Below are 116,355 nucleotides of genomic sequence, written 5' to 3' on the forward strand. Positions count from 1 at the left end.
CCTCTCTCTCTCTCTCTCTCTCTCTCTGTTTCGATGGTTTCCAACCGTACCCGATTTCTGTTGATGCTTCTTTCGATCTGGGTTTTGCTTTTCTTGAATCTTCAAGCCGATTCCTGTTAATGCTTCTTTCGATCCGGGTTTTGCTTATCCTGAATCTTGAAGCCTTGAGAACCTTCCAACCATATCCGATTCTTCTGGGTTTCGCTTATCTTGAATCTTGAAGCCTAGAGAACCTCTCTACCATACGCGATTTGTATTTGGCCCTTCTTCCCGTCTGGGTTTCGCTTATCTTGAATCTTGAAGCCTAGTTTGTTGGTTGAGATCACGATTTCAAACATTTTGGAGCGTAGGGTTTCGTTTTGGATCGATCTTTCCGCGATTTAGTGGCAACTCGGATCAAGATTTCTATTATTATCAAAATTTTGATAAGACTCAGGTAACGTCAGTTGCCCCAGATTACGCCTCACGTCTCTGTTGACCTGACAGCACCTGGTCAACATGGATCGAAACGCCGACCGAGACACATTAACATCCTGATCAAACTCGGTCTCTGTTGACCTGACAGCACCTGATCAACACGGATCGAAACGCCGACCGAGACACATTAACATCCTGATCAAACTCGATCCCTCACGCCACGCCAACATCGATGTCAGACGCTATCAAAAGTACGATTCTATTCTCTACGGGCAAACACATCAGGCAATGATAACCCAAACTATAAAACCCCTCTTCCCGCACGAAAACCCTGTTATAATTTTCTCAAATTAATTAAGGGTGCTTTCTTCCAGAAACATGCATGACCGTTATGATACAGTGTCTCCAACAATTATAAGTTCCCATGTATATAGCATATGGTTTCGCGCAAACCAAAATTGTGGTTGACGCACAAGAAATTATGAGAAAAGAACATTTATAGCGTAGGATTTATTGTTTTGCACAGTATCAACGCAAAAAAAAAAAGAAGACAAAAGATCGTAGGAACAGTCGTTATGAAAGAAATTAAAGAATTGTCTGTATGAGATGTTCTTGATAAAATAAACCCTAATCCAAATCAAAGTAATTCGGATTACTCTCAGCCGAAAGACGAACTAAATCTTTCTTATGTTGGGTACCTCTTCAAATTAGTTTCTATTCCAAATATCTGCCAAAATGCTGACACCTGGAAATTGTTACCACCGCGTTCATTACTAACAATATGAACAATCGTCCACTCTTGTACCCAGAAATTTCAGCTGGTAACAACACTAGGCATCAATATCATGCTCCTTCGTTATTAATCTCAAAACAAGAAACTCTTCTTGCGTACAAAGGAAAGAGAACAAACAAAGAAGGAAAGATTCAAAAGATCCTTTAAATTTAATGGAAAGAGGGAGAGCCTTGATATCTCTTAGGCTTATATACCATGAATGATAAACGAAACTATACGAAATTTCTTTAGATTCACGCATCCTAGCAAACAACATCAAACCATCCAGCAACAACGAAATGCATCTCGGATTCCATCGGGAGATCAAGATTTTATCAAATAAAACCAACAAGGAACGGGTCTTTCAAGAAGAAGATATCATTGTACTCGCGGCTACCCAACAAGAAACGGAAACAAAGAGAGGATCGGGCGAGACAACCTGCTGATACTGGGGGAGGGAGTAGGCGGCGGGGTACAAAGGACCGATGTCGTTGTCACCTGAGGGACCGTCAGGTATGCGTTCTGGAGATGGAACGCGCCGGGGAAGTAGGCCAGGGCCTGGTACGCGAACTGGGGCGCCGATTCCATCATCTCCGTCGTAGGAGGCAAGGGAGAAATCGATTCAAGGCGGTGGGGGGAGGCAAGGAAAGGATCAGCAACAAGATTAGGGTTCTCGATCGCCGAGGTCTTCTTGAGGGCGTAGGAGAACCGACAGTGACAGGGGAAACGTCGTCAGAGCGTCGCGGACGAGAAAAGGGATTACCACTACCTCCTTTATTTACTGTTGGGAGAAGGGGCATTCCAGAGCCATCGGGAGTTCTCGATCGCCGAGGTCTTCATGAGGCGGAGAAGAACCGACTGAGACGTAACGAACAAGACGGGGGATTACCACTACCTCCTTTATTTACTGTTGGGGGAAGGGGCATTCCAGAGCCATCGGGAGTTCTCGATCGTCGAGGTATTCATGAGGCGGAGAAGAACCGACTGAGACGTAACGAACGAGACAGGTGATTACCACTACCTCCTTTATTTACTGTTGGGGGAAGGGGCATTCCAGAGCCATCGGGAGTTCTCGATCGCCGAGGTATTCATGAGGCGGAGAAGAACCGACTGAGACGTAACGAACGAAACGGGGGATTACCGCTACCTCCTTTATTTACTGTTGGGGGAGGGGCGCATTCCAGAACCATCGGGAGTGGCCTGGAGACCTCGACGCGTGGCGTCCTTCTTGTGGCTATTCCTTTTGGGACCCAACGAAGTGGCGCTTTTACATATACATCCTTTACAGCGACGTTAAAAAAAGCGTATTCTACCCCCGTCAACATCTTCATATAACACGGACGTCCCTCATTTTTTGCGTATGTATCGTAATCTACCCCGAACAATTCTGATATGTCATTGAAGGCCCTCTCAGTGCCCCCTTTCAGCTACTATTCTTCTTTAAAACAATCAGGTCAACTACCATGTCAAAATTAAATAGTTTGAGTTTACACACAAAATACAATAATACATAAAAATATATATCCTTAATATTAACATCATATAACGATATATATATATATATATATATATATATATATATATATATCCTTGTCACGCCCTTGAGGTTAACTAACTAAATGGGCCTGATCAATGTAGAACTGTGATCTCCCTTCATGTTCTTGTTCTGTTTATGATTTTTCTAATGATCGACTCCGAAATTGGAGTGTGCCAACCAGGGAGTAAGCACAAACAGTTCGATGTCGAGTCAGAGAAACAATTCAGTAGCGCCGGCAGTCTCTTAGTCTCTTCACCGTTTGGCTTTCGTGCAGCATTCGACGGAATAAATCCTGTGAGCACCAGAAAATCCACTCGCTTGTCATTCTAGTAACATCTTAATCACTAGTTTTAAGTCTCGTCTTTGTAGTTTGTGTGATCTTTGGATTCTTAAATGTGCTTCCAATCTAGTCCGTGATCTCTCGGTAAGCACATATGCGTTCGGCTTTCGGCCCGGTCAGCATCAACGATGCTTGCGGACAACCCCTTTCCCCCCTCCCCAAGCCATCAAGACAATCTTTTGCCGAACCCAAATCCTCACTAGCTGTCTCGAGCATGTAGTTTAGTCCTAGCGGCGGTATCCAACAACATGCAACCATCCAAGAAACGATCGATGACAACATCGAATTCTGAGGATTTGCCGAACCCAAATCCTCTCTCTCTCTCTCATCCATTTCAGAGTTGTCATTTTCCTATTCCTTTTGTAGCCCAATAGCTGACAGCGTTTCTCCGCTGGAAGGAACAGTAGAGCCGACGACGACTGAGCAAGCTCACTCATTATATGCTTTGTTCCTTCCAAGGAAAAGAAAAAAAAAAGGAAAAACTAATCGGACGATGGTAACATACAGTTCCTTGGGAACGGTGGTGTATAAATAAAAGCAGCCATCTCGCACGACTCGATCCATTGATGAATCGATCACACTAACACACCGCACGATAGAACCTCGACCAAAAAAAAGGCTGCATCAACTCGTCCATCGGATGGACAAAAGAGCAGTCGAGCTTCCCACGCACACAAAACCTTTCGAGATATTGACATCCATCTAACGAATGATCTCAGAGAGAGAATTGTTTGTGGAACACAAGAATCTCATATCCTACTCGTGAATTCATGCATACGGATGTGGCCAGCGATGAGTCCGTGAGCTCGTCGCCAGCTTGAACTGTGAACAGAGATCTTCTCCCTGCCAACACAATGCTTAGACCTGTGCTTAGTAAACTAATCAAAAAAAAAAATCTGATTAGAATATTTTTGTTCTTATCTACATGATCAAATCAGACTCTCGAGCCTGATGGGATTGTTTCGTTCACATTAATCGATGCGAATTGTTTGCTCTACCGACGGAGACAAAAAAGGACAAGTCCGTCGTATTGTGACGATGAGGAGCGAAGAGCACAAGGGAATTGGTTCATCGGGAATCCGTCGTCATCACCGCCGATCGTACGATACCGATGGAACGGCGATGGGGCGATATCCTGCCTTGTCGAATCGGTTGCTCGTGGTGCTATCACAGAATGATTGAGCTGATCATGATTGGGAAGCAGGGTGACAGCAGGAACAAGGTTGGCCGGTGAGCTACTCATGCCCGATGCATTCGATCCATGGAGCCGTCACTCCTTGTACGAAGCCAAGTCCTGTTAGCTATCCGAATGCAGAAAAAACCATCAAGTTGCCAATCATAGAGCTTAATAATTGCATCTCGATTCCTTGCCCTGAGCTCTGCGCTCCTCCATCCACACACCCACCCAAGCTTGTGGAGATCCATGCCACAACTCATCATCGATGGTGCCTAACAAGGACAAGATCTCCTTGTGATCAGTGATGCGATTGCTTAGTCTAATTAATGGCTGGCGTCAACCATTGGCAAAACCTACAAGATCTTATTTATGGATTCCATGGAGATATGAACATCAATTAGCGGACTTTTTCTCCTGTCGTTCTTCTACATTTGTGACGATGGTGTTTCTCATGCAAGTTGAGAACAGCTCGTGACTTGTATGGATCAGACAGAACAAGAAACGAGGCCCGCTTGGCAAATTAACACCCACATACCATCTTGTCATGATCAGAATTGTTTCTCGTAGGTAACAACCATAAATGCCTTCACTCTGTATTCATTCAAGCATCATTTCCTCCTTGGGGATTTCTTGTTACTGTGTTCTTCTTCTCTAGTTCTTTTGCACAAGCATCAGTCCCTTGACATCTTATCGGAGATTGCGACGGCGGCACACGCTTCTACTGCAGATATGATTGGAGGGGGCAACTTCCATCGCTCGTTCATCCACACTCTAGTGCACCATCTTCTTCTCTATATAACTCACCCAAATCGCCTACTCCCTACAATTCCAGCTCCGGTGGATTGCCCGCACCCACAAAGCTCCTGTAGCACTCAGGTATATGGATAAGATGGGACTAAGAGACATAGAGTCCACACTGCCGCCAGGGTTCAGATTCTACCCGAGTGATGAGGAGCTGGTCTGCCACTATCTCCACAAGAAGGTGAGCAACGAGAGAACCTGCGAGGGGACGATGGTGGAGGTGGATTTGCACACTCGAGAGCCATGGGAGCTTCCAGGTAACTCGATCTTCTTGTTGTTCCTTGTAGATCCAATACCATAACCTACTTCGAGACACATTTGAAGTTTTGTTGGAAGCGATCCATTGCTTCACATATGCAGATTTGGACAAATGATTAGATCATAGACTATTGCGCCTCTCTCTTACACTAAACTGTGTTCTTGAATGTGTCGTAGATGTGGCTAAATTGACTGCCAACGAGTGGTACTTCTTCAGCTTCCGCGACCGCAAGTACGCCACCGGATCTCGCGCGAACCGAGCAACCAGATCTGGTTACTGGAAAGCAACGGGGAAGGATAGAACGATCAGTGATCCGACGACACATGCGACGGTGGGGATGAGGAAGACATTGGTGTTCTACAGAGGTAGAGCTCCCAGTGGAGCGAAGACCGACTGGGTCATGCACGAGTTCAGACTGGAGACCCCTCATTCACCCCCCAAGGTATCATAGCCTCCGTTTGGATCCGAGCATCGTGCATGATGTCCTTCACAAGCAAACATTATTCATTTTGTTGGTCTCTTTTGTGACAGGAGGACTGGGTTCTGTGTCGGGTTTTCCACAAGAAGAAAGGGGAGACGGAGAATGAGAACACTGCTTCTTCTTCTCCCGCTCTGAGGTCATCTCCTTCTTCTCTAGTGGACCAGCCCATGCCAGATTTCCGGCATGAACGGTTGAGTTCGTCATCTTTCTCCATTCTCCCACAGCAAGAACCGGAGAGCAGCTCAGACCCCTTCCTGAACATGGCGCTGATGCAGGGCAGCTTTCTTGGGTTCTCACCGGAGATGGGAAGCACGGCAACGATGGGGACGAGCTTAATGTGTGAGGATGAGCTTGGATGTCCGCTGGATTTGGGATTTGAGAATGGCTTTGGGGAGGGCGAGATGGCAAGATATGAGCTGCCAAAGTGGCAAGCTTAGATGCTATAAGAGCAGCATGCTTCCAACAGGACAACATATATAAATGTAGACTTGGATTCGAAGAGGGTGAACGAACATGTATAGATGCTACAAGATTGGATGATGACTATAGTACAATGTATTTATTACCTGGTAATTATAAATATGCATAATATATATATATATATATACCATTTTTTTTTTACTCTGTAAAAGCTTGAAGAAAATTGGGAGTTTCATTTTTTAGCCTCATGTCGATGATTATAAGGATTGGATTTTTGTTCTCTCTCTTAATGAAATGTTAATCTTTGGTTCTCTTGATGAACATGGATTCAATTATGAGATCTTTGTGGTCATAATAGCATTTATAGTTTAGTGAAGAAAGAGATATATGTAATCATCTATTTTGTCGGGAAAAATATGTTAAAGCAGAATAATTTTTTTTCCTCTTTGTGTATTAAAATGAGTTCCTCGTCAAAATACCAACTTGATATCAAAAATATAAATATCAATCAGAATAACATAAATAATAGAGCAATAAATCAATCACATAATGAGACCAAATTTTTAACGTGAAAAACTCAATGCGAGAAAAACTACGGGACCGTAGTCCACCTTAAACTTCCACTATCAATAGTAATGATAACAGGTTTATAGTAAATCTTCTCTAGAATAACCAGATGATCATAATAACATCAAAAACATATATCTTGGCTCAAGAATAACATATCATCATCACATAGGATGGATCACATTAAAAAGAAATTCTATGTCTCACAAAGTGAGTATAGCAGAAAAGTACCTTAGAGAGGATAAACTATAGTTCAACACCATTATGATTGTAGAGCTTGCTGCAAAGATTTTTCGTATAGAATTTGGGTTAAAACTCAATATGCTAATTATTTTCTTTCTTTTCTCTCTTTACCTTTTCTCTCACCGTACGCTACTACAGTTCGCTGCTGCACACATGCTAACTCTTCGCTGCCCTCACCTCTTTCTCTTTCTCCTTTTTCTCTCTCTCTCTGCTATTTCTTCTCGCTATGCACTGTTGTTCTCTCACTACACACACGTCGCTACATGCGCTCGCTGCCCTCACGCTGCTGCACAAATGCTCGCACGTTGTTCTTTCGTTTTTCTGTCATATCTCACATTTTTCTCTTTTAATTAGTGATTTGGGCTCCAAAGGCCCAATTGTCCAAGCCTACATATGGGCTGGACCCAACAATTCTCTCCCTCCAGCTCATATGATAAACTGTACTAAGCCTGCTTTTTGCCTATATACTTCAAGCTTTTTCTTAGGCAAAGACTTTGTCAACATATCTGAACCATTCTCATTGATATATACTTTTTCCAACTGTAATTCTTTCATCTCAAGCACATCACTAATCCAGTAATATCTCACATCAATATGCTTGGATCTAGAATAATATGTTGAATTCTTGAAGAGGTGAATGACGCTCTGACTATCACAGTAAACAGTATATCTTTCCTGTTTCAAGCTCAATTCATGTAGAAATTTTTTCATCCATAAAGCTTCCTTGCAGGCTTCAATAATTGCTATGTATTCTGTTTCTATGGTTGATAGAGCAACACAATTCTGTAACTTTGATTGTCAAGAGATTGCTCCCCCGTAAATGTTATCAAGAACCGTAAAGTGGATTTCCTGGAATCAGTATCACCTGCCATATCTGCATTTGTATAGCCTTCTAACACATGTTTATCATTGCCAAAATATAAAAATAACCTAGAAGTACCTCTTAAATATCTTAATATTCATTTCACTACTGTCCAATGTTCCTTTCCAGGATTAGAGAGAAATTGGATGACAACTCCAACTACATAAGCTATATCTAGCCTAGTACAAACCATAGCATATATCAAAGTACCTACTGTAGACGAGTAAGGCACTTTGGACATTTCTTCTTTTTCTTTCTTACTTGTAGGACATTGTTTCGAACTAAGCTTGAAATGACCTACAAGTGGAGAACAAACTGCTTTGGCTTTACTCATGTTGAATCTTTCAAGAACCTTTTCAATATAGGTCTCCTGAAATAGCCAAATCTTTCTTTTCTTCCTATCACAAAAAATCTTTATACCAAGTATTTGTTTCATCGATCTCAAGTCTTTCATGGCAAAAGACTTACTTAGCTCTCTTTTAAGCTTTTCAATTTTACCAGCATCATGGCCAACAATCAGCATATCATCAACATATGGCAGGAGAATAATGAAATCATCATCTGAAAATTTCTTCATAAACACACAATGATCAAATGTGGTTCTATCATACCTTTGGCTCATCATAAAGGAATCAAACTTCTTGTATCACTGTCTGTCTAGGTGCTTGTTTGAGTCTATATAAGTTTTTCCTAAGCTTACACACCAGATTTTCTTTTCCCTTGACTTTGAAACCTTCTGGTTGCTCCATGTAAATTTCTTCTTCTAAGTCATCATAAAGAAATATTGTTTTCACATCAAGTTGCTTAACTTCTAAATTCAAGTAGGAAACCAAACCAAGAACAATTCCGATAGAGGACATTTTTATCATAGGAGAAAATATTTCTTCAAAGTCAATACCTTTCTTCTGACTGAATCCTTTCACAACTAGACGTGTCTTATATCTTTGTTGTGAGTTATTATTTTCAGACTTCAATTTGTAAACCTATTTATTCTTGAGAGCTTTCTTCTCTTTTGGTAACTTTACCAAGTCATAGGTGTGGTTCTCAAGCAAGGATCTCATCTCTTCTTGCATGTCTTTAACCCACTCATTCTTATGCTCATGTAGAATAGCTTTTTAGTAAGTTTCTGGCTCTCCCCTGTCATTAAGCATAATATACTCATGTGGAGGATATATGGTAGATGGTGGAGGTGCTTGTTTGGTTGGTTCAACATCATCAACTGTAGGAGTATCATCACTTGCATTCTCACCATAATCTTCTTGTTCATCTCCTCCAAGATCATCATGAACTACAGGTGAAGGAACTGGGCCCAAACTCCAAGGAATATAAATAGAGGTTTTTGACTTCTCAACATTATCACTATCATCAAACAATTGATCTTCCAGAAATATAACATCATTGCTTCTAATAATCTTCTTGTTCATTGGATCTCATAGTCTGTACCCAAACTCTTCATGATCATATCCCAAGAAGATGCATGTTTTTGCCTTATTATCAAGCTTGGACCTCTCATTTTTGGAAATATGAACAAATGCTTTACACCCAAAGACTCTCAAATGATTATGAGATATATATTTTCCTTTCCATGCTTTCTCTGGAACATCACCTTTCAGAGGAACTGATAGAGAAAGATTTATGAGGTCAATTGTAGTTCTCATAACCTCCCCCAAAATGACTTCGGTAACTTGGTGTGAGAAAGCATACACATAATCCTTTCTTCAATGGTTCTATTCATCATTTCTGTCACACCATTTTGCTGAGGAGTTCTTGGAACTGTTTTCTCAAGCATGATACCATGGAACCTGTAATAATTCTCAAAATGACCCTTGTACTCACCACCATTATATGATCAAACACACTTTAGTTTTCTGCCAGTTTCTCTTTCAACACTGACATGAAACCTCTTGAAAACATCGAGTACTTGGTCTTTAGATTTCAAAGCAAAAACTCATACTTTTCTAGAATGGTTATCAATAAAAGTAACAAAATAAATAGCACCTCTAAGAGTTCTAGTTTGCATAGTATAAACATAACTAAATCAATAACATTTGATCTTCTAGATGATGGATATGTATGAAATGCAACTCTATGTGTTTTTTCAGCTAAGCAATGATCACAAGATTTAAGAGATGTACCTTGCAACTCTAATAAGAACTGCTTTCTAGCAAGAGTTTGAAGTCCCTTCTCGGTAATATGACCAAGCCTCTTGTGCCAAAAATCTATACTTTTATATTTTTTAATTGGATTAATCTCTCCTTTGTGTAGCTTAGCTTCCATGACATAAAAAAAAGTTAAGCTTCTTTCCTCTTGCCATAATTAGAGAACCTTTAGTGAGTTTCCATTTGCTTTCACCGAAATAATGTGCAAAGCCCTCATCATCAAGTCTGCCTGTAGATATCAAGTTAAGACGAATATCTGGAACATGCCTTACATCTTTGAGTATCAATTTGCTCCCAATACTGATCTCCAAGCAAATATCTTCAATACCCACAATCTTAGATGTACCACTATTTTCCATTCTGATATTACCAAAATCACCAACAGTATAAGACCTGAAGAAATCACCATGAGAAATAACATGAAATAAAGCACCAGAGTTAATTACCCAGTTATTGTCCTGAGCTACAAAACTGACACAACCGTCATCACAAACAATAGTGATATCACCTCCAACAGCAACTGTATTGGTCTCTTTCTCATTTTTCTTCCTTTCATTCTGTTCTCGCTTCCAAAACATACACTCTTTCTTCATGTGACATGGTATATTACAGTGGAAACATTTGATATCTCTTCTAGATTTGAATCTTCCTCTATTACCAAGTGGATTTCTACTATGACTTCTTCCATGTCTTTCTTGTTTTTCAATAACAAATACACCAGAAGAAGATTCACCCTGTTCTTTCCTTCTGGCATCTTCATTTAGTAAATTGTCTTTAACCATATCTATAGTTAGAGTCCCCTCTAGCGTGGAGTTATAAATTGTCACCACATATGTTTCTCAACTTTCTAGTAAAGAGCTGAGAAGTAATAATCCTTGTATCTCATCATCTATATTCATTTTCATAGTAACCAACTTGTTTGTAAGATTCTGAAATAGGCTTATGTGCTCAACAATATTACCACCATTTTTATACTTCAAATTTACAAGCCTTTTGAGGAGAGAAATTCTATTTTTCACTATCTTTTTCGCAAAGAGGTTTTCTAACCTTTGTCAAACAACATTAGCTCTAGTTTCATCAGAAATATGCTCATGCAAATTTATATTCATCCATCTTCTAATATAGGCAATAGATTTTATATGTTGAACTTCTCATTCTTAATCGTCCATAGTAGAAGGTTTATCTTTAACTTTAATAGGCTTATACAAATCTTTGCAATAAAGTAAATCTTCCGTCATATGTCTCTAAGTGAAATAATTTGATGAGTTCAATTTAATCATACCATCTGACTGCTCCATTTCAATTATACAAGAAAAAACTAGCACCAAAAAATCTGTTGCTTTGATACCACTTGTTGGGAAAAACCTGTTAAAGCGGAATAATTCTTTTCGCTCTTTATGTATCAAAATGAGTTCCTCATCAAAATATCAACTTGATATCAAAATATAAATATCAACCAGAACAACATAAATAGTAGAGCAATAAATCAATCACATAGTGAGACCAAATTTTTAACGTGGAAAACTTAATGCGGGAAAAACCACAGGACCGTAGTCTATCTTAAACTTCCACTATCAATAGTAATGATAATAGGTTTATAGTAAATCTTCTCTAAAATAACCAGAGGATTATAATAACATCAAGAACATAGATCTTGGCTCAAGAATAACATATCATCATCACATAGGATGGATCACATCAAAAAGGAATTCTATGTCTCACAAAGTGGGTATAACGGAAAAGTGTCTCAGAAAGGATAAACTGTAAATCAACACCGTTAAATTGTAAAACTTGCTGTAAGGATTTTTCGTATAGAATTTGGATCAAAACTGATGATATTTGGCCACTGATCATAATTATTTTCTCTTCTTTTCTCTCTCTCTCTCTCTTCGCTCAAGATCCTAATTATTTTCTCTTCTTTTCTCTCTCTGCTTTTTCGCTCACAATGCGTCGCTACAGTTCGCTGCACGCATGCTAACTCTTCGCTGCCCTCACCTCTTTCTCTTTCTCCTTTTTCTCTCTCTTTGCCTGCACACACATCGCTACATGCGCTCGTTGCCCTCACAGTGTTGCATAAACGCTTGGAAGTCGGTCTCACGTTGTTCTGCCCAATCTCTATCTTTCTCATTTAATTACTAATTTAGGCTCCAAAGGCCCAATTGTCTAAGCCCACGTATGAGTTGGACCCAACAATCTTTTATTTAAAAAAATAAATAAATACAGAGATGACCCACACCCACATATATCGTACGAAAGATCATTGAGAAATCCATTGAAAGGAGGCTATCTCCATTCAATAAATTTGATACATTAGAGGAAAAAAATATTATTAGTTGCAAAATAATTATTTTTGTCCGGTAATGATTATTTTTTTAAAACTATATTAACATCATAACTATAAAAATATAAAAGGTAAACTTCTATATATATATCGACTACATCAAAGATAAAGATGTTGTTGTAGTTTTGCTTCAAACCATGTTTATGTTTGTATCTTTGTCTTATGACTAATATCGTATCATACCGATGTTTCAAAGTTGACTCGGTACAGTACGGTACCGACGTATCGAGCGGTACATCAAGATGTACCGAACGATACACTAGGATTTACCGAGCGATCTCCTCTTATTATAGTATTGTAATATTATTACAATATAACACTGTAACAATGTAGCACTGCTACAATGTGTTACTGTTATATTATAGTACAATCCATCCGATAACAGATGGTTCACGTACTAATATATTATCGGATCGATATATACCGCACATACCAAGTGATAGAATTACATATCATACTTTTTACTATTTTGTATCATTCGCCAGTGAAGACATGTGAAGACAATTGAGTTGCATTGGACAGAAGTGGAGTGTTGGCAGATGAATTGTGTCCTTATTATTATCTTTTTTTTCCCTTACTTGAAGGGATGGGTGTATATGTAGAATAATGACTCGGTAACAGTAAGGCAGAAAGCATTTGACAAGACTGGGAGTTAACATGAGTTGGTCTTCAAAATGTAACAAGTTTTGGAGATGAATGCTTAGGCTTTACATACCCAAGTTTGTGCTAAAGATTTTATCATCGTAATTATTATCATCATCACTTAATTTATTCATGCAAGCATTATTCATTATATATAATTAATCCATGTTGACCTTTAATTTTTTTGCCATTCAAGTCAGCTTGCATGAGGTACTCACATCTCGAGCATGAGCTCATCGAATGCCTCACTGAAGTGGTCGCGTTCAGGTCCACCTTGGTGTCCTTGCCCTGACAAAAATGTCAGGAATATTTACTACCATCACAAGATATCTAAAAGTATCATAAGAGCCTCTGTTGATCTGTCAATCTGTTCTGTGACTCGTAATCAATTCATATACATTAATCACTAATCCTTTTGAAGACCAATGATCATGTGGATTGGCTTCACACACTGACACTGAAAAGAGAGAGTCACAGATCTGCTGTTGGAATGGTTAGCGATAATATTTTTCTTGCCATCTTCTCATAGATCCAATCATGTCCATCATCCGCCCAACATCAGATCCAGCAGGAGATTTGAAATGGGCAGATGAAGCCAATCGGGCTTCTGCATGGGGGCATTCTCGTCAATCTAACTACAAGATATATTTACGTTGAAAGAATAGAGCATATTTCAAACGAGGAGAGAGAGAGAGAGAGAGAGAGAGAGAGAGCGTGTGCGTGTGTATGTGTGCCGCTGCACTTGAGGTTTGGAAGCAGTGAGGGAGAGAGCTTGTGAGAGAGAGAGCCGGAGATGGGGATGCTGGTTCTGTGTTTGGTGGCCTGCTCTCTTCTCGTGGATGGAGGCTCGGGCGCTGCGGCCGCCTCTGGTGGAAAAGAAGTTCACGGTCGGACACCCGACATGAGAATGCCTGGTTATCTGTACATCAGAACCACCGGAAGATGTACTCCCCAGTAAGACCAAATATTTACTTCTCTAGCTATTTGATTATTTCCAGAAACAAAAAAGAGTACTCTGTGATTAGCTTTGTTCTTGAGGTCATTGACATGTACTATTTTATTTGTTCGTTGCCCCTCTTTTCTTTCTTTCGAAGCTTGATGTTTTGGTTGTACCGGAATAATCAAAGATTGTGAAGTGGACTAAGGGGCAAGTTGCTTGGGGATCAAAAGTTTCTCCCGGGGACTTGCCACAGAGGTAGAATGAGAAGAATGGCATGAATGTGAGGGAAAAATCACCAAAGCCAAAGATGGAGATGAAGGGTTGTATTTGTCACTATGTTTGGCGATTGACATTATGGAAGAAAAGAAGTGTGATAAGAGAAGAGAAAATTTGAGGAGAAAGAATATAAGGCCACTTCTCTATTCACTTTTTGTACAAAAGGGGATGGTTTAAAGGATCAGCTAAAAGAGTGGTTCATTAGGTCACTTTGGCTTCTGCTTCTCTAGTTTCTCTTATCCTCTCAAAACTGTTATATTTAAACTTGAGGAAACCCAGTTGATAGTCTTTGTACTTCTCATTTCATCGGCATGTTTTATGTTCTGCTTCATCAAAGAAAAGATCATGGATTCAATCTATATTTTGTGGGGACTTGCTGTCTGTATAGTGATAATCGACACATTTACCGGCGATAATCCATCTGTTTTTCCTCAAAGATGCTGACCCACATCGAAAGCTGCAAACTCATGTTGGCAACATTCCATTAAATTGCTACACCAGACACTAGATTTCTTGTAGGAATGTATTCGGCCAACACCCATGGTATACTGTGTGCCATCTTTTAGTTGCTTGATACATTCTAGAATGTATACTGGCTGTGAACTTGATCTCTGTTATAGACCGGTGAAGGATTAACATAAAATTGCAGCTCTTTGTCCATCAGTTTCTGCTAAATGACCCAAGGATAACCAGCTTTAGTTCCACAATAGATACTATTGCCATTTATTTCGCAGTCAGACATGTCGAGTTCGGTAAGAACAGGTATCTGCTTCTATGGTTGAGCTGGAGAACTTGCTGTTTTGTGACGCTGAGTGAAAATTTCATACGTAATCATAGAGGGTATGAGACTATATCTTATTCCCGTTCAAATTAGAAATTGGTTTAAGGCTTTACAAATCTCTATAAAGTACATAGGTCATCAAATATCTGTGTAGTATTTCTGTCCGTGGAGGAAACAAGTGTTGCAGCTCGGACATCAAAGGCTACTATTCATGATCAAGTTTCTGATTTTTCTGATTTTGTCTCTTGTACGAGATTTGGTTGACGATGCTCTGAAAGCTACGATATATTGAGGATCGATCACAAGCCGATACCAGCCTTGGAAAATACTCCAACAAAATAATAGGGAACCGTATAACCATAGGTCGTATTTCTTGTTTTCAGATTTTATTTTTGAGAAAATGACTGGAGAAATCTTTGATAATCTATCGTTGACACAATCATTCTTGGCATTCACACTGGTTCATGCTGTCAAGATCAACTACTTTTGTGGCTATTTGTAGGTTCTGGAGCAGTGGAAGGGAGCCATGGCCTAACACGATTCCTCATGATTCATCTGTTTCAAAGGTATTTGGATCGAGGTTGCTGGAGCGGTATGAGCCAGGCTTAACTCTGTTGGAGGCTACACAGAGGACTGATGACATTGGTGGCAGCGCCTTCTCCAAATTAGTGAAGCAGTCAAGCGCTGCACTCCTCAATGCCTACTCTAGACCTGGTTTCCCTTACAGTGCTTGGGAGATCAAGAGTTTGGTCTTAGAGGCGCTTGTATCGGAGTCTTCTGCTGCTTCACAGGCAGAGCAGTTCAAGCAAGCTAATGAAGCGTGCAATTAGCTACTAGATACTTCCTAACTCATGTTAGCTGTTGTGGAGGAGCATTCAGCAATATGTTTATTGCTCCAATTTCTCTTTTATGTATGTAGTGCAAAATTTAGGGTTCCAGGTCTTATCCAATGTTGTTGTTGCGGTTAAGTGTGCCAAGTCAAGACTCCTAAGGAAAGCATGTTCCTCTCTGGATCTTGTTTGCAATGTAAGCTTTTCTGCTCTATGTATCTGCTCCATCATATCGGTGTTCTATGTCGAGAATCTTACTTGGTCCTTCTGCCATTCAACTTCTAGTGAGCTTAAGAAGATTGCTATTCATTTGGTCTTGGTGTTGCTAATCAAGGAGATATGCTGATCTTTCGGATTCTTGATGACAATCAAACCAGCATATGCTGGAGGATGAAGATTATAGGGATAAGGAACAGCAGGCTGCTGTAAAGTGTGTTGGCACCAACCAAAAGTTCCAGATTGGAGAGAGAGAGAGAATGAATCAAAGCATGTATGTTTTGAATGGTTAGTCCAAGGAAGAACCAATGCTTATTCTCTTACTGGTTTAACTTTCAAGCCACATTTGAATCTTTGCTTCTGCAAGTTGGGAGATTGGTTGGTTTGCCTTGCTGCCCACATAGAGGGGAGGAAGAGGAATAGATATGATTTGCCTGCAACAAATCTGTGGAAGATGCCTTCTCTTGTTTGAAGATACTCAAGTCTCAAGGGCTGAAGTGGTACAAATGCCCATCAGAATTGCCAAATCTTAAACCAACTGAAGTGTTAATGATTCAAACAAAAACTACACATTACAACACACATGATTTCAGTAGCCAGTTTGCTCCATGCCAACAACTACAATTGTTAGTTTTCAGATAGTATTGCTTGATCAGTCATAAAAAAATCCCCCCACACCAACACCACCACCACCACCACCACCATTACCACCACCTCCTCCTCCTCCTCCTCCAACCTCATCTTCACAAACAACACACCATCCTAAAGGCCACAGCAATATCCATCCTCCCACACAAACAAAAGCAGCAGCATCGATTGTACTGACCAGACATTTTCTCCCACTACCATAAATAAAATTATCTTAATTGATGTGTTACTTTTATTTGATTTTTTTGTGCAATATGGTTTAAAAAATAATTAAAATTGATTTCATTAATGATGCAAACAAGTTAAAAATTTAGTCAATCAATTAAATAATTTAATAATTCAAAAATAATTAATTAATTTTCTAATGATTGATGTGACTTTTAGGAAGTAAATATTTTGATTTTATTTTTGTTTGTAAAAATAAATTAAAAATGATAATTAGATTATTCTTACTGATCAGCTTATCTTCTACTATACAAATGGGATCGTTCTCCCTTAAGTTGGTAGCGAGAGGATTGAGGAAAGGATACCAATAATAATTGTGTTTAGAGGAGAGATAGAATCTTCTATATTTTCTTCTAGAATTTTTATTTATATTTTGAAATATTTGATGTTAAAAATTTATGATGCATAATAATGTTTTAATTTTAAAAATTTATGACTAATAAATAATGATCGTTGAATTTTGATGCTAAAATAACTATTTATTTAAGTTAGATGAATTTTACAAAAACTCTACTAAAATAATAATTCTAATTTATTTGATTAGGTATATTATTATTTCAAATAATTATATATGAATTTCTACAATTTGATTAGCTATCAATTTGGGATCATGAATTTATTGGATTATTAATTTATGAAAAAATAGTTTTAAATTTAATTATTTAAAAGTCTATTTTAATGAATTAATATTATAATTTTGAAAGTTTTAACAAATTTTTATTTTGATAATTCATTCAAGTTTAATTCTTATTCTATAAATATTTTAAAGTATTTCTAAAAGAATGGATATCTAATTTCATATGAGTGGTCAGGTCTAACATGAGTTTAGTTGATATGTTCGATCGGGTCGGTTCATCTTGTCTTGCAAGATATAGGTTAATCTATATGATTAGACATAATATAACCCATATAATCAAGTATAACTTAACTCATATAGCTAACCATAACTTAACATAACTTAACCCAAGACATAATATGACCTATCTCAACGACTAAGCCCAGCTAATCCTTATGGTAAAATTGAATCCAACTGACAACTCAAACACAAGCTCAAATTATCGCCTCTCTGTCAATTCAGCTTAGCCTGTTACTTAGGAAAGACATGTGCGACATATATGACAAGTTGAGGGTTCACATGAGCTAGTCTAGTCTTGACTAGCACTGTACAACTTAGTCGAGTTCCCTACGCCAGGATGATTCTAAATTGTTTTGATCGATTTAAACCTTTTGACTTAATTTAAAGTGATTAAATTCAAATCTATCACTATAAGAAGGTTGATTTGGTTAGTTTAAGTCCTATCTAAATTAAGTCAATTAGATTGGGGCCCAATGCACATTTTAAATATAAATTGATGTTTGTTAATATTTATTTAAACCATTGGAAATGCTCAAATGCTTATGCTGCCTTGGAGTAACATTACTAATTCAACATTCGTAGGATGTTAATATAATTTTTAAAATTTTAAAAGTACTCTTTATAAGATTTTTAAAATATTTAGTGATAAACCAATATAATTATTTAGTGATAAAGATTAATTTATATTTATTTATATGATTATATTTTTATTTATTATATATTTATGTCATATGAATATTTTATAATATTACATACATTTGTTTATTTTATTTACATATTAATTTAAATAAAAAATTATTTTTTTGAATAAATATTAAAAATATTAGAAAGGTAAATTTATCATAAATAATATAATAGATTTTTAAAATATAATTTTACTAAATAATTCTTATGTTAATACATATTTAAAATATAGTTTTCATCTAATGCTTATCAAACACTCTGAGCATTCTATAAATACATATTCACTCAAATTATTTTTTTAACTGTTATTAAAATTATAAATATGTTCTTAAATACAATCATAGTCGTGCAAATCAAACACCTAACATGATCTATCATGATATTTTATCATAATATTTTTTTTGAATATATGAATGAATAATCATATATAATTATATATCTTACCAAAGATAGAGATGATGATTCCATTCAAAAATTAGTGGGCCATCAGATGTGATGACTAGATAATTTTTTCATCTTAACTTGGTAGGAACATATTCTTACTTAGGTGAATAAGAGCATCCCTTCATTCATTTTTCTTCACCGTTGACATGCTAAGATTTTTTAATTAAAAATAATTAGTATGATAAAGATAAAAATATTATATAAAAAAAATTTATATAAATTATAGAATTCGAAACGATGATTTATTTTGAATACTAATCAAGAAGGCTCGAAAAAAATTTTTGGCTGGTGACTTCGGGCTTCATAGAAGTCAAGCAAAGATACCGCACAACCACCGAAGTTCTACATGGCGGGGATGGAGGAGCAAGGAAAAAAACAGAATACTATGATGTAAGTAAAAGAATCCTTTCGATTCAAGAAAACTGATATAGTATTTAAAAACATAAGGATTGTCAAGAACACTTACAAGATACCAAATGCACACACTCTCTATATCTTTGCTTCATGAACTATAGTCCTATTTATAGGACCTAGTTGTAACCACCCTATAACTACTAGATCATGATTGAGATGGTTGTTGAAATCATCCTGTAACCACTAAATCATGATAACTATCTAGATAGATAACTATGAATCAAATCTCAACACTCCCCCTTGATTCATAGTTGCATACACCGATTTACAACATAAAATAAACATGCTTTTGAATTGGAAGCGACTTGGTGAAGATATCCGTAACATGTTCATTTGTTCCACAATACTTCATTGTTATAGCTCCACTTGCTATAAGATCTCGGATGAAATGATAGCGTATCTCTATATGCTTCGTTCTTCTACAAAACGTTGGATTCTTCGTCATTGCAATTGTGGCTTTATTGTCACAAAATATTTCCATTGCTTCTTTTTATTCTTAATGAAGATCTTCAAGAAGTCTTCTAAGCCATATTACTTGACAAGCTGCTGATGTTGCGACTACAAATTCTGCTTCCGATGTCGATAACGCAGTTGTTGCTTGCTTTTTAAAACTCCAAGATATAGCTCTCGATCCGAGGCTAAAAACATTGCCTGAAGTACTCTTTCGATCATCTAAATCTCCTGCCCAATCACTATCGGTGAAACCAAATAATTTACATTTAAACTTTGTTTTGAATACCCATTTTAATCCAATAGGTTTCTTTTCTTTCGGTAGATCCATTAGCTCCCAAGTTTCATTCTTCTCAATTGAGTTGATTTCCTCCTTCATTGCTTTTCTTCATTCCTCCTTTTTAACTGCTTCCTCAAAAGTTGTTGGATCTGAAATAAACAAAGCAAATATTGAGTTATAAATTTCTATCAGTGGTCTGAAATTTCTTGGAGGGGTTTCATATGAGGAATCAGAATTTGAACTACTATTGGATGAGGATGACAGTGAACTTGTTGGAGCAGGATCTGTCATTTGATTCTGCGGAGTGTCTAGTTCTATTAGAATCTGCATTTGTGTTCCACCTTTATTGGTCTCCCAATTCCAACTTGCCCTTTTATCAAACATAACATTTTTGTTAATAATAACTTTGCCACTAACAGGGTTATATAATCGATATGCTTTCGATTGTAAAGAATAACCAATTAAAATATATTTTTTAGATTTTTTATCAAGCTTATGATGATTTTGTAAATTCACCAAAGCATAAGCAATACAACAAAAAATTCTTAGATGTCTAATACTTGGTTTCATACTATACCAAGCCTCAAAAGGAGTTTGATTCATAACAACCTTTGTTGGTGAAATATTCAACAAATAAACTACTGTTGCAACTACTTCTGCCCAAAACTGATTTAGAAGATGTTTTCCTTTAAGCAAACTTCTTGTCATTTCAACAACAGTCCGATTCTTACGCTCAGCTACACCATTTTGCTCTGGTGTATATGGTGCTGTCAATTCTCTATGAATACTATTTTCTTCATAAAAAGAATTAAACTCATTAGATAAAAATTCACCACCTTTATTTGTCCGAAGTGTCTTTATATATCTGCCACTTTGCCTTTCTACAAGTGCCTTAAACTTTCAAAAATTATCAAATGTTTCATATTTCAATTTCAGAAAATATACCCAACTCATGCGACTATAATCATCCATAAACAATAAAAAATATTGACTTTCACCGAATGATTTTATATTCATAGGTCCACATAAGTCAGCATGAATTAATTCAAGACAATTAGATGCTCTCCGTACTTTTCTAATAGAAAATAATTTTTACTTTGTTTGCCATAAATATATATTTCACATACATCAAGTGTATTAATCTTGGGCAATCAAATATCATTCCTTTTTGACTTAACAATCTTAAACCCTTAATGTTAAGGTGTCCATATCTTAAATGTCATAGATTTATTCTTTTGAGTTGTGATGAGCGCATGCCTTTCAATATTTGACACATCAAGTGGAAACATCTTGTTTTGTGTCATGCAAACATTTACTATAATCAAATCAGATTTTTTATCTCTAATAGTGTATGAACCATTATCAAATATTACTGAATATCCATCATCTATCAATTGTCCAACACTCAACAAGTTATGTGATAAAATAGAAACAAAAAAAATATTATCAAGGTATTTTACCTTCCCTTGATTTGTCTTTACCTTAATTGTTCATTTCCCTTCTACTTGGATTTACTTGCTATCTCCAAGTCTAACTTTCAACTTGTGAGTTTTATCAATATCTCTAAATATTGATTTTATACCTGATATATGATTAGAACATTCATTATCTAGAAACCAAATATCATTTGAGATATCATGAACTTATGAATGAGTCATAAATAACTTACTATTTTCTTCATTTTCCTCCACATAACTCGCTTGTTTTTCTCTTTTCCAAGAATCAAATTTTTTACAATAGTGACATTGAATTCCACTCTTGTAATATTTTTTATCATAATTTGATTGCCTTTGTTCATCATGCCCATCAAAGTGTCCTTTTCCTCTTCCATTTCCTCTACTATGAAATTCTCCTCTGCCATGTCCTCTTCCTGCTGATTTTTTATCTTCTTTTGAAGTAGAAGACTCTCCCTTAACTTGAAATGCTTTTTCTTCACCTTTTTTAAGTGACCTGTTCAACCTTACTTCATGTGCTTGCAAGGAACTCATTAGTTCATCAAATGAATAAGTAGATAAATCTTTTGACTCCTCAATTGTGGCAACAATATAATCAAATTTCGGAGTTAAACTTCTCAAAACTTTTGCAACAATTATATGATCAGGAAGATGTTCACCATAAGATTTCATTTGACTAATAATTTCAGTCGCTCGAGAAAGAAAATCTTGTACCGATTCATTGCTTTTCATGAACAAAATTTTAAACTCACGGTAGAGGATTTGAAGTTTTATCGTAATCACCCTTGATGAGTCTTGAAATTCATTTTGAAGTATCAACCAAGCTTGCTTGAAGGTTGTCGTTGTTACAATTTTTGAGAAAATCATCTTATGTACAGCTTGTTGAATAAAGAATAATGCCTTTGAGTCCTTCTTTCTATTCTCCCTCAACCTGATTTCGTCATCTGGATCTGCATATTCATTCTTTATTAAGTCCCAAAGATCTTGAGACTTGAATAGAGTCTTCATTTTGATACTCCAAAATTCATAGCATTTATCCGAGAAGATGGGGATAAGGGGTTGAGACATGGAATTATCATTGAAAGTTATAATGCCCAGTTCAGATTGAAACTAGGCTCTGATACTACAAATATTTGGAATGGAGGAGTAAGAAAAAAATGTCCAGTCAGATTGAAACTAGGCTCTGATATTACAAATGTTGGGAATGAAGGAGTAAGGAAAAAATAGAATACTACGATGAAAGTAAAAAATCCATTCGATTCAAAAAAACTGATGTAGTATTTAAAAATAGAAGAATTGACAAGAATACTTACAAGATACCAAACGAAGTATGATCCTATTTATAGGACCTAGTTGTAACCATCCTATAACTACTAAATCATGATTGTGATAGTTATTGAAATCATCCTATTATTACTAGATCATACTAGATCATGATTAAGGTGATTATTGAAATCATCCAGTAACCACTAAATCTAGATAACTATGATTCTATTTCCTTTAATTCTGCTTTTGCGGACGCAAGTTATCTATATTCCACTTGAAGTCGTAAAAGATCACCAAGGTTAGAATTTGAGACATACTAAATTGCAGTAGTTTTTATTATTTTAGCATACTAAATCGAGGCGTTTCTATGTGCTTAGAATCAAGAAATGGTCATCGAAAGTTTTGTTGAGGCTGAGATCTTTGGATGGTCATGCCCAATGTTCCCTTATGAGAAATAATGGAGGCATGCATGGCTAAAGGGTGCGCCAATAGGTGCGAACGGTGAAAGAAACTGTGGCTGAACATATAACAGAGAGAAGAGCAGATAGAACGGTCATCAAGCGGTTAAACTTCGTCAGTATTGACTCAAATTTTATATAAGAATTATTATAGTAAATTCTACGATCTTCACCGTCTACAGTTTTTTTTTTTTTTTATAATTACTCGATGAGATTTAAAATTTTCTTTTTATTAATAAGTCAAGATCTATATTTTTAATGTTATTATGATTTTTTAATTATTCTGAAAAAAATTTATTATAAATCTATTATCATTATTAATGATAATGAAAGTTTAAAGTGGATTAAATTTTTCACATAAAAATTCGATCTGATTAATATTTAATTTTTAATAATAATTTAATATTTTGATGTAAAATTTGTCCCCCCGCCTCCACCTTCCCCAGCATTTCAAAGCAGGAATGCTTGCTCAAATTATTTAAACAGCAGTATAGATTAGAAGAAGTGAAGGGAAAAGAAGAAGCACAAATCGCCAATTATTGCAGCGCTTTGGGTCACTGGAAACACACAAGCACTCGCCCTGCCGAAACCTGCTTCCCTTTCAGCAAATGGGAAGTGGAGCGCCATTCCATTCCTTCAAGCACTCGAGAAGAGGATCGATCAGCTGCCCTTTGTTGATGGCCGCAAACACCTTGTCGAACTCCTCGCCCGGCGACCGCACCTTCTCGCCCGTCAGGTATGCAGTCCCGAGCTCCTCCCTCACAAACCGATACAACGGGTAGGACCTGCACTCCCTGATCCTGTTGGCGATGGCCGCGCTACCGTTCTCGACCGCGGCCCTCGCTGCCTCCACCTCCTTCGGCAGGACGGCCTTCAGCTCCGCCTCGAACTCGGCGATCTTTTGGAAAATGGAGGTGCCTGCGTCCTTCCCCTTCTCGCCGTTGTTCAAAGCATGCTCCACGAGGACCATCCTCAGCTTGGGCATCAGACTGTAGGTCGAGCTGCAGGGGTCGTCGATGTAGCTGAAGACGTGCTCTCGGTCGACGACCGTCATGAGTTCCTTCTCGCAGAACCTCGAGGGATGGAGCTCGCCGTCGGCGCCGGTGGTCAGGACCCTCTTGGCGACTTGGCTCACCGTGTTCGTGACGGCCTTCTTGAGGTTCTCCTCCAAGTGCCTCAGATCGATGGCTTGGCAGAGGGCGACCAAGTAGGTGGCGGACATGAGCTTCAGGATGTCGACCGCCTCCGCCGTCTTCCTCGAAGAGATCAACCCCAAGGAGTTGACGTCCTGGTTGTGCTGCTCCGCGCTCTGGACGTGGTTGGTCACCGGGTTGGCGAGGAACTGGAGCTCGGAGCAGTAGGCCGCCATGGCGATCTCGGCGCCCTTGAAGCCGTAGTCCAAGCTCGGGTTTCGCCCGCCGGAGAGGTTCGACGGCAGGCCGTTGTTGTACAAGTCATTGTCGAGCTCGGAGAACTGCGCGAACAGGAGCTTCCCGATAGTGGCGAGGGCCAAGCGGGCGTTGTCCATGGAGACACCGATGGGCGTGCCCTGGAAGTTGCCGCCATGGAGGGCCTTGTTCCTGGAGACGTCGATCAGGGGGTTGTCGTTGACGGAGTTGATTTCCCTCTCGATGGACTTGGTGGCCGAGCGGATGACTTCGATCTGAGGCCCGAGCCACTGCGGGGAGGTGCGGAGGGCGTAGCGGTCCTGCTTCGGCTTCTGCAGGGGGTCTTGCTCGTGGAGGTTCTTGGCCATCTTCATGTAGGAGCTGCCGTCGAGGATGTGCTCCATGATGGCGGCGGCCTCGATCTGGCCCGGGTGGTGCCTCAGCTTGTGGGTGAGGTGGTCAGTGAACTCCGGCTTACCCTGCATCACCTCGCAAAAGATGGCCGACAGGACCTCGGCCAGGACGGCGAGGACGTTGGCCTCGTACAGGACGACCGAGGCGAGGCCGGAGCCGACGGCGGTGCCATTGACTAGCGCGAGGCCTTCTTTGGGCTGCAGCTCGAAGAACCCCCGGGGGATGCCGGCGCGGCGGAAGGCCTCCGCGGCGTCGACGGTCTCCCCGCCGGGGCAGAAGGCCTTGGCGTTGGGGCGGCCGGTGAGCAAGGCGGCGATGTAAGACAAGGGAAGGAGGTCGCCGGAGGCGGTGATGGTGCCGCGGAGGGGAATGCAGGGGGTGATGCCGGAGTTGAGGAGGCTGGCCATGGCCTCGAGGATCTCGAACCGGATGCCGGAGTAGCCCTGGAGGAGGGTGTTGATGCGGACGAGCATGGCCGCCCTGGCTGCGGAGGGCGGCAGCGTGTGGCCGGACTCCCACCCGGAGCCGAATATTCCGGCATTGAGGAACCTGCATCACGAAGAATCGGACGACCATAAAAAATTCTCGAACCAATCACATGCGGAGAATCTTAAGCATCGCGCGAAGCACCGAACTCGACCGATCCATGAATGCAAGTTCACAACTAGCTCGTTAATGTAGCCGCTCCATGAATGCATTCACGTTCACAAGTGCCTGAATGCAAGTTCACGACTAGCATGAAGAACCAAACACATGTAGCCAAATTCGATCGATGTAGCGGCAAAGTATCCTTATTCAACCTTTTTTGTCCTTCCTTATTTAGGTACCTAAGCCGACGAGGTAGAGAAAGAGAGAAGCGGTAAATCACCTGATGAGCTCCCTTTGGAGGGCTCCTCCTTCCCTGGTCCTCCTGTGGCAGGTGGCACCGAACCCGGTGGTGACTCCATAGCTATCGGTGCCCTTGGTCATGCTGTCCATCACCCACTCGCTGCTGGCGCTCACCCTGTCCCTCGCAGACTCCGACAGCTCCACCCTCACCGCACTCGAGTGCGCCGCCATCGCGACAGCCGCCACCTGGGAGATGTTGAGCGTCGCGCCCTCGAGTCTCACCAGCGGCTGCCTGAACTCTTCCACCATCCTCTTGACGTCATCGAGATGGCTCCGGGTCATCGCCTCGGCCGCGGCTCCCCAATTCAGGGGGTCCGCCTTGATGCACGGGCCGTTGCCGACGCCATTCTCAACCTCCATTGTCAGAAGCACAAAGAGAAGAGCGAGAGAGCGAGAGAGAAGTGCTATTTCTCTTGAGGAGAGAGGTGGCAAGCGAAGGCTTAAAAGAGAGAGGAGTGGTGGGAAGGTTGCAATCGGTATAAGCTCTGAACCGTTGGATGGATCAAGAGCAGATGATCCTGGTGGTCTGGAGGAAGTTCCACAGACCAAGTTTAGATACACTGGTAAGGGGCGAGAAAATGGAAATGCATGCACTCCTAATTCGGGCAGCTTCTCCCAGCCGTTTGGGAGTTCCACTAAATTAAATTAGATACACTGCTCAGGGGTGAGAAGTTGACCACAGCTGCATTTCCTAGGCAAAGCACTTTCAGACTGCAACTAAAGATTGCTGGCTAAATATCTTGATGAGAGAGAGAGAGAGAGAGAGAGAGAGAGCAGAAGCAAAGCCCAAATTCTACCAAACTATATTCTGCTCTGGAGTTCATTAAAATTCTCGAGACCATTCAATGAATATTATTACAGATATGGTGCATAAGTACAAAAGTATATCAAAATCTACATTGATCATACACGACACATCAATTAGGATGTTGTGCTGCCTCCAACAGGAAAGCCTCCACCAGCCAAGGATTTAAACTTGAGATGACTGCGAAGAAGAAGAAGAAGAAGGACATTGGTGAGATACACTTCAAAGATCTAAAGCTGTCACTAACTTACTGACGATAATTTCCTCGAGTAAACAAGGAATCAATGGTACTACATTAGACAGATTGTGGAATATAGACTCAGCTGATAATTTCTTTTTCTGAAATAAGAAAACGATATATTTCAAGTGGTTATCCTCCGTGAAATCTCCATGCACACGATCAGCAGATACAACACTAGATGAAGATAACACCATCAAACTACACATAGTGTAGCAAGTACTTGACTTTTGCTAGGAGATAAAGGATGAATTAGTCAAATAAAATGGCTCCAATGAGACTGACATACCGACTATAGAAACAATAAAAGGTCTGCTTCGAATTGCTGCAGAAACTAAGTACATCTTTGTATCATTAATATATGGCAGAATAAATTTGAAACGATTACTGGATCTACGCACTCTAAAAAGAACAATCTTTAATGAAACCTAACAGAAACAAAAAAAGATGGAAATATCACCTTTCGTAAAACTCGGTTGCAGATCGAGAGCCATTGTAGCAGACGAACCACAAGAAGACGAGGATCAGCATGTCTATAAGAGTTAAGAATGCCCACAACCGTAGAAAGGATTAAAAAAACAAAATAGAATCTTTACATACTCTCAATATTGTAGCTTCATTATGTATATCGAGAAGAAGAAGCAGCAGCAGCAACAGATGATGTTCTTGAAGAACAAGAAAAAGGATACTGAAGAGAAATCGCTCCCACCGATCCAGCATGTAGAGGCCCATCGTCACATTGTACAGATGCAGCTTTCGGCTGATCCAATTCATGGATCTTTTCCTTCTCCTTCTCCTTCTCTTCCTTTCTTTTTCTTCCACTAGCAAAGCGGAAGAGCAAACAGGGAAGAGATCTGCTGGTTGTGGGCTTCAAGAGCTGATGGATGTATATATCAACGGGTTTCTCCAACCCCGTCAACAGTCAGAGATGGTGGGAGAGGGACGACGAAGACGAACTGAGCACATAGAAACCAGAGGTGGCTGTACCAAAGGAACTGAGCCCGTCCGTTCTTGACGACTTAATCAATCAGTCAAAGTAACTTCATCCTTACGTTGGTCTAAACCGCGTCCCAAGTCAAATCGGGTACGTTGCTGCGTAACGTTGACTTTTGTGCGAAATCCGAAGGGAGTTCTTCTTTCTTCCTACCTGCGGTGATCGAAGGACACGAGGGGAAGTGAAGACTCTCTCTCTCTCTCTCTGTCTCTCTCTGCTCATTTGATGTTGTAATAGTGGAGAATAATCAACACATTTATCCGTTTAATATTTTCAAATAAAACTATGAGAAAAATTTTATTACATAAAACAGTCTACCAGATGGTCAAACATTGATTAGAATATGAGATTTACAACTATTTGACTATCTAATTTAATCGTCTTATTCATGAAATAAGAGACTTAAAATGGACTATTGATCTATATCAAGTAATATTGTAATATTCTGATTTGTTCTCCCATCGAAATTAAATTAAATTAAATTTATTTATAATAGTATCATGAATACTCTTTGTGAAATTAGATTTAAACATTTTGAATCCATGATTCATTAATGTAATGTTAACAGACCAGAGACTAAAAGACACTTAAAAATAGGCTTGAATTTTTTTTCTTTTTATTTTTCCTCAGTAAACGATAAACGATAAAAAACATAAAGAAAGAGCTTGAAAACTAAAGAGGATGTAAAGCTTTACCTAGAACATGACTCCTGACTCCTTCATGCGATCTCGGCAATATAACGAGAGTGATGAGGTAAAGGTGAAAACTAAAGGTAATCATCTTTTAGAAAATAAAAAAATTATTATGCAGGAATAAACTAAAAATAGTAATATTTATTTATTATGATTAATAACAAGTAAATAATCTATTTATGACCCAAAAAAAAAGAGTTTTATAATAATTTAATTTCTAACAACATATAACGTGCAAATATATGACGTATTGTTCACCGAGCCACCTATTCATGCGACCATGGGTTCATAAAATTATTAGCGATCAATGATTAAGATGACCCACTCTCCAGGGTCCCACATCTTTTTGCCACGCTGTACAAGTCGACTTACATTAGCTCGGAAACAGTACCAGCTGCGACCCATTCCCATACCTTCGCAGTGAATGGAGGCGACAACGAAGCTCACGTGGGGCTAACGTGGTGCGCCACCGTTCGCTGCAAGCGGTAAGCAGGTAGACTTTGGTGTACCGAATAAACGAGTAGGCGAAAGTATCGATCACACAGCCCTGCGAAGCCGCGCCATCTATCGCTCCGGGCCACCCGGTTCCGCCTCTAACATCTCTTCCCCCAGCCAAAGACTATTTACGCTGGTCTCCGTTTCGATCCGTCGCGTAGTTGGAGCTCCGATCTGGTGTCATCACGCGAACTCTCCGGATTCTCGTGCATATCGGAGATACGATCGACTCCCAAGGTAGCGCCTTGGAGTTTCCTGGGTTTTTTCTTGTCATCTGATTCTTTCATGCTTTTCTATTCCTTGTCTTTTCAATTTAGGGTTTCGGCGAGAGGCGTGTCAATGGTTTGAGATTGATGCGTTTTCGTGATCTTTTTAGAAAATCTGGAGTTAGCCCTTGGATTCCTTGCGTTGGGACTCGAAACGGCTACCAAATCCGATCTTTTAAGGGTTTTCTTGGCTAAATCTGAGGGAATTCGTTGAGGCAAGGCATAAACATTGAGTTTTGAGGCGCGGGAGATGTACCGGAGCGTGGCCACGAGCGCCACGCGCGGCGGGATGGCGTCGGATAGCGGAGATGTGGTGGTGACGCTCGATCAGGTGCCGAGGTGGAGCGATGCGGACCAAAGGTATTATGGCGGCGGGGATTCTTCGTCGCCGTTCTCCTACTTCTCGGATCCTCTGACGTCGCCTTCTGGAGCTGACTCCGGGGTGACATCGAGGTTCCCTGTGGATCACGAAATCAATTCGAAGATTTATCTTTGGCGTGGCAACCCATGGAATTTGGAGGTTGATGCAGTCGTGAATTCCACTAACGAGGTGAGAGTAGAATTTGGTCTGTGTTAGAAATATTTCTCTAGCTTTAGATGATGATCCTTCTTTCTATCTTTATGTGTTTTCTTCTTCATGGACCGGGTTTGGACTATATGACATTCATGAATAGCTAATGAACTTTTCTGGAGGATGTAGGGTTGACATTGTTTAAATTACCTTGTAGAGCTTGGATGAAGCACATAGCAGCCCTGGTTTGCATGTTGCTGCTGGCCCAGGTCTTGCAGAGGAATGTGCGTCATTGGTATGTGGTAAAATCATGAGTCATCCTACTGGCTGCATTTAAATTCAGTTCCTTTATTCCTTGAATTTATAGTCATTAGCTTGGTATGATTTTTGCAGGGCGGTTGCCGAACTGGGATGGCTAAAATTACCAATGCATATGATCTCCCTGCTAGGTTGGTGTTATCATTGTCTAGCATGAGAATGCATGCTTCTGAAAAAAAAGCTCATCATTAACTATGTTATTCCAATTATATTATCTTGTCTAGTCAATATTATGTTATACCTTAATCTGCAGATTTAAGATCACAAGATAAGTAGAATCAATTCTTGGTTCATAAATTACTTTTTGAAGATAGTGCTGCCAAAATATTGTCCATGCATCAACATGGCTACTTCTGTTATCTATTGATTGTTGTAATTTTCTTTGTGTAAAAGTTGCTCATGTTGAGGAGTGATTTTGTGTTACGATGTATACATTGACAAAGCCATTCCAATGTCATAATTATATCATCACAATTCACAACAACAAATTCTGATAGAATTGGTTGGGTATTTTCATCGAACTTGTTTCCTAATCTAGTGATTAAGAAAATGCTCACTGTGATTAACACTGCCAGTAAAGAAAGAACATGTTATAAAGTTATGCACCTCTTCCTCTATGTACTGATGCTTGTGGATACTGGATTTCACACGTAAGGAATCAATTATTGAACCTAACATGCCTGGACCCACATCTGAAATTGATGAGATGGTGCCATATGTGTTTCTATGAAGTGCTAAGCCTTTATATTTCATGTCTAATAGCAACAATGCTTTTTCGTTTACCTATAGTTGTATTTTATGGTTTGTAAATAAGCACTCTGGGTCTGAGAAATTCTGGAGAAAAGAAGAGAGCATTTTTGCATAGTTGTAGTGACAATGCCCCAATTGGAGGCCTGCTATGCACACAAAGACAAGCATACACGCAAGCACACTTGTGCACACGCAGACAGCATTCTTTCGTATACATGTCCTTGGTTATTGTTTGACAAATTGACATAAAGGACACATCTAATTGACTAGCATTCCAGTTAATTGAATCACTCTTCTCCATGACTTCCACTGTTGCTTCACTCTTACATCTGCTTCAATTTAATTATTTGTAATTATTTTTATCCAGTCTAGTTACATCATGTCCACTGTCTTCTGGCATGAACCTGGATAAATGAGAACCCAAAAAAAAGCAGGATGTGGAGAAACATATCAACAAGGAACATTAAGTGTGATAAGTCTATTGAAGGGTTAATGTTTAAATTGTTATAGTTGCTGTTTTTTTCAATAACGTATTGTTCTAAGATTGGAAGGTAGTATGTAATTTTTCCCAAAAATTCTCTATGCTTTTGTGTACTCATGTCATCGTTCTACTATCAGAAAACACACTCCCATACATGCTAAACAGTCCATGTCTTGCTATAAAGGGTGCTTCTCTGCTCATTATCAGTGACATGGGTTGCAACACGCACATGATTCCCGTGCTGCTCCTACAATGGCATGCTATTCACCAGCCAGTCCATTAATATGCACTATGCTTGGCTTCTTTCATCTTTGTATTTGTGTCCTTATGGGATGCAACTTGTTGGTGACTTGTACTCATTTCATAATGAAATTTGGTGTGGCATCTGATTGAGCTGCGGCAGATTACCCTTGAGGTAATGAGATAAGAGTTCACTATACTATAAGGTAATAGTGTCAGAGAGAACACTCAGGCAATTTCTGTGCTTTATGAGTCAGATTTTTTGGAGTAAATACAAAGTTATAAAGGTTTTTTGTAATAGCTTTTGTCGAACATTTGATTATCTCTTTAATCTAAGCTTTGGTGAATATATATATTATGAAGCAACTCATGATGCTTGTATGCATTTTCAATTCTAAATTTTCCTATGTACAACGGACTTGTGATTGTGTTGACCTGGAAAGGATATTTGCTGTGATGTTGCAGGAAGGTTATTCATACAGTTGGCCCTAAGTATGCTGTCAAGTACCATACAGCTGCAGAAAATGCTCTTAGTCACTGCTATCGTTCTTGTTTGGAGCTCCTAATTGAGAATGGATTGCAAAGGTAGGTTTTGTAGATTGCAAGTATTAAAGTGGAATGTTGTAGATATTCTTCGGTGTTCGCCTACATTTAATATGTCAAACTAAACATCCTTTAACATCCTCATGCAGCATTGCCACTGGTTGTATATATACAGAGGCCAAAAACTATCCTCGTGAACCGGCCGCACATGTTGCAATAAGTGCGTAATGCATACTCCTTGACAGTAGGATATCCTATTTAGCAATTAACATAAACAAGTCCTTGTGGTGAAATCAGTTCATGACATTTATATTCATATTTTTTTCTTTTACATTCATATTCTTATATGTGATGAGGCATGCACATGGGGTAATGATTGCTCTATGTTGCTTCAGTTATGGTGCTTTCTTTGTAAACAATTTGTTCGTGCTAATTATTTATCTTTGTGAGTTGTATAGGGACTGTTAGGCGGTTTTTGGAGAAGCAGAAAGACAAAATCACTGCAGTTGTTTTCTGTACCACCACATCATCAGACACAGAAATATACAAAAGGTACCTACTTCTAAAAGCTACAAGCTTGTTATAAACATATCGATCTGGGAACTTGGATAATATGTATGATAACATCAGATGACATATCCATACTCTTTCATTTAACTTTCATGGCAGACATAGTAAAGGGCAGTCAAGGTTCCTCCTTACATGTTGGAACATTAATTCATCTTTCTGTGTTCCTTTCTTTGACTTCAATGCACTATGAAGGTTGCTTCCACTTTACTTTCCGAGAGACAAGCTTGAAGAAGAGATTGCAGTTTCAAAACTTCCAGCTGATGTCGGAGATGAGAATGGTGAGACAATTATCGATGAAAGGAAAATCAGAATAAAACCTTTGCCTGCAGTATCTGCATCTACTCCAAAACCTTCAACAGCCTCGTTGGATCTTCCAGTCTCCGATGTTGGACTGACATTGAGACGGTTAGTTAAAGCTAAAAACCATCTATTCATATGTTTAGTGACTTTATTAGTGTACCTCACATCTGTGATAACAGATGCAAAGATCACTGAAGTTCCTTATAGACCTAGAAACCAAATCAGAACATTATAGTTGAACCTAGAGTGACATATACATGCATGCATGGACAAGGGGGCCTTTGTACCTTTGTCAGCAATGGAGGGCTCAGATAATGAGGAAAAACACAACTGGCTTCTGTTATATGTCTAATGCTTTATGTTTCACAGTTCATGCATTAAGTCAGTTCTGCTAATGGTAAAGTCTGCATATATCCTTCATCTGCTACATGCTTCCTTGATCCGCTTCCATCCTTTTGTTGTGTATAAAGAAAAGAGTCTATGCGTTTGGCTGCCTCCTATGGCACTATTTTTGTAAAGGGTAGCAACGCACACAGGTTGTCGACTAATAACCTTTAAAGGCTTTTTTTCATTCTACTCTTTGCAGTAGAATATTTTAACAAGCTAGAGATTTAGCAAGTATGGAATCTTATTCTTCTACTGAACATCCTCAATTGACATGGTTAACTTGCATGGTAATGGAACTTTAAAAACATCAGATGGTTGTGATACATACAGGATTATGGATTACCTCAATAAAATGCTCACTAGTTGTTGCTTCACACTTTGTTTCTTCCTTTTCTTAGTGTACATATGTGACAAAGGAATAAGTTTGCTTCACTAGTTTTTAGCCTTTTTTTGCTTTTAGATGGTGGAAGCAGCTGGAGATAAAAGGAGGCCTCTTCTTGTAGCATTTTTTAATCTTCTTTTCTGTAGTTTTCTCTTTTTTACTTTTGGTTTTTCTTTAGCAATTTTTTGGAGCCTCTTCTGCATCTGTGTGGTCCTTTTCTTTTTCATGTTTGGGACCTGGAGGATTGAGGTGGTTGGGCTTCATTTTCTGAAAGTTCCAAGACACTGCTGTTTGCTGGAATAAAAAAAAGGGAGGAATATTTTACTATACACATTATGAGGGTGTTTTTGCTTTTTTTTTACTAAGCTGTATTCTTTCAGCAAGAATTCTTTCAGCTTGGAGTCATACCTGGATCCTGCATTTATGTCATTGATTAAAGATCCCGACCAAAGAAGGAAAGAGCAACAGGAAAAGGCTGCCCAAACACAAAGTGGTTTCAATTGTGCTAAGCTTCTTGGATTTGGTGATCTTGGTGGCCCTCCATTATCCGCTGCTGAAGAATACTCACTCCATTCCAGATATCTTGCAAAAGCTAATTCTCTTAATCTTTCAGATATTGCAGAAATGAAGATAGTGTAAGTATTTTTTTATACATATAGAACCCACTTATTATGCAAGTAAAAGGGCCTTCTCATTATTAGTTCAACTCTTGCTAATAATAGGTTCGTCTCATTATTAGTTTCTTTGGACTATGCCATGTAGAACTTAATGGGTATATAGCAATATATAACTTGTTTTTTCATTCAGAAAAAGGTGTAAAGCTGAGATCTGTTAGATTGTTCTTATGTTAATTGCAGATGCATTTATGACTTTGCACCAACTTCAAGTGTTGGCATGCTTTATGCAAGAACCAAATAGATTCTGTGGATCTTCTGCCTCATGTTCTAGTTGCTCTTTTACTTAGTATTTTCATATGGATAGAAATATTGTTTATCAGTGTTTGAATTATTCCTTGTCAAGCCACTCTGTTACTAAACATAACAGCATTAGAAAAAATATCTCAAGAGTGGCTTTATGCAAGTTGATTATCTAAGAGTCCTTTATTAACTTTCCATTCTAAACCCTATTTTCAGAAGCCCATGATGGGTCCAATGCATTTTCTCTTGTTCAATGATTGGCGTGTTCTTTGTATTTGTTGGTCATGTTGCAAATGATCTTTTTTCTTACATATGTCCATGTTGCTTGCTTACGGCTTTGGATGATGTCATTGCACCAATGATAAACTCCGAGTAGTGATCAGTGACTAGTGAGAAGATAATACATATTGTCTACCAAGAGTAACAAGAAATCTACTGAGCTTTCTCTTGAGATTCTTATAATTGTGCTCACTTGGTTCCCTAGCCATTGTTATTCTGGCAACTAGACGAATTGTAGTTCTGCTGACCAAGGAAATTTTTGCTATCGAGTGTGTCTAAGGGAATATGTATCTGCTCTGCAAATTTACATCGTATCCTTGCTCAGAAGGCCGAGGAATCCTTTTTTTAGTTCCAGAAAGATGTTGATGATGTTACGAACTTTGACTAGAAATGAGATTGAACTACTCGATATGTACCACAATGATTATCCATTTGACGAATATGAATCTCCTCATGATGATAGAATATAAATTTATATTTGGCTCCCTTTAAAATGTGTTTCATAGCAGTTGCTCTTAATAATTGGCCTATTAATCATTATAGATGCTGGTAGCCACTGCTGTATCTTAAGAGTGTCTGGTTATAAAGTCACCTTTGCAGCAGTTATTTATTATTGTTTTTGTATGACTATCATATTTTTCTGTTGCAAATCATGCATGAGATGGAACAGCAATTATTTAAGATTTAGATCATAATTCAAAAATCTGAGAAGGCTCGACAAAAGTTCAGCCAGTTATCAACTAGATGCGAATCATCTCAAGTAGGTCCAAGTTTAATTCCAAGGTAAATTTATTCGAGACAGGTAACATCAGAACATATCAGAACAAACTAGCCTAGGATTTATGTCAGAGATTAAATCCAGGTGCTACCTTCTTGGAAAATTTAATGAAAGCCACTTCTATTTGTTAATTTCACTTTTTTTATCCATTGACTTTTTGAAGGTTTTCTTTAGATACTACTTTTTGGACATCTAATAACATTTGACACAACTGATCATACTTGGGATGCCATCTATCCATCAGATTGCATCTCTTTTTCAACTCCTCTATAAGAGACACAAGTGTTAGCGTTTTTGGAAAAGAAAAGTTAAACTGGGAAAACATGGCCAAGGACCTATAGAGGAGATAACTTGAAGTGAGTAATTGACACTAATGATAACAGAAGAAATAGGAGTACAGATCTAAAAGTCACAGACTATAGCATACTTCATGTGTTGTTTATGTTCACTTCTCTAGACATTTTTAATGAATATTTATGAACTTAATCTGGTGATTGAATGTGATTTTTTTTCATTATGTACGCCTTCTCCATATTGTTGATCTTACTTTTATGTATGAATTTCAGTTACCGTGGTGGTGTCGACAGTGAGGGGCGGCCTGTGATGGTTGTTATAGGAGCTCACTTCCTTTTGCGATGCCTTGATCTGGAACGCTTTGTCCTGTATGTTATAAAGGTATTGAGTTATAAAGAAGTTGCTTTTCAGGGTTTGTTTTCATGTATATAATATGACCATATGAATTTAAGAATGTGCAAATTATTTTCTGGGTGATTATTAGTAATTAAAATAAGTCCTTTATCATCATAATCATCTTATGTGACTGATATGTTACATTTTTCATATAATTATTCCAATATTTTGGTAATTTTGGGTAAATAATTTAGTATTAGAAAAAATATGATCACCATAGAGAGCTCATGGTAGATTTTTCAGCCATCTGCCGAGATATCATATTTAGTCTTGTAGATTTTCAGTCTCATGGTTAAACACAGTCTGTGCTTACATGGAGTTCTTTGCAAGATTTTCTTTGCTGTGATCATGCCTTTCGGAATAAAGCAATATTCTTCTTGCAGGAGTTTGAACCCTTGATTCAGAAGCCTTATAGCATTGTCTACATTCACTCTGCTGCCTCCTTACAAGTGTAAGTATGGTATCACTCTAGGATGTTTGAATCCCAAGAGATTATACTCACATGCTCCATAAAGAAACTGATGACAGTAATGCCTCTGAAAATATCAACTGTTGTGTCTTACTAGTTGTATGAACAACAAGAGCTCCTGGTTGATTTCCTACACCCATGCTAGTTCACAATATGCTCACTTCACTTAGTGCCTACATCAAGCTTGCAGATAGTTGAATCATTGGCTATTTGCCTAGTTTCACCTCTTCTTCTCAATGGTCTCATGTGTGATGCTACTACACAGGCAACCAGATTTAGGTTGGATGAAGCGCTTACAACAGATACTCGGTCGGAAGCACAAGCGTAACTTACATGTATCTATTTTTAGCTCGAGTACTCAAATTTTCAGCTGACTGGAGTTGTTACCATGTTCAGGCTTCTTATAATGCTATTTCCATAATGTTGCAGGCTATATATGTTTTGCATCCAACACTGGGGTTGAGGACAGCGGTCTTTGCTTTGCAGCTCTTTGTAGATGGAGAGGTATTTCTTGGCATGCATAGCTCCTCTCTTTATTAGTAAAATATGATAGCTTATTGTGTTCACGTTATACTTGGTATCTTTTCAATAATCGTGTGCTTCTTAGGTATGGAAGAAAGTTGTTTATGTAGATCGACTCTTGCAACTGTTTAGATATGTTCCTCGTGAGCAGCTGACCATCCCTGATTTCGTCTTCCAGTGAGTGCCAGAAGACTCCCTTGGTTTCCAGTTTTCAGTCCATAAATGAAAATTGCGTCAGTTGATGAATTGATCTGTGCAGGCATGACCTCGAGGTGAATGGGGGTAAGGGCTTCATCGTGGACCCAAGAACAAAGTACATATATCAACGAACCCCTGCATGATCAGACGCATTCCATGGGCTTTTCTGCTTTGGCATTGTCGTGTACACAACTCGGTCTTTTCTTTTTCTTTTTGTAATTTAGTTTGTTCAAAGGTATTTTTAAACGTCCCGAGTCACCTCCCATGATGTTTTGAAGGCTATAATTCTTGTTATGAACCATCTGAAATGACAAATAAAGGGTATTGGTTATGATATACTAGTGTTTGCAGAAGTGCTGCATGTTTTTGGTCCTAGCAATCTCTGCTTTGTTGATCTGAATCAGAAATTTTATCGTAATGACTATTACTTTTCCAGAAAGATGGCATCTCTGAGATGATATCATCATAACAGCAATTCTACAGACTTGGTCACAATTTCTTGAGCATTCAGGAAGAAAGGAGCCATAACTTTTGGCCAACATTATCCTTGTGTTTGTCAAAGGAACATGTTCTGCGGCCACTTCTCATTTATTCTTCCTACAATGTTCTCCGTTTCAATGTTCATCAAGTGCTACTGGTATTGCATCAAGGCCTAGTTGTAAACCTGTCAGTGGTGTCTCCGAAACACTAGGGGATATCTTTAAGCAGGTAAACTTTGCTTGCCAAGTAGAATTTACTGTCTGCCCTTTGTTTCTTGTAAGCTTTTCTATCCTGCATATTACACAGTATTATGGCTAACAAAAACTGTTAATAATTTATCTCACCAACATCCAAAATTGTGTTCCCTCCCCACCCAAGCTTGTATGTGGTCAGCTCCAAAGCCTATGCTACCGTTTACCTGCACCTAAAGTTTGTCTCATGTCTCGAGTAATCAATCACACACAAACAAATGGTTCCAATTCATTGGGCTTGTCGAGCTAAACTCGGCAAACCCAAGATCAAATCGTCTTCAATCCCAAGTGATGGCTTTGGGACCATGTCTTCTCTACTCTTCTTGTTCTCGTTTCGCCCCCCTCTTGCACACTGGCCATCTTAAAGATCACAATTAATAAGCTAGTTTGGGGCCACTGTTTTCTGGGGATTAACTATGTGTGGTGATCACAAAGTCAATACTGCATGGAGAAAACCCCAGTCAATGTGGGCTGCCGTGGCCTGCCCTGCCCCCTGTAACCAATATGAGGCTTAGCTGTTGGGATTTCTTGAGCTAATTAAAGATTGAAGTTTAGCACATGGAAGTGTGTTCTTGAAACTGATGAGCTTCTGTGCCAACATATATTTCTCTGTTAGCTACTCAATGTAACACCAAATTCTTACACACATACATACATACATACATACATATTGTTGCCGGTGAGGAAAAAGGCAAAGATGGTGGAAAAGAAGGCAACTTGAAGATCATTTGAGCTCTGTCGCATGACATGGTCGTTGCCTGCCCAATCTTGTCAGACAGCCTGAGGCAATGAATGGTGTTGCCTGAAGACAATTAATCATCACAGCATATGACAGATCTGGCATTTACTTCTTGCAAAAGCTTGTATGTGTGTGTGCGTGCGGGCGCTGAATCAGATGAAAGCCACTTGGTGGCAGCTGACCATGATCACCAATGATTCCAGTGTGAGCTTCTTGCAGAAAGTACACACAGCAGCTTAGCTTCTGTTCATGAGATGCACATGAAAAAGCTTGCTTCGGAGTGGAGTGGAGTGGCGTGGCGCGCTACCCTTTTCTCCTTTAATGCAATGGGAGTTGATGTCTAACATCAGCTACAGTGATTGATTGTCGATCGACTGATTCCAACACCAACCCAAATGCCAGTCGACTCTTTTATGAGATTTATCCTTAGAGAAGCTTAATCGAAAGAGACAATGAGACGAGAAAAATGTATTGACATATATTTAGTTAGCGTTGCCATTATCGTCTTCTAAAAGAGAGAAGAAAAGATGGAAAGAAAGAAGCCATCGGCACATCGATGATCTCAATCCCCAGCGAGACAGACTGAGTGGAGAGACAGCCAACGCAATGGACGCTTGACGAGCTTGGCCATTCACAGGCCACCGAGACGGGGGTGTGATGAGTGCGTTCACGTGTGCATGTCCCCGGTGTTGGCGTGCAGGCCATGGAGTGCATCGAGGCCGGAATGTGCTCCTTCCCTGAACCCGCCGGAATCCGTGTTCTTGGGACGACACCCCACCGGCCTCCGCACATGAACAGCTCATCTCCCTCTCCCCACCCCCACCCCCACCCCCACCCCTAAACAAATCAACCGCTTCATGTACTACGTGTTCGAGTTGCTGATGGAGGAAGTCACTGCCGACATCGATCCCAATGATCAGATCGCCCACGCTTGCGCCGCCGCACCAGAAGATGAGAATGGGTGTTCATATGAGCTGCTGCTGCTGCTGCATGCAGAAAACCTACCACTGGGTTGACCCGACACAGCGTGCATGTACGTTTAAGATTTCCATTTCTGTGTCCACGAGTCGATGTTCCTAAGATTTGCATTTCATATACTGGTCAAAGGCAGGTGAACAGCTTCATCGATCACGGATGGCGAGACAACTGGCCCAGCCATTTGAGCTAGTGAAGGACCACATGATCCTGGTTGACTTTTTTCTCTCCTCGACAAACCATCTTGGATCCAAAGACCATCCTAACTCCTGTTCTTGGGCATGACGGCAGATGACGCTCATGCAAACGCATCCAACCCACCTACCGGTGCGGGGTTCTTTAACACCGAAAAATTATGTGAAAGATAAGATAGACTAAACTCCACTGTGATGTGAAGGAACCCTTTTGTTTTTGACTCCTGACCCGAGGAAGAAAATGCATCATCATTTGTTGGTACACGAATGAATCTTTCCCGATTTATTCTACGCCAACCAATGAATTCATGTGATCTTAATTCGACGGTATGTCCGAAGCACAGCAGCCGAAGTCTTCTTAATTTAAGCGACAAATCCTTTCGGATAAGCATGACCTCAGAAGTCTTGTTCTACTCGAGTCATCGATCGGAAGAGGACAGATTGTTCTGCTGTCGTTGTTTCACGATCGACTTGTTCTCTGTAAATTGACGTGGAGCTCTGATGAATCTCAACTCTATTTGTGTTCTTTTTTCTTTGGATTCGATTGGATTAAATTATCCAGGAAATTATCGGAACTATGGGGTGCCGGCGGAGCAACGCAACTGAGGGACAGAGATTCCCGGGGAGGGGCCCGACGAGAACGGGGGATTCCCGCGTGGCTGGGCCTTCTTCCACTCATGGCGCGACGCGCGGGCCGTGGCGCCGACGCATGGCGTCCTTCCCACGTGGCTCGACTGCGCCTGACGCATTCGTCTCGTAGCTGTCAAACCGAACCCACCACGGGCAATTTGTGGATAGATAATGACCGGCGTGTGGCCCACCGACGGGCGCAACGTTAGCGGGGACGACCGCGGGGGCGGTGCGCGTTGACGCTAAGGCATCGGAGATGGGCTGTCGTCTTCCGCCCCCGCCGCCCCCGCCGCGGGATCCACCAAATCTGTCTCCTTCGGAATCGATTCGTCGCCGATCCCCTCCTCCATTAATCGCCGCACTTCTCCCACCGGTCCGGTCAACAAAGCGAGCAGAGGCTCGTCCGCAACAACATCAAACCCTGGAATGAGCTTGAACTCGTTCCGAGGCATTAGGCAACCGTGGAAGACGACAACAGCTCGATAAATGGATGGATTGATTCCATCAGTCGATTTCTTTGATGTCCTCCTGTTTCATCTTGTCCGTTTAGCGCAACACGGCAAGCTGTGGTTGGCCGCCTTCATGATGCATGCAGCTCACGGGATTAGAATCCAGTGCTGCGTTTTGTTGTCATCTTCATCAGCGAGAATCTTGGAGCGAACAGGTCGCATCAGCAGCAGCTTCCCAACATTTCGAAAGCAACAGTCTTCGCCGAAGCCGGAAGAAATCGATTGCATGCTGCTTCTGTCGATTGTTCAGTAATCTCTATTGCATGCATGCATGCATGCTTGATTTTGTCTGACTTATATATATTATTCATGGAAACTCAGAAAAAAATCGTCGGCAAAAGCCACAGTTTTGCACGCTGGGAAGACGTCAGTGGCAGTGTTGTAAAAAGAGATAAACACGGAGGGGGAGTTCGCAGAAGGAAGCGCGGAGTCGCCGAATCGTCCGGATCGGCGAGTAATAGGCGACGCGGTCGCGTCGAGAATTCCGTCATCGGACCAAAAGATCGGGGGTGGAATTAATGACACGCGTCGCCAAAAGATTCCCTCTTGGAAGACGTCAAATCCAACGGTACAGACACCTGATCCTGTGACACGCGTCGCCAAAAGATTCCCTCTTGAAAGACATCAAATCCAACGGTACAGACACCCGATCCTGCCACCCCGCTCCCCTCTCCCCTCTCCCCTCTCCCGCGCTTGCACTCCCCGACTACAGTATCCACAACGGGGACGTCGTATGAAATTAAACCCCCTCAATAAAGAATTCCAATTTGATTTCTTTATATAATAGATTGGATTCTTTTCTCTCGCTCTCCGTCTTTCCCCTCTTTGCCCTTTCATTGCGCCGCGACGCAGCGAGAGAGAGAGAGAGATCCATTTATAATAACAAGGATTCGAGAACGAGGGCGACCCGCGGTGTGCGAAGAGCCTCTCTTTCCATCAATCGCCAACGAATTCGGGTGATTCTTGCTGTAATGGGGAGAATCTAGCAGAGGATAGGGGATAATTGGTGGAAAGATTGCATCTTGCGTTGGATTCGTGGGGGAATAAGTTCCTTAGTCGTTGTTACGTAGGTATGTAGTCTAAACTTGTTCCTTTTATGTGGAGTGGAGAGTTTTGGAGAAGAGAGACGCGAGGATTGAGATTTCATTTTGGTGAATGACATGGATTTTGGATTTTGTAGGGTTTCGGGCCAGTAGGGTTTGAGTTGAGGAAGAAGTCGAGTTGTAATTGTTCTTCTGATCGGATTTTCTTCTTGGAGATCTCAGCGGAGTGGAGACTGGGTTTTTGCAGTCGCTTCGACTTCGAGGAGGCGGTTTTGGGAAGAAGAAGAATTTTCTTTGCTGCTCCATTCTGTATCTGAAATTTCTGTTCTTTTTCCAGTCGCACCAGTTCTTCTCAGAGCATCGTGAGCGGTCAGACATCAAGTCTGACACCATAGAGCTTGAGGGTTTTTTCCGTCTCATTTCTGTATCAAAAGCCCACCTTGCAGTCTTGTGTGCGCGGTCATGCTGTATCAGTGTCCATTTTCTCTCCTTGTTTCAGGAAGCCTAGTAAAGGAAGGAGTCTTGTGTCGGGAGGAGATGAAGAATTGGCTTGATTGAAAGGTGAGAATTTTCTTAGGGATTCCTTCTTCTTGGGTGATATCCTTTCCAATTTTACTAGCAGAAAAGTGTCTCTTCTCACAGCATCCTCCGAGGACTAGGTAGAGTTGTTCCCTACGACTTGCTTTTGGCAAATCCATGAAAGAACCACCTATGAAGGACAACGACAAATGCCTGGACTCCCAGCTCTGGCACGCCTGCGCTGGCGGAATGGTTCAGATGCCTGCCGTGAACTCCAAGGTCTACTACTTCCCCCAGGGTCATGCCGAGCATGCCCAGTCAGCCGTGGACTTTGGGACTTCGCCACGGATACCACCACTCATCCTCTGCAGGGTGACTGCAGTCAAGTTCAGGGCTGATAAAGAGACAGATGAGGTCTTTGCCAAGATCCAGATGGTTCCCATCAGTAACAGCGAGTCGGACTACGGCGAAGGTGATGGTTTGGGTCTTAGTATGAACGGATTTGATGCACAAGAAAAGCCTGCATCTTTTGCCAAGACACTGACCCAATCGGATGCCAACAATGGTGGTGGATTCTCTGTCCCTCGCTACTGCGCTGAGACCATCTTCCCCAGGTTGGATTACTCCGCGGACCCCCCTGTGCAGACCGTGATTGCAAAGGATGTACATGGTGAGGTTTGGAAGTTTAGGCATATATACAGGGGCACACCACGGCGGCACCTGCTCACCACTGGCTGGAGTATCTTTGTAAACCAGAAGAAGCTGGTGGCCGGGGATTCAATTGTGTTCCTTAGAGCAGAGAATGGGGATCTCTGCATTGGCATCCGGCGTGCCAAAAGAGGTGGGTTTGGTGATGGTCCTGAGACTCCAGGATGGAATTCACCAAGCGAAAGCGCTATCTCTGGCTATGACAGCTTCTCTGCCTTTCTGAGGGAGGAGGAGAGCAAATTGATGAGAGGTACTGGTGGTAATTTTGCCTCCAGCGGGGGTATGAGAGGAAGGGGGCGAGTGAGGGCAGATGCTGTCATTGGGACAGCATCACTAGCAGCTAGTGGACAGCCTTTTGAGGTTGTGTACTACCCGAGAGCCGGTACACCTGAGTTTTGTGTCAAGGCTGCAGCTGTGAGAGCAGCGATGAGGATCCAGTGGTGTCCAGGGATGAGATTTAAGATGGCTTTTGAGACTGAGGACTCATCTAGGATTAGCTGGTTCATGGGGACTATATCTTCAGTTCAGGTTTCAGATCCTGTAAGATGGCCTATTTCACCATGGAGACTTCTTCAGGTAACTTTTTATGCAGCATGCATGCTTGTTATGAATTTGTTTCTTCTTTGTATCTCCATTCAGTTTCACATTCATTTTGTTTTTCTTTGCTTAGTTGTCTAAGAAAGATATACTATAACTGACAAAATACGTATTTTTCGATAAAGATATAGTGAAGAAATTCTTAAGGGATATCTTGGGATATCCTTTTCTTATTAAGATGCAATTGTCCATAACTCTTGAAGTTCTTAATTGTGTTGACTAGAATAAAATTTTATTTTCCTTTGTATTGATTATTGAACCCATTTCTTGTCTATAATTTTGTTGTTCTATATAATCTATGATATAGCGGTGTTCCATTGTTGACAAAAGATTATTATCTTTTGTTTCATTTTCAATTCTACAGTCACGAGGCAAATGATAGGGCTTTTATCCCTGGAAGTTGGAATGTGTGATGTGCTTGTAATTTGAATGGATTCTCTCTTAAAAACAAATCCATGCTGTGTATATGCTTGCGAACATTGATCACTAACCCGGTCAGTCGTTAGATTAATGACATTATATGTCTCCCACGGCTCTTCCTGATCATCATCCTGAAGGTTGTATTAGTTGTATTATAATTTATTGGCGCTAGAGGTTGCATTTATAAATAAAAAACAGCTCAAATGATGCCTAGGCAATACTTTTGAGTGTTAAATATGTAAGTAGTGGTTCAGTGTGAGATGTGTCTTTTTGGCAGGGAGCAAATTTCTTTTCCGCCAGACAGATTAGAGTATCTCCTGAATAAATGGGACAAATCTATTCTGAATTTATACATATCTGCTTATTGGAGAAAGAAAAGTAGAGTTCCATTATGGTTATCTTTTCATAACCTGGGGTCCTGCTGATGAGCATGAACAAATCTTTGGTTCATTTGCTATAATAAATATGAACTCATAAAAACCTCAAATTGTGCTTCCGTGATTTCTGTCACAAGATTGATGGTTATTTGAAACTGCACTCGACAAGTGGTACTCTCACTTGACGGTTTATGTGTGTTTTTCAATTTGAGTATTCTGATTGTCCCTTGAAATGGATTTACAGGTGACATGGGATGAGCCAGACTTTCTACAAAATGTGAAGTGTGTGAATCCATGGCTAGTTGAACTGGTCTCACACATGCCAGCCATAAATCTTGCACACTTTTCACCGCCCAGCAAAAAACCACGGATCCCTCAACACCCTGATTTACCCTTTGAAGGCCAATTTCCGACTCCAATGGTCGCTCGAATCCCCCTTCGGTCCGGCGACAGCCCCTTTTGCTGTTATTCTGACAGCGCTCCTGCAGGCATACAGGGAGCCAGGCATGCAAATTTTGGTCTAAATCTCCACCTTAACAAACTGCAGATGGGTCTATTCCATGCTGGGCTTCACCGGGTTGATCAAGCCACTCCAAACTCAAGGATATCCATGGGTGTTATTGTCGGCAATCCCACCGTTGATGATGACTTGTCTTGTTTGCTAACAATTGGTCATCCTTCTCAGAACCTGCAGAAATCATGTAATGGAAAGCCACCACAACTGGTGCTATTTGGGCAGCCAATTCTCACCGAACAACAGGTATCTTTGAGCAAATCTGAGAATGGAGTCTCCCTTGGTGCGACCGGAAAAAGTTCAACAGGTGGGGATCTCAAAAAGACAACATATGCGTCTGGTGGTTCTGGATATGCAATAGATCAGAAGGGGTCTCCTGAAGCATTCCCAAGTTACAGGGATCATCGAGCTTCAGAGCTTGGTCTTGAGTCTGGGCATTGCAAGGTTTTCATGGAATCTGATGATGTCGGTCGCACTCTTGACCTCTCAGTCTTTGGCTCATATGAGGAACTATATGGGAGGCTTTCTGACATGTTTGGAATTGAAAAATCGAAGATGATGAACCATGTGTTTTACAAGGATGTGGCTGGTGCAGTTAAACACACCAGAGATGAACCATTCAGGTGAGGACCTCGATCACAGTTTTTGCAATTTTCAGGAAGACAATCTCTTTTACTTGTAGGATGTTATCCACTAATCCCCGCCTTTTTCTAGTGTAATTTCGCCTCATAATTTCTTTTAGCGAAATCTGGAAGTTTTCAAATGTTTTATTTCATTTTCTTAGCAACCTTGCGTGTCATCATCTTCATGAAACAGATTATGTAGATCTTTGCCTGTTTCACGCACATCGTATGTTATTATTTCTGAAATTAACGATGATCAATCAATTCCTATGCCTGTTCTAAAACATTTCATGCAGCTGAGCATGTTTCTTCATCTTACACCTGCGGTTTGCTAGATGTAACTTGTGGCATCTAGGTGTTCATGAGAACTTAACATGTGCTATTTCTTATGGGAAATAAGCTCAAAAAAATTATTATTTCATGTGTTGTAGTGACTTCATGAAAACAGCCAGGAGGCTGATGATATTGACAGATTCAGGAAGCCGATGACCTGGCAAGGTAGCAAAGGTCTCTTGCCTACAGTCGAACTAACAAGCCTCTTATTGAAGTACCAAGATCATAGGCACTTCATTCTTGGATGTTATGTAACTTAAGTCAGTTTTCCGAATCAATTCCCAGCATGATCTTCTTTGCAATTGAAGACTAGATGGGATAATGTGTTGTTCTTGTTAGGAATTGCTACTGCAAGTGCTTGTGCTATTAAAAGCTCCAATATATTTTGTTTTTCATGCATTTGGGAAAAAAACTAATTGCCATGGTGTCACGGACAAAATTCTAAACGTGATGTTTGATGTAATACTAATGTATGTCCGTGTCTTTTGGTTTGTTCATACTTTGCACAACATGTAGAGGGACGGTCAAAGGTTTAACAGTCTCATTTTAATTGAGTTTGGTGGCCTTTTTAGGCTTGTAAATAAAAGTTGTGTCATGTGGACACTTGTGAGAGATATTTGGTCTATAGTGGATCATTTTGACCTTTTGTTATGTAATCGTTCGGAGTTTGTAAAGTCTATTTATAATTTGTATTGGCTATGAAGTGTTTTCTGAAATGATTGCTTGTGGATCTCGAGTGAGGTGCTTTCTCTAATCTGTTTTCTTTTTTTGTAGGTCCTAAGGGACCATGGGAGGTTTTGGGGAGGCTGACCTTTGCGAACGGACACGCAAGGGTGTCACACTACTTAGACAAAACCAGCTAAGTCCGTGACAAATGGTATCAAAGCGGGACAAGCACTTATAGAAACACTTGACATGCAAACGTGGGGGGACCTAATTGGGTTGTGTTGAGAGCAGTCAGCACGTGCGATCATTTGGGGAAAAACGAGCATGGAGATGTAGGGAAAATGAGTCGCTCAGAGGAGCGAGTATTTGATATTAACATTCAGAGAAATGACCAACCCTTTACCGCAAGAGGCTTGGAAGAATGCGTAGCGCACAAAGGTTGGGATGGCAGAGTTCGAGCTACGGCTCGACGTTGACAACTATACTTGATGGTACTCAAGGCAAGCGAGGCGCTTGGTAAAGGATGAGACTATGTAAGGTAGAATGGGTTGTTCAGCGTCCGAAAGAGTTGTGTAAAGCTTACAAAGGTAAGGGGAATTGCTAACTCGAAGAATTCGATACTCATGCAAAGGCTTGTATGCGGACGATGGAATGTTCGCGACCATCCTAAGGCGATCGAAACTCGACGCCATGGAGCATTGAAACTTTCTCTTCGGCATGAGAAGGATACGTCCGTAGGAGGTTGAAGTGTGCAGCGAGTTCAGCATGTTGCTAGCCCTTGAGTGGTGCAGCGGGGGCTGTATTGACGTGGAGTTGCAATCTACCAAGTGCGTTTGCAAAAGGCAGAATAATGCACAGTTTGTTCAGCAAGTCGAAGTAGTCCAAGGGGATGGTGGTCTCCGAAGCTTTCAGATGGAAGGAAACGAAGAGAGATGTTGCTCCAACGGGATAGATACCTAGGAGGGATAAGTCTCGGCTCTTTAGAGGAAGAATCACGTGCAACGGACCGTACATGTTGAGAAGGAGTACCTCAAAAACAGCAACTCCACGAAGCTAAATGGACCGAGTGAGTGGCGAGGAGTCGTCGCATGATCTCGCTTGAGAGAATGCATTGGTGGATGCATTACGAGATAAAGTGGTGGAGCGACCTAAGGCAACACAAATGAAGGCACACTTGGAGTCGATATAGAGATCAAACTCAATGGAGGGCTGACCCGTGGAATGGTGGGCGCGAGAGCCACCATCAACTCAATGCAAAACGAGGAGTGAAGCAACTGGGGTGTAACTTGGCGAAGCACCTAAGTCGCATGAAGGGAGCCGGCATAGAAGATGAAACATGGAGCGGAGGCACAAAGCTTTCCTTGGACAGAGGTCAAGTACATGAACTCTTGCAGAGGCAAGAGAGGGATCATGTCGTTCCATGGGTCCTTCATTCTGATGGAGCAGGCTCATCCTACATGGTGCTAAAGACAAAGGGAGCTTCGAGGCACATGCACTTTACCTCAGTGAAGTATTTGACGGGGGAACTGAGACGACTCAACTTGCGGAGGCAAAGTTGGGATCAGAATGCCTTGGCACGGGGCAAGAGGATGCGGAGGCGGGTACTCTTGAAGAATATGCTGCAGTGTTGCCATTCAAGTTGCCATGAAGGAAGCGGTGCATAGCGGAGATTGTGCTAGTGGGGGACAAAGGCCTAGGATCCAGACAATGGTTCACCATTTTCAGCGAAGTCGGTGGACTTCGGGAGCTACTATGCGACGGACTGTCCTAGAGCTATGCTTCATCTAGATGTGACCCAAGAGCGGGTGGATGAAGGTCGATTGCCAAAAGAGCGAACACAATCAAAGGTGGAAGAGGCCTTACGATACGTTGGCAAAGGCCACACATGGAGGGATCGTAATCCGAGTTCATCCCACAATGATCAGAATGCAATGAAGATGTCACCAGGAGGCGACATGGTGTAGCGGATCATGGTGGAATAGTTCGTGGCAATGCAATACACATAGATTGTAGTCTCGTGAGGGACTATATCATACGGAGGTATGATCGGGAGCTATTGGGAGCTCCACTTCGGTGAATAACACGATGACAAGAAGGGCTATGGATTCAAGGAGTGAAGGTCATGGTATCATAGAGGCGGGTCTTCCGTGCGTGCATCGAATTTTGTATCGGATTAAAGTCTTGGTCATCAGCATATGAGGGTTGTGTACTACCGAGGGAAAAGTTCGAATTCAAGTACCAGTGAGTCCCATGGGAGGGACTTGATCATGCAAAGGTATGATCGAAGCAGCTGGAGAGTTGGACTGCTCCAAAGCCCATATTCGCTTAAGGGAGCACGATAAGTCAGAGGACAAGGTCGAGTAAGCGAATGTTGCTACCAAGGAAGCTAAAGAGAATAGAATCGGTGTGAACCCTACAACATGATGGCAAAGACCATGCATGAGAGTTGCAGTCTATCTTTCCATCAACCAAGGGGAACTGCTTGAAGAGCACAGAGGTGTTAAAGCAAAGGGTCGAAAGGGGCGAGGAAGCAACGACGAGTCTAGAGGGACTTAGCTACCCAAAAACTAAGCATCGGTTAGAATGGAGGTGGACTCGGAGGAGTGTCATAGTACCATAGAGGCAGATCTACCGATCGTGAAGAAAGGGATGCAGATGTGAGACGACGGATAGTAGGGCTATGGGCATGACAATGCCATGGTATCGTAAAGTTGGGACTTCCGCGAAGTCATCGATCTCTTGCTCTCATGGAGGGAGAGCGCTTAGTCGTGAAAGAAGCCGAGAAGGTGGAGCATGCGGAGGCAAACTCCAAGTACCAAGACAAGGCTGAAGGGCAGAGGCCAAGGAACTTCGTAAGACTAGTGTCGATGAGCTTCTCATCAAAATAACCGAAAGTGAAGGACTTCGAGTCATGCAATAGTGCACGACCAAGGAACGAAGCAGATAGTACGTGATGATGTACCTTTGCTACTCAGTGGAGTAGGCGACAGGGTTGATGGAGAAGACGGTACAATCCCAGAGGCAACCAAAACTATTAGAGACTTACTCCAAGTTGGGGTGAAAAGTTCCTGCATTTCAGAAGTTCGATGACATTGAGAAGGTGAATCACAGTAGCTAACTCAACGCAAGGAGTGCAAACACTTTAAGTGCTTCAGAAGTGTAAGCAAAGAGCAGGCAAAAGCCAATAATCAGCTTGATGCATGGAGTACAACCCTCGAGGAGGCGGGCGAAGTCAAGAGGCCAACCCCACACTAGAGTCAGAGTAATTGGCGAGTTGAAGTAGCATAACGGATTAAAAGTTCGACTACTCAACAACAGCAGCAGAAAGCAACTAGGAGCCAAGAGGCGCATTGCAGTTGGAGCAAAGACAAGGAGTTGCAGTGTCGACAAAGGCTTCGACAAGGACGTCGAAGGAATAAGTGGGGGAGAATGTGACAGAAAAAATTCTAAAAAAGACGTTTGATGTAATGCTTATGTATGTTCGTATCTTTTGGTTTGTTCATACTTTGCACAGCATGTGGAGGGATGGTTGAAAGCTTAACAACCACATTTTAGTCTTCAATTACCACCACTGCCATATATCCAACTCAGAGTTGAAGCTTGAAGTTGCTGATTCTGATGGCTTTATCCAACCAATTATGCTCATCGTTTCAGAGATTTTGCCTGATGCATGCTGATGCAACAGAGAAGTAATGTTCCACTGAAACAGTGTATGCTCATCTCTCCCGGTAGACAACTTTAATGCAACGCGAAAAAAGGATCTGCTGAAAGAAATGGAGCAACAGCCTGTTGTAGAAAACCTTTCTTCTTCCTCGTCCGATGCAAACCGCATCGTAAGTTGTTTGTAAAAATGGGTCCTTTTACTGGAATTTAAGTTTGCATTGAAAATAGAAGCTGCTCCCCTCCCTCCATTTGTACTGAAGCATGGATTTGAGTCAATTTGTGCTGATAGCCGATTTGAGTTGGCTCAGTAACTCTGAAATGTACCGTATCGGCAATCCTTTATGGTGGTGGTGTTGATTTCGGGAGCAAAATACCGTTGCCAAATATGTAGTTTTGTATTTATTTTGTACTACCATTCTCACCAAGTTTGGTGTTTAACAAGCTGTGAAAAGAAATGTTGCTTCACAAGAAACTTGAGAGCGCTTTACTTTTGTTATTTGTTGCCGGAAACAAAATTCATGCACTTTAATTTTTTATCTCGAATCGTGTGGGGGAATTCTACTGTATATATTCATATGCCTGAGACTACAAACTTGGATCATAATCATCCAATTATATTTGATGATAAAAGTCAAGATATAATCTGTTACCCTGATATTGTATTCTTCTTCATCGTCGTCATTAAAATCCAAGTCGGATCGCAAAGGATCAATCATCTGTCTTTCACATTTAAGTTAATTTAATTTATTTCTCATGTTAATCCTAATTTCACGATTGATTAAATAATATTTTAAAATAAATAATAAAAATTTAAATAATCTTTTAGTATAATATATGATAAAAAGTGTTTTTTTTATGTAGCTTGATTGGTTCATGCAAGTTATCTAAAAATCAATCGGGTCGATCAATTCAATTCATTCTCTAGCTTTCAAATACATCCAATCAATGGCTAATGATCCGATTCTTTGCCCTCGACTGTCCTATCTCATGTTGGGCACACGTATCGTTTCATGTCATGTAAATCTAACGAATAATACTATCGGTAACTACAAACATCAAGGAGTCATACCCTAATCGACCAACCTTCAATTGCCATGAACCCTAATTGAATCGGTTCGATCGACTTGAACCCGACTAAATTCAACTATATCCTGATTAAAGCGATAGGAAATCATGTCTGATTTGAATCAAATTGGCTTGAACCGGTCAAAATCGGTCCGGAATCATTCTGAACTGAACCGAACAGTCTGGTTCGACCGAAATTAGGGCTCCGTCGGGCTACGCACAGCATTGGGCTGAGCCACAGTAAATCTGGGGGGTCAAGAACGTGCACTGCACGTGCAAGTAGTGAGAGGAGAGAACCAGGCTGAACCAGTGGGGAACTGGTCCCGTGCTCCGCACGTGTCCAACCCGCGGACGAGAGCGGCCGGGCCGCGTGATGCGGCAATGCGCAGACCGGAGCCGATGGGCCCGTCCTTCTGAGGCCAGTCAAAGTCGGGTCTGGGTGGGGGTGATTTGGTTCGGCCGGTCAACCTGACTGAGGTCAGACCCGAACCCAATCAATTCCGCAATTAATAGACCTGTGTGTTTTTTTAGGAAAAACCTTAAAAAATCCCCAATAATGTTCTTAATTATTCGAAAATATCAGAAAATCATTAAAAAAATACAAATATACCAAAATAAATTAATCAGAATAGATATATAATTAATAAGATTCATTCATGAATTCAAATATAAATAGCTATTTTTTTTCTGAATTTTAAAAATCGATAATTCATTGATATTTATGGTTAAAAACTAATGAAATAATTGCATATTATATCAGATACAAGATGATCAGAATTATAATTTAAAACCATATTTTAAACGAGTAATGAATCATAGATCTCATATATTTCAATCTAAAATTTTCAAAATTACTATAAGGATGAAATGGGAAGAGTCAGAGAAATAAACTCGGAATTAAAATGAATTTAAATTATTTGATGATTACATTCCTCCTTACATTTTTATATCATAAAATATTAATATGATACCATAGAAGATGTTATCTTGTTGTACATTTTTTTTTTCTTTTTCAACAAGTATACAAAACATGATATACTTTCCACATATAACATTTCAAGGTAATATATAGTTAATTGATTTTATTTAATTTAAATTTTAAATATATCTTAAATGACATGGTCTAATAGTTAATGAAATCAAACTACTCCTATTGAATATGAATATCATGATTAGTCTTTCATGATATAATTCAAAACGATTCATGTAATTGATCTTATTAATACATATCACATTTAACCATAATATATACAATATAAGCATGATAATTATATAAAAATAATATCAATTTTAATATCTATTCGCATCATCATATCTTTTATAGGTTACTCATAAATCCATATATAAGAACATGTTTTGTTAAATATCTTAGGCTCTAAGGTCTTAGTGAATAGATCAATAATTTATTTAATAAAACTTGGATTCTTAATTAATATTAATTATTTCTTAACTATTTTTATAACCATCAAATACTTTATGTCAATATATTTAGAATTACTATAAAAGAGAGAGACGTGATAGCAAAGTTTTGATAAATCGAGCTTATAGTAGTCAAGAAGCCCTTGTTCAAAATGTCTCTCTATAATTATGTGAGTAAAAATTCTTTTTTCAAGAAGCAATCTGGATCCTTTTTCTCTCTAAGTTCTCCTCTTTCATTCAGTATCTCTATCAATCCTTATGGGAAGAGCAAATCTACCGGTAAAAAGGATAAGATCATTAAATTCTTTACCCAAATATATCATAAAGTGTTATTAACTTGACCTAATCCTTTTGACTAAGATAAAATCAAATTTAGGGACCAAATTTTTTTTTAGGAGGAATGTAATCCGCAAATAATTTACATTCGGAATGAATATGAATTTAAATATAAAATATATATTTTATATTAATTAGGGTATGATTCTTTTTTAAGTTGATTTTGATGATAATATATCTTTTTTAAAAAAGTTGGAATCTTAATGAGACTCCTAACCCAAATTAGAAAATACAAAATAATTAATTTTATATGTTTCCTAATTCATAAAAGTTGGAATCAAATTTTATGAATTAAGAAACATATAAAATTAATTATTTAATTATTCTAGACTCCTAACCCAAATAGGAACCTCTCCCTCTCCTATTCAAGGAGAGGTAGAGTCGCCTCCCTATTCATCAATAAGGAGCATGAGCTAGAGAGAGATAAATTCTACTCTTTTATATTTTTAATTATTATGTTAGTTTCACATTTTTAACATTTAGAAGTTATATAATATGATTTAGATTAATTATAAATTTTTTAAAAATTTTGACTTACTATTTGATATTTTTAGTTCAGAATATATGAAATCCATGATATAGAAAGGGTTAGAAATCTTGTTTTAGATTAATATCTAATCTTAGTTTACTCTTTATCCATCTCATAAAAAGTTATCTAATTTTTATTTATAAATTCTTAAAGTGGACTAAGTCTTATATTATTTATAAGAGATTGACGAGTTTATTATTGTTAACTCGTGTCTAAATATTTTGAGCCCGTGGTTCATGCTCAATGAAATTAATATATCAATAAGGTATAATCACAACAAACTATTAACTTAATGATACCATATATTATCTTACTCTTGATTAAATCAAACTGACATATATTTTTTTTTCCTTTTTTTGTTCTTAATAGAATTCTACAAATCATAAAACGATAATTTTAATTATGTAAAAAAACTCAAAATAAACATGTAAAATCCTAACTTTCATGATTGATTTAACCAGAATAAATATGTGATTAATAAGATTCGAAAACTATTTTCTATGAATTAAGATGTCAAAAAACTAGTATTTTAAATTTAAAAATAAATAAATATCGAATAATTCAGGAAAAAAAATCATATGAGAACAAAATCTTAATTTAAAACTATAATTTTAAATAATTAACAAAAGATTGATTCCATATATTTGAATCTTAGAAGTACTAAATGCAGTGGAAGTTGCACTTCCTGTTGCGCTTAAACATGTATGTTCGAAGCAGTTCGTTTGTCTTCATGGATTTCTCTTGGTCGGAGGGATCTGTCTTCTCTGCCATCTTCTCATCATCAGCTAATTTCTGCTGCTACTCTCTCCTTATCCTTCTCTCATCCGCCTCATCCTCCTCGTCCTTCGTTAGACGTCGGTATCTAAATGAAATATGCTGGTGTGAGGGACAGTTCGACACCCTGAAGACATGTAACTGCATGTACCAAAATATAATTGTCAATATTGATACTTAGTCATCAACTAACCTCAATAATCATCATTTCTTCTTCTTCTTCTTCCTTTCCATCTTCCACTCTTTAATCACTCCCTCTCAGGGTTGCTGCGATATGCAAAAAAAAAAGAGAAGAATGCTGGAAGAAGAGGGAGTCGCAGATGGAAGTCGTGGCCTGAGGGCTGCGATCCTTCCTTCACTTTGAGGTGGTGGAGTGGAGGAATCATTCCTTCGTTTCGATGTTCTATCACAGACCATCGTCTAAAAAATGCCATATATTAAGAATGTGAAGAAGGGCGCGACTCGCTCGAACCGAGTAAAATCTCGATCTCGACCACCGAAGAAGGATGCAACTCATTGAAACCAAGTCAAAAATCTCAGTCGTCGAAGCAAATGACGACTTGAAAGAAACCTGATTGCCATCGGATTCCTCCCCTCCACTGCCTCAAAACGAAGGAAGGATGGCAGCCCCCGATCCTATGGGGCGCAGCACCTTTCAGTCATCCCAAAACCAGCCTTCCTCAAGTTGAGACTCCCTTTTCTTCTCGCATATATATATTTTTTGTCTATCGCAGCAATCCTGCTCCTCCTCTTTCCTGGAGAGGGAGAGATTAAGGAGTGGAAGAAGAAGTGATGATGATTATTGAGGTTAGCTGATGACTAAATGTTAATATCGACAATTATTTTCGGTGCATGTCCTCACTAAAATTCATGTCTTTGAGGTGTGAAACTATCCCTCACGTCAGCATGTCCACCGGGAATCTCTACAATCGATTATGATGCACTCTCTCGTTTGAAGGATAGAAAGATCGGAGCCGAACGTAATAGATGATTGTATCATCTACCAAGTCGGCCTCTAGATTTTTATGAACATCGTTTATCTTTGTACAGATGATCGCGCATCATTTATGCAGGTGTCCAAGAATGGCATTGGCCTCCTCTAACGAGGGGAATAAAGACGCTTCATTCAAATGGTCTATAAGATTAATTATTAGTTATGATAAGATTAAGTGCCTAAAAATAATAATTAATATATATATATATATATTATATTTTTTATAATAAAATTTATTATATTATATTAAATGACACTTGGCGTTATATATGGATCGAAATCTAAAATATGATACTGAGTATAATAGTCTACTCCTCGATTCAGATGTGTCAACACGCTTAGAATTAAAATTCTTCGGATGCATTTATTTGGAGTTTTTTTTTTATTTTATATGTCAATTTGATGGGTAACATAGTAATAAGTTTATAAATCCCAAATACTTATCCATTTACTCGAACTTTATGAATTAATTTATTTGATTTAGACACAGTTTTGATGGGATAAAAAAAGAAAATTTTGTATATGAAAAAATATAAGCAGATCGTAACATAATAAAATTAAATAAAAATCACAATAAAATAGGACACCAAGATTTACGTGAAAGACTCCTTCAATATGAATGGTAAAAACTATGAGACAAGCTAGAGAAAATCTATTATAAGAATAATGAATATACAAATCTCAAAGTATCTTGCCCAAAACTCAAGCAACAATAACAAGAGAATAATTCGGATACAAGGATTATATCACTATGCATAATATCCAAATTTTTTCTAAAGTGATCACAGCAAGAATTTATTATAAATTTGATCTAACCTGAGATAAGAATATTACGTGGATGATTGAGAATAGTATTTGCATTGTCTTTGTCTTTTCCCTTTCTTTCTTCTTTTGTTTTTCTGCCCTCAATTGCTATTGTTACTTATCTCTTTTTCATAGTCATAGCTATCCCTTTTTCTGTTTTAGCTGCCACACTTCTTAGTTAAAAGAGTTAGAACTTAGGTTAAATGAGACAAAAAAAATTAAAATAAATTATGAAATATTAAAGCCCACCATGAGTTGAATAATGGGTCATTTGTCCAACAAGCTTGGGATGTCCAATTAAGAGATATAGCCAATTGTATAAGCTTATTGAATCTAAAATGAGCATCCATTATTTTATATAAAAGAAAAAGGATTAATTTCAGTGCAACTATCCACACGCTCGATATATAAAATGCAAAACAAAAACACTTTTTTTCTTTCGGCATACAATTCAGAATTTGCTGATTAGGTCAAAAATACATGCATGCAACTTTGACTTACCAAACATGTCATTTGGACCAGATCCATATATATATATATATATATATATATATATATATATATATATATATATATATATATATATATATATATATATATATATATATATATATATGTTTTTAAATCATGTGTTTTTTGATATTGCTAAAAAAAAATCTGTATTCCATTTATTTATGGACAATTATAACCATGCAATTCCTTATCACAAATAAATTATATTCCTTGGCAATAGACTCTCTCTCTTTCTCTCTCTCTCTCTCTCGCTCTCTAGTGCCTTTGGAAAGATACAGCAGCAGTGTGCAACCTCAAATGGTGAAAGTTTCTTGTTTTCGTCTTCTAAATCTGCAGTTCTTCTCAACCAGGATCTGCCTGAGTTGCAACGGATCGAAACAAGACATGATCAAAGCCTGCATCTGCTGAGATGCAACGAACGGAAACAAAAACAAAGTCAGATGGCACTTCTTATTCATTGTTGTCTGTGCAAAGTAGAGCAGCTTGCAGCCTCAAACAGTGTCTTGTAATCTTTGTTCTAAGCTGCAATGCTTCCGCATCAGGATCTGGCCATGAAGCAAGCAAATCAACTACGTCAACTAGTGAAGCATCTCACGTTCTGCTCTTACTCAACAGGTGCCAATCTTTTCCGGAGGAAGCTCTTTGTCTGCATTTTGGTTCTCTCTCTTGCCAACTCTGATGGCTCTGCCTGCAGTGGACACGTTAACATCAAGCTAAAAAGGCCGGTGATCTAATCCATCTACTATGAGTGAAGAGAAAAGGAGATGCAGATGAGGTCTTATGCATATCAATCATTTCCCTGTCTCATGAGCAGGAAAAAATGATACGGATTGCAGGTGGAGTCTCAGAGATTTTGTGTGGGTGCACCGGCCGGTAGACTAGCTAAATATGGACAAGAAAATTGGCCATCTTCTTCGTATATGTTTAGGAGAAAAGCATGGAACAGTGAAACCAATACAATTCAACTCGAAAGCTGCACTTTTTATCCTTCTAGATATTTGATTAGATCGATTTGATCTTATAGATTTTTTTTGCCAAGATCTAACTGATATTTATTTTTTGGCAAATTATGTGATACAGAATCACCAAATCATTCTTGCAAGAAAAAAAGAAAAAAAAAAATCATTGTTGAGATGCCTCAACCAGTCACTATCACCTATCCTTATCTTTAAGAAATAGATAAGACATGAATACCATGCTGAGGTGGTTTAAAAATGGAAGACACAACCATATCTTCAACCACAATAATAAATCGCTTGTCTTATTTTATTAATTTGTTGAAATACCCAATGTTGTCATCCTATCAACAATGCAAGACATTGGCATATCTGAAGGAATAAACAAAGAATAAGAATGGCTTCTTCCCATCTTTACCTACCATTATTAATTCAACATAAAGACCTATGTGGGGCTTTGGCTTTGTTGTGGCTGTGGATTCCCTCTCCAGCACCTGTTGCTTGATGGAGAGTGTCCATCTCCACCCCCAAAAAGGACAGTTTTTGTAGCAGGAATACGAACACTAGCATGGCATTTTCTTTTGTGAGTGTGTGTGTGTGTGTGTGTGTGAGAGAGAGAGAGAGAGAGAGAGAGAGAGAGAGAGAGAGAGAGCAATCTAAATGCCATATGAGATTCCACGATGCACTCAGCTTCAAGCATAAAGTCATCGAATTATTAGAGGAGGTACTGCAGCTTTTCTGCTAAGAGAATTGACTGTGTTCCCTGTGAGAATGACCAAATTACTTTTCATTCATTTAGCATATAACTATTCCAAAGCACAACAAGTGCTCTAAATTATGTACCAAACAGAATATGCCATATGCCAGTTTGCATTAAATATAATCCTAAAGCATATAACTCTAGTCCTAAAAGATGTGTCCATGCAGTGCACATAAGAAAAAGCACAAGTATATAAGCTTATATCTTCAATTATTATGTCTGCGTTTTTTGAGGCAAGGATGAAAGTGTCAAGAAAAGAAGGCACTGGATATCTTAACCTACTCTCTCTCCATTAATTTAATGTCTATCATTCAAAAGATAAAGCTTCATTTAAAGGTTATCATAAGAAACATGAAATGGGAAGAACTAGCAAGTCATCTCATTGCAGAGTAAATCAATTCACTTGTTTATAGTTTCTCTTTTTCTAATCTCGCTTTCTTGTATTGTTGATTATTTGCTCTACAGTAAGTACCACCCCACTTGTATAAGATAGCACAAGCACACATCATACCCTCGTTTTCTTCTTCGTCTTCCTTTGCTGTTCACGACATGTCTCGTCATTTAGATAAATTTGCCTACCAAATTTGTCCAAGTAGAAATCAGCAGTTCTACTTGTATGGTTTCTCTAATCACACTCCTGCATTTTCCTCTATCGGAGGCTGCAGAGTCTCTCACAAAGGGTGTTCCTCACCACACTGTTCCTTGAATCCCATCCTCCGAGATGAATACCAGCCTTAACCAGTTCTCACACATATGAAGTAGATTGGCTTGTATCAGCAAACAGCAATTCGATTCTCACAATCAAACATTGGGATTTATTCTCTGGAAAGCACCGAGAGTACGCAAGTAGCGATGGAGGAACAGACACGCTTTACTCTGTTTCCATGACATTGATTTGAACTTTGGCATTAAATTGGGCACTCCAAGATACAATCCATGGCTTCAGAAAGTTAAATACGTAAGCTATAAAACTTCAACCAAGAAGGGGAAAAGGAAAGAATATATGAGCACAAATCCATATATCCTTGCAGATATACATATACGAGAAGGAAAAAAGATGGCTTTTTGGTGGCAAAAACGGCCTCATTTGCAGTCTGTCTCTTTGCGTTCCGCTAAATGGTGATGGATGATCGATCGAAGGGGTCAGTCCTGGAACCCAGTCTTCTCCCAGATGGCATTGCGAACGCGCCTGAGGTCGCGGCCCTTGAGGGTGCAGCCGACCCCCTCGTGGACAGAGAACGACGCCGCACGGCTCCGCCACAGCAGCTCGTGCGGCGGGATCATCGGCCCCCCAGCGCCGCCCTCCTCGCCCTCCTCCTCCCACCAGCCCCTGGCGCTGTTGCTGCTACCGCCGCCGTAGTAGCTGCCGAGTATCTTTGACCAGTCCGGTATGTTCACCGGCAAGGAGGCGGCGGCAGCGGCATCGGCGACGGCGCGATCTGCCTTCTTGCTGCGCGCGGAAGAAGCCCGGGAGGAAGGCGCCGGCTTCGGGAACTCGGCCAGGCGCGGCTCGATGGGGCTTCCCCAGACGTCGGACTCCTCGAACTCGTCCGCGTCGAACCCGGCGGCGGTCGGCGTGAAGAGGCGGTGCGCCGCGTGCTTCGCCGTCAGCTGCTGTCTTCCCCCCGCCATGATCAACCAAGCTCTCGTCTTTGTATTCTGTTTCCTCGCAGAAAGCCCCCTCGTCTCAACTATTCTTCACGACTCGGTCCTTGGTCTGCGTAGTTTCGGACCACCGAAGGAGAAGGGAAGAAGACGAGGAGGAGGAGAGAGGGAAAGGGAAAACCCTGTGATTGGGCGCTTCCTTCTTTAGATTTCATTGCTCGTGAGAGCTTGTTATTATAGAGAAGCCTTCACTTGGAAGAGGCCTTGTGGATAAGGCTCTTGTTTCTCTTTCTTCCCCGATGTGATGCTGCCCTTCGACCTGCTTTTTATTTACGATACTGCCATCGGGCTGGCTTCACGCCACCACGTCGCGTGTTTCGTTGTTTCCTCGTTAAACACGTTCTGATATTTCGCGGAGCACGGTAGCCTTTTGGACCTGGATTCCTCCCGTTGAGAATAAAAAGAGGTGCTATCTTGTAACTAGCGTGATCCGCAAGAGTAGCTTGTCGTACTTTTCACCGTGGCCGTTGGATGGCGTGGTGATCCGAAGTATCGAGGGCTAGGATGGGAGTGACTGAGGCGGGGGGAGGAGGAGCGGCAGGATGGTAATTCGAAATCAAAGGTGATCCGCGTTTTGTCGCGGCCGCGGCCGGGGCCCGCTGCGGGACACGCGTCTACCGGCATCGATGACGCGACGCGACGCGACGCGCAAATAGCACGGCCCGATAGCGCGGGGTAGCATCACCGCACGTGAAGTGGGACCCACGTTGTCCCCCTCCTTCCCCTCTCCCTATCCAGCGCAGATGCGGCGCCGTGGCGTGACAGAGTGGGAACAGGCGGGACCCACTGACAAGCGTACACCCTCGCGCACTAAAAGCTTCGTGGAGGGAAAAAAGAAGGGACGTGGCGAGACGCCACTGGTCTTCGCACGTGGGGGATGAAAGGTGGACGTGGTACGGCACTGGGCCGAACTGAGAAAAGACCCGGCACGATTTTTAAAGCAGGGATGCCGTGAGCGACACTCTTTCCCGTGCTGCCTCCCGACGGTGACTGCTCTCTCATCGTCACCATGGCGACCGTGATTCCCTACAACCATTGCAGCGTGATCGACACCAATCTTCCGGTTCGCAAGGTGAATTCACGATTTCCTGTTGAATCTGATTCGATGCAAATCATGCAAAGGGAAATTTTTTTGTGGGCGGTAAATCTAAATGCCACTGCGAAGAAGTCCAAGCGGAGGCTTGTTCTTCCTAGAGCAGTAGCCATGGCTCGCGGAGCTGTAGCTTTCGGTGTAAAGACTTTGATTGCAACGCCATTTTGCATCGCGTTCAAAGCTTTGCTTGGGATTTCCAAGTCAACCCCTCCTTGTCATCATTCATTGATGCGTCTGCAACAGTGGTTGTAAACGCTTTCAAGTCTTTTTTTTTTTAAATGTCACCGACTTCTAGATGATTAAAACCTTGGCTTGGCAGTCAACCGGTCATGGATTTCCGAACGCAGTAGCTGAAGATTACCTGGGAGTCACTGTTCCTTTGCTGATGACCAAAGGTGATGTGCAGGATAACCTATCGGAGCAAGGAAGAAAGGATTAGCTGTCTGCGGTGGTGACAATATCTGATCTTCTTCGTTCGTATCCTCGGCCACATCAGTGTGTAGTTGAATTCTCATGAGAAGATGGGCTCAGGCTCACCTGTCTCACCACAATGGAAACATCAGATACAACTCTTGGTTCGAGAAGAACATGCATTGCCACATCAAGCGTAAAGGGATCTCTGTTTGCCGAGACGTATTTATGAATGTTAGAGCTTGATCAAGATACATATTAGACCTTTCTTGGCAGCTTATGATGCTGGGAATAAGAAGAAGTCAGCCCCAGAAGTTTGAAGTCTCTCGTGCTTGTGCCTCGAGCTGTCCAATTCTGCTTTACTTCTTAAACATATGCCATGTGTAGATGATCAGCAGGCTGTACTCTCACAACACAATGCAGCTTCTATTGCATGAGTGACAGAACTATGACAAATGCAACCCTGAGATTCACATGTAGATGGTAATTGATTTGGATCAACATCACATTTAAGAAGCTACCTAACCTTTTTTGCAGATCGAAGAGATGTGGACATATAGTGAGATGATAAATTACAGAGTTCGAGCATCGTTGTCATGGTTTAAAGAATTAGCATTGGAGAGAGAGAGAGAGAGAGAGAGAGACCTCTGTGCAGAAAGTTAAACATCTACGTAATGGGTTCTCCCGAGTGCAATCCAAACAGTACGTTATTCTCGGAGAATCCAGCCTTGGATTTCGGACAAATCGGGGTTTGGCTTCTTACAACTGACAAGTTATAATCGAGTGAACTTTGGGAACCAGCCGTCAAGCTTATCGATGCGCTTCACCACTCTCTCTCATCTTGTTTCTTAATGCGATTAATAGCTGTCTGCGAGTGGCAACGGAGCTTTGGTATTAAGGAAGCAGGACCTTTCTTGGAGCTCCCTCCCATATCTAGTCCTCCTCTGCTTGTGTGTCTGCATGTTCATGGACTGCGCATTTGATCTCCGTCCACCATGGATCAACGGCATGACTAGTTACGAATACTGGACTCGCACAAAGAGAGGCCCGTTTGTATCTGCCGTTTTCTAAGCCCAGGAACAACACAAACGGATTTAATCAATCATGGGCAGTGAAACGATCAGTAACTCTTCCCAGTAATATTCAAGATGTCATTAGCTTTCTGACAAAGCCAAGATTGACATTGTGAGACAAATACATTAGATTTTCCTCCTATTTCACTCACTGTGGGTGTCTTCTGTATTCTCTCTCGGACATGTTGTTGGATCGTCAAGGGAAAAGAAAGCCAAGAAACAATAGCAAAATATGCACTTCTGACCCAACATTCAGGAGTAGTAGTAATCTTTTATGCACTCATTTCAGATGTTCTGCTGATAGTGGTTTCAGTTCATCATCCGTGGAAGGAGATGTTGTGGGAAATAATGTTTCAGCCGTGGCCACGGGGCCGACGCGGCTCGGTTCGGGTTCAGATAATGGGGGATCTTTCCGAGACGATCTTCGAATCCGCCGAGATGGTCGGGACGGGGTCGCCGTTTCCTCTGGGCAGGAACTCCTCGCCTTCGCATCCGGCGGGGACCTTCGACTTCGCACCTGTACAAAGGTCGGGTCGGGGTGCTCGGTCCGACCCCTCCGACGATCAAGTCAGATGATGGTGGTTAGGGGATCTCTTTTTCCTCCCCCCTCCCCGATGAACGAGAGAGTATTTATTGAGAAGCTTACTGCTTTTTGAGCTACCCGCTTGTAGGCGTGGCGTAAAGAATTGAGCTTGAGCAGGGTGTTAATGTGCCTCGGTGGGCGTTCTGATCTGTGTTGACCAAGTGCTGTGAGGCGTTATTTGGGATAGCTAACGTCACATGAGTCTTATCGCAGTTATTATCCTCATCATATTCCCCCCCTGAAAGAAGCTATTCGTCGGTTGTCATACTGGGAGTCCGATGCATGGTTTCGGCTTTGAGAAATTGTCCCTGTTGGGCGTTAGTCGGTCCGTTGCCAAGGGTGCGGGGGTCGTGAAGTTTCATAGTCAAGGAGGGTTGCGTGCGCAGCGATGACCCCGGGTAGTGTGTGGCCAAGGGACACAACCCAGTCGAACAGGTCGGGCAGAGGCTATGGTCCCGAGTGACAAGGAGCACAATGTAGGCGGGCTGGCTGCGCAGGTGTGGTCTCGGGGAGCATGGAGCCGAGGAGCACGATGCAGGCAGGCTGGCCACGCATGTGTGATCTCGGGAAGCATGGAGTCAAGAAGCACGACGCAGGCAGGCTGGTCGCGTAGGTGTGGTCTCGAGAGGCATGAAGTCGAGGAGCACGACGCAGGCGGGCTGGCCGCACAAGTGTGGTCTCGAGAGGCATGGAGTCGAGGAGCACAACGTAGGTGGGCTGGCCGCGCAGGTGTGGTCTCGGGAAGCATGGAGCCGAGGAGCACGACGTAGGCGGGTTGGCCGCGCAGGTGTGGCCTCGGGCAATTGGCAACCGAGGTACACACCCAGGAAGGCAGGCTGCGCAGAGCCGTACTCGGGTAGTCAACAGCCGAGTAGCTACTTGCGTTGTTGTCCCTTCATACCAACTTACCCGTGGTGGGGGACTGAGAACCCTTGCCTTGTGAGTTCTTAGGGGCCAGCTCTTTGCGTCGCTGCATGCTTTCAGGCATCAAGATCGAGGCGCCAGGGCTCTGCCGTTTGCTTGGCTTGCCCCTGAGTTGCTGCGTTAGGCCTTCATTTATGGCGGGACGTCCTTTAGCCTCCCTGACGCGACGTGGCGGGCAGGCGAGCACTTGAGTGGGCTGTCACCCACTTTTGGGAGGCGAAGGGACGCTGGTTTTGGCGGAATCTCTCCTTTAAATAGGGCGCGTCTAGCTTCGTTCCTATCTCTTGCTGCTGAGTCTTCTTCTTTGGATCTCGCCATCCCCTTTCCAGTCGTTCTCCTCGCCTCCAACGTCGCCTCTCTTCTCCAAGTAGACCCTTCCTATTTCCTTTTAGGGTCAGTGAGGATGACCTCCTCTTCTTCTTCTTCTTCGTCATCCTCCAATAGGGCTAGGGAGAGACCACTTCTATCGTCCCCTGTCTAGTCCTCCAATGGGGAAGCGGTGCGGGCCCTTGAGGCCTTAGCCGCACGACCTCGACTCCACCGTGAGCGGGTCATCGCTGAGGAGACTCCGATAACGCTATAGTATCCTGGAGGATTATATCCTTAGCGCCCCCGAACCGGGGCAGCGGGCCTACGACCCGATTCCAAAGGGTTTTGCGCTAACCCTAGACGCCCTAGAGGCGAGACTGTGCCTTCCCCTTCACCTCGTCATTGTCTCTTGCATCTCCCTGTGGCGAATTTCGCCATCCCAGGTGGCGCCGAACTCTTGGAGCTACCTAGTGGCGTTCTTAGGGGAATGCCACTACGTCAATATCACCCCCACCCATAACCTTTTCCTTTCCTGCTATCGTCTTTCCAAGGGGTTGGGGGTTACTTCCTGTTAGCCCGAGCGGGTTTTTGAGTCAGGGGGGCCCCTTCCAATTGTGCTAGGGATTGGGGTTTCGGGGTCCGGTGGTCCGCGAGAGTGATTGATAACACCGCCCCGAGCCTAAGCGACGAAGAGCGCCGGGATCTGGGGAGGCTCAGGGAGGTTCTCCCCAGCTCCCAGGCCATCCGAAACATGATCGAGCGGTGGCTAGTCGAGATGGGTCTCAGTCTGATGCCTCGGGGGTACGTTAATAGTGCCCAGTCCGGATATTTCGTGGCTCACCCTTAGTCCTAACTCTCGTCCGACTTCTTGCAGAAATGGTGAACCTCGGATCCCTTCTAGGCGGTCGGGCGTCATCGGCTTCTTCTCCACGCCCGTCGGCTGACCCAAAGCCCGACTCAAAGGATGCCCCGTTGGAGGTTGAGGCCGAGCATCCTCGGAAGAAGGCAAAGATCACTGCCTCCAAGGGAGCTGAGGCGGCCCCGGGACGAGTCGACCGAGCAGAGGCGGGCCCTCTTCGAGTTACGATGGGGCCCAATCGGGAGGCGACAGGGAAGGACCCGCGCCCTCCCTCCGTGTGCGACCTGTGCCGACTACCCGCGGGCGCCGATGAGCCCTTTCTATTGTAGGTGGTGGGCAAACTCCCGACGGGGGAGGCAAGCGACCCCCTGGTCGCCCGCTAGGGGGGGGTTGTCCCGGGGGGACAGAGTGTGGGCCAGAGGAGATTCCTTCGCCGCATTCCTCCGAGGTGCGCTCCATCCCAATATGGCTCGGGATATATACACCTTGCCCTCGGAGGCTTTACTTGGCAAGTCAGCCAAGTCCCTGACATTGGTAAGTATTGTGCCTACTACTTCTAGTTATTCATCCGACAGTATTCCTCCTGACCTCTCCTCTTTCTTACGGGGCCTTCACTACACGACAGCCCTGATAGATCGGGTGCGTGACGCTGGCCGAATTATCGGGGGCCTCAATGGGCGCAATGCCGAGCTGCGCCGCCAAGTGGAGGAGATCCGAGCCGGGGCGGGCCCGGAAGCCATGGCAACCGCTGAGAAGCGCACGACGGATTTAGAGGCGGAGGTGGCTCGCCTCAAATCAGAGCTCCAGACATCCGAAAGTTCGAATAAGGAGCTCCAGAAGACTTTGCGGGTGGAGCGGACCGAGCTTCGTTTGTTGAAGACGGAGGCATGCACCCTCAGCAAAAAGCTGGAGGAGGCGAAGGCAGAAGCAAGAGCAGCTTCCGAGGCACTTACCGAGGAGGCTCGCCTCCGACCAGACAAGGACAAGGTGCTTATCGAGACATACAAAAAGTCCAAGGGGTTCGAACTCGGGCTGACACGGATGGGGCAGGTTTCCTTCGAATATGGATACCAGATCGCCCTGGCTCGCTTCCGTGCATGCCAGCCCAGCCTCGAGGTAGGGGAGGATCCTTTCACCTCCCATCCCGAAGATGTAGAGGTGGATATGCTCGAGGACGTCCCTTTCGACGATCGCCTGGAGGTCCCGAAGGAATAAAAGGGTCCTGTAATTTTTTGTAGTTTTTTCTAAGGGGTCGGTCGGTTTGTAAGTCAGGGTTGAGTCCTGTAGTCCTAGTTTTTTCTTAAATGAAAGAAATTTTTTCTTCTCTTGAATATTGCCAACTTTTGCCTTCTCACACGAAAAACTTCTTAAGGTTTTGGACGTTCCATGTCCTTGGCAAAGAACAGCCAGCCATCGTCGCGAGCCGGTACGTGCCCGGTCGGACAATCTCGACGATACGATAAGGTCCTTCCTATTTGGGAGTGAGTTTACCGTGCACTCGAGTCAGGTTACTTACCTCGGCCCTGCGCAGCACTAGATCGTCTAGCCTGATAGGTCGGGGGCGCACCCTTCTGTTGTAAATTCTAGCGACGACTCTTTTGTAGAAGAGGTCCTTCAGGTGCACGTCGGTTCGCCTTTCTCCAAGTAAGTCCAACCCGGCTCGGAGTCCTTTATCCGACGTCCCTTCGTCATAAGATTCCGTGCGTGAGGTGATAATCTCCACTTTAGCGGGTAGGAAGACCTCGACGTTGAATGCTAGGCTGTAAGGGGATTCCCCTGTTGCGGTTTTAGGCGTGGTCTGCAAGAACCATAAGACGCTCGGGAGTTCGTCAACCCAAGTGGATTGGGTCGCAAGCGTTCTACTCCTGAGTTCGCCCAGGATGGCTCGGTTGGTCACCTCGGCCAGCCCGTTCGTTTGGGGGTGTGCAACTAAGCTGAACCTCAGTTGTATCCCGTATGTCGTGCAAAACTCTTTGAACCGAGCACTGGCGAATTGCGTCCCATTGTCGGTGATGATGACTATGGGCAGACCAAACTGGGTAATGATGTTCCTCCATACGAATCTCTCCACCTGACGCTCTGTGATTGCTGCCAACGGTTCGGCCTCGACCCATTTGGTGAAGTAGTCTATCCTGACAATAATATATCTTCGTTGCCCCAAAACTGGGGGGAACGGGCCAAGAAGGTCCATCCCCCACTGTGCGAAAAGCCATGCGCAGTCCACGGGCGTCAGCGGTACCGCCGGTTGCCGGGGTGTTGGTGCATGCCTCTGGCATGCGTCGCACCTTTGCATAAACGATTTTGCATCTCGGTACATAGTGGGCCAATAGTACCCTTGATGGAGCGCCTTAAATGCCATGGTGTGCCAACCTATGTGCTCACCACAAATACCGTCGTGGACCTCGGCAAGAACTGACTGAGCCTCTTCGGGCTCCAGGCAATGCAAGAGGGGGCATGAGTACGACCTCCTGTATAACCGTCCGTCGATTTCACAGTACCAGGCTTGGGTCCGGCACAGGCGCCGAGCCGCGGCTTCATCCTCAGGAAGCGTCCCGTGATGTTTGAATTGTAACATCTCCTGCACCCATGTTATTGGTGGGCCAGCGGTGGCCACCGCTGCGACCGTGATGGCGCGGGTGGGGAGTTCCTCCACGTCGGGCTCGCCCTCGGGACCTGATCTCGAGGCTAGTTTTGCTAGCGTGTCCGCCCGCTCGTTCTGGTGTCTCGGCACCCTGGATAATGTGAAGCGGGAAAAATGGGCGGTGAGAGCCTTTACCTCCACCAGATACTTCGACATGGTTGGGTCCCGGGCCTCATACCTGCCGGTGAGCTGTTCGGCTATCAGCTGCGAGTCAGTGAGGACGTGTATGTCACCCACTTGCATTTCGACGGCTAGTCTGAGCCCCGCCAATAGTGCTTCGTACTCCGCCTCATTATTGGTGGCCTTGAATCTGAAGCGAAGGGAGCGCTCGAACGAGCGCCCGTCGGGGGCTTATAGCACCAATCCGGCCCCGGCGCCTTTTCGGTCGGATGATCCGTCCACGCGGAGGAGCCATTTCGCCTTTACGCATTCCGGATCCTCGCCTTCGAGCTGAGTCAGTTCTGAGATGAAGTCGGCCACCGCCTGTGCTTTGATGGCGGTCCTCGGGACGCACTGAATATCAAACTCACCAAGCTTTACTTACCACTTGAGGAGGCAACCTGCTAGGTAAAATTTAGACAAAACCTGTTGGAGTGGTTGGTCGGTTATTACCTCAATTGGATGAGCTTGGAAGTAGGGGCGCAGCTTCCGGGCGGTCAATACGAGCGCCAATGCCAGTTTCTTGATCAGGGGGTATCACTTCTCGGGTCCGTTAAGGACATGACTAGTGTAGTAAACCGATTGCTGCTCTCTAGAGGCCTCCTTGATTAGGACAGAATTTACTGCATGTCGAGAGGCGGCCAGGTAGATACCTAGCTTTTCCCGAGGGGACACCGAAGCGAGGCGAGGGAGCGAGGCCAGATGCTCCTTCACGTGGGCGAAAGCCTCCTCGCATTTTGCTGTCCACGCGAAGTCCTTGGGATCCTTCAGAGCCCGGAAGAAGGGGAGGCACCGGTCGCCTGATCGGGACAAGAATCTTGACATGGCGGCGAGCCTTCTGTTTAGGCGCTGCAACTCCTTAATTGTCCGAGGGGCCTGCATGTCGATGATTGCCCGTACCTTTTTGGGGTTTATATCGATTCCCCTTTCATGTATGATAAACCCGAGGAATCTGCTCGAGTTGACACCGAAGGCACACTTGGCGGGGTTGAGTCGCATGTTGTACCTTCGTAGTGTGTCGAAGGTCTCGGCCAAGTCGGACAAGTGAGTCATAGTCGTGCGACTTTTCACAATCATATCGTCAACGTAGACCTCCATGCTTCTTCCTATCTGGTGAGCAAACATTTTGTTCACGGTCCTTTGATACGTAGGCCCTGCATTTTTCAGCCCGAATGTCATAACTTTGTAGAAATATACCCCTTGGTCGGTGAGGAATGCGGTGTGCTGCTGATCCTCGGGTGCCATCCTGATCTGGTTAAAGCCGGAGAAGGCGTCCATGAATGAAAGGTAGGCATGACCGGCCGTTGCGTCGACTAACTGATCGATCTATGGGAGGGGGTAGCAATCCTTCGGACAAGCACGATTAAGATCGGTGTAGTCAACGCACATCCTCCAGCTTCCATTAGGTTTCTTCACGAGGACTACATTGGATAACCAACGTGGGTACTTGGCCTCTTTAATGAAGCCTGTCGCCAGAAGTCGCTCTACTTCTCCTCGGACGGCCTGTTGGCATTCGGGAGCAAGACGTCGAGGCTTCTGTTTTACTGGCCGCACGTCTGGAGAGATGCACAGGTGGTGCTGAGACACCTTAGGGTTTACGCTGGGCATGTCAGTAGGTGGCCAGGCGAAGACATTGACATTCTCTTGAAGAAGATTAATGAGTTGGGCTCGCTCTCGCTCAAGAAGTTCTAACCCGATCTTGATCATCCGATCTGGGCGTCCCTCCTGTAGTGGCACATCCACCGTAGGCTTCATTGGCTCGAGGTGTTGGGACAGCCTTTTCGCTTCTCAGGGGTCTTCGAGGGGCGGTTCATCCCTCCTCTTGCGTAGGGAGACCGCGGTCAGGTATGAAGGTGGCTCCCGCTGACTTCCCCGACTCCCGCATGGGCCGGGAACTTCATGGTTCGGTGGTAGGTGGAGATAACCGCTCTAAACTTATTAAGGGTGGGGCGTCCCAGAATCGCGTTGTAAGCGGTAGGAAGGTCGACTACCAAGAAGGTTGCCATTACTGTCTTTGTCCTCGGTACTTCTCCGAGGGTTAATGGCAATGTGATTGCGCCCAATGGTGAAATTGATTCGTCGGTGAACCCGGTGAGCGCCAAGTTCATAGGCTCTAGGGTGTCGCGGAAGAGCCCGAGCTTCTGGAAAGCATCCAGATAAAGGATGTCGGCCGAGCTTCCAGTGTTGACCATGATCCTTTTCACTCGGGCGTTGGCGATCCTAGCGGTCACTACCAACGCATCATCGTGTTCAGGCTGCTCGGCTCTCTCGGCGGGAAACGTGACCTCGGGCCCACGCCTCTAGTCTTCGACCGTGGCAGCGCAGGCGTATGCTTTCCGCCCAGACATAATGTTTCCCCCAGACGCCGGGCCGCCCGTGATCACGTCGATCTGTCTTTCGATGGGGAAGGTTTTTTATCCTACCGTAGATAGCGGTCGAGGTGCCCTCTTCGAATCAGCTCCTCGATCTGTCGCTTCAACTCGCGGCACTCCTCCGTGTCATGCTCGTTTTGCCGGTGGAAATGGAAATACCGCATCTGGTCCGCGAGCTCTCATGGGCTCCTCATTGGGTTGGGGGTTCGGAGGAGCCCCTTCTCCTTTATCTGGAGAAATATCTGCGTTCGGGATGTTCCCAAGGCGGGGGGCGGTGACCTCGGCGCGGACGGGTCGGACTAGTCCAATCTACACCTCGGCGGGCCAGGTAGCTGCCCTCGTGGCGGCTCCGTCCGGGGCCTTTTGTACTCCTTACATCTCCCTGACATCCAAGCTTCCGTCGCAACATAGTGGTTGGCTCGCTGAAGCATCTCCGAGACTGCGGTGGGGGGTCGTTCCATGAGGGACTAGAAGAACCTAGAGGGATGGAGACCCGCCATGAATGCCTGCATCAACAAGGAGGGGTGAGCATATGACAAACCCCGGATTTCCGCGACGAATCGATTTACAAAATGGGAGAGGGGTTCGTCCTCTTTTTGGCTTAGTCGAAGGAGCAGGGTGACGGATGGTTTTGGTTGGGCCAAAGCTAGGAAGTTGAGCTCAAACTCCTTGGCAAGCTGATTGAAGGAGGCGATTCCCCCGGTCTTCAGGCCGCTGTACCATGTGTGAGCCGACCCTCTCAGGGTTGTAGGAAATGCCCTGCACATCAGAGCATCTGAAGTTCCGTATAGCGCCATCTGAGCCCGAAAGACGGACACATGGTCCATCGGGTCGGTGGTGCCGTCGTAAGCATCCAGGGAGGGAAGCCGAAAGTTCGCGAGCACCGGCTAGTCCCGTATTTCAGCCGCGAATGGCGACCCCCGGTGTGCATCGTCCCCTAGCTCTCCCTTTGAGGCACGGACCTCCTTCTGTACTTCTTCAAGTCGTTGACCGAAAAGGCGCAGTTGGGCCCGGAAGGAGTCCGTTGAGCCTGAGGATATCGTCTCCTACTTGGGTTGGCCGACAGGGTTTTCCATTGCTTGATCTCCAAGGGGAAATGCCTGGGTCCGGGGTGAGCCAGGGAGCGCCGGGGTGGTTGCGTGAGCAGGCGCAAATGGCTCTAGTCGACGCGTAGGCTGGGCCGCCGACGGGTTTGTTGATTGGGAAATGAGCAAGATGACAATCTACACCATTCCCACCAAAGTTCGGACCTGGTGGGCAAGGTCCTAGAAGGCCTCGGTCGACACGAGCGAAGGGACGCTGGGAGCGCCCTCGGGCGGAAGCAGACCCGGTTCGTTGAACAAACGCCAGTAGTGTTCCGAGGTCGTGACGAGGTCGTCTGCCCATGGCCTGTCATGCGAGGGGCGCACGGCCGACGCCCCTGTTAAGAACGATCCCTCGGTTGGGGGTTCGTTGGGGTCAGTCTGAGGATCCCTCAACATTCGGGCCCTCCTTCTAGCGCCAATCTGTTGTGAGAAACAATCTTTGAGCCGTGGCCTCGGGGCCGACGCGGCTCGGTTCAAGTCCGGATAACGGGGGATCTTCCCGAGACGGCCTTCGAATCCGCCGAGGTGGTCGGGATGGGGTTGCCATTTCCTTCGGGCAGGAACTCCTCACCTTCGCGTCCAGCGGGGACCTTCGGCTTCGCACCTGCATAAAGGTCGGGTCGGGGTGCTCGGCCCGACCCCTCCGACGATCAAGTCAGATGATGGTGGTTAGGGGATCTCTTTTTCCTCCCCCATCCCTGATGAATGAGAGGGTATTTATCGGGAAGCTTACTGCTTTCTGAGTTGCCCGCTTACAGGGGGCAGGCTGGTAGCGTCTGACACTGGTGTTGACGTGGCGTAAAGGATTGAGCTTGAGCGAGGTGTTAATATGCCTCGGTCGACGTTCCGATTTACGTTGACTAAGTGCTGTGAGGCGTTATTTGAGACAGTTGACATCACACGAGTCTTATCGCAGTTATTATCCTCATCAGGAGACATCACGAATTACGCACCACCTAGAGACAAAGATGAGCTATATAATTAATTAAGATTCTTCTGGTCCGGCCCTCATATCATCACCAAGATGGCAACCTAATTCATAAGATCAATAAATGGTTTTTGGTGATCTGGAAAGCTAAATAAGTCTTGGATGTTGATTTTGGAGGGATCATCATCTGACATTAAAAATTGTACACCTCGTGCGGAACCTATATGCATGATTGGGCAACTCGAGGGCGGAGTTTTTGTAGCTGGAATACTCTGGAGATGAGACGGGCGACGTCGATGACGCCACCTCTTTCTTCACCGCCTATTAAACGCGGGCCACAAGCCAACTTAACCGACGCAAAAAGCCAACAACAAAATCTAAACTATCGAGCCTCGGATTGGTTCCGTGTCCGGGCGCCGCCGACCGCCACTTGCTCTTCAGCCATCCACGTGGCTCTCTCTTATTTCGCTCGTTTCTTAAGCCGGTGGTCCCCTTTCACCCACGTGGCGAAACGGGCTGTGAATAGTAACCGTCCTCGACAAAGTTGCGTTGATCACAGTGCTGCGCCTTTAATCGGTCATATCACCGGTCACCTGCGTCTGTGTGAGATTACTACGAGCACCTATTTGCCATACCCTGCTTCCATTACTTCCATCAATGGAAGAAACGACACAGCCGACACAGGCATATAGCATCCCTCTCACGTACCGGCGGTGGTCGAGCATCTGACTTGGAACAGTACTGCGTGGTGGGGCCGACAATGGGTTGATGAACTGCGATGATGATCCACCGATGAGGATTTGGTCGGTCAGGGGCGGCATATTATAACCCTAAACCTCAATCCATCGGTAGCAAGATTGCACGGAGAGAACCAGCTCTCCTGCTGCTACTGTTCGTCACCCATGGCCCATAAATAGCTCCAACTCTCCCTCCTTCAAGCGCACAGCTTAGAAGTGCTACTACTTGTCTTGTGGTTCGCAACTGCATCGATGGCGAAGGATACCGAGGTGGCAGGACGCGGCGAGTACGGGGGCAAGGACTACACCGACCCACCGCCGGCGCCGCTCATCGACGCGGAGGAGCTGACCAAGTGGTCGTTGTACCGCGCGGCGATCGCGGAGTTCGTCGCGACGATGCTGTTCCTGTACGTCACGGTGGCGACGGTGATCGGGTACAAGCACCAGTCGGACCCCAACGTGAACCCGGTCGACGCCGCGTGTAGCGGCGTCGGGATCCTCGGCATCGCGTGGGCTTTCGGCGGCATGATCTTTATTCTCGTCTACTGCACCGCCGGCATCTCCGGTTCGTCCCTTTGCTTTGTGACAGTACTCGTTGCTTGCAGTCTCTACGGTAAGTATGCATTTGCTGACGGCGCTCGTGTGGGCGATGCGGCGCACGCAGGTGGACACATCAACCCGGCGGTGACGTTGGGGCTGTGCTTGGCGCGCAAGGTCTCGCTGGTCCGCGCCCTCCTCTACATGGTGGCGCAGTGCCTGGGAGCCATATGCGGAGTCGGCCTCGTCAAGGGATTCCAGGAGGCCTACTTCGTCCGCTACGGTGGCGGCGCCAACGAGCTCAGCGCCGGCTACTCCAAGGGCACCGGCCTCGCCGCCGAGATCATCGGTACCTTCGTCCTCGTCTACACCGTCTTCGCCGCCACCGATCCGAAGCGCAACGCCCGTGATTCCCACGTGCCGGTCTGTAACTCTCATCACATACTTACATATGTGTACGTCTGTCTCTCTATACATATACATAATATATATATATGTGTGTATCTGGCGTTCTTCGCTACAGGTTTTGGCTCCTCTTCCAATTGGGTTCGCAGTTTTCATGGTGCACTTGGCCACGATCCCGATCACCGGCACCGGCATCAACCCTGCGAGGAGCTTAGGAGCTGCCGTCATCTACAACCAGGACAAGGCCTGGGATGACCAGGTACATCTCGATCTCTCCGCAGTAGTCATGATATGTAAAAGAAAAGATAGCTAGTGATATCTGCATTATTAGCTCATGGATTAATGACTGCAAAGAATGGAGATGAGCGGGCACTTGCTCAAATACCTCATTTGATGTGCTTGCAGTGGATCTTCTGGGTGGGGCCTTTCGTCGGTGCTGCCATTGCTGCAGCCTATCACCAGTACGTCCTGAGAGCGAGCGGTGCCAAAGCTATGGGGTCCTTCGGGAGCAATGCATGACGACACCTCCGTTTCCTCTTCTACCTCAACCAGAAGAACAAGCCTCATCTGATGTTGATGTCGTTGGGCATCAACTCATTTCTTCACCTTCATGAACGCATTTGGGTGCTGTGTCATGTTTCTCTGCATTTCTCTTCCACTTCACCTTGTTTGCATCATCAAGAATGTACTCCTAAAGTGAAGATCTATGAAGTGTTGTCCTTTTTGTCATCTTCACACGCTCTGGTGATTGATAGGCTCAATCAATAAAAAGGGGTCATTTCTAGCTTCTCCAAACAATAGCAAACCAGAAGGGATAGAAGATTCAATACACATGCCAGTACATAATACATTCCTGTAATAACATTCATGCGCCAACAAAGTAACCATCTGCTAACTTGGATTAAAACCAAATACTTGAAGAGGATATTTATGAAAGAAAAATTAAGTAAATTGATCAGTAAGGATCATTAGATTGGCAATTAAAATGTGTTGTACACGTAACTTGGGGTACAAACTCTAGTTTTGTTTACGACAACAATACACAGCACAAAGTTGAAATACAATAATTTCAGAAACAACAATCAAAATAGAAAATTTAGGGCTTTAACATTAAAAACAATATAGCACACAGAAAGAAGCAACTGCATCTTTGTTGCATTTGGATAAACTGTGTACTGAACTCGCTATCATCCACGTGAGCTGAGATATATGATGAGTGGCCCCGATGTCCCATCTACAGCTTTGTTCCAAATACCGGCAAATAGATAGCATCTTATTGTCATAGATCTCTGTCCTATTTTAGAAAGAAAAAAACACAATATGTTGATAGTAGGTAGATAGGCCGGTTACAATAAAAGACATAGAAAAGTCGGATTTCATTCTGTGACAAGAGAATATTGAACTGAAGCTAACATTTTTGTTGTTTTGTGTTTCATTAACTTTGTTAAAATTGTTTTGTCACAAGTGAAGAACAGAAATGCCAGATACTTACATTTAGTATCAACTAATATATCCATCTAATAATAAGATTCGATCACAAAGAACCACTGCACCAAAAGTGTTCTGTAAATTCTGGCATGAACATCTTATTTATGGCACATCCTTCTTTCTCATATTAAAAATCCTACATGTACATTTTCCTTATAGTACAATAAATTTTGACAAATACTAGCAACTTACATGGAAAGACAGTGACCATTAAAACTTTTCACCTGGTCATTTACTTTTGCTCCATTCTGGTGCTAGGACAGCCACAACTTTCAGACACAAGCTAAGAGTATGCTTCTGCCTAAAAGTTATTCCTAAGATTTTTCAGAACAGTAAAAATGTACACCAAGTTGCTATTCCAATGAAGAATGTCACGATGCACACTAACGCCTAATTGCTTACAGCAAAAGCCCCCCATAACAGCATAAACCGGGACAATGTGAAGCCGATACAAACCCTTCCAATCGTCCAAAGTTACCATATCAAATTGGTTCAGCTGAAGCAAGCCAGAGGTCATCCTCCACATACAGAAAAGCTTTCAATATCTATCTTTTTGGATTCTGAAATGTAGATCCAACCTAAGTGGATGCACAGACTTGCATCAAGTTTGTGGCCTATTATGATGACTTGCCAACTTGGTTGTCACCAGATAGCAAATTATTTCTATGAAGGAAACAGATTCTTTGCTAATATACCATATAGAATTTACAACCTTGCACAATACATGTCTTGGAATTCAAATACATGGTGCCCAAGAGTTTGTCCAACATATCCCCCAAAATTCCATAACACGCAAGTCCTGTTTGCGGAGGAACAAGGTCAAGAAGCTTCAATTAATACGTTAAAAGATGACTCTATTTAGTTGATGTAATACATTTCTTTAGTGTGTGTGCTCACTCATCAATTGTTCACAATCATGGAACCACAATGTCTGACAACAAAGATCAGATGTTGGCATTGGATAATAGAATTAATGTGAACTAGTAATTGAAGGAAAGAAGATTTCAGCATGTCATGAATTCTCCATTAATATTAAAACTAAGAATATAATTGCGAATGAGATCGAACCTACCTCATACTAAACGAATCTGTTGTCAGTGTATGGCCCTGCAGTTCTGGAAAAGGACCGAAGCCGTGAAGGCGGTCCCAAAGGCAACACCAATAAGACGCTCCTGCATCAACAAGCTCCATCAAGATCGTTCCTTCCCCCAACAGAATATATAGGTTAATCTCAACTAGTTACTCTCCCAACCAAAAGATCTACATACATGCAAAGAAAGTCATTATCCGCAAAGGAAGAATCGATCGCAAGGCAACGTTTTTTATAGAACCTAAAAATCAAGAAAGGCTGGTTCCGACCATACGGAACAGATATTCGAATCCAAAGCCGAAGGAATCGAGGGCTAGATTGGGAGAAAGAGTAACATTTCGAATCGAAATGTTCCATTCACCTGAGAAAGGATACTGATCATATTCGCCGGTCACGCATTCAAGTGATTCCTTCTGCCCCCTTTCCAAGGGCGTGGAGAGACGGCTATGCGATGGCTACCGCGGCGGAGTCCCAACTGCAAGTACTCTCTCCACAGCTTTGCACGAACCGGGTCAGGCCGGGTTCGCTGGTCGCGAGACGGGTTCTGATCGGGCTTGTATACAGAGGAGGATCGAACCCGGCCCGATCAGCCTTCTGATCGGGCTTGTATACAGAGGAGGATCCGAACCCGCTGAAATTTCGGATGTCTGCAGGATTCGCCAAGTCAACAAACCGTTGACTGACGTAGCTCACATCGCAAGAACGTCCGTCTCACGATAACGCGGGCAACGCACGTTGATATGTCCATAATCGACCGTCCGATTCATCACAACGGCCAGATCTGCGCTTCGTTTCTTAAAACCCGTAAACTGCGGCTACATCTCCCCGCTTACCTGTCACCAGGACGCGGGAAGACCAACGTGGCCGCGCGTGACTCGTCCAACTTTGGCCTTTCACGTCATTGCACCAGTCCCATGAGCCCACGTGGCCAAACGGCTTCCCCTTGTCGCCTTCGGTCGCTCACGCGCAGCTCCCGCCGTCCGTTTCCTTACAAAACCCCTCCCAAACCCCAACCACGTCATCGAACCGAGCTCGAGGTGTAGACATGGCGTCTCGAGCTCTCCTCCTTGCCCTCGCGATCTCGTCTCTCCTCCTGGTCCATGCCGCCCTCGCCTTCGCACCCAAGGGGCGCGCCGATCTGGACCACGACGAGGAGGATCTCAGCTTCCTCGACGAGGAGGACAACGGAGCTGCCGACAGTCACGACGACGGTGGCTTAGGACACTACGCCGACGAGTCCCATTCGGAGGCCGACAAGGAGCCCGAGTACGCCGACCAGGATCAGTACGATGCCTTCGACGATGCCGACTACGGATCGCACGACGTGTCGCCCACGATAGACGAGACGGACGTCGTGGTGCTCACCGACGGCAACTTCAGCGACTTCCTGGCGAAGCACCGCCACGTGATGGTCGAGTTCTACGCGCCGTGGTGCGGGCACTGCCAGGCCCTCGCGCCGGAGTACGCGGCCGCCGCCACCGCGCTCCGCGGGGAGGACGTGGTGCTCGCCAAGGTGGACGCCACGGAGGAGAACGAGCTCGCGCAGCGTTTCGAGCTGCAGGGATTCCCCACTGTGCTCTTCTTCATCGACGGCGTCCACAAGGACTATCCCGGCCAGAGGAGTAGGTAATTTGTCCGAGGGTGGCTTCACCCTTTCCTTAGATCTGAGCCCTCTTTGTCTGGATCTGCTACCATCCAACCTAATTTATCTAAATTCCTTTGCCAATGCGCTCTGTCTAGTATCTTAGTCATAAATTGTGGTGTTCTTATCTTTTTCTTCCTTTCTGAGAGGCGTCTTTGGAATTGCTTTCATCCGGATTTTTTAGTCTTCTAAAGCTATGATATTGTAGATATCAAGATTGTAGGCCTTGGCTGAAATGGACTTGAATCTGCGTCAGGGAACTAATGAAGACCTTACAGGATCCACTAAAGAATGGTGGAAACTTGAATTAGGTTCAGTGTTACTAACAATACATGGGGATGGCCCAAGAAAAACCCTAAGGAGAAAGGCCATGTGGTTGTCAGAAATTCTCTTTTGTCCACTTTTACTTTACCTGTTGCTTAATTGTACTGTTTCCTTTTTGGTGCTTTAAGAATTACAAAAACATTTTGACGAGTACATGATGCTGTGTTTTATCTTTTATGAGCAGGGATGCAATTGTCACCTGGATCAAGAAAAAGATAGGACCTGGAGTTCAAAATATAACCACAATTGAGGAGGCAGAAAAGATCTTGACTTCTGATAGCAAAGTTGTTTTGGGCTTTCTTGACTCTTTGGTGGTATTTTCTTAAGTCCTTGTAACTTTGAGCTCTAGAAAATTCATGGTTATTTCTTTTATGGAGGTTTATTAATTTCGAGTGCTGGAAGCCCATAATGTTTATATTTTGGCTATTACTGTATTTTTTTTTTATATTAGCGGATAGAAATTGACATACTGTCAGATCTTCACTCTATGATCTGACTAATGATTGAAGTAAGATCATTTCATTTTATTTTTGTAACTAATGAGGACCCTACATGAGGAATTTTCTAAGAGAGCAATATCAATGTCCTTTACTATGTTTGTTGGGCTTTGTTGATATTTTTGTGCTTGATGCTTGACATCAGTAACACTTTAGCTATATAGATATGACCGCACTGTCACGGACTTAGCTGGTTTTGCCTAAGTCGTGCGGCACTCTTGCGTGTCCGTCCGCAAAGGTTAACCTCTCTGAAGCCTCCTATAGTTCCTTAGGATCTACAAAAGAGAAAACGAGTTAGAGAAAACGCCTTACTCGGGATCCACAAGCAAACATTTCCGAAAATACTTCATAGACAATGCAAATTACAAACAGACTTTACAAGCTCTGAAAGCTTGTACAACAAAAGGTCAAAATGGTTCACTATAGACCGAATATCTCTCACAAGTGTCCACATGACATAACCTTTATTTACAAACCTAAGAAGGCCACCAAACCCAACTAAAATGAGGCTTTTAAGCCTTCGACCGTCCCTCTACATGCTGTGCAAAGCATGAACAAACCAAAAGACATGGACATATATATGTATTATATCAAATATCCTGTTTAGAACTTTGTCTGTGACATTCTCCCCCACTTATTCCTTCGACGTCCTCGTCGAAGCCTTTTGTCGACACTGCAACTCTTTGCCTTTGCTAAGTCTTCAATCTTCTGCTCCAACTGCAATGCACCTCTTGGCTCCCAACTGCTCTCCGCCGCTGTTGTTGAGTAGTCGAACTTTTGATCCGCTATGCTGTTTCAACTCGCCAATGACTTTGACTCTAGTGTAGGGTTGGCTGAGTTGTGTTGATCCTTGTTGATTCCTACGAATCCTCCAGATGAAAGAAAAGACCATCCTTACTTGTGCCAGTCTCTCAAATACCAAATGCTGTTTGAACTGGGTGGATGCTTGTTGGAGCTTTAACGAGCATCACCTCACAAACTTTCAAAGTTTTGGATCCTTCCTCCACAAAATGTCCATCGACTCTTCTTTCATTTAGTTGTCACTTCCAAGTAGATTCGCATCACTTCTGCTTTCGATTGGCATTCTGTTGGGAAATGAAGCGGATAATCTGCTCTCAGTAGCACTGATCACTATCGGTGAGGATTTGACAATTATTGTCTTCCATTATCTTCGAAGGGTCTTTGAACCTGTGCAGCGCTCCTCTGCTGGATAGATAAGAGAATTTGGGTACTCGGTTTCGCCCATTCTCTTAAGAGTTGAGAAAGCAATGGTTACTTGACTTCGCCCGTCTCCTCAAGGGTTGTACTCCATGCGTCGAGCTAGTTACTGACCTTCGCCTGCTCTTTGCTCATACTTTTGAAGCACTCGAAGTGTTTGCACTCCTTGCATTGAGTTAGCTATTGTGATTCATCTTCTCAATGCCATCAAACTTCTGGAATGCAGGAAGTTTTCACCCCAACTTGGAGTAATTCTCTAATAGATTTGGTCGCCTTTGGGATTGTACCGTCTTCTCCATCAACCTTGTCGCCTACTCCACTGAGTAGCAAAGGTATAGTACTGCGTACTGCCTGCTTCGTTCCTTGGTCGTGCACTCTTGCATGACTCGAAGTCCTTCACTTTCGGTTATCTTGATGAGAAGCTCGTTGACATCGGTCTTACCAAGTTCCTTGGCCTCTGCCCTTCAACCTTGTCTCGGTACTTGGAGTTTGCCTTTGCATGCTCCACCTCCTCAGCCCCTTTCACGACCAAGCGCTCTCCCTCTATGAGAGCAAGGGATCAATGATTTTCATGGAAGTCCCGCCTCTGCGGTACCACGGCGCTGCCATGCCCATGGCCCTACTATCCGTCGCCTTGCATCTGCATCCCTTTTCTTCATGATCAACAGATATGTCTCTGTGGCACTCCTTCGAATCCACCTCTATTCTAACTGATGCTTGATTTTGAGTAGCTAAGTCTCTCTGTACTCATCGTCGCTTCCTCGCCCCTTTCGACCCCCTGCTTCAACACCTCTGTGTTCTCCAAATAGCTCCATTTGGTCGATGGAAAGACAGACTGCAACTCCCATGCATGGCCTCTGCCATCATGTTGTAAGGTTTGCACTGATTCTGTTCTCTTTAGCTTCCTTGGTAGCAACGTTCGCTTACTCGATCTTGTCCTCTGACTTGCCGGGCTCCCTTAAGCGAATATGGGCTCTGGAGCAGTCCAACTCTCCAGCTGCTTTGATCATACCTCTGCATGATCAAGTCCCTCCCATGGGACTCACTGGTACTTGCATTCGAACTTTTCCCTCGGTGGAACATAGCCCCCATATACTGATAACCAAGGCTTTCATCTGATGTAAGATTCGATGCACACACGGTAGACCCGCCTCTGTGGTATCATGGCCTTCAATCCTTGAATCCATAGCCCTTCTTGCCGTCGTGTTATTCACCAAAGTGGAGCTTCCAGTAGCTCCTGATCATACCTCCGTATGATATAGTCCCTCACGGGACTAGTCATGTGTATCGCATTGCCACGAACTGTTCCACCACGATCCGCTGCACCATGTCGCCTCTTGGTGACATCTCCATTGCATTCTGATCTTAGTGGGATGAACTCGAATTGTGATCCCTCCATGTGTGGCCTCTGCTAATACATTGCAGGGTCTCTTCCACCTTCGATTTTGTTCGCTTCTTTGGCAATCGACCTTCATCCACCCGCTCTTGGGTCACACCTAGATGAAGCACCGCTCTAGGATAGTCCATCGCCTAGTAGCTCCCGAAGTCCACCGACTTCGCTGAAAATGATGCACCATTGTTTGGATCCTGGGCCTCTACCCCTACTAGCACAATCTCTGCTGCGCACCGCTTCCTTCATAGCAACTTGAATGGCAACACTGTGGCATATTCTTCAAGAGTACTTGTCTTTACGTCCTCTTGCCCCGTGCCAAGGCCTTTTGAACCTAACTTCGCCTCCGCAAGTTGAGTCGCCTTAGTTCCTCCATCAAATGTTTCTCCGAGATAAGGTGCATGTGCCCATAAGCTCCCTTTGTCTTTGGCACCATGCAAGATGAGTCTACTCCATCAGAATGAAGGACCCATGGAACAACATGATCCTGCTCTTGCCTCTGCAAGAGTTCATGTCCTTGACCTCTGTTCAAGGAAAGCTCTGTGCCTCCACTCCGTGTTCCATCTTCTATGTCGGCTTCCTTTATGCGGCTTGGGTACTTCACCAAGTTACACCCAAGTTGTTCCGTTCCTCGTTTTTGCATTGAGTTGATGGTGGCCCTCGTACCCACCATTCCACGGGTCAGCTCTCCCTTGAGTCTGATCTCCATATCAACTCCAAGTGTGCCTTCATTTGTGTTACATTGGGTCGCTCCCCCACTTGATTTCGCAATGCATCCACCAATGCATTCTCTCAAGCGAGATCATGCAACGACTCCTCGCCGCTCGCTTGGTCCATTGAGCTTCGTGGAGTTGTTGTTTTTGAGCTACTCCTCCTCAACATGTGCGGTTTGTTGCACATGATTCTCCCTCTGGAGATCCGAGACTTATCCCTCCTGGATATCTATCCCGTTGGAGCAATATCTCTCTTCGTTTCGGAGACCACCATCCCTTTGGACTACTCCGATTTACTGAACAAACTGCGCATTGTTCTGCCTCCTGCAAACGCATTTGCTAGATTGTGACTCCACGTCAATACAGCCCCCACTGCATCACTCAAGGCCTAGCAATATGCTGAACTCGCTGCACACTTCAGCCTCCTACGAACGTATCCTTCACATGCCGAAGAGAAAGTTTCAATGCTCCATGGCGTCGAGTTTCGGTCATCTTGGGATGGTCGCGAACATTCCATCGTCCGCATACAAGCCCATGCATGAGTACCGAATTCTTCGAGTTAGCAATTCCCCTTACCTCTGTGAGCTTTGCACAACTCTTTCGGTCGCTGAGCAACTCATTCCACCTTGCATAGTCTCATTTTTTAGCAAGCGCCTCGCTTGCCTTGAGCACCATCAAGTATAGTTGTCAACATTGAGTCGTAGCTCAAACTCAGCTATCCCAACCTTTATGCGCTTCGCATTCTTCCAAGCTTGCTTGTTCTCGTGATGCCTCTTGCGCGAAGGGTTGGCCATTCCTCTGAATGCCAATCTCAGATGCCCGCTCCTCCGAGCGACTCCTTTTCCCTACATCTCCATGCTCGTTTTCCCCCAAACGGTCGCGCGTGTGCTGACCGCCCTCAACGCAGCCCCACTAGGTCCCCCACGTTTGCATGCCAAGTGTTTCTATGAGTGCTTGTCCCGCTCTGATACCATCTGTCACGAACTTAGCTAGTTTTCCCTAAGTTGTGCGGCACCCTTGCGTGTCCGTCCGCAAAGGTCAGCCTTCCTGAAGCCTCCCATGGTCCCTTAGGACCTACAAAAGAGAAAACGGGTTAGAGAAAATGCCTCACTCGGGATCCACAAGCAAACATTTTCGAAAACACTTCATAGACAATGCAAATTACAAACAAATTTTATAAGCTCTGAACGGTTACGCAACAAAGGGTCAAAATGGTCCACTACAGACCGAATATCTCTCACAAGTGTCCACATGACACAACCTTTATTTACAAGCCTAAGAAGGCCACCAAACCCAACTAAAATGGGGCATTTAAGCTTTCGACCGTCCCTCTACATGCTGTGCAAAGCATGAACAAACCAAAAGACACGAACATATATAAGTATTAAATCAAACATCCTGTTTAGAACTTTGTCCGTGACAGCATTGTTACAAATGATTCTTTTGTTCAGTAACTTTTTTTGTATTTCTTTTTAATATCTGCAGGGTGATGAAAGTCAGGAACTTTCCTCAGCTTCAAAACTCGAAGATGGCATTAACTTCTACCAATCTGTCAATCCTGATGTTGCAAAGCTTTTTCATATTGATCCCAATGCTAAACGTCCTTCTTTGGTGTTATTGAAAAAGGAGGCAGAAAAAATTTCCTACTATGGTATGCTCATTTGTGTAGTGTTCTGAAGGTATTTGTACTTGAAATAAAGTGTAAAAGGTAGATATTGACTGTAGTTTCAATTTTTGTAGATGGTCAATTCAGTAAGTCAGCAATTGTTGATTTTGTGTTTGCTAACAAGCTTCCACTGGTCACTACATTTACAATGGAAACTGCCCCAGAAATATTTGAAAATCCTATTAAAAAACAGGTAGGCCCTACTTGTATGTTAAATGTAATTACTTTCATTTCAGTTTATTTTCTCATTTGGATTCTTTTCTTCTATCAGCTTTTGCTCTTTGCCATCTCAAATGATACCAATAAAGTCATGCCAGCATTCCAGGAGGCTGCAAAATTGTTTAAAGGAAAGGTTCGTGCTAATATTTCTAACTTGCAGTCTCTATAAGTTCTTTAGAAAGATGAAAAATACTGTTTCTTTAATTTCAGTCATAATAAACTATCAGATTTTATGTTGATGAAGGTACAACTGTTATTCTATTTATACAAACAAATAAAAAATTCTATGGAATGTACGCAAGCAGATCTCTGGTGTTCTACTCTATGTTAGCATGTTGGTTGTTCAGGCTTCCTTTGGTAGCTCTCAGTTTTAGTTTTGAAGAGATAATGATAAGCTTTTGGAGGGTAGTCACTATGATGTGAGAAGCTAGTCCATCAAATGATTCATTTCTTTCTTTTTCCCCTTTAAATCGTTGGCAAATATTTGGTGGTCATTTTATTAGGTTCCTTTCTGACAATCAAGTGGCTAGGTATTCTTCACAACATAACTTTTCATCTAACTCCAGTCATATTTTCTGATCCCTGATGCTATGTAATATATACAAGGTTATTTATCTCCATTTTGTTCTATGAGATCTGACTAGTGACATTTTCTATTTCCATCTCAAGCTTATCTTTGTATATGTCGAGATGGACAAGGAGGATGTCGGTAAACCAGTTTCAGATTACTTTGGAGTGACTGGAGATGGTCCTCAGGTAAGTATTTCTCCCATATTCAATCCAAAATTTGGTCTTCAATTGATCATTGACATTTCAATCTTATCCACAATATTGCATCTGTATGACTTGGACAGGTTTTGGCATACTCGGGAAATGAGGATGCCAAGAAATTTTTTCTTGATGGTGAAGTCACACTTGATAATGTTAAGGTTAATATCACTAGATCCGTGTCTTAAATAATGCCAAGACCATGTTATTTGGTACACCGATGTTCTTGACATATTGCAATAATATATCAACTTTCTGAAATTCATGTTCCTATGCATGTATTCATGAAATCTGAAGTTTGCTTTCTTGATTTAGAGTTTTGCTGAGGGTTTCCTGGACGATAAGCTTAAGCCCTTCTATAAATCAGATCCAATACCTGAGACAGTGAGTTGCCTAGTTTTCCACTTCAGCTTCTATCTACTGTGCAATATCTCTGATCAAAGAATCTATATTATTGTAATTGTGCACAGAATGATGGGGATGTGAAAATTGTTGTTGGCAAGAATTTTGATGAAATTGTCCTGGATGAGTCCAAGGATGTTCTTCTTGAGGTAAATCAATTAATCAGACATAAATGAAGTAAACAATATTTATTTGTAATTTGTTGTTAATTCATCTCTGATCCAGATATATGCACCATGGTGTGGGCATTGCCAAGCACTAGAACCAACATATAACAAGCTTGCCAAGCATCTACGGGGCATCGAGTCTCTAGTTATTGCGAAAATGGATGGCACCACAAATGAGCACCCTCGGGCCAAGGTCTTAATTCTCTCTTCGATAAACTTGACACTCAGATTGACTTGAGAATTGGTTTTTGATACATAATTCATTTTTATGTTCATGTTCATCCCATAGAGTTATTCTGTCAGAGTTGAAGCTTCAAGTTTGTACCATGGTCAACTATGTCATATAGTGTCTTATATAAATAAATAAATATGTATGTATGTAGTATGTATGCATGCAGTTAAACTTTCTTGATGTGTTTAATGATACCAGTGAACCTAGTCTTAGTGATTAATCAACAAGCAAGAGACTCAAATATTTTACTTCCCTACATGGAAGCATGGGAGCTGAATGTATGTGTTTTATTTGTTTCAGACTGATGGCTTCCCTACACTTCTCTTCTTTCCAGCTGGGAACAAAAGCTTTGATCCGGTAAGTACATTATACTTTTTAACTCAGTGCCGTAGATATTTCTTAATTATCCTTTTCCCTTTACCTATTGTCCATGAACATTTTTATGATATTATTTTGAAAATGTATTGTAATTTTCACTTGTTTACTTTGATACCCAAATCATGTAGATCACAGTGGATACTGACAGAACAGTGAAGGCATTCTATATATTCATCAAGCAACATGCAGCAATCCCTTTCAAGCTCCAGAAGCCGGCAGCAGCCGCAAAATCTGAGACCACCACGGACGGATTGGCTTCCTTCGTCGGTGAGAAGAGTGCGACCCCGGACGTGAAAGATGAATTGTAAGTCTTTCAAGGAGCACAAAATCTAGAATTGCTTTTTTGGCATGTGGAGGTTTTAGTTTTATTAGCTTTGAGCAATAGATGTCCCTGTAGAATTAAGACTTAAATTACAAGAATAATGGACTGCTGATGCCCCCTTTCTCTTGTGGAATAGAATGGTTCACTAGAATTAACGTGCTTTTCTTAATCATGAAAAATGACCAACATCTTTTCTGCCGTGTGGCTGTGCTTTGAATGATTATATGGTATGGAAGACATCATCTATAAATTTATGAGTTGATAATTCATAACGCAGATAATTCAGATGGGATAGTTTTGATGAAAATACAGATGTACAGAATTTATGAGATCCATGAAGGAATGTACAAAGCAGATGAAATATATGATGGGTAAACATCCTTTCATGTTATCTAGCTTAATATGGAGTGATGCATTAGATTACTGCTAGAATTCAAATGGAGGTCGGACATGTTAGATCCTGTAGTATTTGTTCCACGACAACAGCACAAGAAAATATTGCTACCCCAACTAGTACAACAGGCACAGCATGAGATGACATACCTTCTCGAAGACCATCGACTTGCTCGTCTTTGTCCTCGTCCTTATCATCTATCTTAGAACTTCTCGCCCAGGCCATTGCAGGTGGAAGAATCCCATACAGTACCATCATGCAGTAACCACCCTTGAAGAAAGTAGTCTAATTAGACAAAAGATGCAAAGGAGCATAATTCCATCTTCAAGAAGATGATGCAGCAGAAGACCAGCAACAACCTATGCTAGCAACTAAAAAGGAAAAGCCTGAATGTACACGGATAAAGACATCGTTCCATAGCTCATTATACTCCATCAGAAAAAGGTAGAAATCAGGGAACATATGAAATCAGGGAACATCGTGTGTAGGAGAACCTGGAAAGATTCAGATTTGCATGTTTTGCTCGAACGTTTACCGCAATACCTGTTGCTATGAAAAATGCATCTGATACAACTGTTGAAACGAGAACAGACGGAAAAATCACCATGGAAATTGCCGAAATATTCAGCTTGCTGCTCTCCCACCATTTTGTTGCTTCACAGTCTTCTGTGGCATCTCCTGTACCATCATCGCTGCTCTTTGGTTCTTCCTGTGACCACAAGTAAGGTAGCTTCGGTATCATCAAGCAGGATTTTGATATCTATTTACAGATTCTGTAGAACGCTGAGGAATTTCAAGTGAAAACAAGATTTCCATTTTATCTTACTTGTACAGAAGCATGGAAGCTGCTGAGTTGTTCTACGAAGAACAGAGAGAAGCCAAGGAGAGTGCCAATTAGTGATGTCCCGACTGCTAGAATTGAGAATGTTTCCACCATCGGCAACATGCTGCTCCACCTTATGCTGACACAACAAATCGATCAGAGATGAACTATCTCCATGGGCATATATTTATCTATTCTGCAAACAGAGTCTAGCCATGCGTGCACATGGACTATGCTCATGTGATTACGTCTAAGCCATACCTTATGAGCAATCAATAGCATGGGATCAGTGGCATCCAAATTGGAGGAGATTCCAAGTGCGATACTTTTCCCACACCAGTAAAGAGATCAATGGCACGGTGCTGCCTAAAAGAATTGAGAACCTCACCCGTGCTAGATTGCCTCCGAGATATGCACAGATAACTGCAGGAGGACGACGACGACGACGACGAAGAAGAAGAAGAAGAAGAAGAAGAAGAAGAAGAAGAAGCATCAGCAAGATTGTGGTTCACGTTCATCACTAACTGTTTAATTGCTTTGCAACCCTTAGCAGTAGTATTCAGTACCAGGTGGTCTGTGGCGCCTTCGCCCAATCTGAGGAGGTTACTGAGACCGTCCCACCACCAAAGGAGACAGACATGGCCTCGATCAGTACCAGTAAACCTTTGGTTAGTGCCATTCCAGCTTTAGTGAGAAGAAGATCTCAACTGTAGTAGCCATTTAGAGAGAGAGAAAGCGGCAGCCAAACCTATCATTGTGACGGTCAGCCATTGATTCACTTGGTCTGTGATGGTCATGCCACCGACCAGTATGAGCAGTGCCACGAGGAGCGTGAAGAGGTTGCAAGGTGGAAGCAGGAAGGCCGATCAAGTGAGAGAGAACTTCCCCTGACTTGGAGGTGTAGGCCACCACACAAGTGTAGCCCAAGAAGAGGTAGGCGACAGTGGCCAAGTTCCCTCCCCAGACGCCCAGTGTCTCCTGAGCCATTGTTCTGAGGGACACAACTTCCAAGTCATCCCCTGCTTCCTCAACTCAATGTTTACTTCGGCTAGCAAAAGGGCTTCGATCACCAGGACCACCCATCACAGGATTATGGATATCGCACTTGGAATGAATCCCTGCATTAGGACATGACGGATGAGAAAAAGCATATGCTTTCTAGACCTTTCAGAGAGAGAGAGAGAGAAGCATATACCGCAGGAGAAGTTTTTTCTAGTAGAGCAAGTATTCCAGAACCGATGCTGGTTCCGACGATCCAGGAGACCGCACCGAGCATGGTTCCCTTCTTCCCTGCACCTTCTGGATCAGGTGAGTGCAGGGGCTCATCGTCCGAGGTCGACCCGGCCTTGGCCGCCGTGGGTAGCGTCTTATGGCTCCTGATCTGTACTTTCTTGCAACCCCGTCTCATTGCCCAAACACAAGGAAATGGCATGTCAGAGACGAGAGAAGGAACGTAATGATTTGGGATGGTGCTGCAGAGTGCTGTGGCGTGTCGACTCATTGGTGCTCCAAATGAGCATGAGATGGCTCTGGTTCTGTGAAAGATTAGGCTCTTTGAGCAGGATGGCATTCTCAGTCCCTGAGCAAGCGATCGATAGTTCAGGGGAGGAGAATGTTTGTGGAGGGAATCTGCTGTGCAGCGTCGAAGGAACCAAAAAAATTGTAGAGAATCGAAGGAATAAATGAGTGGCTGTGGAAGAATCTTCACGGTATTGTTGATGATGAGATGAGTCGCCGGAATTGCTCACGTTTTGTACCATTAGATTCTGATGGAAAAGCTTGTTCAGATCAATCGTGTCTCCAGCACTGCCTGCCAATGGAAGAAGAGGACATGAGAGCAGAGGTTTTCAAGAAGGAAGATCTTCAGGTTGACGCTCGCTTCCTCACGTGTTGAGCGAGGTAGTGACGACCGCCAAAGGAGGGTATTCCGACACCAAAGAGTCCGTCTTTGCATCATCTCCGGCCTCTTCCGCATTGACGTTGAGTCTAAAATATATATATATATATATATATATATATATATATATATATATATATATATATATATATATATATATATACTCTCATAAGGTCTTAATAAGTAATTAATAGGATCTTTCCTTTCTATTGGTCAATAATTATAATCAAAATTTAATCAAATTTATAATATATCAATTTTTTTACTTTGCTCATTAATTTATAAGATATAAAATATTAAAATAAAAATAAATAAATAAAATATATTTAAAATAATTTTATTTAATTGAATTCTAAAATTTTGAAAAAAAATTTATATATACGCACGAATTTTATAAAATAAGTCAATTAGTCCAATAAACATAATACCACATTAAGCTTTACTACCAATGCAAGCCATAGTGATTGTTTATCATCAATATTTTATTTTATTTTATGTACCATAATATTATTAATTTTTCATAATATAGTTCAAAATGATCCCTATAATTTATCTTATTAAATCAATCTTATTATCATATTTAATTATAATATATATTTACATAAATATGAACATAATAGTAAAAATAAATAACTTTAATTATGTAAATAAAAAAGTCAATTATAATATCTATTAAACATTCATTATCATATCTTTTATTGATTGCTCATAAATTTAATCATAAAAATATATTTTTCAAACACTCATTGTATATTATAAGTGAATGGATCAATAATCAATACAATGGAACTCAAATTTTTAATTGATATTAATTATTTCTAGATTTTTTTTTATCATCAAGTATTTTATATCATAATACACTACCAAAGTATTCATCATTCTTAGAGAAGAAAACTATTACGATATATCACAAAATATCTTAAATTACTTGGTAATTGAGTTTAACTATATCAATTACCTCAGAGTTTGATGAGATAAAATTTTATAGTCATAAAGCTTGATTAGTGACCTCAAAGTATACCACAAAATCAACTTTTATTAATAATAATATAATAATATATTACTTTTTTTTTCTCTAAATTTTTCCTTCAACTAATAATTATAAAACATATAGTGTATCTCCTACTATTTAGATAATTTATAGAATCAACATCTGAAATAGGATCATTTCAAGCTAATCTAATTTCATATATATGAGCATATAATCTTTCGTCTATTTTAGATATCTTATTACTTTCTTTATAATATTTTAATATTTTATTTTTATATAACTCTAATTATATATCAAATATTTAGATTAAAAATTAATATTTGATTAGGTATAGACTTGAGCATATAATAGATTTCTAACTTTACGCACATAATAATTTTTTATCTAATTATTTTTTAAGTTATTTAAAAAATACTTGTTTTGATTGAATATGTCATTTGTTGAATAAAGTTAACTTGGTCAATATATTATTTTTAAGATGCTATACTAATTGTTAAGATCTATCTTTGAATTTATCTATGTTAATAACATAAATATCTTCTTTATATCAATCATTTTAAAATTCTTAGTGAAAATTTTTTTAATTTGATGCAATAAACTAAGATCATTGCTGGTAAACAAAATATTATCCAGACCAATATAATAAACTACTTCCATTAGCCTTTAGATATAAAATTTGATCATTGGTATTTTTCTTAAATATAAAAAATAATGATATTATAAAACTTTACACACCATTGTTTGAAGGCTTATTTAATGTTATAAATTGACTTTCTAAATTTACATACTAATTTGTATATTTTTATTTTCTATATAAATTATTTAGGTTAATTCATATAAATCTATATCCTCATTCAAAAAACTTATTTTTATATCTATATGATGTAACTCAAAATCATAATTAGCTACTAATATCATAATGATTATTAAAAAGTTTATTTAATAAATAAATAAAATATCTTATTATGGTCGATGTATTCTTTATAAGTAAAATCTTTAACCACAAGTCTAACTTTTATATTATTCGATGTTATCCTTTGAATCATATTTATATAATAATTTTTTTTATAGTTTTTGAGCAATTAAAAAAATTCTCAAACACCATTTTGGTCTATTGATTTCAACTCTTATTTTATTACATTATATATATTTTTAAATCATTACTTTTCATAATTTATTAAAACAATGAGGGAACCTTTTAATTGCTATATCATAATATGATTCTGATATATATACTATATCTAATAAAAACTAACAAATCTTCTTTCCCTTTGAGATCTTTTCAAAATTATCGATTGTGGTTGTTCTATAAGATCGATGATATCAACATTACGTGGAAGTTTATCATCAATATTATTTTATTATTCACTCTCAACAATTCTTTTAGTGATTCAAGGAATAACAATCTCTCGAAAATAATAAATGGGTATAAACCTATATCTCATTAATATTAAGATTAGATTTCAAGATTTTTACTCCCACTAATTTGCTATTTTCTAGGAATCGTACGTTATTAGATTCAACTATCCTTATACTATGATTAAGATAACAAAATCTATATTCCTTTAAATCTTTCTAGATCAATAATAAAATATCAAAAAATAGTTCTTGAATCCAATTTCTGTGAATTAAAGATACTTATCTTAGTAGAACAATCCTAAATATGTAAATATCTCAAGCCAGGTTTCTTGTTAATGCATAACTCAAAGGAAGTTGATGAAATTCACTTACTAAGATCGCTGTTCAAGATATATATAATTGTCCTTAGAGCTTCTCCTCAATTCGAGCAGAGAAGAATAACACATTATACTCCTAACCATATTCACAAGAGTATATTTTACATTTCAACAATTTCATTCTATTATGGTACATATTGTAAAACATACTAAGCATAAATATCTTATTTTTCTAAGAATCTAACAAAAAGGGTCAGAAGTATAATCGAGCTTATCATATATGTCATAAAAATTTATCACTTTTATTTAATTATCTCTTGACTTTATTTATGTATACCTAAATGTATCAATAATATAAGACCTTAAATAGTCATATCTCAATAGGTAATACATAAAAGTACTAAAATATTTCTTTCTCTATTAAAACAAGAAACATGAAGTGACCTATACATGCAATTATATACAATCTTAGGGAGTTTATGATATGTTTCATTCCAAATTACAAGATTGTTGTAAACTCGAGATTAATATTTATTTCGTATAAACCATCATATATAATTTAAAAATTATTTTTTATGAAAACATAACTATATTGGATTTACAACTATCAAAAGAAAAATAATATTCTGATAATTCTAAATAAAGAACCTAAATTTCTAAAATTATAGGAATATAGTATCATATTAATCATCTCTATGCATTAGTGATAAATACAATTTCTATTACTATCATTTTAAATAATTCCCTATTATGATGAATATTTCATACTCTTTTGGTTCCCATATAAAAATGAATATCTATTATTAGTAACATAAGTTAAAGCATTAGTATCAATTGTCATGCCCTCCGAATCGATAATATTAAAATTTTCATCATAAACCAATCCAGGATCCAAACTAACATTTGAGGGTACTGAGAAACATTCAAACATCAATCACATCTATAAAACCTATGTAGTTTATAATCATACACCACGTTACTCAACAATTCATATTTATGAAAACCTAAGCCAACTTAACAAAATATTAACCTCACTTATAAATCCACAAGCTAAACAATTTATACAATCAAATCTCAAATCATTTACCACAAGTTCATATTATCGTAAACTAAATATTCCAAAATTCCAAACATGAGAGGTCGTTTATGCTAGTCATAGGTGCTCAGTAAGCCAATCATGTGAGTGATGACATGTATGACTTGACACGAAATCATTTTTTGCTTATTATATTTTGGCATTTATCACTTTATATTAACTATTGCATATAAGCATGTATATATTGTGATATTCTTGGATTTGTGCAATGGGAATCGGATCGTGATGAGATCACGATAATGAGATCGATTCACCTTTAAACACAGATCATAAATAATCCCGGTTATAGGTTACTCGAGAGGGACATTATGATAACCGGACAGATTGGTGTGTTGTATACCCGTCCATATGATGGATGCAGTTGGTCTCATAGCTGCTCGTGTGGGGACACTAGGGATACAATACAAGTGCTCATTGGAGAATGAGTTCACTAATTGATCCGCTTACGGAATGCTGGATGGTTGATGATTCCTTATTGTTAGATAGTAATTCCGCAGTCCTAGTGGTGTATCTGGTCCTTAGACTTGAGACACTAAGAATGTCTTGTGTGAGTGTTCCACTCTTTGATACCAGATTTATAGGTTTGGTTGTCCCAGATCTAGTACAGTTGGTCATTGGGAGTGACAGTCAACCTTACGAAAGCTATTGAGTGTCGATAGAGGATCATCCGCTCTTGGCATCATAAGAGGAATATCTTATTTGTTCTTGCTTCGACAAATCCCTGGCCAGGGTCATTCGGGTTGAGAGAGAAAGTGTTCTTCGGGAGAATCCGATTAGAGCGAGACTCGAGTAGAAACCGTATGGGTCTGACAACACTATGCTTGATATACGGTCTCTGGGATATTAAATGGATGAGGGACAAAGGTATACTGTAACTGAGGACAGACAGGTCCAATGGATTGGATTACCCTGTATCGTTTGGGGACTACGGCATAGTGGCCTAGTACGTTTGTAGTCGATGAGTCGAGTGAATTATTATAGAGATAATAATTCACTAAGTTACAAGGAGTTCTGATAGGTATGACTCACGGCCAGCTCAATATTGGGCCTAGAGGGCCACACATATATGGTAGGCATTGCGATGAGTAGAGGTTCGGATATAAGATATCCACCGGAGCCCCTGTCTTATTGGATATCTAATAAGCCATTGAATTATTGGATCCTATGGACGAGATCAAATAAGAGCCCATGAGAGATTATTGGATAGAGATCCACTAATCTAAAAGGCTTGGGTAATTGTATGCAAATCCAATACCCACTAGGGGAGGATCCATTAGGTTTTGACAAAGGACCTCTATAAATAGGAGAGATTCAAAGCCTCATAGGCTAGAGCCTTTGCTTGCCTCTCCTATTCTCCTTCCCCTCTCCACCTTAGAGTAGGCCTGGAGTTTTGAGGAGCATCGTCGCAGCCCTACTGTGTGGATCACCGCTAGAGAGGATGACATTTGACCTCCTTCACCTCTCCTAAAGATCTGCAAGGAAACAGGGATATACGATCTCTCTAGGTAACACAATCTACTCTATACGCAGTTTTAAGTTTCATGGATTTTGCGCACCAATCTTTGCACGATGACGAACATCTCTTTAGGAATAGGGGATTTTGTTTTTCTTATTCTTCCACTACGCATGTGATGTCGCCCCCAAGATTTTCCAACAGTGGTATCAGAGCCAGGTTGTTCAAGTGAAAGATTGGTTTTGAACTGCGTGTGTTGTGTTTTGGAGAAGCTTTTGACATCAAAATCGTTGACGCAAAAGCGAGAAATGACAGCAACTGTTGCTGCCCTTACTACCGTCGTAGATGCAAGCACTGCCATCTGCGTGCAAGTAGGCCGCTTGCAGCAGCAGCCGTAAGGCAGGCCGCGTGCGGCCAGGCCCCTGCGCGTGGGCACTGCGCCCGCATGCAAGGGCGGCGCCTGCGTGTGCTGAACCCACGGGCAGAGGTGCCTGCGGCCGCTTCTCCGCGGGGTGAGGCGCCGCAGGGCAATTGCACCTGCCGTCGCTACTCCCGCAAGCGAAACCCCCCGTAGGGGCGGCCGCCCGACGGGGCAGCACCGCCTGCGAGCGTTGCCTCGCGGGACGAACCGCCCGCGGAGGTGGCGGCGCCCGCGAGGGCAGCGCCGCCAGCGGGCGTGTTGCCCGTAGGTGAGGGCAGCGCCCCGCCCTGCGCCGCACAGGCCACCGCCAGCAGGGTGGCGGCGGTGGCAGCAGTAAAGAGGAGTATGGCATTAGGGCATACTTGGGCAAAAAGATAGTTTTGCCCTTGTGAATTTGAGAAATTCCAATTTCTATCATTTATCCGAATTACGAAAATACCCTTAGAAATTTAGAAATTTCCTATATATTCCTGATTTCAGAAAATATTAATTAATTAAAAAGTTTAGTTGATTATTATTTTTATCATTATCTAGTAGTCCTACATGATGATGATTATTTATATATGTGATGTATGATGTGTGGACATATGATCATAGACCGTGTGATGTGTGTACTTATGATTATTATTATTGGGGCCTACGAGCCTTCATTAAATTTCTTGTTTATTGTCAGGCTTGCGTGCATAATGATTAAGTTGTAATCACATGAGGAGGCGCAGCGGGAGCGTGGATGCGATAGCGAGACCCACGAGACGGACGATTATGATGCATGGAGATGCATCAAGATGTCGACGGAACCGACGAGGATGAGATGGAGGATCACAGGGCATGAAGATGCACCATTGCGTACATAGATCTTGATGTGAGTGATCATGCCTACTGGCTCGGGTCTGATCACATTAGGTTGTGGTCCATGATTATCTGATATGATTGCTTATACACATACTAGATATGTATATATATTTACATGCGATGTAGATATATATTAAATATGTATATGTGTGATATATCATATTAGGAGACCAAATCATACAAACCTCTCTCTTTATAATATTAAATCGGTAAACGTGAGGTAATTAAATTGACCCACGTGGCCTTCCATCGTTATAGGTAGGAACCGATTCCCAGTGTAGGAACCGATTCCCTCGAGGGTATATCATCAAATCAGACTCATCTTGTAACGAAGGTGTTGACTTAACCGAGCATCATGGTTGGTCGAGTCCCTCGAGACCATGGTGATTCGGAGGCCGAATAGGACGGGAATCACAAGGAGTTGTGATCGGCAAGAGTTACCTACTTTTTGGGCTTAGTGTAATTGGTCGAGTCCCTCGAGGTTACACTAAGACGCTGATTGGATCCTGATCCCCACTAGAAGTCTGCTGGAGACTTTCGTTTCACGTGCTGAGGGTGTCGCGTGACTCGTTAGTAAAATAGTGGGAGCATATTAAAATAGAAGTCCATATCTTGATAGTTTATTTTGTTAGGATCGGAGCGGCACTAAGAAGGGGGGGGGGGGGGGGGTGAATTAGTGCAGCGGATTAAAATTTTGGTTTTGACAAATCTTTTGATACGATAAAAACCGAACTTGAAAAGCTTAACTTGAACGCGTGTTCGTAAAGGTGTGCAGCAAAGGTAATGAGGAAATAAAGCACGTAAGAAGGTTTGCAGTAATGTAAATAGCAATAAGAAAATGCAAACCAGAGATCACGCCAATTTTAAAGTGGTTCAGTCAAATGACCTACATCCACTTGCGAGGCCCTCTTCGATGAGGCTCCCACATTCCACTAGCAAATCTCTTGAAGGGGAAGGACAAATACCCCTCTTACAACCTTTTACAAGCGGTTCACACTCTTACAAATTTTCAGCAAGAAAGAAGGAGGTGAACACTCTAGCAAATTGAAAACAAGACTTGCTAAGACTTTTCTAAGACCTTTCTCTCAATCAATTGCTTCTCAAAAAGTTATTATCTCAACTGAGAATTGAGGGGTATTTATAGGCCTCAAGAGGATTCAAATTTGGGCTCCAAAATTTGAATTATCTTTGGTTCCCGATGCTGGCGGTGCCACCGCTTGTCAGTGGCGGTGCCACCGCCTGTTAGTGTCTGACACTAACAGTGTATTGGCGGTGCCACCGCCCAGCCAAGCGGTGCCACCGCCTGGCTCTCGGGTGCTGGACGGTGCCATCGCCAGACCCTTCGGTTCACTGGTTGGGCTTTAAGTTTAGCCTAAACCAAGTCTAATTTTGGGCCAAGTTGGCCCCTAACCAGGATATAGGATTATCTTTTAATCCTAATCCTAATTACATGTGAACTACGTAACTAAAAACATCCAAAGCAAGTTTTCCACCGTGAACTTCAAGTCTTGTTCCGGCGAGCTTTCCGACGAACTTTCGGCGGACTTCCGATATACCCTCAGATTTCTTCCGACGGATTCCCAGCAGGCTCCCGATCTTGTGACGACTTCAACGAGTAGCCGAGCCTTCTCGGTGATCTCCGCGAACCTCCGACGATCTCTTCGGCGAACTTTCGAAAGTTCCTGATTTCTTCTCGGTTGGTTCCGGCAGCATCTCCGATGATTCTTCGGACTCTTAAACGTCCATCGAACTTGACTCCGGTATTCTTGCTTTATGTTTTCTGGTTATCGTAGTTAATCATGCACACTTAACTCAATAATATGGATTAGATCAATTAACCCATCAATTGATTTTATCATCAAAATCTGAGATTCAACAATCTCCCCCTTTTTGATGATGACAATCAATTAATGATAGAGTTAAACATAACTCCCCCTATCTATATGCCATATTATGAGAAGATAAAAATACTTGAATTCTATCCCATTGAATTCAAGCATAAACCGATAAGTTCTAACCGTTGAACTTATCGTTATTCTCATTAAGCATAAGTAAATACGAAACTTCGATGAAAATTATTTTCAGGTCGAATGATAAGGGACGATTTTTACTATGACAGGAGATAAAGATTTTTAATATGAATTTCATGATATAGATGTAAGGCATGCTTTCAATATGATTAATCAATCTTGCGATATTCTCAAATATTTTGCAAGGCATATAAGACATTCATATCACATAAGCTTTTTCAATTCATATAAGTCATGCTATCAAAATGGTACAAGTCATCACTTTTCTCCCCCTTTGTCATCAACAAAAAGGAGATGAGACTTTGAAGCACACAATTTGTGATCATAAAATCATTAGAGAAAGAACTCAACATTAAGATTAATCATTCAAATTTGCTAAAAAATATTTATCCAGAATTCATCTAAAAAAATCAGCATTCATCCAGAAAAAAAAAAATCCGCATTCATTCAGAAAAAAAATCAGCATATATCCAGAATTTTAAAAATACATCTAAAAAGAATGTTCAGTTTTCGTTCAAAAGATGACAAGCTTCGAACTTGATATTAAGAGTAAACAGAACAGAATAAAAAGATACATCAATTAATCCTTAGGAGGTAATCCATAGTGCTGATACATAACATCTATTTTTTGATTCATTTGTCGTAGTTCCTTCAAAATTTCAATTTGTTGGAGTCGCCCGTCAAAGCCCAATTCGCCGTTTCACCTTTGGAAGTTCTTGATTCATCCTTGGGTGCCTTCCTCTTCTTTGGCCTCTTTCTCCGTTCAGGTTCATTGTTTATTTTAGATTTTTGTTTAATGAACTTATTAAGATTTAGTGTTCGAAGTTCAAATTCATTATTGTCCTCATCACTTGAGTCATTGCTCAAGTGGTATTCATTTATCCGGAGTTCCAAATCCTTCCTGTTCTTTGGAAGGTGGTTCAAGTGTTCATCGGGTTCAAAATGTTCCAAAAGTGTCATTTCATAGGTCATTAATGACCCGATTAATTCTTCTAATGGAAAATCCTTTAAATTTTTTGTCTCTTGTATTGTAATTATTTTAGAATCCCAACTTTTTGGAAGGGATCTTAAGATCTTGCTTACGAGATCAAAATTCGAAAAAGATTTACCAAGAACTCTTAGATTATTGACGACATCCGTGAAACGGGTGTACATGTCGCCTATAGTCTGGCTTGGTTGCATTAAAAAAAGCTCAAAAACATGTAATAAAATGTTAACTTTCGAGTCTTTGACTCTACTAGATCTCTCGTGCGTGATTTCAAGTGTTCGCTAAATATCAAAAGCCGTTTCGCACGTAGAAATCCGATTGAACTCATTTTTGTCCAAAGCGCAAAATAAGGCATTCATAGCCTTTGCGTTTAAAGAAAAATACTTCTTCTCCAAATTCGACCATTCGTTCATCGGTTTAGAGGGAAGTTGAAAACCGTTTTCAACAATATTCTATAAATCCAAATTCATAGAAATAAAAAAAACTCTCATTCGAGTTTTCCAATAAGTGTAGTCTAATCCGTTAAACAATGGTGGACGAATAACCGATAAGCCCTCTTGAAAGCCATGAAGAGTCATTTCTCTTGGGTGTAAATTTGAAATGAGAAATACTAGGCTCTAATACCAATTGTTAGGATCGGAGCGGCACTAAGAGGGGGGGGTGAATTAGTGCAGCGGATTAAAACTCGTAAGTTTAAAAACGATTTCGTAAATGCGTAGAGATTTCAATTCGTCAATGACTTGGAGAAAGTAGCTCGAGTAAAGTGAGAAGATGAAAACCAAAAGCTTGCTGCTATGTAAATAATGGTTTCAAAAAAGTAAGAACTCACACATTCAAGGAACGCACCAATTTAAAGTGGTTCGGTCAAAATGACCTACATCCACTTACGAAGCCTTCTCCAATGAGGCTCCCAACTTCCACTAGCAAATCACTTTGAAGGGGAAGGACAAATACCCCTCTTACAACCTTTTACAAGTGGTTCACACTCTTACAAATTTTCAAAGAGAAAGAGAGAGGTGAACACTCACGCTATTGAAAACAAAAACTTGCTAAAGACTTTGCTAAGACTTTGCTAAGACTTTTATCTCAATCTCTTGCTTCTTAAAGGTTGTATTCTCTGCTAAGAATTGAGGGGTATTTATAGGCCCCAAGAGGATTCAAATTTGGGCTCCAAATTTTGAATTCTCTTGGGTTTTCGAGGTTGGCGGTGCCATCGCCTATCAGTGTCTGACACTGATAGTGTACTGGCGGTGCCACCGCCCAGTCCGGTGGTGCCACTGCTCGGTTCTTGGGTTCTGGGCGGTGCCACCGCCTGCACTATTTCAGCTCACTGGTTGGGCTCCAAACTTGGCCCAAACCAGTTCGAACTCGGGCCCAATTGGCCCCTACTTGCGTTACAGGATTAACACCTAATCCTAACCCTAATTAATGTGCTAACTATAAATTTAAAGACATTTCCTAAGCTATTACAAAGTCCGCAAGTCAAGACTTCTTCCGGCGAGCTTCCGACGAACTTCCGGTGGTCTTCCGACGAACTCTTGGAAACCATTCTGTAGACTCCCGGCAAGCTCCTAGACTTCACGATTTGATCTTGGCGAGTTCCAACGAGCTTCTTTGGCAAGCTCCGATCTTTCTCGGCGAGCTCCGCGAACTTCCAACGAACCTTCTGGCGAGCTTCCGAAAAACCCTTCGGCAAGCTCCCTACTCATTCTCGGCTAGTTCCGACAGCATTCCCGATGAACCTTCGGACTTCCGTCGAACTCCCGAACTTGCAACGAATCCTTCGCCCTTGACTCCGACACTTTGTTTCGCTTTATGTCTTCGTCTTTATTGTAGTTAATCCTGCACACACAAGCCAAAACTCTACTCCGATCTAGACAATTATTACAACGCGAATTGACATTCTGTTGCCCGGCACGTCATTGGTTGGCGCTTCATCCGATTCTTCAGCGCATCATCCTCTCTTGCGGCTTGTTGCCCAATCAGTGGTCAACCTCCGCAACCCCAATATCCTTGGCGTAATTCCGCTCTCCTTGGCCTGATGCCCAACGTCCGAAGCCTTCTGCCGCCCAATATCCTGACGTGATCTCCTCCGGCGCAACGTCAATTCCTCCTACGTCAACTGTCTAATCCTGATCGAGTAGACCTGCATCACTCAAAATGTAGTTAAACATCTAAACACAATCAATTAGTTTCATCATCAAAATCCAAGATTCAACAATAGGCTTGATATAGCACATGCTCTGAGTATCACGAGCAGGAATCAAGCGGATCCAGGCTTGGAGCACTGGAAAGCAGTAAAGTATATCCTTAAGTACTTAAGAAGGACTAAGGATCTTTTACTAGTCTATGGAGGTAGTAGCCTCAAGGTTGAAGGCTACACAGACTCGAGTTTTCAGTCTGATGTTGATGATAACAAGTCGAATTCAGGGTATGTGTATACCTTAAATGGAGGAGCAGTGTACTGGAAGAGTTCCAAGCAAGATACTACTATTGACTCGACCATAGAGGCGGAGTAAATTGCTGCATCAGATGCAGCAAAGGAGGGAGTTTGGGTGAAGAAGTTCATCACAGATTTGGGAGTCGTGCCGGATAGCGAAGAGCCGATTTCTTTATATTGCGACAACAACGGGGCGATTGCTCAAGCGAAGAAACTCAGGTCTCATCAGAAATCTAAGCATGTTCTGAGGAGGTTCCACCTTATCAAAGAGATCGTAACCCGAGGGGATGTAGCAGTGGAAAGAGTTCCATCTGAAGATAACATTGCATATCCACTAACAATGTCGTTGTCTCATATTGTCTTTGAGCATCATAGGGGTCTGATGGAGATTAGACACATAGGTGATTGGCTTTAGGTCAAGTGGGAGATTGCTAGTCATAGGTGCCCAGCAAGCCAATCACGTGAGTGATGGCACGTGTGACTTGACACGGAATCTTTTTTTGCTTATTATATATTGGCATTTATCACTTTATATTAACTATTGCATATATATATATATATATATATATATATATATATATATATATATATATATATATATATATATATATATATATATATATATATATATTGTGATGTCATTGGATCTGTGCAATGGGAATCAAATCGTGATGAGATCACGATAATGAGATCGATTCACCTTTAAACACAGATCATAAATAATCCCGATCATAGGTTACTCGAGAGGGATATTGTGATAACCGGACAGACTGGTGTGCTGTATACCCGTCCATATGATGGATGCAACTGGTCTCATAGCTGCTTATGTGGGGACACTAGGGATATAGTACAGGTGCTTATTGGAGAATGAGTTCACTGATTGATCCGCTTACGGAATGCTGGATGGTTGATGATGCCTTATTGTTAGACAGCAATTTCGTAGTCCTAATGGTGTATCTGGTCCTTAGACTTGAGACACCAAGGATGTCTTGTATGAGTGTTCCACTCTTTAATACCAGACTTATAGGTTTGGCTGTCCCAGATCTAGTACAACTAGTCATTGGGAGTGGTAGTTGACCTTACGAGGGCTATTGAGTGTCGATAGAGGATCATCCACTCTTGGCATCAAAAGAGGAATATCTCATTTATTCTTAGACAAATCCTTGGCCAGGGTCATTCGGGTTGAGAGAGAAAGAGTTCTCCGAGAGAATCTGATTAGAGTGAGAGTCGAGTAGAAACCGTATCGGTCTTACAGCACCATGCTCGATATACGGTCTCTGGGATATTAAATGGATGAGGGACTATAGGTACACGGTAATTGAGGACAGACAGGTCTAATAGATTGGATTCCCTTGTATCGTCTGGGGATTACGGCTTAGTGGCTTAGTACGTCCGTAGTCGATGAGTCGAGTGAATTATTATAGAGATAATAATTCACTAAGTTAGAAGGAGTTCTGACAGGTATGACTCACGGCCAGCTCGATATTGGGCCTAGAGGGTCACACATATATGGTAGGCATTGTGATGAGTAGAGGTTCGGATATGAGATATCCGCTGGAGTCCTTGTTTTATTGGATATCCAATAAGCCCCTAAATTATTGGATCCCATGGACGAGATCTAATAAGAGCACATGAGAGATTATTGGATAGAGATCCACTAATCTAAAAGGCTTGGGTAATTGGATGCAGATCCAATACTCACTAGGAGAGGATCCATTAGGTTTTGACAAGGGACCTCTATAAATAGGAGGGATTCAGAGCCTCATAGGCTAGAGCCTTTGCTTGCCTCTCCTATTCTCCTTCCCCTCTCCACCTTAGAGTAGGCTTGGAGTTTTGAGCAGCGTCGTCGTAGCCCTACTATGTGGATCACCGCTAGAGAGGAGGACGTTTGACCTCCTTCACCCTCTCCTAAAGATCTGTAAGGAAACAGGGATATACAATCTCTCTAGATAACACAATCTACTCTATACACAGTTTTAAGTTTTGCAGATTTTACGCACCAATCTTTGCACGACGACAAACATCTCTTTGAGAATAGGGGATTTTGTTTTTCTTGTTCTTCCGCTGCGCATGTGATGTCGCCCCCAAGATTTCCCAATAGTTTAAAACTTTTATACAACGTATCAATTCAGATTCATCGACAACATTTCATTACATACAAAATACACTTATATAATAATAACATAACAACTAACAAGACTTGCCTACAATTCTGAATAACTCTCCACTGCCTTATCCCAATATAAACATCTCAGTGTATGACATGCTAACCTGAAAAAATTATATAACAATGGAGTGAGTTAAAAAACTTAGCAAGTGATAAACATATCAATAGCAAAAGTGTTTAGTTTCAAACAAACAAGGTATCAAAATGCAATGCAAAATATAAGAATTCATAGATATAATCTCATTAGATACCGAATCACAAATGTCATTTCAATCAAATATATTTGGTTCATAACAAATGGAATAAAGAATAATTGGAGCATATCAATAACGTATGAAATGTTCCAGAGTATATCAATAACAAATGAAATATTTCGAAGCTTATTAATGGCGTATGAAAGGTTTCAAAGCATATCAATGATATATAAAATATTTCAGAGTGTATCAATGACGTATAAACATCCCAGAGGCATAAGAAGAATTTCGGAATATATCAAAGAACAAATACGAAACAGAAGTTCAAACATCGTATTTGATGTTGCATTTATTTCATTCTTATCCAAAGCATATACAGAAGCACGTAATCAAAGCTTTAGATATCATATTAAACACGTAGAATGTGAAGTGGGATCCCAAAAATAATCTAGAGCATCGTGGGCACTAGGCACATACTCTTTACCATTTTTGGCAAAGGTCCAAATAATCCTTTTACCATTTCTGGCAAAGGTTCAAATAATCCTTTTACCATTTCTGACAAAGGTCCAAATAATCTCACAAACACATTAGTACAAAAAGACAGTGTGAACAATAAATCAGCACATATCAGAAATACATACAGAACAACGAAATGCACATACTCTTTAAGAGTCAATACGATGCAAACATAATCTTTCATAAATGTATTCAAATTTGAAAGAAAATAAAGGCAAGAGTATACAAGGATTTTGGCATATATCGGATGCACATGCAGAACAACGAAACATACATGTGCCCATACGAAACAACACGATACAACACAAACTTTACATAATAGGTTTCAAGAATGCAAATAATTTATGGAAAAGAACATACAAGAATTCAAAGTAGTAATATAAAGCTCAATTGAAGAAAGAATGCTAGATGAAATCAATTTCCAAAGGGAATGAAGCAAGAACAAACGAAATCAACCAAAGCTCAATTTTTTACAGAATTTGAGAGACACATTTAACAAATGATTCAAACTATCAATTTTACTCCAATTTACTCAAGAAATATATCATTAAAAGATATTTCAATCTACTTTCAAATAAAATAAATTTTATATGAATTGAACTTTCCAATAAAGAGTTACGAATAATTTGGTAACTAAAGGTCAGATAATAAAATCACTGTTTTGGCAGAATTTATAGGGTCGGATTCAATAGATAATTGGGTAGGTGTTTGGACTCAAAATCTTTTGATCCAAATATCAAAGGAAAAATCTATGAGTCTAGTTTCTAATGAAATAAGATTTGAATAAATTAAAATTTCTAACAAGGATTTATAGACAATTTAGTATCAAAAGATCATAAATTATAGTCCCTATTTTACAGAATCTATAGGGTTAATTGAAAACAGAAGTTTGGACAGTCAAATTTACTCCAAATCCTTCAAATAAATTATCAAAAGAAAGATTTACGAGTCTATATTCAGATCAAATAAGTTTTATCTAAATTAAAAATTAGTATAGGGATTTATGGCTAAAACAAAATGGATTAGTCAGAATCTTGGAAGTTTTTTATATTCACATCGTTACGTCTAAATAAAAGATATATCAGATACAAGGTTAGAACAATTCAAAATTTTTCCTATTCAAGATACAAGCATAAATAAAATTACAGTAGCGAAAGGTTTAGGACACGTGTAAGAGAAAAGATCGGAACATTTGTAATAGAAAAAATCAAAACATATCTTTCGAAGATTTTGATCCGAAGAAAGTGTAAGCCTGAATCATTCTTCTACTTTTTCCTCTTTCTCCTTTCTCTATTTTGTTTTCTGTACCTATCTTCTTTTTCCCAGGCCTGTCACTACCACAATTGCAGCTGCAGCCGCAGCCACAATCGCAGCCGTAGCCCCTTCCACTACGTTACTTCATTTTTTCCTTCTCTCGTCCCTAGTTTTTCTTTACCAAACGCAACCGTCACCGACACCGCTGCTGCTGCAACCGTAGTTGCCGTAGTCGCGATCGTAGCCGCAGCTGCGGCCGCAGCCACAGCCACAGCCACCCTCCCTTCTTCCTCTTCTTCCCTCTCTTTTCCCTTTTCTTCTTCCTTTCCTTCTCTTCTTTCCCAGCTGCAACTGCCGCAGTCGTAGTCGCAGCCACAGCCTCTTCTTCCACCCCTGCTCTTGTTCCTCTCCTTCTTCTCTTCCAGCTGCAGCTGCCACTGCCGCAGCCGTAGCAGCCCCTTCTTCTTTCCCGTCTCTTCTTCTTCTTCTTCTTCTCTTCTTCTCCTTGCTCCCTTTCTTTCCCATCAGCAACTGTCGCAGCCGCAGCCGCAGCCGCAGCCCACTTCTTTCCCTTCTCTTCTTCCTCTCCTTCCCTTCTTCCTTCCTCTTCTTCTTTCCCAGCCGTAGCTGCCACAGCCACAGCCACAGTTCCCCTTCCTCTCCTCTTCCTCTCCTTCTCTTCCAGCTGCAGCTGCCACCGCCGCAGCTGCAGCCCCTTCTTCTTTCCCTTCTCTTCTTCTCCTCTTCTTCCCTTCTTCTCTTCTTCTTCCCTTCTCCTCCCCGACGCACAGCGCCTCCTCTCCTCTGTTTCCTCCTGCGGGAAACTCTAGGCTGCAGCACCCCTAGCTGCTGCAGCTACCTCCCTCTCCTCTCCCTCTTCCATCTCTCTTCTTTTCTTCTTCTTCTCTTCTCTTCTCCCTCTTCTTCCCTTCTTCTCTTCCTCTCCTCTTCTTCCCTTCTCCACCCCAACGTGCGTGAGAGGCAGGCGGTGGGATAAAATTATAATTTTTTGTTTTTTCTTTCAGCCTAACAGTTTAATCACTAAATTTCCTATATTTACATATAGGTCCTCCAATTTATAAATAAATCTTTATAAATAAATTATCAAAAGTGAAATTACATCAATCTATTGAGTATTAGAATAGGACTTCTCTAATGTTTGATCCGAGAGATACAAAGGACAGATTTACATATTTTCTTATTAAATCAAGATCTTATAGTCATGTTTTATATCACCTTTATTGCTATAGAAATAGTATTTTACTATGAAGTTTTTTTTTAAAGTTTATATAGCATTTATAAACTTAAGTGATCTACGTTTCTAGTAACTCTTTGAGTTTTACTCAAAGTATTACAAATTTTTTTTACTTTAATCTTAATTCTTTCTAATCAACTTATTTAAGTTTTATTTATTCTTAATTTTATTATAGTAAATTTTAAATAAGCCAAACTAGGAAGAAATAAAATTAATAATAGATTATATGAGAAAGAACTCAATTATATTCATGTCCAAGGTTATTGAAATTACAACTTTATCAAATATATTAAGGATATAATCTTGAATTCTTCAAATATCATTATATTGAATTTTAGTTGATCCTTTAATTAAGATGTCAGCTAATGACTTGTTAGTAAATTTAAATTTATCTATAAATATTTTAGTGCATTAGTTATAGACTGTAGTAAAGTCTAAATATTATTAGCAATTATTATAAAATTAAATATTTTAAAACTTTCTCAATCATTTATCTTAATTACTTGTTTCATAAAATTTTTAGTAGTTATGTATGTGATCCTTTCAACTAGTTTAATCAAGATTTAACATATTGAGTGTAAATTACATATACTGAAATCATTTATAATAATTTAATCTAGAAAATATATGAATACTAAAATGATAAAAAAATGCATGGAAGAAAGAACCACTATAAATAAATAAAACAACATTAATGCTTTGAGTTTTCAAAATATGATAAATTATTAATATCTTCCATATTTTACTTTTTAAGATAATATTAATTTATCTAGTATTTATATAAAATTATTTATACTAGATTGATACCATCCCCATGCAAATAGTATTACTATATTTGAGTATACAACCTTAAACTATAAAAATATTTAAAACAATATCATTCTACTTCATCATATAATTATTGGAATTAGATTTTTCTTTGAGATTATCTAAATTATCTAATTATGTGTTATTATGAATTTTATTTTTATTAATATTATTTATGACTAATTCTTTAATGTAATTTTATAATTTATTAATCTATGCAACTTTGGCAAGACCAATACAATAATATAAAATATAATTTAAAATATCATATAAATAATAAAATATTTATTATAATTTATATCTTATAAGTCTATCATCCCATACCATTTTAGTAGCTAATAGTAAAATAAAACTTAAGGATATAAGTTACAAATAATATTTATCAAAATTTTTAATTTAATTTATGCCAAAATAATTTAATATCAATAACTATAATATTTATTGAATATTAATCAACATAAAAGAAGCTCATATGATAACTATAATCATGATAAAATATAAATTATATTTTTATATAAAAAATAAATATTATTCATAATTTTAAATATATGCGTGTGAATAACTAAATAAATATTCAAGAACAATAATTAAATTTAATAATCACATGCAAAATTTTATGAATATATCATATGAGAAAACTATAAAAGAAAACTATAATTTATATTTTTAATTCCATATAGAACTCTAAATTAGACTAGTCAATCATATTCAATTAGATAAATCTAGAATTATGCTACTCAAATTGTGCTATATAGAACTTATCTTAGAATTTTTTATTTTTGAGTGGTAAAAATATTCTTTTAAAAAAACCTTAATTCTCACTTTTTTATGTAATAGCTATGCAAAGCCATCGTGGTGCAAGATCACCACTCTGAGCAAAGGCTATACTTTTATTGTCGAATAATGATCTCTATAATCGTCGTACGATGTTGTGTCGTCGTGCCCATGCTTCTACTTGGACAAACATTGGCTTTCGGGGTCTAGTTGATGCCACTCGCTGTTCACAAATGCTATAGTGATGCTATTGTAATCATTATAGGCAGCAATGCTAATGCAGTCATTATAGTTGTGACACTACTATGGTTGTCACAACTACTATAAGTAGCGACAATATTGCAATTGTCGCATATAGTAGCGATGCCGCTGTAGTTGTCACAGTCGCCTATGACCAAGGCAAGTTATCCCTCGTAAGATTACTATACATAGGCAACCATGCATGTGCCAATTATTGGTAATCATAATTTATGGCACTTTCGCTGCATACGTAGCCATTGCTCATGATTGGGCTAGAAACCATAAGAGGTTATCGCCCTTAACAATACTATCATCAATAACAAGCTATCGATAATGACCTATTGATCTGAGGAACCTCACATACCCTACAAGCAAATGACAAGACAAACAAGATAAGAAAGCATATTGACAACACTAAAGGACCGTTCAAACACTATAAATCAAAATTGAATGACACCTTTTCGCAAGTGAATGATATTAATAAATAGATCTAAATATAAAATAAATTTGAATTACTTTTACAATCCAAAATATTTGATTTCAAAATATATCTCCAATTGTAAGCATAAAAGTTGTAATTATGCTACTACTATATAGAAAACTTTAATGCCATAAGCTGAAATCATATAATAATATATTAAACATACAATGCATAGCTACTAAGAGACTTTTAATCTTATTTACAAGGGCACCATCGTTGGATCCGAAGTTGTAACGATACTAACATGTTAGAGAAAACTAAACTCATCTTCTCTTCTTTTCCTATTCTTCATAGGATCATTTTGAGCGATAGAAGATATGTAATCTCTCAATAAATTCATGTGATTAATAAAAGATGAAAGAAGATATATAATCTCTTAATAACATCACGCATTAACGTTGAGTCCCTAGAAGATACTATCTATTATATGTGAGAACAAAAGATCTAGAATAAATAATCAAAAGAATCTCTTCTATAAGATCATCTCCTAAAAAAATCTTTCATAATCAAACTTATTTTTTATTGACCGATAAAACCATACAACTTACATGCCGTTGCCTTTTCCATGGTCGACATAGACCGATGGAGTAAGAGGCCCGGCGGAAACCAACCGATAGAAGCCTCTCATCTCCCCTTTTTTTTTTTTTTTTTGCATTTTCGAAAATATGGATATTTCTGTAATGGGCCTTTTCTAGAACAATTCCGGCCCATCTTTTTCTCATAAATAAGCTTCTTCTCATTGTTTCCCACGAAATGGGCCAATCGTAGAGACTAGCCCATCTGATCAATCCAAATGCACACTCTCTCTTTAGATGTCTCACGTCAAGTACTCCAATCCAAATGCTCCAATTGGCTTTATTCTATTAGGAATTAATATAGCGAACCTTAAGATTGTGGTAGCGTCTTAAAGGAGCCCTACATGGATATGTTACAATGTGAGTTAAATGTTGTAATCACACAATTAACGGTCATGTGGCTGTCATCTTTGGTGCTGCTGCTGCTAATCATTCTTCTTAATGAAATCCCTGGAATGTCTGCCCCAACACTGGCAAGTGGGCCCCTACAGTCTTGCTAACAAGCAGACCACCCACCACAACTAATAATATACATCCATACATTACGTATATATTTATATACAACTCTCTTTAAATGATTCATTCGCATTCTTCTTGTATGCATACCTCCATTATAGCAGTCGTGATTCATGATGGATATAGAATGGAAGCAATCATGCTTGTTTATTTATGCAAACGATGGGTTCTCTGTAAATCCATATGTGGACTTAGACATGCATGCATGGAAGGATTGAAATATAAATATAAATATAAATATATATATATATATATTTATTTATTTATTTATATGAGAATACTTGTTGCTGCTTATGTCACTCACACCTGCAATAATAGTGGGTCTTACCTTGTGCTTCAAATGCAGACGACTTGTTGCGGCTCACGTCACCTACCTGAAGTTTCCAATGCTAATCTTCACAACATCTTTAGCTAATACAAGCTGTGTGCTGGTGGTGAAGAAATCTATATTTCTCATCTCCATATATATATATATATATATATATATATATATATATATATATATATATATATATATATATATATATATATATATATATCTTGTGCCTATGGATCCAATCCCCATCAACGACGAGTATTCTAATGCTGTTCATATAATTGAAGAGGAAGACATTTCAACCGCCCCTCAAGAGTGGCTGGGCTGACGTGGGAATTCGATGTGTCCCACACGAATCAGAAGCGGCTAATGGATTTGGAGTCGCCTCCCTGCACTGCATTATTCCCGGTAATTATCACAAACACTTGCCGACCAATAAATCCCGGGTTGGTTGTCGGCGCGAGGCAGAGTGTGGAGATCAATTTCATCTTCTCTCCTGTTCCTAAGGGACCGTTCAAGCTGTGCTCAGCACCAAAATCTCATCTTCCTACCTGCAGCTAATGTGTGTTCTTGGCAGTCATTTGGCTCACCACCTCGCACACTGCAAGCCATCTTGTCCGCCATGGAGCTCAGAGTGGATCTTAAAGAAGAAGGAGGTGATGATGGTACTGCTTCCGAGGCGAGTCATATGATCTCTGGAATCCGTGCAGATTCGCTGGGTTGGATCAGTCCCACTCGGTGTCACGCGGGAAGCACCGAACCCCTCTTCCTACTCTTCCTCATCCATCTCTAACGCCTCTTTACTGCTTCCTTTCTGCCTCGTCTGTCAATGTACTCGAGCAACAGTTACTTCACCTCATCATTGAGGCAACAACGTAAACCTGGAGAAGAGCGAGAGAAGCAAGAGACTCATCTTGAGCTGAGCTAACACACCAGCATATTGTGAGAGAGAGAGAGAGAGAGAGGAGGCTGCTGGTTAAGAGAAGGATAGAAGGGAAAGAGAATCAATTTGTATTACCAAGGGCGAGGAGAGAGAGGTGGAGAAAAAGGAGAGAGACGAGGAGAAGAAGACATGAACCCGAGTCCACCTAGGTCCTTCGTGTTCCCTGCGTTCAGCTCCACCTAAACAAACGAACAAACCATCATCCTGTCCTCCCTCTCCTCTTTCCTCGCGTGCTTTCTGGTGAAAGCAGAGGAGACACCAATCAAAGAGAGCTGTATCAGCTGTCCTCCAGGATTGATACGGAGGTCATCCCCGTCTCTCCCTATCCATCAAGCTTCGATCTTTCTTGTGAAAAAGGCATGTTGAAGAAAGAGAAAGGAAGAAGCAGCGGAGGACCAATCCAAGGACGAGTGGACGGGGTCCAAGTGTGTGAAAGAAAGGGAATATATATATAGCCAGTCCATTCAATCTCTCTGTAGACATCTGGCTCGGTCGTTGCGATTTTGAGGCCGCTCCCCCCTTTGGAATCGATCAGTTGTTCACCACCGTGGAAAGGAGGAAGAAGACAGAAGAGGAGCCCAAGAAAGAGAGAGGGGAAGCGCATGGCGGCGGAGGTGGAGGAGGAGATGTTGGTGCCGACGCACCAGTGGAGGAGGTACGGAGACGAGGCAGCCACGGTGGCAGAGGAGGATCCGAGCATCGACACTGACAAGCTAAGCTACGAGATCTTCTCTATCCTGGAAAGCAAGTTCCTTTTTGGCTATGACGATCACAAGCTCTGGATCCCGACGGCTCCCCCTCCAGCCGCCACTGTCACCGACGCCCCGCCGGCTCAGGCGGCCGAGGCGTCCTCCTTCAAGAACCAAAGGGGCAAGGTGTGCGTGCTCTGTCTCGACGGCGGAGGCGGCTGTGGGATGCGCGGCATCCTACCCGGGAAGGCCCTGGCCTATCTCGAGCAGGCCCTCAAGACCAAGTCCGGGGACCATGACGCGCGAATCTCCGACTACTTCGACGTCGCGGCCGGCGCCGGCGTCGGGGGCGTCTTCGCCGCCATGCTCTTCGCCACTCGTGACGGCGCTCGCCCCCTCTTCCACGCCGATGATACCTGGCGCTTCCTCGCCGACCAGGGCAAGCGCCTATTCCGAAAGGGGTCGCCTTCCTCCTCGTCATCCACCCCAGGAATGTTCCTCCGCTGCCTTTTCCCCGGCGGCGAAGGGTCGACGACGGCGGCGATCGAGAGGGCGATGAAGGAAGCATTCGGCGAGAGCCTAACGCTTCGGGACACGGTGAAGCCGGTGCTCATCCCGTGCTACGACTTGAGGAGCTCCGCGCCGTTCGTGTTCTCGCGCGCCGACGCCCTGGAGAGCGAGAGCTTCGACTTCCGGCTGTGGGAGGTCTGCCGGGCGACGTGGGCCGAGCCAGGGCGGTTCGAGCCGGCGGAGATCAGTTCGGTGGACGGAGCCACCGCCTGCGTCGGCGTGGACGGCGGGCTGGCGATGAGCAACCCGGCGGCGGCGGCCATCACTCACGTCCTTCACAACAAGCAGGAGTTCCCCTTCGTCCGTGGGGTGGAGGACCTCATGGTCCTCTCCCTCGGCTGCGGGGAGGCCGGCGGCGCCGCGGCGGCGCCCCTCGTGTCGGAGGCCGAGAACCGCAAGTTCCGGCGGTGGGGCCCCAAGGAGTGGGCCCGGCCCATCTCGCGCATCGCTGCCGACGGCTCCGCCGACCTCGTGGACCAGGCCGTCGCGCTCGCCTTCGGTCAGTGCCGGAGCTCCAACTACGTACGTGTCCAGGTACGTGCGCGCTCGGGTTTCCATTCTCATCCAACGTCGTTAACGCGCGCCTGGTGGCGGAACTGGTCATGTACGCGAATCCCCGGGCGGAGAGGACGAGGGCGGGCCACCTCTTGAGCGCGTTGGTGGTTGTGGTGTCCCGCGAGAGCGGTTAGGTCCAAACAAGCTCTCGTCGTCTTCTCCTCCTCTCCTCCTCTTGGGTTAAAGGGCCGTTTCTACCTCGGTCTATGTGTAGGTGGTGGTGGGATAACCCACGATGGTGAGCAGCAGCCGCTGCTGCTGTCACTTGTGGGAGCACACAAGGACAAGGCGTTGGCGTCGGCAGCGGTACTCTCCCCCGCTTTTTTTTTGGCTTCTAGTGGCTGTTTCCCCATCTCCCAAACAGTGCGCTCGCACCGAGGTCCCCTGTTCTCGACCTCTTCCAGCCATTGGTTCTCTGTTTCATCCTGCATCATTTCTTCCTTTAACTCTCACCTTGCATTTCGACAAACACCTTGTTTCCAGTTGAATAACCTAGAGCATCAATATCCTAAAGGTCCATTGCATGAGCCGAAGAGTCCGTAGACATTGATGTCTGTTGGTTTTGTGTGATCGCAGGCTGATGCTTCGAGCATGGGAAGATGCAGCGCGGAGGTGGACTACGACGCAAGGCCGGTTACCGTGAAGGTGCTGTCGGAGACGGCGGAAGAGATGCTGCGGCAGAAGAACGTGGAGTCGGTGCTATTCGGTGGGAAGAGGGTGCGTGGGCAGACGAACATGGAGAAGCTGGATTGGCTTGCAGGGGAGCTCGTGCTGGAGCACCGGCGAAGGAGTTGCCGAATAGCACCCACCGTCGCATTGAAGCGAGCACATCCTCCCAAGTCCGCCACCACAAGTAAGTAGTCGTAGTCAGTCCATGCATGAAGCAGCGCTGGCCTTGTGTTCCTGCCGTTGTCTTCCTTCAAGTAGAAGTACAGCATTCTCGGTTACAAGAATCTCCATGTTCGCACTTGGTCGAGCAGTCCTGTCTTTGTCTTGATGCAGCATTCCATGTTATTAGGAAGGAAGAGAGGCTGTCGCTGATTCTTGCTCCTCAGGTAAATGTTGTGTCGAAGGGCCGCCGCCCATAATTCACAATGGCAATGAACCCCCTGCTGTTTCTGGGGGTAGTTCATGCTTCATCATTCCCTCCATCTGTTGCTAGTGCTGCTTCTTAAGTCTGTTTGCACACACATCTGCCCCCATCATCATCTATCTACCTTCCCAGCCTTCACAATCTGTGGTCCATGGATCCAACAAAAGGAATAGGACATGCTGAATCAAGCAAGTGGTACTCTCCTTTCTCTATCCATGACAGTGTTGATTGATTTTTCCTCCTCTTTAGTTCTCTATGTGATGAGACATGGTTGCTTAAGATCCATGTGTCTCCTGGTTGGTTTTGGTGCAAAACATTTGCTTTTGTTTTGAGAATGGCATGTTTCTTTCGCTTGGCTCGTGCATCCAAAGTAAACTAACGAACATGGGCTACTTAGGCAGGCAATGGGTGAATCCATGATAAGAACACTCGAGCAAAGAGGGAGGCAGGAAGCAAGCAGAAAGAAAGGTCTACTAGTAGGGTAGGGTATCTCTGGAGTGCAGAAAGAAAGGCATTCCCTATTTCTCAGTCACCAAGAATCACAAACGGACAACCAAACACATCTGTTCTCTCTCTCTTTCTCTCTCTCTCTCTCTCAGACCATTGCATGAGAAGGGATTGTGGGGCTAACTCAACATTGTAACCCTGTGCAAGAGGTCAAGAAAGGAAGTGAGGAAAGCAATGAGAAGATCTAAGGAGGAGGCATGTGGTCCAAAGTGCTACTGTTCGACTCACCTGAGGGCATATCCTTTGTCTTTGCTGCCGTACCACCATTTTTTCCTCTTTACTTCTCTCTTTCCCAATCGCCATGATCTGAAAGTTGAACCTCTTCCAGGTTGGCAGCTACTAGCAATCTCTATATCATCAGCATTTCAGCACCACGAAATGTCACCAATAATGTATTCA

The 116,355-nt window shown here is 41.9% G+C and overlaps 12 protein-coding genes and 1 long non-coding RNA gene across 15 annotated transcripts; 7 read left to right on the plus strand and 6 right to left on the minus strand.

Annotated features, from left to right (window-relative positions):
• The first annotated feature begins 4,439 nt into the window (after positions 1–4,439).
• Positions 4,440–6,521, plus strand: LOC103994976 (NAC domain-containing protein 21/22-like). Of its 2 annotated transcripts, none has more exons than XM_009415452.3 (4): positions 4,440–4,810; positions 4,899–5,301; positions 5,480–5,745; positions 5,835–6,521. In XM_009415452.3, the coding sequence occupies exons 2-4, from the start codon at positions 5,124–5,126 to the stop codon at positions 6,219–6,221; spliced, it is 831 nt and encodes a 276-aa protein (XP_009413727.2). In that variant the 5' UTR covers positions 4,440–4,810; positions 4,899–5,123; the 3' UTR covers positions 6,222–6,521. The 2 variants fall into 2 exon arrangements, with proteins under 2 accessions (XP_009413727.2, XP_009413729.2); XM_009415454.3 differs by having other exon boundaries at positions 4,971–5,301.
• A 7,181-nt stretch (positions 6,522–13,702) lies between these two features.
• LOC135587581 (uncharacterized) lies at positions 13,703–16,075 on the plus strand. The gene is made up of 2 exons (XM_065079157.1): positions 13,703–13,972; positions 15,518–16,075. The coding sequence occupies exons 1-2, from the start codon at positions 13,812–13,814 to the stop codon at positions 15,843–15,845; spliced, it is 489 nt and encodes a 162-aa protein (XP_064935229.1). The 5' UTR covers positions 13,703–13,811; the 3' UTR covers positions 15,846–16,075.
• A 7,649-nt stretch (positions 16,076–23,724) lies between these two features.
• On the minus strand, positions 23,725–26,564 carry LOC135587582 (phenylalanine ammonia-lyase-like). The gene is made up of 2 exons (XM_065079158.1): positions 25,911–26,564; positions 23,725–25,591 (listed from the first exon to the last, which is right to left on the minus strand). Exons 1-2 carry the CDS (start codon positions 26,288–26,290, stop codon positions 23,842–23,844), a joined length of 2,130 nt encoding a protein of 709 aa, XP_064935230.1. The 5' UTR covers positions 26,291–26,564; the 3' UTR covers positions 23,725–23,841.
• An 865-nt stretch (positions 26,565–27,429) lies between these two features.
• Positions 27,430–27,882, minus strand: LOC103994972 (uncharacterized). The gene is made up of 2 exons (XM_009415449.3): positions 27,663–27,882; positions 27,430–27,506 (listed from the first exon to the last, which is right to left on the minus strand). Exons 1-2 carry the CDS (start codon positions 27,745–27,747, stop codon positions 27,430–27,432), a joined length of 162 nt encoding a protein of 53 aa, XP_009413724.1. The 5' UTR covers positions 27,748–27,882.
• A 1,363-nt stretch (positions 27,883–29,245) lies between these two features.
• LOC103994971 (uncharacterized) lies at positions 29,246–38,091 on the plus strand. 2 transcript variants are annotated; one of them, XM_065079159.1, is made up of 15 exons: positions 29,246–29,391; positions 29,472–29,970; positions 30,149–30,226; positions 30,325–30,380; positions 32,186–32,305; positions 32,413–32,483; positions 32,722–32,815; positions 33,026–33,238; positions 34,283–34,537; positions 36,443–36,551; positions 36,950–37,017; positions 37,301–37,370; positions 37,465–37,539; positions 37,643–37,734; positions 37,817–38,091. In XM_065079159.1, the coding sequence occupies exons 2-15, from the start codon at positions 29,671–29,673 to the stop codon at positions 37,896–37,898; spliced, it is 1,683 nt and encodes a 560-aa protein (XP_064935231.1). In that variant the 5' UTR covers positions 29,246–29,391; positions 29,472–29,670; the 3' UTR covers positions 37,899–38,091. The 2 variants fall into 2 exon arrangements, with proteins under 2 accessions (XP_064935231.1, XP_009413722.1); XM_009415447.3 differs by having other exon boundaries at positions 29,531–29,970.
• Positions 38,092–42,239: 4,148 nt separating this feature from the next.
• Positions 42,240–47,281, plus strand: LOC135587583 (auxin response factor 18-like). The gene is made up of 6 exons (XM_065079160.1): positions 42,240–42,603; positions 42,714–42,980; positions 43,076–43,137; positions 43,219–44,379; positions 45,442–46,334; positions 46,766–47,281. Exons 4-6 carry the CDS (start codon positions 43,273–43,275, stop codon positions 46,821–46,823), a joined length of 2,058 nt encoding a protein of 685 aa, XP_064935232.1. The 5' UTR covers positions 42,240–42,603; positions 42,714–42,980; positions 43,076–43,137; positions 43,219–43,272; the 3' UTR covers positions 46,824–47,281.
• Positions 47,282–60,031: 12,750 nt separating this feature from the next.
• LOC135587584 (protein S40-4-like) lies at positions 60,032–60,975 on the minus strand. Its single transcript, XM_065079161.1, has one exon. The coding sequence runs from the start codon at positions 60,776–60,778 to the stop codon at positions 60,290–60,292; it is 489 nt and encodes a 162-aa protein (XP_064935233.1). The 5' UTR covers positions 60,779–60,975; the 3' UTR covers positions 60,032–60,289.
• A 10,727-nt stretch (positions 60,976–71,702) lies between these two features.
• LOC135680294 (uncharacterized) lies at positions 71,703–72,062 on the minus strand. The gene has a single exon (XM_065194177.1). The coding sequence runs from the start codon at positions 72,060–72,062 to the stop codon at positions 71,703–71,705; it is 360 nt and encodes a 119-aa protein (XP_065050249.1).
• Positions 72,063–73,924: 1,862 nt separating this feature from the next.
• Positions 73,925–75,656, plus strand: LOC135587585 (aquaporin PIP2-4-like). The gene is made up of 4 exons (XM_065079162.1): positions 73,925–74,550; positions 74,650–74,945; positions 75,046–75,186; positions 75,333–75,656. Exons 1-4 carry the CDS (start codon positions 74,238–74,240, stop codon positions 75,444–75,446), a joined length of 864 nt encoding a protein of 287 aa, XP_064935234.1. The 5' UTR covers positions 73,925–74,237; the 3' UTR covers positions 75,447–75,656.
• A 213-nt stretch (positions 75,657–75,869) lies between these two features.
• On the minus strand, positions 75,870–78,386 carry LOC135680295 (uncharacterized). Its single transcript, XM_065194178.1, has 4 exons — positions 77,867–78,386; positions 77,543–77,587; positions 77,128–77,242; positions 75,870–76,221 (listed from the first exon to the last, which is right to left on the minus strand). The coding sequence occupies exons 1-4, from the start codon at positions 77,885–77,887 to the stop codon at positions 76,115–76,117; spliced, it is 288 nt and encodes a 95-aa protein (XP_065050250.1). The 5' UTR covers positions 77,888–78,386; the 3' UTR covers positions 75,870–76,114.
• A 116-nt stretch (positions 78,387–78,502) lies between these two features.
• LOC103994967 (protein disulfide isomerase-like 1-4) lies at positions 78,503–87,612 on the plus strand. The gene is made up of 12 exons (XM_009415438.3): positions 78,503–79,131; positions 79,656–79,785; positions 84,775–84,940; positions 85,030–85,148; positions 85,227–85,307; positions 85,844–85,930; positions 86,029–86,103; positions 86,258–86,326; positions 86,413–86,493; positions 86,570–86,704; positions 87,044–87,100; positions 87,250–87,612. Exons 1-12 carry the CDS (start codon positions 78,551–78,553, stop codon positions 87,427–87,429), a joined length of 1,761 nt encoding a protein of 586 aa, XP_009413713.2. The 5' UTR covers positions 78,503–78,550; the 3' UTR covers positions 87,430–87,612.
• Positions 87,613–87,716: 104 nt separating this feature from the next.
• LOC103995024 (uncharacterized) lies at positions 87,717–90,243 on the minus strand. Its single transcript, XR_010475917.1, has 7 exons — positions 89,856–90,243; positions 89,409–89,778; positions 89,227–89,323; positions 88,922–89,083; positions 88,664–88,799; positions 88,442–88,546; positions 87,717–88,107 (listed from the first exon to the last, which is right to left on the minus strand). It is a non-coding gene; the product is annotated as an uncharacterized LOC103995024 (long non-coding RNA).
• Positions 90,244–112,113: 21,870 nt separating this feature from the next.
• LOC135587586 (patatin-like protein 6) lies at positions 112,114–115,498 on the plus strand. Its single transcript, XM_065079163.1, has 2 exons — positions 112,114–114,335; positions 114,933–115,498. The coding sequence occupies exons 1-2, from the start codon at positions 113,145–113,147 to the stop codon at positions 115,215–115,217; spliced, it is 1,476 nt and encodes a 491-aa protein (XP_064935235.1). The 5' UTR covers positions 112,114–113,144; the 3' UTR covers positions 115,218–115,498.
• Positions 115,499–116,355: the final 857 nt, after the last annotated feature.

The sequence above is a fragment of the Musa acuminata genome, chromosome BXJ1-8 (assembly GCF_036884655.1).
Source record: "Musa acuminata AAA Group cultivar baxijiao chromosome BXJ1-8, Cavendish_Baxijiao_AAA, whole genome shotgun sequence".
Classification (NCBI taxonomy): domain Eukaryota; kingdom Viridiplantae; phylum Streptophyta; class Magnoliopsida; order Zingiberales; family Musaceae; genus Musa; species Musa acuminata.

Excerpts from the sequence above, each read along its gene's own strand:
- LOC103994971 (XM_065079159.1), top strand. The coding sequence starts at position 29,671 with ATGTACCGGAGCGTGGCCACGAGCGCCACGCGCGGCGGGATGGCGTCG. Across the intron at positions 32,306-32,412 it reads ATTGAGAATGGATTGCAAAG|CATTGCCACTGGTTGTATAT; the intron begins GTAGGTTTTGTA and ends ATCCTCATGCAG. Across the intron at positions 37,018-37,300 it reads TCTGCTGCCTCCTTACAAGT|GCAACCAGATTTAGGTTGGA; the intron begins GTAAGTATGGTA and ends GCTACTACACAG.
- LOC103994976 (XM_009415452.3), top strand. The coding sequence starts at position 5,124 with ATGGATAAGATGGGACTAAGAGACATAGAGTCCACACTGCCGCCAGGG. Across the intron at positions 5,302-5,479 it reads AGAGCCATGGGAGCTTCCAG|ATGTGGCTAAATTGACTGCC; the intron begins GTAACTCGATCT and ends AATGTGTCGTAG. Across the intron at positions 5,746-5,834 it reads CCCCTCATTCACCCCCCAAG|GAGGACTGGGTTCTGTGTCG; the intron begins GTATCATAGCCT and ends CTTTTGTGACAG.
- LOC135680295 (XM_065194178.1), bottom strand. The coding sequence starts at position 77,887 with ATGATCAGTATCCTTTCTCAG. Across the intron at positions 77,588-77,866 it reads TGATCAGTATCCTTTCTCAG|GAGCGTCTTATTGGTGTTGC; the intron begins GTGAATGGAACA and ends TTGTTGATGCAG. Across the intron at positions 77,243-77,542 it reads GGACCGCCTTCACGGCTTCG|CTTCTTGACCTTGTTCCTCC; the intron begins GTCCTTTTCCAG and ends TATTAATTGAAG.
- LOC135680294 (XM_065194177.1), bottom strand. The coding sequence starts at position 72,062 with ATGGACCATGTGTCCGTCTTTCGGGCTCAGATGGCGCTATACGGAACT.
- LOC135587582 (XM_065079158.1), bottom strand. The coding sequence starts at position 26,290 with ATGGAGGTTGAGAATGGCGTCGGCAACGGCCCGTGCATCAAGGCGGAC. Across the intron at positions 25,592-25,910 it reads CTCCAAAGGGAGCTCATCAG|GTTCCTCAATGCCGGAATAT; the intron begins GTGATTTACCGC and ends TTCGTGATGCAG.
- LOC103994967 (XM_009415438.3), top strand. The coding sequence starts at position 78,551 with ATGGCGTCTCGAGCTCTCCTCCTTGCCCTCGCGATCTCGTCTCTCCTC. Across the intron at positions 79,786-84,774 it reads GCTTTCTTGACTCTTTGGTG|GGTGATGAAAGTCAGGAACT; the intron begins GTATTTTCTTAA and ends TAATATCTGCAG. Across the intron at positions 87,101-87,249 it reads GGAACAAAAGCTTTGATCCG|ATCACAGTGGATACTGACAG; the intron begins GTAAGTACATTA and ends CAAATCATGTAG.
- LOC135587585 (XM_065079162.1), top strand. The coding sequence starts at position 74,238 with ATGGCGAAGGATACCGAGGTGGCAGGACGCGGCGAGTACGGGGGCAAG. Across the intron at positions 74,551-74,649 it reads CTGCACCGCCGGCATCTCCG|GTGGACACATCAACCCGGCG; the intron begins GTTCGTCCCTTT and ends CGGCGCACGCAG. Across the intron at positions 74,946-75,045 it reads CCCGTGATTCCCACGTGCCG|GTTTTGGCTCCTCTTCCAAT; the intron begins GTCTGTAACTCT and ends TCTTCGCTACAG.
- LOC135587581 (XM_065079157.1), top strand. The coding sequence starts at position 13,812 with ATGGGGATGCTGGTTCTGTGTTTGGTGGCCTGCTCTCTTCTCGTGGAT. Across the intron at positions 13,973-15,517 it reads ACCGGAAGATGTACTCCCCA|GTTCTGGAGCAGTGGAAGGG; the intron begins GTAAGACCAAAT and ends GGCTATTTGTAG.
- LOC135587584 (XM_065079161.1), bottom strand. The coding sequence starts at position 60,778 with ATGGCGGGGGGAAGACAGCAGCTGACGGCGAAGCACGCGGCGCACCGC.
- LOC135587586 (XM_065079163.1), top strand. The coding sequence starts at position 113,145 with ATGGCGGCGGAGGTGGAGGAGGAGATGTTGGTGCCGACGCACCAGTGG. Across the intron at positions 114,336-114,932 it reads CCAACTACGTACGTGTCCAG|GCTGATGCTTCGAGCATGGG; the intron begins GTACGTGCGCGC and ends GTGTGATCGCAG.
- LOC135587583 (XM_065079160.1), top strand. The coding sequence starts at position 43,273 with ATGAAAGAACCACCTATGAAGGACAACGACAAATGCCTGGACTCCCAG. Across the intron at positions 44,380-45,441 it reads CACCATGGAGACTTCTTCAG|GTGACATGGGATGAGCCAGA; the intron begins GTAACTTTTTAT and ends ATGGATTTACAG. Across the intron at positions 46,335-46,765 it reads ACCAGAGATGAACCATTCAG|TGACTTCATGAAAACAGCCA; the intron begins GTGAGGACCTCG and ends CATGTGTTGTAG.
- LOC103994972 (XM_009415449.3), bottom strand. The coding sequence starts at position 27,747 with ATGAATTGGATCAGCCGAAAGCTGCATCTGTACAATGTGACGATGGGC. Across the intron at positions 27,507-27,662 it reads GTGGGAGCGATTTCTCTTCA|ACATGCTGATCCTCGTCTTC; the intron begins GTATCCTTTTTC and ends TAACTCTTATAG.